The 137343-nt window shown below is 53.9% G+C and overlaps 6 protein-coding genes, 1 long non-coding RNA gene and 2 other non-coding genes across 18 annotated transcripts; 3 read left to right on the top strand and 6 right to left on the bottom strand.

Moving 5' to 3' along the window:
* Positions 1–6462: 6462 nt before the first annotated feature.
* On the top strand, positions 6463–24383 carry EGFL7 (EGF like domain multiple 7). Of its 8 annotated transcripts, none has more exons than XM_086763500.1 (12): positions 6463–6624; positions 9066–10850; positions 10931–10999; positions 12293–12469; positions 15951–16136; positions 17853–17975; positions 18219–18331; positions 19041–19136; positions 20571–20735; positions 21632–21696; positions 22025–22187; positions 24094–24383. In XM_086763500.1, exons 5-12 carry the CDS (start codon positions 16057–16059, stop codon positions 24114–24116), a joined length of 828 nt encoding a protein of 275 aa, XP_086619626.1. In that variant the 5' UTR covers positions 6463–6624; positions 9066–10850; positions 10931–10999; positions 12293–12469; positions 15951–16056; the 3' UTR covers positions 24117–24383. The 8 variants fall into 8 exon arrangements, with proteins under 8 accessions (XP_086619626.1, XP_086619628.1, XP_086619625.1 ...); XM_086763502.1 differs by having other exon boundaries at positions 9066–9156; XM_086763499.1 differs by lacking the exon at positions 9066–10850.
* A 619-nt stretch (positions 24384–25002) lies between these two features.
* On the bottom strand, positions 25003–34896 carry AGPAT2 (1-acylglycerol-3-phosphate O-acyltransferase 2). The gene is made up of 6 exons (XM_086763506.1): positions 34709–34896; positions 30652–30785; positions 29985–30160; positions 29707–29802; positions 27974–28046; positions 25003–27232 (listed from the first exon to the last, which is right to left on the bottom strand). The coding sequence occupies exons 1-6, from the start codon at positions 34894–34896 to the stop codon at positions 27081–27083; spliced, it is 819 nt and encodes a 272-aa protein (XP_086619632.1). The 3' UTR covers positions 25003–27080.
* An 11998-nt stretch (positions 34897–46894) lies between these two features.
* Positions 46895–53564, top strand: DIPK1B (divergent protein kinase domain 1B). Its single transcript, XM_086763894.1, has 5 exons — positions 46895–47087; positions 49587–49721; positions 51232–51339; positions 51530–51706; positions 52328–53564. The coding sequence occupies exons 1-5, from the start codon at positions 47025–47027 to the stop codon at positions 53138–53140; spliced, it is 1296 nt and encodes a 431-aa protein (XP_086620020.1). The 5' UTR covers positions 46895–47024; the 3' UTR covers positions 53141–53564.
* Positions 53565–55710: 2146 nt separating this feature from the next.
* On the bottom strand, positions 55711–61322 carry LOC147598221 (uncharacterized). Of its 2 annotated transcripts, none has more exons than XR_015260730.1 (6): positions 61265–61322; positions 60757–60985; positions 60128–60183; positions 59280–59329; positions 58026–58075; positions 55711–56113 (listed from the first exon to the last, which is right to left on the bottom strand). It is a non-coding gene; the product is annotated as an uncharacterized LOC147598221 (long non-coding RNA). The 2 variants fall into 2 exon arrangements; XR_015260729.1 differs by having other exon boundaries at positions 60722–60985.
* On the bottom strand, positions 59108–59241 carry LOC147598222 (small nucleolar RNA SNORA17). Its single transcript, XR_015260784.1, has one exon. It is a non-coding gene; the product is annotated as a small nucleolar RNA SNORA17 (small nucleolar RNA).
* On the bottom strand, positions 59804–59936 carry LOC147598223 (small nucleolar RNA SNORA17). The gene has a single exon (XR_015260783.1). It is a non-coding gene; the product is annotated as a small nucleolar RNA SNORA17 (small nucleolar RNA).
* Positions 61323–61788: 466 nt separating the features above from the next.
* Positions 61789–63414, bottom strand: MRPS2 (mitochondrial ribosomal protein S2). Its single transcript, XM_086763830.1, has 4 exons — positions 63321–63414; positions 63161–63220; positions 62933–63062; positions 61789–62709 (listed from the first exon to the last, which is right to left on the bottom strand). Exons 1-4 carry the CDS (start codon positions 63346–63348, stop codon positions 62166–62168), a joined length of 762 nt encoding a protein of 253 aa, XP_086619956.1. The 5' UTR covers positions 63349–63414; the 3' UTR covers positions 61789–62165.
* An 84-nt stretch (positions 63415–63498) lies between these two features.
* On the top strand, positions 63499–65374 carry PIERCE1 (piercer of microtubule wall 1). Its single transcript, XM_086763763.1, has 3 exons — positions 63499–63656; positions 63750–63828; positions 64040–65374. The coding sequence occupies exons 1-3, from the start codon at positions 63544–63546 to the stop codon at positions 64223–64225; spliced, it is 378 nt and encodes a 125-aa protein (XP_086619889.1). The 5' UTR covers positions 63499–63543; the 3' UTR covers positions 64226–65374.
* A 2-nt stretch (positions 65375–65376) lies between these two features.
* On the bottom strand, positions 65377–77722 carry PPP1R26 (protein phosphatase 1 regulatory subunit 26). Of its 2 annotated transcripts, XM_086763762.1 has the most exons (3): positions 77625–77722; positions 70701–74807; positions 65377–65990 (listed from the first exon to the last, which is right to left on the bottom strand). In XM_086763762.1, the coding sequence occupies exon 2, from the start codon at positions 74744–74746 to the stop codon at positions 70706–70708; it is 4041 nt and encodes a 1346-aa protein (XP_086619888.1). In that variant the 5' UTR covers positions 74747–74807; positions 77625–77722; the 3' UTR covers positions 65377–65990; positions 70701–70705. The 2 variants fall into 2 exon arrangements, with proteins under 2 accessions (XP_086619888.1, XP_086619886.1); XM_086763760.1 differs by lacking the exon at positions 65377–65990 and having other exon boundaries at positions 68422–74807.
* Positions 77723–137343: the final 59621 nt, after the last annotated feature.

Consider the following 137343-nt stretch of genomic DNA (forward strand, 5'->3'; position numbering starts at 1 on the left):
ACTAGTCCTTTATTTAAGGATACAAGAAAATAACTAAACGCTAATTCAGTGTAGCGCTGTGCACTTTAGCATGCTGCATGGCGAAACAAAAGAAAGAGAAACATATCTCCGCCCTTCCCAGCTGAATTGTAAACTGCACGCTGATTTGAGTATAATGGGTATTTATGAAAGTTATACTAAAACATTTACTGAAGTCCAATGCAAACCAAAAGCCTTCAGGCAGGAAGTTTTCAGCTACCAAAAATAATCACCAAGCCCTGGCTAATATTTTTAATGATCATGCGTTCTTGGGAATTTCCTCTTCCCTCCATGGAGATAAGTGATTAAACAAAATAAAGGCAGTGGCCATTTTGATAGAGCGCAACGTGTCAGAGAAGACACGTATCAACAGTTCTTTTTTTGTATCTTTTTCCTAAGTCTTGACTTCTGCATTCGCTGTCTGACTTTTAGGCTGAATTGCACTTCTCTATTATGTTGCTGAAATCCAGTGAAGTCAGCAGAAAAGCCAGGAGAGTTTCCTGGGTAGGACTTTTAAGCCAAGGTATTAGATCCACTAACGGGGAGACACTTATCTATTACACGCCTTATTAATTTTATAAAAAAAAGACATCGAGCTCTGTTCAGCTGCATGTTATTTGGCTTAATCATTTCTGTAACGTCCTGTCCGTTCTTCGGGTCTTCTCCATGGAGACCTCCTCTGGACTTAGTCCCACACAATGAGATCAGAACCAGCCCTTTGAGTGCATTTTTCAGTACAACAAGTTTGGTTGTTTTTTTTTTTTTTGACGTAGGAAACATTAAATCAGTTGCAAGTGCTTTGTTCTGCAACCGGGCAGTTTTAAAATTTCAATTATTGTTGTCTGTGATGACCAGTAAGAGTTGCTGGGAAAGGGAGTGTCAGTTGCTGGCAGGGAGGAGGAGGGCTCTCAGCCCTCAGGACTTCGGTGGAAGATGGAGCATCCCAGAAGAATTTGCCTCCCCAGGATCTAACACCATGTTGTGCTGTGCAAATAGCTTTGTTATGGTGAGAGGGAAATTTTTCCAGTTTCGATGCCTTCACCCAGAAGCCAGCGTTGTCTAAGCCAGCACGAGGGTGCTGCTCAAGCCTTTGGCTTTTGGCACCGGGAGGTTGGTGCCTCTGCACCACTCAAATCGCACAGCTGCTCCGGTGTGGTGCACGCCTCGTTTGTCGGACCCTGCGAAGGAATGGCTTTTATTCCTTATCCTCCGTTTTCATTATATGTCTTTTTCTCCCAGTCAGTCCTCATGCTGCTGCATAAGGATTTCACAGAAATAAATTGTCGCTGAAGGCCTTCCGAACCAGCTCCCTCGTAAGGGAGGACAGGGCACAGTGAAGAGCCGAACTCCCAGGTGGTGATAGATCATCCTGGAGAAATCCAGCTCACCCTTTTCAAACACACCCGTGTGTCAGGGACATTGAAGTACGTGGCTTGTTGCAATAAGATACAGTTCTCACTGACTCATTAAAACAAACCTTCATCTTGATTAGCTCTCAGAATGTTCGTGTATCACCAAAGCAACCGCTGAGCTTTGAAGCAGGGAGAGGATGTTTTCTTTTTGCATCCTCAGAATGAAGGCAGGTGTAGGGTGGTCCTTATTCGCTTGATCATTTGGTGTTACGTTGTGGGGAGAATTAAAAATGCGTATTTTGGATCTTTGCTGAAAGTAAAATTCTGCTTTTGAACTCTGATGTCAAAAGATAGTAAAAATAAAAGAATAATTGTAAATGTATCCATCTGTATAGATGCTCTTGGTGCAAGAAAGGGGCAGCTGAATTAACTGAGTGAAATTTTGGCAGTGGAAAATGTTTTCCCATCTTTCTGTGCTGGTGGGAGCTGGCTCCAAGGCAGGCACTGGGAGCGTGCAGGGACTGCGTCTCCTTGTACCTCGGGGAATCTGAGGGGGACGTGCAGGTTTCCCAGCCCAGTAGGAAGCCCAGGCACTCAGGTCCCCATTCGATCTGCGATAATCCTTCTCCGTAGGGACCTGCGATGAGAGAGGCCCTTGCAGCCCAGCACTGCGTGCTGAGGAAACGTGCTATGTCCTTGCACGGACAAGGAGACGCTGAAACCCCCGCAGTGTCAATCTAATCCACCCTGTGTGTCTTTCCATTGCGCATGGGTTTCAGAAAGATACGGTCTTGCTCAAATATTTTCTGAATGCCTGATACCTTTCTGCAGCAAGGGGAGGTGTCTGTGAGCGATACAGAGCTGCTCCGGCAGGACAACGCTGAAACCTTATCTCACAGCAAAGGGCAGATAAAGGAGCCCTTTACCAAGCTAGCTTAGCAAAAGAGAGGCTCTGGGCTTTTTCCTGTCTCTCTCCTCGATGCTATCACAACAGCAGCAGCAAGGCACGGCCACGTCCCTGACCTTGGGTACACTGGGGTCCCAGTGGTACCCCAGACCGCACCGCTGCAGAGCAGGGGAGTTCGTGCCCTCGTCCAGGCTTTGCTGCCTGTGCACAAGACACCAACTTGCCCAATATTTAGTCTCTGCTCCCTGTCTCCCTCACTTTCTGCCCCTCTCTTATCAGGCTTTCCTTGAGTTCTTTGTCAAGAGTGAGAGGAGAGGCGGAGCACATGGGGTCGTTCAGATGAAGCACACCGAGGGCTGGTGTGCCGCTCAGCCCGACTGCGCGGGAGCAGCCCACCACTGCTCTTACAGGAATGTATTTTTCACGGGAAATCACACAGAAGCTCTCTTGGTAACTAGTACATAGTCCTTGGCAGCTATGTGTGTGGGAGTGCTTCCGCAGTGTCTCGAGGCGGCTCTGATTCAGGAAAGTACAGATGTACGAGCTGCTTTACGGTAAGGTCTGGCTGATCTTTTGATGCCCGTCTTAATTTTGCTGGAGTTGATTTATGGGCCGGGACAATCTGACCTCGATGACACCAGCTTGCTGGTGCTGAGGTTCCCCTGTGCCTCTGACACAGCCCAGGAGCACGTGCAGGGCTTTAAGCTTGCACTCAGGTGTTGCCCACAATAAAAACACTTCCCTGGCTGAGGGCTGCGTCCCGAGCCCCGGGCTGGCTGCTCACACACGTAGCCTTTGTTTTATTTCCATGTTAGAGACATCCTGGAAGAACCTATCAATCTTCTGTAGGAAGCACTACTTAAAGTTGGCATGACAGAGGTCAGTCTCCAGCTTTCTGTCATCACAACCCCAGCTCCTTGTGCAATGTGATGTTGAATATCTAATTAACACATTGGTAGCAATTTGCCTTTGGTGTTAATCAGCGGTTACTCATACCAATGGGAGGGAGAAGAGGCATTATGAGTGTCAGGATACTTTGAAAAATGTCTTTAATGCACAAGTGGAGACTTTCATGAGGAGTGAGAGAGCTGCACAAAGAGGAGGTCTTTGCCCAAAGCGGAACCCAAGCCGACTTCTCCTGGGGAAGAGCTCTCTGGTGGCACTGCAGCCTCCGGTCCTGGCAGTGTTGGCGGTGGATCCAGCCGTCCCTGGGTGATGCTGCATGGTGCTTCCCAAATGCTGACAATCAGGACTCTTTTTGACTCTTACTGGCAGAGATAAAATAAGCGTTTACTGTGAGATAAAAATTCTAGAGACACAAAAAGCCTTGGGCAAGCTGAAGGACAGCATTTTCCCTGATACTCGTTTGTACGCTGATTAAACCCTGACGGACTGCAGCATCACAGCGAACAGTAGCACGCTAGCAGAGAGCAGCCCAAAAGGGCCAGTAAAACAAACCAGGCAGGACTTGTTTCTCAGCAGCAGCTGAGACTCAGAGGGAAAAGACACACTTTAGAGAATAAGTTCCTGCAGCAAAATCATGGAGGCAAACGGATCATAAACCAAACAGGGCCTCAAATTTAAAGGGATCAGTGTGGGCAGGGGGTATTCAACTGCAGCCACATCAGCTGACAGGGGAGCAGCATGCCACACTAATTGGCTAGTGCTAATGAGGAGCTAAAGCCCCCTCCATCCCCCTACTCAATTCATGCCTGACAGGCCCTGAATGCGGCGGAGCTGGGGCAGAAGGGCGGATGGGGCTGCACAGCCTTTGGAAAAGCACGTGTCCCGGCTCGGGGCTGCCTGCCCAGCTGCGTGCTCTGCTCTTGGTGGGTCCATTGCCACCTGCCACCGTGGGCTGCCGAAAAGGTCACCTTGTGACGGGCTGGGGAGCCTGCCAGGGAGCCTTGGCATGCATGGAGGGGATGCCAGCGGGAGGTTGGGGGATGGCAGGGAGGGGCAGGCAGAGGCAGGGCTGTGGGCATGACCTGGGGTGTGGCACCAACACCCTCCGGCTCCCTCCCTCCATCCCTCCCTGTCGCACACCGCAGCTGAGCCTTGGCCGTCGCCCAGGTTTTCCCCAACACCGCCTTCCACGGGAGGCTAGCGGCAGCTCTGCAAGATGAAGCGTCACGATTTCAAATTTAAAAATACCCGTTCATATGGCCCCTGCTGACCGCTTCCCGCTCCAGCAGCTACTACTAGGGATACTAAAGACTGGGTAAACAGGAAGTGTTTTCCACACATCCCGTTTCACTCCTGCAGCTCCGCTGCCGAGGCAGGAGCAGTCCCGCTCTGTGCTCAGCTCCGCGTGGGTGTGGAGGTGTGGGTGGCCGATGTCCCAGCCGTGCACCATGACCTGCGTCCATCCTGGGGCAGAGGACATGAGACACGGGATAGGGCCAAGCGGTGGTTGCTGCAAACGATAAAATTTGAGTCTGGAGATTTCCCCCAAAGTTCACGGGCTTAAGTTTTGCAGGCTGTAGGGAGGAGCGTGAGGATTCTGGCAGCCTTTGTGAAGGCTCTGTACGTTGCAGGACTGACCCTGTGTGTCTGCTGATGGTGGAGAAAACTGTCAGCTCTGGACTTGAATTCCCCATGTCCAGCATCTCTGATCTGAAAGGAGCAGGCAGTGCTACCTCTTCTCGCAGGTGTGTGCTGTCCACGGAAGCCGTGTAACTTTCCAGAGGGAGCTGCTGCTTAAAACCCGGCTCAGCACTGCGCAGAAAGCCAGAGACAGACCCTCCCTACAGGTGAATATAGTGTGCACACACAAACGCACGCAGTGTTTCATGCACAACTGAGCACAGATACACATTTTTGCCTAGACATGACTCCCCTGCGCAGATGTGCTCCCAGGGAGTCCATCAGCCGGCAATGCTCGCGGCAAGCAGCACGCGGTGTAACATCCCCTATTGCTGGAGAGAATGATGGGCGGCAGAAAACAGCCTTTAAAAACCTGTCTGCCAAGGAAAACAAGTGGGATCTTTCTTTAGCCGTGCATTTATATAAATAAACACAGGAATATTTTGCAGTTCCCAGGGGACTTACCCAGAGTACTATTTTGCTGAATAAGGGTGGGAGTAATCCGCTGCTCACCGTAAGCCTGCGCACAAGCGCTCGGCGCTGCCCAGACCAGGAGGACCCAGGCACGTGCGGTGCGAGCCGGGGATGCAGCTCTGCTCCAGGGGAGCCCCAGAGGACACACATCCCCAGACCCACACCGTGCGCTCTCTCAGAGAATCGAGAAATAATTACCATCTCCACAGCCCTTATGTTCCAAAACCTCTCCTTTCCTAGCATAAAGTCTGGATCAACATTTCAAATTCCAAGTAAAAAGTGTACTGTTTCTCCTTTGGCCACCCAGAACCAATGTCACATATACACATACATTTAATTTGAAATCACAGCCCCCTTTGCACCAGAACGGCCTTGAAAATTATGGAGCGGGGGCAGTTGTTTCCATGCCCCTCTCTGCTGCCCGGTGCTGAAGATGCCATCTTTGCTGGGTGATGTTCTGCACGTTTAGTGGCCCAAACTGCCCATACCTCACTCTTTCCCAAAACAGAGACAGTGTGACAGAGGTGACAAGCCACCCAACAAGCTGACCAACCACTGCATTGTAGCCCAAATTTCAGGGGGTTGCAAGTACCCCAGAACGTGCTGCACTGGCGCCTAGCACCAACATCGGAACCCTCTTGAGAAGATGGCTGCCAGCCCTGCCATGCTTGGCATGAGCTGTGAGGGAGACCCTGGCTCTGTGACAGTCCCCACCATCCATCCCATCTGAGGAGGAATGAGGGGTGGCTGTGGAAGAGCTGCCAAAATGTGCCGTGTGCCAGTAAGGCAGGAGAGAGAGGGCAGCAGCCATCTTAGGCCTGGTGTGAGGTGCAGGCGGGGAGCCCAGGAGGGTGGTCCTCTCCCTCCCCGTGTCCCCAGGGATGCATGGCTGCCTCCTCTCCATTTCGGCATGCCGTGGCCGTCCCCAGTGGGCACGGTGTGGGGGTGCCGCCCCATGGCCCCTCTTCCCCTCCGGGTGTGGGGCGGCCGTGTTTGTTCTCCTCGCGGCGCCCGTTATCAGCGCACAACACACACAGGAAGTCCTGTCTGGGATTGTCCATCCCCGGCCTGATTTATACAGGAAGAAAAGCATAAAAAGCCACCCTTCCACCTCGGCAGCCACCTCTTGCCTGTGTGCGGCCGGCGGCCGGTCATGCCGGAGGCGCGAGGTGGGCGCCGGGGCCCACCAGACGTGGGGCGGCCAGGCGGGGATGGCTGCCGGGAGCCATCGGGGAGCACGGCGGCGGGGCTGCTCCCAGCGCGGCGGGGGACGGCGGGGCGCCGCAGGTACCGTACGAGCCGCGGCCATCGCCGCAGAGGGGATGAGGTGGACGGGACGGGATGGAGAGCTGGCGCTGGAGGCAGCGGGAGTGTGTCCTTGGCAGGCCAGACCCTGTGGGTTTCGGGTGGGTTTTTGCCCCAGCTCAGGTGGAGACCATGGCGGGAGCCTTGGGGGCTGCCGGAGCAAATGAGTTTTTAAAGCATCCTTCGGCTGCTCCCAGCGAGGCTGGCTCCGCGGAGAGCCGTGCTCGTGCCGAGCCGAGGAGCCTCTCCAGTGCTGGTTTGCTCAGAGCGGAGCCCAGCCTGCAGCACTATTATTTTTAATTCACCCCACCGGCGCTCAGGCTGTTTTCCAGGAGCAGAGAGCTCGGAGGGTAAATTTTACCTCCTGTCCGTGTAGAGGAAGGCTACACTCGCACAAATACCTGCGAGATAGCTGGAATTTCTTAGCTAATCTCCTTTCTTTCCCTTTCCATTCTCTTTTTCCATCTGCCTGCTCTCTGAACACCTCGCTGTTCATCCTTCTGTCCGCGCTCCCCGCATCTGCTCTCACTCCCCTCTGCCCATCGCAGCGGTGCCGCTCGCTCTCAGTGCGGCGAGAGCCTGAACCGTGACGCTGCGCTGCTGATTCCAGATTGCACGGCAGCAGGATTCGGTCCCGGGGAGTGGGTAGGACACGGGGGCTGGACGGAGCTGCGGGCAGCGATCATCCCTGCGCTCACACAGACCTGAGGCTTGCGCTGGCTGACGGCTGAGCCCGGAGCGTGCCGGTGTGTGCACGCCAGGAGCTCAGCAAAGCCTCTCAGATTTGTAACCGCGGAGCTGGGTGATTTGTGAGATACTTGCTTTCAGCTACCTGCAGACCTGTGCGTCTCACCGTCCTAATCTGTGGCATTACACAGCGCAGGCAGGAGGCTTTCAGTGAGGCACTTGGGGTATTTTGGGATAAAAGGCTGGCTGTGGGTAGGAGCAGCTGGGATACCCGGGCGCTGGCTGGCTGTGTGGGAATACGGAGCAGGATGATGCTGGTGAATAGTTCTCAATAGAAATATCCTGGCATACTTTTTCCCTGGGTTTAACATTCACAGAATCAATTCACTGAGCAGAGAATCAAACATAAGAAGAAATAACAAGGCTTTGTCAGTGATGAAATTAATTTAAAAGCGGATTGGGAAGCTCTGCCATCGCTTGGGAAGCGGTGCAAGACAGCAGCTCAGATGCTGGATCCTGAGCCTCCTCAAAAATCCCCTCTCCTGTGGGCAGCAGCAGCAAACACCAGGTCTGCCCTGGCAGATTTTGAGTCTTATTCCCTGTGATCCCGCATTCATTCTGCCGATTGAGTTAGTCCCCCTCCATGCCGTTAAACCACCGGCTCTGCACAAGTTTCCCCAGAGGTAAGGCAGAGAAATTGAATCTGGGCTGCAGGCTCATTTGAGCTGCTTCCCAGACTCTGCTGCTGCAGATGGGGCTGGCTCAGGGGAGACAGATTTACAAACTGCAACAAATTACAGTAAACGAACCTGACTCACAGTCACACCAGCAGCAGAAGGGCATGGTGAAACAAAAGGGAAGGTTTAACTTGAGGTTTCAGACCAGGCAGCGAAAGAAAAGGAAAGGGTCTCTGCAAACAGAAGAGGATGATCAGAAATGTTATTTCACTTTCCGTCCTCTCTCCCAGAGTGAATGCTTGGATTGCCAGCCTGCCCATAGCCTGGGAGGTGACTCCAGAAGGAGCTGGAGACTTTCTCCTGATAGAGAAGGATAAAACCAGTCCTGTGCAAAATGCTCTCTCCTGAGCTGCTCACTGGGATGGCCGTGATGAGGGGACGGAGCTGTGCATCCAGCTCCCAGCTATTCCCACCGCACTTTCCATGCGCTCCTCGGGGACTGATTCACCGGGAAAACGCAGAGGGGGACGGCAGAGTTGGGGACCATTCCCTGCTGACTAATGCCACTTTTTGCCTGGGAAATTTCACAGAAAGCCGCGAAATTCATTTTATTCTTGGGTGAGATGAATCATTTCCCAGCTTTTATGCAGCAGCAGCCATTACTGCCTCCTCTAAAGATAAAGTCCTTACTCAGGCGAAAAAAAAATATCACTTTGTGGGAATCAGATCTGGGTCATAATATGCATAGCACTGGGCAACTGGTGATGACAGACCAAGAGCTGTGGGCCACGTACTTTTCTTGGTTTGACCTGCTTTGGTCCCACTGACATCAATGGACTCCTCTAGATTTCCACTGAGATAACTGGTCCGCAGCTGACGCAGCGGAGAACAATATGGGACATAATAGAATAGTGGGAGGTCGTTTTCCTTACAGAGCTCTGCAGGACAGGGGCTGCTCCGAAGCCTAAACTTAAGTGTAAGGTTTACAAACAGCCTATGAAAAGCCTGAGCAGAAGAGTTTGTCCTAAAACAGGAAAAGCCATTCCCCGTTTTTTTCAGAAGCACCAAAAATTCCTATTGCTGCAGCCAGCACTTCCAGTTCAGTGCGAGACCCCTGCGGAGGCCAGCGAGAGCCCATTGTACACAGCAGGTACGGGGTCAGCCGTGGCTGGTAGTGGCTGAAAAGTTTTGCATCTCTATGTGTGCCACTCTTCCCTCTGTCTCCCCATCCATCTGTCTCCATCTGCCACTTCAGCACCTCCGGCCCCAGTTTGGGGAAGCGCTCGTGTGCTTGGGCATGTCCCGTTTACTGCAACGGGCTGTGAGCACTCCTCTCTAAGAGAGATTTCCTGATGTGGGACCTTAGTGCTGGTCTCCTATTAAGTCTCCTCTGTTAATCGTTCCTTTTTCATGCCTACGGAGCCAGAGCAAAGTTGGGTCTCCCCACCCCAGCCCCAAACCCCCTCCCACCCTCCGAGCTCACCTACCGCACAGGGGACCGGCTGGAAGCCCAGCCCGCGCCTCCAGCCCTCAATCCACCACGGATGCTCTCAGGGTGGTGTCGGATCCGCTCGAGCGGGTGCGGTGTGCTCGGCAGGTCTGCGGGACGGGCTCTAGGAAACGGGGAGGTGGGTGAAAAATCTCACCTTTGCAGCCAGCCTGGTGCTCAGCCTGAGACCTGCTCCGGGCTAGCGCTCAGCATGCCTCGTAGCTCACACTGGTGGTAAAACCGGTGGGAGAGAAGGAGATTTTGACATTGTTAAATCTAAGAGGGAGGTTGGGCAGAAACATTTCTTTCTTGGCCTGGAGACAAGCATTAATATTAGATGTCGTGGGAGTACACTTCTAGTGTGCAAGGGAGAAAGCTTTGGAGGGAACACGTAAAACACTGATCCAAGGAGGACTTCAAATTCAGACAGACTTGCCATCTGGAGCCGAAATCCCGTGCTGCCTTTGTCAGAAGCTCGTCACACTGATATCAACAGAGCCAACAGATCTGATCTTCCCCTGCTCTGAACTGGCACCACTCCTCTGCTTTCAAGGGAACTTTGCCAGGCTGTGTCCCAGGGGATTGCCTCCCAGCATAATGAATATTAGCATATAAGACACTGAGCCCTCCCTACGAGCGGAGGATTAAATGCTCTTTTAATGGGTTGTACGCAGTTCTTAAGCGGCTGACATGGGCACTTGCCTGAGCAAAGATTTGACTTGGGCAAAGGTTTTCTGGGCAGTTAAGGGTCTTTGTCCTTAAATGAGTGTGTGTACACACTGAAGATGGTAAAATATAGTGTTAGGGTACAGCAGACGGGATCACAGATGAGTTTAAGGGAACTGGTGAGTGTCAGCAGGAGTGAGGCACCCCGTTCTCTTGGGTTTTTGGGAAAGCCCAGCCCTGGGCCCTGGGGAGGCTGCTGGAGGGGATAGCTTAGTGCTCAGCGGAGCCCCAGCACTGCATTACTTGGAGCCAGGGCTTCTGCTCTGCTCACTCCTTGCTCGTATCCCTGCCTGCCCTACCCCAAAGGGTGCAAATGCACCGCGGGTCTGCCTAGCCTTCCCTCCACGGTCACAGCAGGGTGACCCCCACTGCAAGCTCGTGTGAGCGAGGGGAGGATGCTCCTAAAAAATCCACTGTGCAGTCTGCACCGCACAGGAGGGAAGGACGGGGCTCCCCGTGCCCTGCAACTGGTATCTCGGTGTCCATGCCTCTCTGGCACACCAGCAAGCCTTTGCGTGTGAGCTCCGTGCCAGCGCCAGACACAGGCGCTCTGTGGCCACGATCCTGCACCACATCCTCCACCCCACCCTGCAAGGACCTTTGGGAGCATCCAGGGAACCCCACACCAGGTCCATCATGGGCAAGGGATCACTCATCTCTGCCTGGACGACAAGGGGAGTGTAACAGCGGGCTTTTTCTGTTCCGACAGTAAGAAACCAAGATGCTCCGTAAGGAAAGGATCGCTGCCCAGGACAAATGACGGAGCACCACGGATAGGGTGAGTGTCCCGGCTGCAAAATTAGATCCTGTGCTTTCAGTATGGTCAGATGGAGAAGCTTTCCATTGGCTTTCAAATGCATTTTGTAATTATTAGAGAAGTTGAGTAGCAGGCTCTGTTCATCTCCCCCATACACCAGAAAAAACAATAACACTCTCTGCATAATAAGATAATTACCGTCCCTTCAAGGCTCTTGGGAAAAGTTGCCTGTGCTTCATGCTTATGAGATTAAGTGAGCTGAAATAATTCCCCAGAGGTAGGCTGGATCCAGACAGAGCGAGCAAACCTGTTTGTGCCATGCGAGATGCTGTGCGCTTCCACCAGCACCAGCTAGCCTTTCCCTTCCGGATGGGAGGGATCCCGTCTCCCGCATGCTCCATCCTCCTGGGCAGTGGAGCTCCATCTTCACCAGCACATCCCAGGGCTGATTCACCTCCTCTCCGCTCCGTTTCCCGGGGAGGATCTCACCAAAGCAGTTTATGCTCCTTTTACACGGGTCCACCTGAGAGCCCCACGCCAGCACATCCAGCACCCGTCGCCGGCGGGTGCAGCACGACCCGAGACAGCTCCAGTTCCATCAGCAGCCTCAGCATATCCATGAGGAAATACAGGGGACGGGCCAGTGATCTCAGTTGCTCATTTGAAGCCATTATTGTTTAACTGGTAAATATTTCCTTTAAATGCCGATATGCTTTCAAAAAAAATCGCAAGGCTTAATGGGAACAAATATTCCCAGGGGGTTGTATCCTGCCGTTCATTTGCACGTCAGACCCCCGTTATCTTTAAGGCTGGTTCTGTGCGCAGGCAGGCGCCTGAGCCATTTGAAAAACAAAAAGCCTCCGCGCTGTAATTTCCCAGAGAAAAATATAGACAAAACAAGTGGCAGCTTGGCACAAACCGAACGGCAGAATTTTCTTAGATAAATAACCGGGCATTTAACACGAGAAGCCTGCAGGCAGCAGGGGCATCGGCCTGGCTGGTCTGTCCCGGGACACGTGTTGGCGAGCTGGTGGAGTGTGACCTGCATGGGTCTGTGTGTTGAATTTGGGCATCTCTCTGGGTCAATCCTCATGCTGTTCCATGGCTGGGGGGTGTCCAAGGAATCCCTTAAGCATCATTTAGGGCTTGCTGGAAAGCAGCCTCCCTGTCCTGGCAGTTCATCGCCTGCTTCTGCAGGACTTTGCTGTTGTAATGAGCTCAGGGGGATTAATGGGGCAGGGTGGGAGGCTGTGGACCAGTACGGTGCGTGAGGTCTCTAACCTAGGGGAAGATGACGTCTCCTCTCATACTTAGGTGTCCTCTTGGGGAGTGCAGAACCAGCTACAGTATTTTTTAGTGAAGAAAAATAAAATTGCCCTGCCCACTGCACTGGTGATGGACCATTTCACCTGGGAGTCTGAACACCTGGGCAAGGGGCTGAGGGCTATGCTGGCATCTCCTGCTCTCACCATTAATCCCCTGCCCACCCAGGTGAGCTGGTCTGGGGGGGTCCGGGCCCTTGTGTCCTCGTAGCGTGAGGGTCCTGCCTCATCCCTGCACGTCCACTCCCCCCCCCCGAGGACCAGGCATCTCGGGGGGTCCTGCCCCGTCCCTGCTCGTCCTCCGGGGAGCCGGGGCACCTCGGCGGGGGCGCGGGGGCAGGTGGCGGCCGGCGGGGGCCGGCGGGGCGGGGGCAGGCGGAGGCTCCCCGGGCCCCGGCGGTTCCCCCCGACCGGGGAGGCTCCGCTTTCCTCCCCGCCGGGAGCTCATTGGGCCGGGGCGGAGGGACCGGCTCGGGCCGGGGGAGGAAATGCGCGGGGGGCCACGGCGCGGCGGCGGCTCGGCGGCTTCGGCACCGTTACCGGTGAGTCCCGGCGGGGACGCGGCCTCGGGGGCTCGGCACGGCCGGGGGGGGGGCGCGGGGGGCCGTGGCCGCATCCTCCGGCGGGGAGGGACGGACGGAGCTGGGGGGGGGGTGCATTTCGCGGAGCGGGACTCGTTGCCGCAGCGGGGGCTCCCGGGAGTCCCGGGGTGGCCGGGGGGGCGGCACGGGAGGTGCCCCTGGGGCGGCTGCTGCGGGAAGTGGCCGGGCTGGCGGGCAGGGCTCCGCCTGCCCCGGGGGGTGCAGAGCCCGGGGGAGCGGGGCTCGGCCTGCTGCGGGCCGGGGCGAGCATCCCTGCGCCGGCCGCCGCGGTACCCGCGCCCCCGCAGCCGTGCCCGCGCCCCTGCAGCCGTGCCCGCGTCCCCGTATCCTGCTCCTCGGTGCCCCCCTCCCCGCACCCTGCTGCACCGCACCCGCGTCCCCGTGCCTGCGCTCTGCGGTGCCTGCATCCCAGCCTGCGCAGAGAGCAGCCGGAGGTGTTCGGAGGAGAGAATCCATCTCCGCGCTGCTGCTGATCCTCTGCAGTAGGGTCTGGCTCCGGGGGCACAGACCAGGTCCAATTCGCAGCTGTTTCACCTGCAGAGCCAGGCCAGGCTGTTTGAAAAAGTGCAGCTCTTGCCTTCTCCTGAGAGCGCTTGCATCCTCCTGAGGGACTGGATTCTCCTGCACCGCTTTGCAGCCAGACCCCCATTCCCGCTGCTGCCGTCAGCTGGAGTTTCAGCTTCGGTTTCATGGGCAGAGCTGGACCCGCACCCTGCGTTGTGTTTCCCCCTTGGTTGTGGTGGTGGGTTAGGCAAGAACAGACTTAGGAGAGTTACGGGAATGTTTCTGGCTGGTTGGAGAGGGACCCCCAGGCTCCCAGGAACACATGGCCGGCCGAGGAGGCTTTGCTGCCCGTTGAAACAGCAGAAGCTCAGATGCACCCACATAGTTTCACTTGCCAAGCGTGGAGCTTCACCTCCTCATTTGAGAGACTAGAAAGGCAGTGAAAAAAAAACCCTATTTTTTTTTTCTTAATCGTGAAAAGATTGTCCTTAAGTTATGTCCTTTAAAAGAGGAGTGTTAGAATAGGCAGTGGCAACATGTTGGGGGAATCTTCAGTGGCTTTAAAGGGGATAATTTTCATAAACTCCCAAAAAAAGACAAGTATAGACTGTCATATTTTCCACTTTTGAAACTTTTTCTGGTATGAAGCAACCATAATTTTATGACGCAGAGGGATACTCTGACCACTTGAGGTAGAGCAATGCTGCTCCATTTCGAAGTGAAAAAACAAACTGTCTATATTTTAGGCTTGTGCCCTGCGTTTCTTGCCTTCCCCACAGGGAGAGCTCCCACAGCAGTCGCGGGAATCCTGTGGGAGGATGGAGATGGTTGGCAGAGTTTGACTTACAGGCTTTTGAAGAAGCACCGCTGGTCTGGGGATCTGTGATTGTGAGGAAAATATGTGTCCCAGTATAGCCCTGGGAAAAGCTGGCTGGCTGAGCAGTGGGGAGATAGTGTGTCTGTGTATGCTGGTGTCCCTGGGACATCTCCAGAAGGACTGGAGAGAAATAAGGTTTCTTCACTATTTTTAAAAAAATTTCCTGCAGGTCAACCAAGATTGGATTTCCTGATGGTGGAGATACCACGTATTAGTCATTAGACAATGAAATTTATCATTATGTTTGGAGGAGAGTGGAGGACTATGGGCTTTATATCACCAGAATCCTCCCTTCGTCCTCAAAGCTGGGCTCGTACAGAGGTTAAGATGGGCTCGAGCATCTGCAGTTCCCCGCTGGGCTGCGGCTCCGTGGGAACAGCTCAATCTGCTGTGACATGAAACCTCCCTATTGCTCAGACGGGCAGAGCTGTGAGCCCTGCTCCCGGACTGTCAGGAGGGGAAGGGGCTGCCCAGCCAGCTGTCCACCTCGCTCTGTGCTGTCACGGCACGGAAACATGCACGGGATGTTTGATACTAAGGAGCAGGAAGGCACCAGGCTGGTTTGTCTCCAGATGCAGGTCTGCATCTCTCCGTGCCTCAGTTTCTTCACCTGCACAAAGGAAAAGATGATACTGAGTGCCTTGGTGAAGGGCTTTAAGACCTGCAGGGTCTACAGATTTGGGATGGTTATGCTGGTTATCACCAACAACTCTGCTTGGAGTTAGGAATTGTCCCGAAGGAGTGTGGGGGTGAACCTGCAATCCCCAGTCTCGCATCACCTGGGGGTTTTAGAAGGTTTATTTGCAGCTCACCATATTGGCAGTTTCAGAAGGATGTTTTGTTTTGTGTTGCCTCCCCATAAAGCCACTCCTTTCTCAAGGTTTAATCAGAAAGACTGATTCTTTCTTTAATCGGCACACATTTGAGATGGGTTTCTTTATTTCTTCCTCCTTTAACTGCTGCCATCCGGAGGCCAACTGTTTTGTTTAAATTAGATATTGTTATTGACCTTCTTCAGCCTTGTTTCGTATTTGTCCTCTGCTAGAAAATCAAAGCCTCTTTATTTGCGACTCTGCAGACAGTACGTATGGCCCTTACAGCACTTTTCTCTGGCAAGAACTTGTATTTTAAAGAGAAGAAGATCAGATTTCCACATGTTATGTGGTGGGAAAATGCAGCTTTACAATGCTGTATGGATTAAAAAATTACAGACCATTGTTTTGTCCTCGCTGCCTGGAGTTGGCAGCGTGTTCTTTGTGACACAGGTCCCTCCCCTGCCACTGGATAAGCGACTGTGTGGCCGCCGGTGCCACGAGAGCATCGCCTGTGTGCTGGGCCAGGCATCCCCTCAGAGTAAATCGCTGCCACACCGGTGACTTGAGCGGGGCAAAGTGGGTTTGCGCCTGGATGAGCTCCTGCCTTGTGAGGGATTCACAGGTCCCTCATGTCCCCTCTTTCCCTGTGCTCTGGCTTGTCACCCTGCTCTGCTGCCAGCAAGCGTGCTCCTGCCCCAGCCCCTTGCGCTGCCCTCGGAGGGTCTGTGCACACCCAGCGCCGTCCCTCTGACCCCAGGAGCGAGGGCTGGCCCTGTCCCCATGGCTCCGTCAGATGTGTCACTGGCTGGGGACGGACACCACGTGTTTACACCACTCTTCTCTCGGTTGCAGAGTTCCCCGCTGAAGAGCGAGACATGCGGTAGGAGCCAGCGCTTCCCACCAAAGAGCAGGACTCGGTCGTGCCGCACAGCCCGAGGTGCCGCGGGAAGGACAGGACATGCGCCACACCGGCTGCGTCCTCTCGGGACTCCTATTCATCCTCAGCGTGACCAGCACGGCCGCCTTTGCCCGGCCAGGGTGAGCCCCCTTTTTGTCTGCATCTCCTGGGTGTGCCCCTCTGCGCGTCGCGGCAAGGCGCGTCCTCTCTGGGTGATGAAGAGCTCTGTTCAGCCAGCCAGCTGCACGCGCATGGGAAGCTCACCGGGCTGGCGAGGAGGTGGGAAAAGGCTCTGTCCAGTCCTCCCGGGGCAGCCAGGGCTCGGCCACCCTTTGCTGGTGTTTGTTTGCTCTGTCAATGAAGCGAAAAAACCTCTCAGAGAAAATGCCCCAGCTCCGTTTACCTCCATGCAGGGGACACAAAGACACTCTGGTCTTTTTGTCCAGGAGAGTCAAAAGCTAATCAGGCCCTGAGCTGTTTGTCAATTATTATTGTCTCTTCCAAGCACATCCTTGCACAAAAATATGCATGCAATCTTGTTGTCACGCCAATCAGGCCTTGCAAATGAACCGTCGAGGGAGGATGCAGGCTCCCGGCTCTGAGAGGATGCACTGACCAGGGGACGCAGGCGTGGAAAGCCCGGCAGCTCATTACCTGCCATGCCCTGTGCTCTCTGGGCTGCTGCAGCGGCCACGGTCCACGGTCCTGCAAGCCTGGGAGTGGCAGATCCAGCAGTTCCCCTTCCCTTCCCGGGAAATGGGTCCGACAGGGTGCCTGGATCCCGGCACAGCCCAGCTCTCAGTGGGTCGGGGGAAGCCCGGAGCTCGGTGCCCCAGTTTCTTCCTCAGCCAAAAGGAGCTCGAGCTCAATGCCCAGATACAGATCACATTTTCTACAAAGTTTGTTTTTATATTGAAATACTCTCCTCTAGCGTTAAACCTTTTCCATTCTGGTGGTGACTAACACCCCAGGCTGAATTCCTCACTCGCACGCACAGGCTGCAGCTATAGCTTTCTTCTAAATTTTGCAAAGCAAACAATTGCCATTTAAAAATTCCATCTTCTATAGCATTAATCTGTGAGGCTGAAAGGAGTTTTCTGGAGTTAATGGAAGCCATCTGATGTCCATGCTAATTCCCAGCCTTTTTATTCTAGTTTCTAATTGGGCTGGGAGGCTGAGACAAGCAGACGAGTTCCTCAGTGGGACTGACCTCCTTGGGCTGGAAAATGTTGGGAAAAAAAAATCTTTAACCAAGACCACTTTGGCTGTTAATCTTGGGAAAGTTTTTGACTGGATCACAGTTATCTTAGGAAGACTGGGGGATGACTTTCCTCTGGCCTCTACCTTTTTGCTCTGAGCCTGACCCTTCCTGTGAAATCATTAATTTCTTGGTGACTGCAGGGGCGTCCGTTTCAGGAGTGCAAAAGTCTTAGAAAGGAAAAATCCACTCAGAAAGTGTGTGGTTTTTAAGGGAAGGGAGATGATGAATGGAAGGAGAACTGCTTTCAGTAAATCCCCCCTAAATCTGGGCCCCGGCTGCTCTCCTGGGATGGAGGGACTGTGCTGGGGTGAGCGAACGAGGAGGCGTCAGCGCCTTGGTGCCGGGGCTGGGGAGGAAGAGCCCGTGCAGCCCGCAGTGCTCAAGCTTTGTGTCGCTGCCCCAAAACAGCTTGACGTAACCTCCTGGGTCACTCGGGCAATTAGCTGCTGCCATTTAAATAGCTCTGTGTAGAGAGGGACTGTCAGGCCATGTCCTGGGCTGGTGTAAATCAGCGCGGCCCCTTTGTCCCGAAGGGAGAAGCAGCAGGTTGGTTTTTGGTCTTTAGCTGGTGTCTGACCTGCTCCCCTCTCCGCAGCCGCAGAGTCTGTGCCGCAGCACCGCAGAGCCGGGCGGCCGCCTACACCGAGTCCCACGTCCAGCCCGTCTACCAGCCCTACCTCACCACCTGCCAGGGCCACCGCCTCTGCAGCACCTACAGGTGAGGGCAGCTGCCCGCGCCGTGCGCCTGGTCCCTGAGAGCCAGCCGCATCCGTCCCGGCGAGGCAGCGAGCCATGGGGGCTGCGGAATCGGAGAGTCCTTGCCTTGATCCATGGGGAAGGGGCTCCCAGCCCTTGGGCAGGGGGTGCCAGTGCGGAGGGTCTGACCCACTGGCATGGAATGGGATGGGAGGCTTGGGACAGATGCTCCATCACTCAGCTCAGCCCCATCCTTGCCTTGCAGGACCATCTACAGGGTTGCCTACCGGCAGGCGTACAAGCAGGTGCCTCAGCCCGCGGCCTCGTGCTGTCCCGGCTGGAGCAGAGCCAGCAGCCCTGCGCTCAGCTGCAACAGAGGTAAGAGGCTGCTGTGCCGCCCCGGTGCCAGCGCTCCCCCTTCCCCCAGACCCCGGGGTCGGGTAGCTCAGGTCCCTGGATGAGGCCCTGGCAGCCAGCTCTCATTTACCAGCACTCTGCCTGCCAGGCAGATTCTCCCTGTAGGAAAGCATTTAAATTTTCGGCGTCAAAACCAAATGCGGTTCAATTTCTGATTAATTCCCAGCCTTTCTCTGCTGCCTCACAGGCCTTTTTCCTTTGGGAACAATTATTAACTTTATAGTTACCAGAGGATAAATAAAACAAGTCAGCCCTTTCCATATAAATCAGCAATAATGGAAGAGAAATGCTTTCAGGAGGTAATTGTGATGTACAGCACAAAACAAACGCAAAACACGTCAGCAGCTAGTCCGTGCCCGGATGGACTCGGAGCGCAGCGCCGCCGGCCCTCCTCCCTCCCTTCCGGCTGTGCTGGCGCAGGCACCTCGGCCTCTTTCCAGGCTGCAGAACCAAAGTCACGTTCGTTGCACCCGTCCTGTGCCCCGTGCACCCTGGTCAGCTCAACCCCACCGCTCTGGGGCTGGAGCAGGGCATCCCGGCCCCGGGCTGGTACCGGTGTGTGTTTTGTTGTGTGCGCACTGTGTGTGTACACGCGCCCACGGCAGCAAGGGAGGGAGGTCGGGACCCCCAGAGCTGCCTGATGACCCTGTGTTTGTGTTTTGTGTCGCAGCTCTCTGCGGGGTGCCGTGTCAGAATGGTGGGAGCTGCACCTTCCCCGGCAGATGCTCCTGCCCGCCCGGCTGGATGGGACGAGCCTGCCAGACAGGTACCGGCCACGCTGCTCCCCTCCAGGCTCCCTGCGTCGGGTCTGCCCCGTTGCTGCCAGGAGAGCTTCTCCAGTGAGCAGCGGGGCTGCCATGGGGCTCTGGAGGTCCTCTGCCCACGGACCAACCCCTTGGTGGGTGCAGGGACCAGCGCCATGGCTCCTCACCAAGCCTTGGTGCATGCCTGGTGCTGCTCAGACCACAGAGGGGAACCAGTGCGTTACCCCTCCGCACACACATGCGCTCCTACACGTGTTGCGCCAGGGAAGCAATGCCTGGTGGTCTGGCCAGGAAAGGATGGGAAGCTCAGCTCCCAGATGAGCTCTGACCTCCCTTTGGCTGCGTCGGTTCTGCCAGCCCTCATGTGCAGCCCTGGGATCCGCATTTTCTCTGCGCTGGGCCAGCGTGAGCAGAGGCTGTACTCTGCCGTGACCAGCAAAGGGCTTTCTGCAGAGCAGCCGTTACACTCGTGGGCTCGGCCTGAGATTGTGTATTTAGAGTGACCCATCTCCCAGGCTTTGTAAACTCTCGCTGTAAACTAAAACACCCATTTGCTGCAGAGACTGTAAACCAAAAATATCTGGGGGTGGAGGGGAAGCCTGGCGATCTCCAGCCACTGAGTTCCCCTCCAGCGTGAGAGCATCCCAGTGCTCCTCGCCACAGCATAAGGAAATTAATCAGCGTGGTGCGCGCCGGCATGGTGCAAACCCCTGCCACGGCGTTCCCCGGCTTTCCGCCCTGCCGTGAGGCAGAGGAGGAGCGTGTGGCATTGACCCACGCTGGGCCAAGGCAGGGCTGAGCACATCGCTGACAGCTCTGGCTCCGGCGCAGGGGGGAAAGGATTTTTCCCACTGCCTAAAACAGATTCGCCCGGGCGTGGGAAGCGGTTCAGCTCATTTCGCTTTGTGGGAACAGCTTTAATAACTCCCCCGTGTGAGGAGAGGTTACTGGGTTTTGTACACACTTGAAAGGCTCATAGCTCCTCGCCATGGCTGGCTGGAACCAAAACCCCGGCCGTAAATCCAGGATGAGAGCCAAGCGCTGCCTGCGCCCGCCCAACCAGAGCTGGGACATTTCTGACCACAGCTTTTGTTTCTGGCTCTTTTGTGGGGGCAGCGGGCGAGGGGAGGAGGCCAGATTCCCCTCAGGGTTAGCCCAGGTTTACCCCAGCTGGGTGCAAGGGAAAAGTCTGTCCCAGGCGCTGGTGGCTCTTGTCCTCACACCCTGCAGTGCTGAGAGCACCCAGAGCCGTGCCCAGCACAAACACCAGCTCGGTCTGGGGTCCCATCGCATCCCCACCCTGTGGGAGCCCGCACGGCTCTAACGGGGGGGGGGATGGGACCCCTGCTTGCGGGGCTGAGCCATTCGTGCCCCTCGCTCTCGGTGAGCACCTCCTCACCAGCCCTGTCCTCACGCAGCCATACCTGTGCTTTCAGATGTGGATGAGTGTGCCGGCCAGAGCCACGGGTGCGGTCAGCTCTGCGTCAACACGGCCGGGAGCTACCACTGCGCCTGCCGGGACGGCTTCAGCCTCGCCACCAATGACAAGGCCTGCCAGCCCACGGTGCCAGCGCCCGAGCCAGAAACCCTCAGCCAAGCAGGTAACCTGTCCCCCCGTTGCAGGACAGCAACAAAACGGGGATTAACACTTGACATCACAGGGCGGCCAGAGCAGGATTGGGAAGAGGCAGGCGAGGGATTACAGCCAGAACCCCTCACCTTTATTCCCAGTGACCCAGGAGTCCTCCTAGCACCCAGGCAACCTGCTCATGCACAAATCCAGCCACTGCTCCACCTGCAAGGGTGACAGAGCCCACCCACAGCATGCAGTGGCCAAGATGCAGCTGTTCTCTCCTTCATCATCATCATTGACCTTCCCGCAGGGCAAGTCCGGAGCCACAAGGAGCGGCGGGCGCCGCTGGTGACGGCCCATTATTACTTTTGGTACGCGCTGTGACACTTCAAACTCGTACCGTGAGTAATAATGCGCTGTGGCCAGCATGAGCATCACGCAGGAAACGCCTGGGAGAGCAGGGCACTGTCTGCACGTGCCCCACAAGCCACCTGCATTTATCCCCATCCAGGGCCCTGAGCGAGGATGATCCTTTGTGCCCACCATGAGACAGGGCAGATCCAGGTGCTAACTAATCTGACAACACGGGCACAAAAGATCAGGCTTTGCCAGATGTCTTGTCCTTTAAGCATCACCCTGCTGCCTGAAGAACTCCCCCGCTTTGTTGCGGGTACTCCAACAGCAAGGAGAGGCTTGTGCGTGTTAGCAGCAGGACTAGATGCCAGTGCTCACAGCAGGCATGGATGCAGTTGATGCTCCTGGGGCTGGTCTGGGCGCGGCAGACCCTGAGGGCTCACTAGGAGGAGAGCGGAAAGCAGCAGAGCTTGACCGGAGCCCTGCAGCAGTGTCTCTCCCCAGCACTTTCCACTTCACCTAAGGCAACGGGCTTTTTACTCACTGGCCATTTCTTGGTCATTTTTTCAGGTCCTCACAGTGAAATGAAGGAGGAAATGAAAGACCTGAGGAGCAGAGTGGAAGCGCTGGAGCAGGTGAGCTTTCAGCACACACCTCTGCCCTGCTGCGGCTCGAGGCCGTGCTCAGCCAGCTCCCACCTCGGGCTGTTCGCAGCCGGGGTTTCCCTCCGCCCCAGCTCTGTTTTTAGCGTCATGCTGGCCCCACGCCGCAGCGATCCCAGCTGTGCTCCACACAGCCGGCAGCGCCCACGCAGCAGCTCTTCCAGCCTGGAGCCCTTTGAAAGCAACCAAAGCCCCACAAGCCGCCCCGGAGGGGTGCACCCCAGCAGGCAGCACGCTGCGTCCCACCGGGTGGTCCTCGTGGCTGGGGAGGACACGCTCACGGCTCCCCTTCTCCCTGCAGAAACTCCAGTTGGTGCTGGCCCCCTTCCACAACCTCATGCCATCTGCGCCGGAGGATGTCGGCGCAGACCCCATCAGCCGGTTGTCCCACTCCCTCCAGCAACTGGACAGAATCGACTCCTTGAGCGAGCAAATCTCCTTCCTTGAGGAGCGGCTGGAGACATGTAAGTGCCTGAAGAAAGCAGGGTTGAAGTATCTCACTCCACCCACACTGGCCACAGCGAGCAGATGTGGGCCAGCGAGATCAGTATCACATATGCCACTATTAATCTATACCTCCCTCAAGCTCAGCAGCCTGTAATTAATAAAAGATGGACTCAAATAGTCTATTAGCTTAATTTCAAAGCTGTTTCTGTGGCCGCACCATCTGACTGCCCTTGTAGCAGCCAAAAATCATGATTGGCACATGGAAACGTGGCTCTGGGGCAGAAGAGAGGGAGCCCACTACGCGCAGTGGGTTGTGTCTCGCAATGAGCACCCTCGCTGGCTGTGTTCCCTTCCTGTACCGTTATAACTCAGTTCTTGGGAAAGAACCCCCAGCTCTTAGGAAATTAACAGCCCAAAAAGTCAATCAGGAAAGTTTAGGGAGCGTGCAGAAGCTGGCAGATTTATGAGCCTGGGAAGTTTGAGTAATTTCTTTTTGAAGTCTACAGACCAGTCCTTTGCCAAGCAGTGGACCAGAGAGGGTCTCCTAAGTAGCAAACTCTGAAGAAGAGCCCCTGGTGAGAGCTGTCATGTGTGAAATGGCTGAAAGCAGGGGGGGTCCTGCCGGGCGTGCCAACCGAGTAGAGCACAAACCATATGAACACTACTTTGATAGGCAGTGCTTTTTCCCATTAAATGATTCCAGTCAAACACGCCCAGAACGTAGACAGGGCTGGGTCAGCTCAGGAGCTGGTGCGCCGCAGGTGCTCACGGCAGAAGGGTGAGGGTGCCTGGAAGGACATAAGAGGAGACTGTTTCAGGGCACATCCAGTCCCAGTTCATTGCTTGCAGTAATGGCTTAGACAGAAAAGACTTCAAAGAGCTTGTTTGAAGACTAAGTAGCTGCAAATAGGCACTTGGGGAAAAAAAAAAAAAACATCTCAGAAAGGGGCAATCATCAGACCCACGGAGCGTTCCAGCAGACGGCGTTTCCTAGTAGTGCCCTGTACATAAAATTAGTGACAGCCCCAAGGAATGTGAGCAGTATCACAAGGTAACATGGATTTACGCCAAGGGATGACTCCAAAGTCCTGAAATTAACTTCTGCCAAGCCTTTTCCAGCAAGCAAAACTTTTTTTTTTTTTTTCTGGTCCCTCTCATGCTCTTGAAAGTCCCTGGAGGACACAAGACTGACCTTTCAAGGTCCAGTAAGCACTGGTGCTCGCAGGGCATCCCATGGAGCGCTAAGTAGCCATCCATTTTCTGTGCCTTGCAAAGCATTTCACAACTGAATACTAACATACAACTGCACCCTCCAATTATCTGCCCTGTGGGATGTGTGTAAGGACTAAAAAAAAAAAAAAAAAATTTTCTCTGCTTTAAGCCACCAGTGAAGACACAGGATTGGCTCTCTTTAAGCCATAACCATTTTAGCCCCAATTTGGCACAAGCAGTGGTGCTTATGGCCAGTTAGCAGCAGGACACCACAATAGCATGCAGCTGCCCGGTGCGGTCCCTTTCCCAGCCCACGGAGCCCCCCAGGCACTTGGGGACTTCGGTGACCAGCAGCACCTGCTTCCGATTACTGTCCCACAGAGCCACCACCCACATGCTGGTCCCACCCTCTCATCCTAGAACAGCCAGTGTTATTGCCTTTGTCCCTGTTTTGGGACACTTTGTACAGGACTTCTTGGGCCCTGGTGAGGGTGGTGAGGACTGCAGCAAGTCAGGGAGGAGGGAGTGATGCTCCCAAATGAGGGGTGACAGAACCAGCCTGGGGTGGTTTGGCAAAGGGAAAGCAGCAAAGTGTGGATGACATTCGTTGAGGTTGAGGTCAATCACATCCCTCTTGGGGAACGAGACAAACCAAACCCAGGCTAACAATATTGCTGGATTGTTGGTTTTTTTTTTTTTTTATCTTCCCAGGTTCCTGCAAGAATGAACTCTAGCCAAGTGCCCGAGGAATTGGAGCAAGCTGAGTGCATCCGTAGCTCTTATCTCACTCTCCAGCCCCAGGCTGGGGACAAAGCCACCTCATCTACAGGAAGGCACAGGGTAGCAGAAGGCTGGTTCCCATCAGCATCTCCTTCATTTTCTCTTCCAACTCACCATATCAAAGGTCACGCAGTTACTGCCAAACCGAACTCTGAGCCTTCAGTATCTCCCCGCCTTCCTGCTGGAGCGGCAGACAATAAATGCCTTACCTTGTGCCGTTAGTGCCTGGCTGGCTGTGCCAGAGAGCCTGGCTGGATGTGAAGTCATGTCTGCTTAGCTTTGTCTGGCCTTTCCCTAGCATTACCCTGGGACATAATCGCCCAGAGGGGCACAGACCCGCCCCAGGCAGAACAGCTGCCCCACCGTGCTCCTCCAACCTGCTCCCACCCAAAGAGGATGAGGGCAAGTCCTGCGTTTGGAGGACTACAGCCAAAAATTACAAAAAATGATGGGACCAACCTGGGAGCCATGTGGGCAATGGGGTGCTGCAGGGGTTGTACCAGAATAAAGCCTCCTGCTGCACTCACCGAGGCTGCGGGGTCGTTATTGGCTGGGAAGGTGCTTGCTCCAGAGCCTGGCTTTGATACAGGCTCCCATCCACACAGACACCACCTTCCTCTTGCCTGTGACAGGTCCCTGCAGGCATCTGTCCTCCACGTTCAGGCCAGGCTGGGGTGCAGATGCATGGCTCTTCTGCCTCTGGGACACAAGGTGGGGACAAGGACTTGCCGTTCCCCCTTCAATCACCAAACCCACCCCCTGCAAGAGCTGAAGGGTCAGCATCCCTTCCTCCCACAGCAGCCCTCCTCACCCAGCTCCCACACAAGACCAGGAGTCTCCTTTATTTAAATAACCAAACATGTACTTTTTTTTTTTTCTAAAGCACATAACATTTTTCTCAACCCAATTAAAAGTGAACAGCAGACAACTGCACACAGAGGCACGGCTCCCTCCTCCCAGGGAAAGACACCGCAGGAGTCCCTCCGTGGCTGTGGTTATCCCACCGCCCCGCAGCCCTCCCGGGTTTTCCCTCCATGACAGCCCTTCCTCTGCCACTCTTACAAAGTGCTGGTTTGGTTCCCATCCTCCCACCCCGACCCGTCCCACGGTGGGGCTGACCCCTGAGTCTGTTCTGTAAGGCCCCTCCGATAACGCCCCCGGCCCCGCCAGCACCAGCTCAGCCCGAGGGCTCCCTCCCTCGGGCACCGCTGGCTCTAGGGGAGCTCCCTGCCTTTCCCAGATAGGGCTTTAACCCCAAAATGCCATATGAGTGCAATTCCACCAACGCAGCCCCAGACAGGCTCTACAATTTGGCTGTGTTGGTTACCAGAGTAGCCTCAGGCAGCTTATTTCAGCATTACACACCCCGTGCCATAAACAGGAGAGCTAAAGCCTCCCTGAACCCCAGTCAGAGGTGAAGGTTCCCCCCGGAACCATGGACCTGACCCAGCCTTGCTCTTCACACAGGGCATTAACACTTCTGTAGCTCCCAGCGAGGCATCTAGCAGCCCTGTTGGTCCCTCACCTCAAAGCACAGGGAAAACCCCTTTATCTGAACCGGGGAAGGAGCCCGTTTCCCCTCGGGGGGAGCTGAACCCCTCCGAGCCCCACTACCGTTACAGCTCACCCAGCCTGCGGCTCTGCGGGAGTTTTACGCGCCTTGCAGAGCAGCAGCTCCACCGAGATCTGCACAGAGACACGCAGGACAGGCACCATCTCTCGGCCAGTGCTGACCACGACAAGCGGCAAAACGAGCACGATGGAGCCCTTCGCATCTGCAACAAGTACCGCAGGCGGCACCGTGACAGGGCGGAAGCACGGCGGGGAAGTGGGAGCACAGCTTCCCAGCACCAAGGAAGCTCTGAGCCAACCCAGGTGCACGTCACACACAGCGCCCAGAGGTGTGCCACAAACATGTCACACGTGAGGAGAGGTTTCCCCAGGACTCCCAGCAGACCTGTGCAGTTTTAAAGATCAAGCTGGTGGGTCCGAATGGTAGAAACAAGCGTGGGGTTTCGTTCAGAAGAGGACTAAACTGGCAAGAGTGGACAACGTTCAGCTAAACTCTGCCCAGACCACATGCACTGCCTTGGTCAGGCTGCTGCTCCCCCTTGCACTGCTGCACCCCTCAATAAAGCGCGCTTGCTCAGACAAGGCAATCCAGCCCAATGAGACAGCAGAAGGCTGACTGGCCCCACACACTCCCCCGTGCAGCCCTGCTGAGATTATTGGCCCTAGGTGCTTGCTTCAGAAGTGAAACAGTTGGCTCAGGAGTGCCTGGGCAATGCAAAGCCCCGGCACAAGACGCTGCTGTGACCCAAGCGTGTCTCTCAAGAAGACAGGCCCTGCGTCAGAGACTGCTCATGAGCTCCATCGTGCCAGATGGCAGCACTCTGGGCTGCCCAGGGAGAACGCTACACTCCCAGTGCTGCCAAGGTGCCAGAGTCTGGCTTTTCACCCGATTCTCAGCCCTGTTTGAGCAGCATCAAGGTTGTATAGATACCTACTTCTGCCTGGTGGTTTCCATCTGGGACAGCACAGGGCCAGGCCAGCAGCAGCTGAGCCTGCAGGGACACTCAAGTGAGGCAGAGCCCAGCCTCCAGCCAGGTTTTCATTGCTGCCCCATGCCAGCTGCCTGAGCTGGTGGAACTCACCTCTCTGGTCATTGAGCCCTTTGGTAGCACAAGTTCGATGCCTGAGAAATTCAGAAAAAGGAGACGTTTCATTGCGAGATAATGAACCCATAAGAGAAATCCACTCAATGGGGAACCTCAGTGCTGGCTTGACACCCTGTGTGTGCCAGTCCATGGTGTTCCCAGAGTCAGAAGTCACTGCAAAGGAAGAGAAGTTCCTTCTGTATTTGGCAACAGACAGGTCCCTTCAGCCATCACCACACGGTGACGCCACTGGAGAAGCATCTAGGAAGAGTCCTTCGCCTCGCTCGGACGGCCGGACAGCCTGAAGAGGGTCTCCCTCATGGTGTGGAAGCATCTGTCAGTGAGGTCAGAGACATCATCTGACGTCAGGCCTTTGGTCTCTATTGGAGGCAGAACCTCAACCTTGATTTTGCCTGGGAACAAGAGAAGGGACTGTGAGAAACCCACACACCACAGGAGGACCGTTCTCTGCCCTCCCAGGACCCCTGCTCCCCCCACCCTGGACAGCCCCAGCACAGCCCTCATCCCTTCACAAGGCTTCAGGCGCCCATCCCTGGAGCGCAGGTGGAGGCTGCGCTGGTCTCAGGGGTAAAAAATTGCTCTAAGGATTAGAGCCTGCCCTCGAACAGCTGCACCAAGCAGAGTTATTTCCCTTGTGCCCCAAATTGACACCTCAGCCAGAGGTGTCAATTTGCCCCTTTGTTGTCACCTTGCCCCTTTCCAAGGCCCATGTTGCTGCTCTGTCCCCAGCTGCTGGCCAAGAGAGTAGGGGGAGCCCACAGCCACGGACCCACTCAGCTCCAGGGCCACACACCGGCCACAGCCTGCAGAGGGTCTTTGCTTGGAAAGATCAGGAGGCAAAGCACGTTTGCTTCTTCCCCCAAACCCTCACCAAATGACTTGGGCTGTGCCAGTTATTAAGAGCTCGTGTCCAATTTTTAATGAAAACATCCCTCACCATACTTAATTACATTCTTTCCCGAGTTAACCCAGCCCAGGCTCTTGTGACAAGCGCTTTGAACTGACTCCACCCATCTCCCAGAGGGACAACTGTTCACCTCAGCTCCGCTTCCCTCCCACACCCTCGTGGTGCCACAGGTATGGCATCAACTCTGCCCCCAAGTGACTGTAAAGACCCTCAGGCTCTTTGGTACCTGATGTAAATAGATTCTTCTTTGGGTTATAGAAGGTGGTGAAGGAGGAATACACCACGGGGATCACTGGGACCTTGGGGAAGAGGAAAAAGAGGAGTTACATGCACTGCAGCAAGTTAGGGCAGGCCAGAGATAAGCAGCAAATCCCACACAGCAGTGCTGACCTGGCTCAGCTCTCAGACACAGGGCACACACAGCCCCACAAGCAAGACCCGCTTCCAAAGGCTGGGACAGTCAGGTGTCAAACGGGATCAAAACCACTCCGCAGCAGCTCAAAGCACAAGGGCCAAGTTACACTTCAGCCTCAGGTCAGCACTGGATCTTGGGACTTCTCGTCCCAAGCCAGGCTTCAAAACCCGGGTATTTTCTGACCTGCAAACATTGGTGGATGCCCAGTTTGACAGGCCTTGTCGTGCTGTACAAGCACATCTTTGGGGCAGGTCAGCTGGTGTGCCCTCAGCTTCTAAGAAAAGGAGTCAACAGTTGCAGTCTATTGCTCCCATGGAAGCTTCAGACAGGCAGAGGCACGGCCAGGAGGGCAGGCAGAGTCATTATTTCAGTGCTGATAACACAGAGAGGATCTACTCAGGGGGAGTGTTAGCAGAGCTAGGTACAATTCCCACTGTCATCCTCCCAGCAGCTGCCAGCCCCTGCCATGGTTGCACCACCCTGGCAGGAATGGGGACGGCACAGCCCAGGTTACACCCTGGCCTTGGCCAATCAAACCCAGCCAGAGATCTGGCACCTACTCCCCTCTCCAGGATCCCTGCCATAACACCTCTTTCAGGGAAGGCAGTTTCCCCTCAGGCCTCGAGCCATCCCAGCCCTGAGATGCAAGGCGGAGCACGCACTGGAATGCAAGGCACCCACCTCCTCCCAGCCACCTCCCCAGCACCCAGGAGCGGAGCGGGGTGGCTCGGGTTCCAGCAGCTGCTGGGCCCAGGCAGCACAGCCAGGTGCTGGGTGTCCCCGGCACACGGCCCCAGAGCTCTGCCCAGGCAAGCACCACTGCTCCCTCAGCAGCACCGACAGCTCTCGCCACGCGAAGCCGAGGAGCTGTTTGTCTGCTCCCCCACTAACTGCTCAGGGATCTTGTCGTTTCGGAGACAGGCGGCATTGAAGACGCACCAAGAAGTGCCATGTGGCTGCTGGGGAGGGAGCAGCTCTTTCCACATGCAGCAAGCCCAGATGTTGCTCTAAAGCACTGGCATTAACCGGCCCAAATCAACACTACGCTATCGCAACCCGGGGGATTGAGAAACGCATCGACGGCTTTGGGATTCCCCAGGCAAGCTCACGCAGCGCAGCACCCGCGGGGCTCCCTGCCAGAAGCAAGCTCCGCGCTGCGGCCGGGCTCCCAGGAGCAGGGCACAGACACTGCACTGCCACACAGCTGCCTGCAAAGCCTAGAGCTTGGGGGGCTCGTGTGCTTGTCCCCCAGGTGGGACACCGGGAGTGCAGTGCTGGGGTAGAGGAGAGAAGACAAGGCAGCTTCTCCACTCTCTGCAGCCACAAGTACACAGAGGTCAGGTCACTCCTGCAGGGGATGGAAAAAGCACTCAGCTCCAGCTGGGCAGCACTTATGACACCTAATGGTGGTTTAGCTGAGGAGCTCAGACAAACCTGGGAACATGGCTCACTTGAGAGCAAATAAACCATACCACTGCATGACCAGCCTGCAATGCCACTGCAAAAGCATTCAGGGTCTCCACGCAGGAGCAAAGTGCTCTTACCTGTGCCTGGACAGCAAGGTGAAATGCTCCTTTCTTGAATGGCAGCAAATCCCCTGTGCAGTTCCTTGTGCCCTCTGGGTACACCCACACCTTCACCTGCACATGAGGAGATAAGGCTCTGCTCCAGCAATCCACTTGCAGTGCTCCCTTCCTGCTGGCCTAGCCACCAGCCACCCTTGTCAAGATGGCTGTAACTTCAGGCAAGCCAACATTCAGGAATGTCACATCCCCCTCACGCCACCCCAGGAGACCCAGACACATGCCACGGTCACACTCACATTTTCAGTTGCCATAGTCTTGGCCACCTCTGCCATCACCATCTTGGCACTGGTGGTGCTTTTCCTGTTGATGAAGATGACACCACCGAGGTAGATGATGAGCCCCACAGTGCCGGCGTACATCAGCTCCTTCTTGCCCACCTGGACACAGTCGTCGGGCAGGACCTCCATCAGCCCTAACGCGACGGCAGTGGGTGAGACCTAGCAGCCGCCAACCCCCATCCTGCACTCGGACGGGACAAGAGACACAATCTGAGGTGGGGAGTACCAGGGACAGGCCAGTGCCTCGTTTCTCTGCTGGTTTCTGCTGCCATCAAAAGAGCAGAATTACAGGGGCAGGGTGGCTGCAAGACCCCTCAGGGGGCATCTCACTCCTCAGCCCCAGGGTGCCCAGCAGGGCCACCCCTCATGCCTGGCTGCCTGGCACATTGAGTGTGAGGCCAGCCAGGCCATCAGCGAGGCAAGGATGTAAAGGGAGCTGAGAAGCACCTGAAGCTGAGCAGCACTTGGGGTGCTGCACAGGGGTGTGACTGCTCAGAGTGAGAGGAGACCCTTTCTGCATCCAGCACTGATAGAAAGCCGGATCAGTTGGCTTGGTGGCACAGACCAGCCAGGGCAGGGTTTCTCTGACAGGAGAACTGCTCCCTCCCTCCCAGCAGCTCCTCACCCATCATGTCGAGGATGCTCTGGTGGTTGGACACAATGATAGCAGGGCCCTCCACCTTGAAGTTCTCCAGTCCCTTCACCTCAAACCTCAGGCCGAAGAAATACTTGAAGGTCTTGACCACAGTTTTGATGATTCTGCAGAAGAAAAGAGCAGTCAGCAGCAGGGCAGGGAGGTGACAGGGTCTGCTATGCCCAGGGAGGGTGGCAGGAGAGAAGAAGAGCTCTGTGACAGAGACACCCCAGTCTCATTTGCCCTGTGGTCCACCCAGGCATCTGTCCTGCATGGTCCCATGTGCTCGAGATACTTCAGCTGCATGCTAAGCCCAGTTCACTCCCAGTGTGGGAATTTACAGGAAGCCTGGGGGAAGCTGATTGTAACTTTGAGGCCGGTACAGCCAGACTCAGTGATCCACGCTTCCTTCAAGCTGACAGCAGCAGCTCACAACCAGGCTCACTATGAGCTCTCTGGAAGCGGTGACTCCAAGTCTAGCGCAGCTGCAAGAGCCCTGCAAACAGAGGGCAAACTGGAAGCCCTCCATAGTCCAAAGTCCAGGAAGGAGAGATGCTGGCTTCAACACAGGATCAAGGACCACTCCTCCTGCTGCCAGTCCTACCCACTCAGTGCTGTTTGTTTCCCGCTGTGCCGTGGCTGTAGTCTGCTCCGATGCTACCAACGTTTTCCTCCTGCAACCAGCAGTGCCCCACAAGTTGTTCAGTTTTCCTCGGAGCTGCTGCTCCCCAGCACGTGGGTATTAGCCTGCACACGTCACCCAAGGGAGGCTCTGCCAGTTCGGCTCCTGCAGTGCTGGAAGATGCTGCTCAACAATACCAGCACGCATGGGGTGTCATTACCCCAAGGGAGTCCAGGAAAGAAGGAGAACCAAGGTGAGAAACACTTATTTGTACAATGCAAGGATGCGTGCGGCAAGGGGATGCTCCCCACACTGCCTGGCAGCAGCTCGGTGCCCCCGGCAAACCCATCTTCAGGGAAATAGCTTTTGCCTGTCAGTTCACTTCGCCAGCGGATCTGCAGGTCTGCCCAGAGCTCCCAGCTTTCCCCTCCGCACCCAAGGGCTGGGGGCCCAGCTGGCAGGAGATACCAGCAGCCCCGCTCAGCCCTGCCAACGCGTCGAGCGGGCTGCCGTGCCCTTGCTGGGCACCTCCAGCCCAGGCTCGCCAGCTGAGACCCTGCCAGCCCATGGGAGCAGCGCCCATCTCTGCCACCCCCAGACAGGTGGGAGCTGGGGACCCTCCAACTGGGCCAAAGGACACAGCCAGAAGCTGGCAGAACACAGGGGCTATTTTGGGCAGGGGAGCAGCCATTCGCCAGGACAGGAGGCAGAGGAGGTTGCACATGAACAAAGCCCTCAGGAACAACCACCAGCTCTGCTCTGCTCTCCCCTAGAGCGGATTTGGGAACCGACCTGCCCTCCAACAAGCACCTGGTTGCCCTGCCTCAGGGTCCACCGTCTCCCTGGCAGACAGAGGATGGATCTTTTCTCCCTCGAGAAGGAAACTGAGGGACAGTGCCAGCTTCTCCCCCCTGACAGAGTCCAGCCAGAGGGCAGCACCGTCAGCCTGGGAAGCATCCAAGTCACCCTGGGGCAGGAGGTGAGCACCCAGCCAGCATCATCCTGGCCTGGCAGCAGCTCCCAGCATCTCTTCTCCAAAAGTCTCCCCATCCCCTCCATCAACTCTTCAACCACATGTCTCTGTCCAAGCAGCTTTCCCTGCCTTGCTCCTACCCACAGTAGGGTTTCCCCACCACGCAGACTGCCCCAGCCCTGGGTTTGACACTGGAGTTCAGGCCAGGCCAACGCCTGCAGGTGACACTGCAGCTATCAGTCCCCCGTCGTTCAAACTCACTGCAAAGGTCAGAGTCACACCCAGGGAAAGGACACGGGGAGGTGCGCAGGCTGCAGAGCTCCCAAGCACCACAGGCCCGCGCCGAGGTTACAGGAGTGCAGTCCAGGCGAAGAGACAAGGGGGCAGGTGAGGAGAGGCAGGGTGACACAAACCAGTGAGGTCATGGTGGATGCCATGCCACCAGACTGACCTAAATACCACTTCTCCTCCCTTCTGACTGCCAACCACAAAAGAGGTCACTGCTCTGGAAGTCACACTGCTCAGTAGCTGCCGGGAGAGGCTGGTTACACATTACTCAAGAGCAACCATCCAACTTCCTCCTGCCAGTAAGGAGGCAGCATTTCCTTGCACAAGATGTGGCCTGAGCCGCTGAAAAAGGCAAAGGGGAAGAGCTCAGAGCGAGAGAAGGACCAGGTGACTGGCAGCCCTGCTGAGCTGGCCATGTCATTCACGGGGTTAAGCAGATGAGTCCTACTCCCCTCCAACCCTGCAAACAGCTTCTCAGCTGGTATGAATGATCCTGACTTGGGGCAGTCACAGCTGCAGAGAGTTGTAAATCTGATGCATTTATTGCCAGATGCAGAGAGAGAGAGTAGAAAAACGAGAAGCAATGAGCTTTTTCAGTGCATCCCTAACAGCTGAGTCTGAAATCCAGCAGTCCCAGCTACGAGTGCTCCTCTCCGCAGTCTGTGACAGAGGCCTTTTTAGGATCCCCTGATTTTCAAGGATTACCGAAGAGTGCTTACCAGATTGGAAACTCTTGCATGAGGTTTCGCCGCTAGATAAACAGCTCTATCTATCAGACACAGAGGGCAACGTCTCCCAAGTCACACCAGTTTGGCACTGGAGCCAGGAGCACAGCAAGGACGGGGTGTTCTGCACCACGCAGCGTCTGTCCGGCAGCACGTGCTCTGCTCCAACCCCCGTCCCTGAGCTGGAATAAGCAGACTGGGATGTTGTAGAAATAAGGAGCTCACTGGATCACCTCAGCCACAGACCTCCCAGGGGCAGGGGATACACCACCAGGATCATCAGCCAGTGCCAGCACATGGGAACAACAGGCTGGAGTTATATGAAAAGGGTGGTTCTGGCCAAAATTCAATTCTGAGTTTCAACATGAGTTGTCCAGTGCAAGGGGTTCTTGTTGCCAAAGAGTTCCTTTAAGTTTACAGGAAATTTAGAAAGTTTTATGGGGGTGGGGGGGGGAAGTGTCTCTATAACTAACAAATCCTCCTAGCTGCAACGCTGGTTGTGCATTGCAAAGCTGCTCCTGAGTGAACCACAGCAACCAAAGCTGGAGGAGATCCCAGAGCAGACCGCTGTTTCCAGTGCTCGGGCTGCACTACCAGAGCGGATCGCAGACCGTCGGCTCGGGCGGGCCGGGCAGAGCCCACGAGGCAGCGCGTCAGTGCCTGAGCCCGCTCACTCCACCCCGAGCCCTGCCCGCGAGAGTCACACCACAGAGCGAAGTCCAGCTCCACCAGCTGAGATGCTGCCCAACCTTTGGTCCAAAAGGATGCACGAAGGGAACGGGGCTCCCCTTTCCCCCACGCCCGTATATGTGGGCCTGGATGCTGATGGCTGGAGTAGGTACAAAGCTGCCTACGGGAGAGCAAAGCAAGGAGCCCCAGTTCTCCTGTGCTGCCAGCAGAAGTGCCAGCTCTGTCCCTAAAATGTCCCTTCACACGCAGGGGAGCTGCTCGTCCCCAGCAGCGACCCAGCCACGGCGCCCTGGCAGAGGACGCGTGCAGCACGGCCTGGCAGTGACAGCCACGCTCCTTGCGCCGGGGTGGCATTAAACACCGTCTGCTGGTGGGCGGCCTCTGCCTCTGGAAGGGGAAAACCCCCAAAATAAACACCCCTGTCACACAGCTGCCCCCAACAACCTGCGCAGCCCCCAGAGCCCAGCAGCTCGCCACCACCATCACCCTCGCACCTTCCAGGCCCCTCCGAAGGGAGCCGGGCCCCACGCAGGGCTCTGCCACGGCGAGGGCACAGCCGTGGGCCGGGGCAGCCCCTCACACCCCCCACCATGAGCCAAAAAGCAGCCCCGCTGCCACCACGGCAGCAGGCCCAGGGCCTGCTGTCACGGACCTGAGGCCCCCACCGCCCTCCCCTCGCCCCCCACGCAGAGGCCGGGCCTACGACCGGTCTCCCCGGTTTGTGGGGTTCCCCGCCCCCCCGCCTCTCACCTCATGTTCTTGACGGTGCGGCCGCCGTTGACCAGGAGGCAGACGGGCGCCGTCAGCACCGAGCAGACGATGAAGAGCAGGTAATAGAAACCGATCCGCAGCGCGAAGTTAACGGCCGGGCTCAGCTCCATCAGGACGTGGAGCAGCAGCAGCACCGCCGCCCCCCACAGCAACCAGCCCAGCTCCATCCCGACGACGACGACCCGCGCCCCGCCACCGCCCAGCCCGGGCCCAGTCGACACCGAGACCGGCTCCGGCTCCGGCCCCGGCCCCGCCGCCGCTGCCGCCTCCGCCGCGCCGAGCGGCGTGGGCTGCTCCCGCCTTATGGGGGCGGTGCCAACGGCCCGGCCCGGCCCGGCTCGGCCTCTCCCCGCCCCGCCGCTACCTCGGCCCCGGGGCGGGACGGGCCCCTCGGGGCGCTGCGGGGGAGGCGTGCGGGCCCTCGTAGGGACACTGAGGGCTTGGGGTTCCCTCGTCGTGCCGTGTGGGTCTGGGTCGTTTCCCCCCCCCATGGCGTGGTGAGGAGAGCTTTGGGTCCCCTCACGGTGCCATGTGGGGTCTTTGGGGGTCCCTCCTGGTGCCAACTGAGGTCTTTGGGTCCCTCATGGTGCCATGTGGGGTCCTTGGGGGTCCCTCCTGGTGCCAACTGAGGTCTTTGGGTCCCTCACGGTGCCATGTGGGGTCCTTGGGGGTCCCTCCTGGTGCCAACTGAGGTCTTTGGGTCCCTCACGGTGCCATGTGGGGTCCTTGGGGGTCCCTCCTGGTGCCAACTGAGGTCTTTGGGTCCCTCACGGTGCCATGTGGGGTCCTTGGGGGGTCCCTCCTGGTGCCAGCTGAGGTCTTTGGGTCCCTCACGGTGCCATATGGGGTCATTGGGGGTCCCTCCTGGTGCCAACTGAGGTCTTTGGGTCCCTCACGGTGCCATGTGGGGTCCTTGGGGGTCCCTGCTGGCGCCAATGTGGGGTCTTTGGGTCCTCATGGTGCCATATGGAGGCTTTGGCATCCCTCATGGCATGATGCGGGGGTTTTGGGTGCCCTCTTGGTACTATGTGGGGGTTTCAGGTCCTCTCATGGTCCCATGTGGGGTCTAGGGGTCCCTCATAGTGCCATGCAGCAGCTTTGAGTCCTCTCATAGTGCCATTTGGGGTCTTTGGGGGTCCCTCACGGTGCCATATGGGTCTTCGGGTCCCTTCATGGCATGGTGTCAGGGTTTGGGGTGCCCTCTTGGCATTATGTGGGGATTTTGGCTGCCCTCATGGTGCCGTGTGGGGTCTTTGGGTCCCTCCGGGCATGCTGTGGGGTCTTTGGGTCTGTCACTAAAATTCGCAACCGACCGAGGTCAGCCTGGGTCAGTTGTGAATTTTCGTGACAGGTTCCCACTTGCCACGTCTCCCTGCCCCATGTCTCACCCATGTTCTCTGCTGGTGCTTGATGCTGATTTTCCAGCGGCACAAAGGTGCTGAGCTTTCCTCGCTGGCGCTGGGGTTAGGTCAGGATCAGGGCGAACAGCTTTATGGGCGCGAAGCTGGCGAGGGAGGTGAAAGCACATCTGCTGGAACTGACACACCCTATTTCTCTGGCTTCAGCAGGTTTTGCAAGACATTTTATAGCAAAACACCAGTTCCGTGGGTGGTGGTGGTACGATGTGACCATGTGATGCTGAGCATCCTTTCGGTATCCACAGCTCTGCAGCGACTGGAAAACACAAGGAAAAGCGATTGTTCCTCTCCAAGGAGCCCTTGTTCCCTCAGCTCTCCCTAGACTCAACAATAGAGATAGCGGGCTGTTCCCAAACGCGCTGTCACCAAAACGGAGCGGGCCTTACTGCCTTTGCCCTGCCCCTCAGCAGCTTTCATGCTGGAAGCAGGAGACGAGCGCCTTCTCTCCGCGGGAGAGCTCAAGGCCAGCTGCCAGGCAATGACATCTCAGAGCCGGTCTCATGATTCCCGCTAATGCCACAAAGAACCCTTATTGTATTAGCATCTCGACGCAGCATTAGATTAATCCCTCCGGCCCGCATCGTCCAGGCTGTTCGGAGAGCCTTGCTCCAGCACTGTGCCAGCCAGCATATGCCTGGGAAGTCACCGAGACCTTTTCAGCTGAACATACGCTGGCCCGGAGCAATTCTGCATTATCCTCGTGACTTTGGCTTTTTGTTGACAGGGGGAGAAAGTCACTGGTGATCTGTCACCGGGGCATCATGTGAGCTGATCCGCTCAACTCGCGAACACCGGCTGATGTTCGGAAACTGAAATGTGAATTCCAGCACGGCCGCGGCGCCGACGGCCAACGGCGTTAGGAGATACAGCGTGGGGGGGATGGCAGCCGCGTGTTTGCTTCACGTGGGGGGCTCTTAAAGGAGCTCGGCTGTAGTGCCCTTCTCCCCACGCTCCCCAGCAGGTTATCTGGAGCAACGCAAACGAAAGGTTTAATATCAGGCTGCGGCTCAGGGAAGGGGAGTGATTTCTGATGCCAGATTAGAAGCCAGACGTGGGCCTGCCTGCAAGCAAGCAGAGCTGTCGCACTGAGTTATTTCATAAGGCAAGCGGTGATGCTGCCAGATGACGACAGCCTGTGCATTAACATTATCATAACAAACTGCCTGATGGAAGAGGGCCCGTGAGCCTCCGCGTGCTGCATAACGCAACAGCAATTGCATCATCACCCCTGAAATGTGGCTGTTTTTGGGCAGAGGCAAAGGCAACCCCCTCCCTGCCCTCCCAAGCTTCAGCAGCCAGAACAAAGAAATTCCAAATTCTTTTTTTTTTTAAAAAACCAGCTTACTAGATTGCGCTGCGTGTTTTCCATATTTAAACTACTGACTGAATTATTTAGACGCCTTGCAAGCGTACCCTGCACGTAGTTTAGCTGAGTGGGGTCCAGAAACACTGGCAGGAGCAAGCACCCTCAGTAGGGACCTTGAAAAACTGCCTCGAAAAACTACCTGGAAAAGGTAAAAGAGCTCTAACAGCAAAGCATGGTGAGCAGAAGGCTCCACGCAGCATCGCTGATGGTAGGATTTCTGTGGATTCTGTAGGATTTCAAGGCCAGGTTGGACGGGGCTCTGAGCAACCTGATCTGGTTGGACATGTCCCTGCTCCTGGCAGGGGGTTGGACTGGGTGGGCTTTGAAGGTCCCTTCCCACCCAAACCCTTCTGTGATTCTATGATTCTGTGGCTGAGTCAGTGAAAAGTCATGAAGTGGAGAGTGTTACCCTTGGCCTTCGTTCTCTGATGTCTTATAATAACCTGGCTGTGGTTTTTATCTTTTATTTGCTTTAATTTATTGCTTCCGTTGGAAACAACATGTAACCTCACTTCTGATGACTAGCTTCTGACTGCAAAAGAAATGGAGCCAGGGAGAAGGTCTCTCATGCGTGCGGGACAAAGGTGACTGGAGAAGGGAAGAGAGGGAAAGCGCTCGGGGAGCAGGAAGGAAGGAGAGACGTGTCCATTGCCTGGCATCACCGTGCAGCGCCGAGCAGGTTGTAGAGCAGCGGGAGGCTGGAGGCCGGGCGGGTGGGTGCTCGGCGAGGACCAGGCTGTCCTGAGGGAGGGCTGGGTCTGTCCGCAGAGCGGCATCTCGCTCCTCGCTGCCTCACCATGCCTCTGCCCTTGACTTCCCGTGGTGCCTTTGGCAGCTCTGCCCGGCGGCCTGCTGCTCTTCGTCTCCTGCCAAGGGACATGTGTTGGAAGCAGCAGCTGGGTTTGGTGACATTAAAAGTGGGGGAGGAGGAAGCGACCAGCCCAGCTTCATTCTTGGCCACGTCAAAGCATGCGTGCCCAGGGCTTGTGAGTCCCCCCAGGAAGGGCTGGTAGAGTGGGCAGCACAAAGCCCCAGGTTGCTCAAGCTCTTAGCAACCTCTGCTACTGGGCAGCGCAAAGCAGCCTCAATTGTCAGGGACTTGGGGACAGTAAGGTGATCCATGTATCTGATCTGACCTCTTCTGGACCTCCATCAGTCCGTCCATTCATCCGCTGATCCATTTTCTTTACCAGTCTCAACTAGCAGCTGGCTTTGCAAGATGTCTTGGAGCCTGGTGTCACTGAGCCCGGTGTCACCTCTGTGCAGCTCAGGGCACATCAGCCAGCCCACCATCACGACACAGATGTGGTTACACTGGCATACCTTGCTCCCACAGAGGCATAGACCGGTAACCTGGACCATCTTTGCATCGATAAGCAAGATTGCCCTCAGGGCTGACACCAGTATCACTGAAATCTTCTCCTGAAACTGTTGCTCTGGCAAAAACAGTGAAGGGGTCTGGCCCGGGTTATGCACAGCAGGGTCTGCTGCCCGCCGCTTGGCAAGGCGAGGACGGTGGCTAAGAGCAGTTTGTGCAAAGGATGTGGCTGAATCCTGTTTCCATCTCATGTGTTTCAGCCTAAAAGGGCACCAGTGCGTGGGAGGCGAAGCCCTGCCGCCTCTCCTCGCATGGATGCTGAGGAAGCCCTTCCCGGCTGTCCCACAGACAGGGGCAGAGCTTCAGGCTGGCCCCCAGCCGCTGCGTTGGCCCTGTGGCCACACTCCCTTTGGCCGCTCTCCTCGTAAGTAAGAACACGTCAGCGCTTTCATGACAACAGAGTAAACATTTGGGGAGGAACCCGCTGTTGACTCAGTGTGGTCTGAATGCGAGCGGTGCAGTTACCTGCAGGGCTCCGTAGTGACAGGGTTGCACAAAAACCAGAAGCATGAGGTTGTTAAACTGGTGCTGGGGTTCTGCATGCACAGCCACTGGCCACTGGAAAGAGAAAGAGCCTGAGGGAGTTTGATTCTGGGAACACCCAATTAAGAGAGAAACATACTGCAAAACTATATTAGATAATCAGAGCCTTCCTTCCTGTGACCTTTACTCACCTACAAATAGCTGCACGGAGGAAGTGACGGCGTTATCTGCTCCCACGTTGGCTCCAGCTAGCTGTGGTTTCACGGCCCCCTTCGTCAGGGACTGCAGCACTTCGCAGGTTTCGGGCCCCGCGCAGCCCCTGCCAGCCCCGCAGAGAACACCCCTGGGGTGCTGCCTGCAGACACCCGGCTCTGCCGCTCCTAACACTCCTAAAGCCATTCCTCAGCCGGGCTTTTTAAAGATCTGCTCTCTCTGAGCTTGCCTTGAAAAACTCAGCCAATTCTTTAAGTCCAGGTACGATACGAGGCTGACTGGGCATGGTGCTTGTCCGCATGCGGAACGCCACACGAGCAGCCCCGCTGAGCTGAGCCAGGCTGCCCGAGAGCCTGGAGATCGGGATTTGCAGTCAGTGCACCATCAGTCAAGAGCGACTGCCAGGGCTGACACCCCGCCATGCCCCCCAGCATTGGTTTTTGTATTTTCTCCTGGCAGACTTTGCCAAAAAGAGGGGGTAGCGAAAACACAAGCCTGCAAGATCTTACTGTTGTATTTGCATTTGTCCACCCAGGCTGGAAATCCCCCTGCACCTGATGTTCTCTGCCAGACGTCGCACCACGCGCCCTCGGCGAGGCTCTGAGTGAAATGGGAGCGTGCCACACGCAGGACACAGCCTTGGCAACAGCATCTCGGCCGGCTGCAGCGCTCAGGCTCCTTCGGGCCCACTGGAATTATTATTTTTTTTTCCAGTTGCAATAGGATTAGGCTTTTTTGCAAATGTGATGCGTAAATAAAGGAAATAAAATTGTTTCTAATGGATTTTGTGCAGGCGGAAGGGGCTGGAGACTGATGGAGTGAACAGGGAAGGCAAAGCTGTTAGCCAAGGGGCTTCTGATGGGCACCCTGGGACTGCAGAGGGGTTTGGTGTATCTCCCATGCCAGAGCTTCTCGTGTCAGGGAGCCACTGGCTTGCAACCGTGTAACTTGCCCCATCTGGGCCACATTTGGATGATGGCACCATGCTCCGTGTGTTTTCGGAGCCCTGCCTCTGTCAGGTGCTCGTGGCCGGCGTGCGTCTGAGCGTGGCTGCTCCCTGCACCGCCACTGCAACCCGATCTGAGCCAGCCAGCTCCTCATCCCCTTCTCTCTTGCTCCCTTCATTCCTTTGCTGTGGACGTGTCGCTGTAATTAAAGCGAGGATGAAGGTCCCGTTTCCCCAGGGAGCTACAGTAATTACCACTGCGCAGCAGCCCGTGAGAGCTGGAGCAGCGGCAGAGCGGGGCTCTGGGAGTCGAGGCACCAGAAAGGGAAGCTGATCACCCGTGGGATCTCCATCCCCACCTCCAGAAGGGCATTTCCCTGACTCTGAAGCATCGCTTGGTACCTGCGCGGTGCAGGCTCTGTCAGCAGGATCCGTGCTCTCTCCCCACGCTCCCTCCAGTACGCCGGCAGCCGGCAGCGTGCTGAGCGTGGCGTTCCCAGGCTGCCGGACCGGGGTGTCCCAGCGCCCTGCGATGCAGCGGTACGAAAGGGTCTTGGGGCCAAGTCCGCAAGTGCAATTAAACATCAGCTCAGGTTCTGCATCCCGGGGCTGTTCCCCAAGCTGAGCTCAGCCCGTCTGGGAGCCCTCGGCACCTCCGCAGCCCGAGCTTGCCCCTGGGCCACCTGCGACAGCTCGCAGCGGGCGGCCGGTACCGCCGCCTCTCTTTGCAGTCACCTTTGAAGGCAATCCCATCCTCCTGCTCCTGAGCACGTCTCCAGCTCCCTTCTCCAGTTCTCCAAGGGAAAATGGGCTCCAGCACTTGCACGGGCACTTGCTGGGGCTGAGCAGAGGAGGTGCACCAGAAGGAGAATGGGTGTTGGTGCCGCCGAGCAATGGAAATGTACTGACACTGCTGGGGCAGGGCGGGAGGGAGTGGTGCAGCCTGCGGTGCTTTCAGCACAGAGACCGCTTCTCTTGCGAACAACTCCAGTCTTGCCACAGGAATGAGCTCTGGTCTTGCCCACAGCACTGTGGGCTGAGCCACTGGGCAGGGGAGAGGAACAGAGGGTCTGGGCGATTTGGGGCGCCGGGTAGGATGCTTGGGTACCTGGAATCAGATGCTGTGAACTCCCCAGGTGGTCCCCTCACGTTGCACAGCCTGGCTGGAGCTGCCAGCGTGTGGCAACTGACTCTGGGTCTCCTCCAAGTGCCGGAGTCCAGCACAGGGTGAATTCTTTTCCTGGCAGGCCTCCCTGGCCGCTGGAAATAAAACACATGCACCTCAGCGGGCTAAAACGCACACAGGGAATATGTCTCCCCGAAACAAACAGTTTCTGTTTCCCCTGTTATTGATTAATGCCTTTTAGTGACTCCAGCTAAAAAAATCCTGTAGCTGCCGCCTGTCACGGAAGATCAATGGAGCGGCATTAGCGAGAGACAGAGGCAAACTGTCCCGGGTGAGCGCTCCGCAGAAGCCGTCTCTGGGAGCAGCCCCGCCGCCTGCCCAATCGATAGTTCATCATGACCTCTCCCTCTTGCTTGCTTTTTTTTCCCCTTGAGCTAGCAGGGCAGCGATGTCCGCTCCGAGCTTTCGCAAGGACTAGAGTATAGCCATCCCGATTGATCGGATATGGAAAGAATAAAGGGGCCTCTTAAGCCAGCTGTCTGCACTGGGAAACCTGAAGTGGCTGCGCGGGCAGGGTCAGACCCTCATTAATGCCTGGGTGCTCGGGACCCCGCTCGCGCGAGGCGTGAAACCTGTGCGGCAGCGCTGGAGGGAGTCAATTAGTCATGGCAAATCCAATCCGACGCGTCCCCGGAGCTTTCCCACTCAGCTGGCCCTGCCGCTGGGGCCTTTTCAACAGTCCATCACATCAGAGCCACCACTCCCGGTCCCTCTCTGCACCTTTTTGGTGATATCTCCTTGTTTCTCCTATTTCCCTTTTTCCAGAAATTGTGATGCTTGGTGTCCGGGGAGGAGGGAGAAGCCCATTGCTCTTCCCACATGCCCATCACCGGCCCGTGCCGTTAGACGCCGCGGCGAGCAGGCACATGCCCCAGCTGAAGCCACGTGTGAGGGTCCTGGGTGGAAGAGGTGGTGGTGGTGGCAGGCACTGCCTTCTTGAAAACCCCAGCCCTTTCGCACGTGGAGCCCCCGAACTGGAGCCCCTCCTGCAGGCACCTGAGGCTGATGAACAGGGAGCACCTGGAAGATGAAGGCTGACTTAAAAACCCAAGAGCTGTGCGTGTGTTCTCCCAGCGCAGCGCCATTTACAGATGCTGCGGTATTTCACGGCTCAGGTGGGCGTGTGGGCTGCAGCTCTGGATAAAACGTCTGGCTCTGAGCCAGCGCAGGCTGGGACACCGTCCCCCTCGGAGCACAGCGGGCTGCGTGTGCCAGCGCACCGCAGCCAGGGCTGCTCGTCCTGCCTGCACACCTCCGTCTCCTCCGTGGCCAGCTGAGCCCCGTGCCTGCTTCCAAGGAACGACCCCCTTGGCCAAGCCTGACTTTGGGAACAAAATTCCCAGGGATAAAGCCGTGTCCAGGCTCTCACAGCATCAGGAGCGCTCTGGCTCGAGGCGGGTATCCGTGTGGAGCAGGTGTGGGCTTCAGGGCTTGTCTGCGGGCACCGGCAAGGGAGGAATCCCCCGGGTTGCGTCTCAGTGCAAGCCGTGAGGATGAATTGCTCCGTAACCAGCTAAGCCTGCACAGCGATCTGCTTGCTCAGCCTCCTCGTCCCTGCTCATTTGCAAGCTCCTTTTCCTCCTCGGCTGGGAAGAGCCCGCAGTTGGCACATGACAGAAATCCTAATGACAGCGGCTCCCCTTCCGGAGCGGCGGGGCTGGCAGAGCCGCAGGGCTCCCAGCCACAGCCACCACCCTCTGCCTTCAGCCCTGGCGTTGCCTGCAGCGGAGCCCTTGGGCTGCCCCTCTTCCACCCCACGGCTCAGTGCCGGGGCTCTTGGCGAGGGGCAGGGGTGTCCTGGGGTGTCCCCAGCCTGGGGGGCCTGGTGGTGAATGGAGGGTGAGACCCCCAAACCGCCCCCAGACAGCCGGGAGCTCTGTGGGGGCTGCACGCCTGGCCCAAAGCATGCAAGGGGGCCCCAGCTTTCCACCCGCCTCCTAATTCCATAATGCTTAATTACAAGGAGCAGGGATTTGGAGAGGAAGCGGAGGGGGCGAGCGCAGGACAGATTGGAGAGGAAGATGGTGCTGGGGGTGGTGTCAAGCCAGAAACACAAGAGCTGATTAGCATTTCTAATTATAACGGCTGCGCTCAGCCCCAGCATGGCCCGGCGGGCAGAGGCAGCCGACGGCGCTGCGCGGAGCCAGCTGTGGATGCCACGCGGGAAGCGCGGGCGATCAGCCTCAAATCCTGCAAGGATGCACAGAAAAGAGCATTAGAGCCCGGATCCATCATCTCCCGAGCTGCGGCAGCGCCTGGGAATGCTGGGTGCCATCACAGCCACCCCCCGGAGCAGAAATGCCTCTGGTTCGCAGCCGCGGGGCTGATCCTGACGCTTGGGGAGGGGAGAGCGTAGGCAGAGGGGGAGCAAGCGCCCCTCTTTCGGCTCTGGGTTCTGCACCCCCCCCGCCATGCAGCGGCGTTGGGCACTGCAGGTGATGGCATCGAGCCACGCTGTCCCCGGCTGCCACCTGCCACTGCCACCCCACCCAGAGGAAGGAGGACAAAGGGACGATGGAGGTCCTGGCTCACAACTCGGGGCTGCTCTGTGCGTTGCTGTTAGCACTGGCAGGCGAGATAATGCGTTCAAGTATTTAATAACATCATCATGTAATCAGGTAAATATTATGGGCCGGGGAATGACAGTCACAGGGCTGTAGGTGCCCTGAGAGCTCCCGTGTCCCGCGGGCGCAGCGCTCTGTGCCCACAGAGCCACTGCATGGCTGGGAAGCGATCGGAGGCGAGCATGCTGCATGCTGCGGGTTGAGTGAAGATAAGCAAGGCTTTTGTGGGCTGAGTGACCCGTGAGAAACTGAAGCGACTTGATCAAGGGAGCGAGTGAAAGATTCCCAGGTTGGAGATCAGCATCGACTGCTTTCGGCGTCTTCTGGATGCTGACAGCTCCTGGGGGACCGCCTTCCCCACCTCTGTGATGCCATGCAGAGCAGCTCCGGATGCCTGCCTGCTGCTGGGAGCCCAGCCCAGCTCAGGCTTTTTGGTGAGGGGAGAGACCCCGTGCATAGGGACAGCCCAGGCTGTGGGAACGGGGCAGCAAAATGGGCGTCTCCGATGCCAGGTCCTCCATGCGCCTGGGAAATAAACGGGAGACAGGCACCGCGGGGAGCGATCCCGCTGCCCTTGCCCATTGAGTGTAAGATATAATCACACCTGCAGAATTTTTATTACTCTTTTGATTGGATTAATTAATCTTTCAATGATAACTTCTCATTAGGCATTCCAACGATCAATACTAATCACTTAATTACTCGGCGTATTACAGCTTGGGAAGGTCTGCTCGTTCCTAATTAGATTCTCTGGACAATCCACCCCTGAGCGTTGCAGAGCCCCGCAGCAGAGATCCGTGGCGTCTTGAGCCTCTCTCAGCTTCGGCCCGGGCGTGTCGTTTCCCATCTCCGACGGGGGTTTCGTTCCACCTGCATGCACTGTGCTTGGCCCCCGAAATGAGGGAGCTGTGGCAGGAGGGTGAGGTGGGGAGCATGAAGGTCAGGAAAGCTGCCTGCCGCTGCTCAGCCTCCTGAGATGGCACCGAGGGTGGTGGGAGACCAACCCCACCGAGGAAGGCTCGGGTGAGCAAAGGAAAGGAGCGTGTCGCAGCGCCAAGACCCCCAGGACCCTCCTCATCCTCACAGCTGGCTCAGCTATCTGGCACCCAGCAATGCATCTTCCTGTCCCTGCTGTTTTCCGTATTACCAACCTCACCGTAAAAAAAAAAAAAAAATCACAGAGGTTCTTTCTTTTACTGGGCTAATTAAAGCTAAAAATAAGCTGTGTAAGCTCCAGAGAGCCATCCTGCCTTCAGCAGGACGTAAAAACCTGCACGAAGCAGAGCCGCAGGCAGCCGGGGCGACGTTAACCCGGCCCGGTTACTGATGCGACACGTCGGGCAGCGTCGGCTCGTACGGCGGCGAGCGTGGAGGTCACGGCACTGCGCTGGCTTCGAGAGCAGCTGGGATCTCCTCCGTGTTACGAGGAGGCAGCAAACAAGCTGCAGGATTTGGGTGTGTTGGTTCGGTTTTGGGGCGATGCTCGTCGTTTAGCACCGCTGACCAGGTTGGGCCAGCGCAGGGTTTTGGCTAGTTAGTCCTCGGGCACGCGGTGCTGGACACCGGGTAGGAACCACGGGGTGTGGAGCGACCAGCTTGTTTCCAGTGTTTGTCGTTTTGAGGCAAATTCCAATGGAAGGAAGCGATTTCAGCCATGAAAAGGGGACAGACAGATAATCTGAAGAATCAGTAATATTGCGCGAGGAATTATCTTCACAACGGCCACGTGACCGACCCTCCCAGACCATTTTCTGTCCTATTTTTGTCTCTCTCTCCCCCTTGCTCTGGCCGTGTATGCTGCAGCCCCCCGGACGAGCCTGTCTCCTCTCTGCCTGATACAAAGCAGCTCCTGTCTTGCCTTGAGGTTTCCCTGCCCAGCGCAGCGCGAGCAGGGACAGCGCTGCTGCTTGGGTTTAAGATTCCGAACGGAGACAGCGAGGAGGCGAAGGAGCAAGGGCCACGGCTGGTGGGATGGGTGCCATGGGTGGGATGCAGCCCCCGGGCTGTTATCTGCTGCAGGCTGGGGGGTCTTCCAGGCTGCCACCCAAAATAGCTTTAAATAAAACCCAAGGTGCTGGGGGCCGTGGGGGGATCAGCATCTCCGTGAGCCCACCTCTGCCTGGGTCACCGACCAGCCTTGGGGCTGGGGGACCCAGCATGGGACCCCTGGGCGGTGGGGTGAGCCTGAGGGTGGGATTCTCTGGTGGGTGAGACCCCTATGCTGTGAGGTGGGATGCCCGAGTGGGATCCCTGGGTGGGAGGGACCTCCATGCTGTGGGGTGGGACCCCTGAGTGGGAGACTCGAGTGGCTGAGACCCCCGTGCTGTGAGATGGGACCCCCGGGTGGGTGAGACCCCTCGTGCTGCGGGATGGGACCCACGAGTGGGATCCCCAGATGGGGATCCCCATGGTTGGGTTGACCCGCCGTGGGTGGGACCCCTCGCGGGGGCTGGGGGCCGGTGCCGCGGGACCGCGCCGCGCTACAGCCCCCGCCTCTCCCCCCCCCCCCGCCCCGCAGGCCCCCCCGCGCTGCGTGCGCCGCCCCCGCGCCGAATCGGGCGGAGCCGCGCTGAGCCGCGCCGGGCCGGGCCGGCTGCGCTGCGGCGGGGAGCGGGCGGAGCCGCTCGGTGCCCCCTTCCCCGGTCCCGGCCCCCCGTGTCCCCCCCCACCCCGGGGGGGTCGCGGCCGCCCCGGCCATGCCCCCCGGAGCCTGAGGCCCGCGGCCGCGGGGCGCCCGCAGCATGCGGAGGATCCGGCGGCTGGTGCATCTGGTGCTGTTCTGTCCCCTCTCCAAGGGGCTGCAGGTACCGGGGCGGGGGGGGGGGGGTGATGGTCCGGGGCGGGGCTCGGTGATGCCCACCCATCTCTGCATCCCGGTACCGGCTGTGCACAAAGGGACGCTCCGCCGCCGCCACCACGCCGGCCGGTGTAAGGGGCTGGGGGGTCGGGGACCGGTACCGGGGTGGGGGGTGGGGGGGACGCAGGCCTGTACCGGCACCGGGAACCGCAGGCGTTGCCCAACCCTCGCCGCGGTGCTGGGGGAGCCGCTCCGGCCGTGCAGCACCGGGCCAGCCCGTCCGTCAGCTGCATCCCTGGATGAAGAAGCCGATGCAGCAGTGCAGGGATGCAGGGATGACTCCTTTCCTCTCTTTCTTCTTCTTCTTTTTTTTTTTTTTTTTTTTTTTTTAACTCTTTTCCTATCCCTGAGCTGCCGCGGGGGCTGAGGACCTGTCTCAGCGCTCCGGGGACCCAGTGGTGATGGGGCCGGAGATGCTGGCCTGGGGTGTTTTCTCTGCAGCTATGGGATGAGAAACCCAGACTGGTGAAGGTCCTGGACCAGTGCGGTTATCCCGCCGGAGAGGAGAATGGGAGGGGGTGGCTGGTGGGCAGAGGGTGCTGGCAGGAGGTGGGTGCAGAGCTGGGGGTCAGTGTGTGCAGGAAGGGCTGCAGGGCCAAGGGGAGCATTTAGGGGATGGCTCTGTGGGTCCCCAGGACGGTCCCCTGGCACGGTCCCCACCGCAAGGACACGTCGTGGAAAACTCCCCCCTGTTCCCAGGGGTCTGCAGGGGAACCATGGGGATGGAGCAGGATTTTGTGATGCTGCGTCCATTTTGCCTCTGATGTCAGCTCTGGCCCAAAGTCACTTCCAGGTCCCCCAGTGTCGCCCTAAAACTAAACACAGCAGCCCACGTGAGCAAAGGGTAACAGGCTGCCAGCCGAGGCGGTGGGCAGGGAAGCCCCTGTGCCTTGAGACTGAGCCCCTGGAGGAAACCAGCTATGGATCCAAAATATTACCAGTGGAACCTCTTGTTGCGGTGCATCCCCCACCTCCACATTTCTTTCCACCATTTAGGGGACAGTGAAGCCAGCGCTCCCCGTGCTGTGCTCAGGTCGCAGTCCTAACCCGTTCTGCGCTGGGGACGTGATGGATTCTTGGTCTGAATAAGCAAAAGGGGACATTTTGGCCATGCCAGGGCTTTGCCGCCCCGAGACGTTTCTCCAGTCGGAAGTCCACGGAAAGGGCCCCTTTGCTGAGGGCAGGGGGCCTGATGGGTGATGCCCCCACCACTGGGCAGTTTTTGGGGGGCTGCTGCGCTGGGCAGGATCTCACAGGTCACAGTGGTGTCGCAGACTTCAGGGACTGGCGCTGGTTTGTGGCTCGCAGGAGCAGCTGCCCTTGGCCAAGTCCTCGCCGCGCTCAGGTTCTCTAACAGGCGTTAACGAGTGGTGCTGTTGCTCAACAGGCAAACCGGGCATCGTGGCCCCCTTCACCCTTCGGCATTTCTAATTCACGTGCAAGATGTCGCGATCTCGAGGCAGACCTCGAGACCTTTCGCCCTCGCCTGCCGATTCCCGTGATGCCCGTTTGTTGGGGCCAGGGTGAGCCCAGCCGCTGGCCGCAGCCGGTGCAGCGGGAGGGCGGAGGGTTCCACTGCCTCCAGTTACTGCCACGGGGGTGTTTGGGAAGTGGGAGCAGTTTTGGGCTGCAAGACCCAAGCGAGGATCCCTGGCAGGCTGTCAGGTTGCCGCGTCCGCTCGCCTCCAGCCCTGTCCTGGCAGCGGGTGAAGCGGTGTGAGGAGAGGGGAGAGTTTGGAGGTGGCCACTGGCCAAGGGCTTTCTTGACCTGGTGTGAAGCCGGAGTTAGAGACCGGAGGGAATGAAGTGTTTGACACAAGGATTAATTCCCTGCCCATAGGAATTGCCATGTTTTGCGGGTCAGGTAGACAACGTGTATTGCGGAGAAGCCAGGCAGCAGCAGCGCTGCTGTTTAAGGGTCAGAGGGGAAGAAATGAAGCCAGGAAAATAAAATCATGCTGCCAGTCTCCGAGGCGTTTGCACGGAGTATTATCCATGCGCTTCCAGGTTCGTTACTCGCCCGCTCCAGCGCATGACTGGCGCTGGCAGCCTCCCCTGGGGCTTTGCAATGGGGGGGGGGTCTGCTGAGAAAGGTCTCCCCACGCAGGAGCAGAGCCTCTCGCAGCCCTGAGGGTGATCCCTGGGGTTGCGGAGGGCAGGGCTCTGCCCTGGCACTGGCAGGGGAGCAGCCGCCGCTCCCGGGCTCGGGGATGCACGGCAGCCAGCTCCCGGCAGCCCAGCGCTGTAATCTCCCTGCTTTTAGGGAATTCTAAGTGACCTACTTGCAGCAAGAGTTGTATAATAGACTGGTGAATATATATATATATTTAAAAGGCTGAAGGTTTCACCAGTGCTGGGGTTGGTTTGTATGGAAGTCGTCCTTGTCCAGCCGCCGCCGACCCGCGCAGAGCCCCTGGCCTTCACCAGCATTTTCTTTTCCTTCCAGAATCGTCTCCCGGGCATCAAGGTGAAATACCTGCTGGTGGTGTGGCTGGGCATCTTCGTGGGCAGCTGGGTGGCATACATGCATTACTCCTCCTACTCCGAGCTCTGCCGCGGCCACGTCTGCCGGATGATCATCGTGAGTGGCGGCCAGCAGCCCCCGCGGCAGCGCTGGTCCCGGTTTGGGGTGAGGGGGGCTGCGGGACCCCCATTGCCAGCCCCTGTGTGGCCGGGCAGGCAGCGCCGGGGCAGCGTCCTGCGCAAGAGCTGGGCCGAGGAGCCCTCCTGGCAGCCGCTTCCCCGGCACGGTCCCCGGCATCGCACGGAGCTCGGAGCGGGAGAGGTGACCTTATCCCGCCAGGGCGACGGCCAAACGATTTAATGAGATGTTGGAGGGAAGCCAGCCAGGGCAGGCCAGGCGGACGCGGGCAGATTAATGTCTGTGGAGACGAAGTTGCAATGTCAGAGCAGGATCAGCGGGCGGGGAGAGCATCGCGCCAGCCCCCTGAGCGCCGCAGAGAAAAACGGGGAGCAGCCGGTCCGTGGGTACCGCTCGGTGACTGCCGGCGTGCCCTAAGGAAACACCGGCCTGCGCGAAGAGCAGAGCCCTCTGGGGAGCTTGGCTGGGTGCGTTTCGCCCCTGCCTGGGGTTTGCGGTGGGGTGCAGCCTGCTCCCCACGGCATCCCTGGGGCCGGCAGCCAAGCAGGGGATCCCCCCAAACTGCTGTGTGTGCCCCAAGGCAGGGAGCGGGTCGCTCGCGCAGCCCAGGCGAGGAGGGGGACGCCAGGCTGTGGCTGAAAACGCCTCGTTCATCAGTCCTTCGGCAGAGGAGGGAGGCAGGAATTGCCATAACAACAGCGACGATCGTTTAATTTGATTTTCTGCATGACTCTGGCCACGGGGGCTCAGGCGCTAATTCCTGCTCGGAGCTCCAGGTTTAAGACACCGTGTCTGGCCGTGTCCCCTGTGAGCAGGTCTGAGGGGTAATTCCCATCCACATCGGGGGGGGGAAAAAAAAAAAGAGGGAAAAGATGCAGTGAATTTCTGCAGCTCCCATTTCCAGCCCTGAGGCTGTTGTGCCTTCGCTGTGAAGCTGCAGAGCTGCAGCCTCTCCTGCCCCGGGGACGCCTCCAGCTCCCGACTCAGCCGCCCCGCGTGCGGATCAGAGCCACCCTCTGTCCCTGTCCCCGCCACTGCCTGGACCGGGGCCAGCCCAGTTCACAGCGGCGGCTGCTGCTCTGCTGAGCAGCCTGAGCCCGTGCATCCTCATCCTCGCCCAGGTCCGCGCTGCCCTCTCCTCCCACCCTGGCAGCTCCCCTGGCCCCCTGGGCTTGCAGCAGCAGCACCCAGGAAAAAAAAAAAAAGAAATTGTCGGCAATGGGAGATAGCGGTCTTGCCTCTGAGCAGCCTGTGTGGCCTTGCAATCAGATGTACCTGTTTTAGGGGGTCATTTTTTTCTCTTGTATAAGAGACTGGCATGAGCTCAGAGGAAACAGGCTCACCGGGGACGCGATGGCATTGATGGTGCTGTCAGGGACACGGGATAAACTGAAAAACTAAAGTGCCAGGGAGGCTTGGGGTGACCCAGATCCTGAGCAAATGGGGAGCTGCCCCAGCTGAGCTCCTGTCTCTGTCTTGCCCTCCCCAGTGCGACCAGTACAAGAAAGGAATAATTTCTGGCTCCACGTGCAAGGACCTGTGTGAGGAGCGCAGCCTCCTCTTCCAGCACTGCCTCTCCTCCTCGCCCACCCAGCAGGTAGGTCTCTGCCCCGCCGCATGGCCGGGGATGGGTGCAAGCGTCAAACCCGGGAGATGTCCTCCTCCACCCACCCCACATCTCCTCACCCCATCCCTGGTACCCGTCCCGAATTGAACCAGAAACCAGTTCTCTGCGCTTGCTGTTGTTTTCCTCCGGTCTCCGCCGTGTCCCCTCTCCTTCGCTGTAGGTTTACAGTGGGCTCTGGCGGGAGAGGGAGGTGATCATCAAATGCGGCATCGAGGAAGCCTTGAAGGCAGACAGCCACCCAGACTCTGTGCCCAGGAGGGACGTGGTCCTCTTTGACAAACCGACACGAGGCACGTCGATGGACGAGTTCAAAGAGATGCTCCTGAACTTCCTGAAGGTCAGTGCTGAGGGTCCCTCCGGGATCTTGCGGGCCTGGGATGCCACCTGTGAATCAGAAAGACTAGATGCCATTCCTTCCCCTGAAACGAGGGCTCCTCTGGCCCACGCTCCCCCTTGGGCACAGGGCAGGGCTCCTTACCCTGACTGCAGAGCAAGTACCCGTTTAGCCAAGAAAAACCTCCATTCTCACGCAGGAATTCTTATTTGCAAGATTTTAGTAGCAGCAACCTTGGAGGCTGCTGGACTGAGGCTGCGGGTGGCATCTGCGCTGGGCAGAGCTTATCCACAACCCCGCGGGCGGCCCTGGCAGCGCCGGCACTGCCGCAGCACTCACCCCTGCGCGGGGCTTCTCCTGCGGCGGTGGGACGGCAGCGCTGCCTGGCCTTTGCTCCCAAAAACTGGCTCCCACGCAGGTCTAGAGCAGCCCTGAGGCTGGTAAAATTCTGCGGGAGCTGAATCCGTCCAGCCGTACGCTGTGGCACGGCACCGAATCTGCTCGAGCAGGGTGGCTGGTTCCTCCTTTCCCAAGCTCAGTTCTTCAATTCCCCAGTTCAGTTTCGCGATGCTGAGCCCACAGAGAGCTGCAAGGGTCTGATGCCACTTCTTGTTCTGTTCACAGTCCAACCTGGGAGACCAGCCTTCTCTTGCAGCCTTGGTGAGCCGGATCATCGCCATGGCAGACGTGAACCGGGATGGGAAAGTGTCTTTAGCAGAGGCCAAATCCGTCTGGGCGCTACTTCAGCTCAACGAGTTTCTTCTCATGCTCTCCTTGCACGAGAAAGAGCACACTCCCAAGCTGCTGGGGCACTGCGGGGACCTCTACGTTACCGAGAAGATCCCCCACACCTCCCTCTACGGAGTGGATGTCCCCCCCTTCCTCCAGTCGCTGCTGCCTTCAGTCGTCCACCAAATCATCCACCAGTGGTTTGCACCAGCGTGGCCGCGGCGGGCAAAGATCGCCATCGGCCTTCTGGAGTTCGTGGAGGAGATATTCCACGGGACCTACGGGAACTTCTACATCTGCGAGACCGGCTTTAAGAACGTGGGCTACAATGACAAATATGACTTCAAAATGGTCAACCTGAGGAAGGTGGCGACGGAGATGACAATCAGAGGTTTCCTCAAGGGACGTCACTGTGAGCAGAACGTGGACTGCACCTACGGGAAGGACTGTATGGCCACGTGCGACAAACTCCTGAAGCAGTGCAAAAGCGACGTGGTGCAGCCCAACCTGGCGAAGGTCTGCGGGTTGCTGCAGGACTACCTGCTGTACGGAGCACCGCCCGAGCTGAAAGAGGAGCTGCAGAAACAGCTCCGAACTTGCATGACCCTCAGTGGCTTGGCCAGCCAGATGGAAGTGCACCACTCCCTTGTGCTGAACAACCTCAAGACCTTGCTCTGGAAGAAGATTTCAAACACCAAATATTCCTAACGGGGGAAGCACGGCCCTGGAGTTTAGAGTCTGCAATCTTGGAGTAAAGCCCAAGTGTCGAAGGCCTGTTTGTCCATCCTCTCCCTCACAGGAAAAACACGCCCTGCACAGGGAGTTCAGCATAGCTGCAGCCCCTTCTCCTTCATGGAAAACCAAGCATCATGACTTCCACTGCCCAGCAGGATCATCGATACGGTCGGCGAGAGCATGCTGCGGAGCTGGGACGCGGGGAGCCGGGCTGAACAGGCTTGGGGGAAGAAGATGACACGGAAAACGATAAGGAAGCGGAGCCCAGCTGGACGCATCTAACTGTTCCTTGATTAACAGGAGAGCAGTGCTGAGACATGGGAATGAATCATTCATGCTGTACTTGTCACATCTTTTGATGAACATCTCTGATGTAAATAAATAGCTTTTACGTGAATCACACCAGTACATCAATAGCGAAACAGCAGCCTTTTCAGTACCAGCGTGCTTGTGATCTGAAAAGGAGAAAAAGGTAGATTTGCCTATTCAAAATCTCTCCCTAAATGTCTGAGTCATCTGCCATCAGGTCCAGCTGGAGCTCAGGAAGCAGATAAGCTGTCTTTTCCACAGTGGAGAATCCCGGCGCTTCTTCCATTCCTTTTTTAAATGCCTGACCCCAGGCAGTGATGGGATGGCTTGTGTGAGGCTCCTGCCCACGGTCTGAAACGGCAGCACAGCCATTCCCTCTCGCGCGTGGGCTTTGGGAAGCGGCTGAGGCCAAGGACAGCTGAAAGGAAAAGGGCTACAGCAGGAACAATCCTGACCGGTTTCCATCTACGCTCCGTGTGTTACTTCCCACAGTACTCAGAGCAGGGATAAGCCAAACTCTCGGTTTAATTTGCCTAAAACTAAGCTGGGCTTGCACTGCAGAGGTTAAAGATTAATACCAGAATAATCCAGTGCTTCTCCCATTATTGAAATGAATTTCCAGGCAAGCTTTCAGCAGGTTTCAAGAAATTTGTTTGGCTGCTTACATACTACCAGGTCTCTTAACAACAGTCTGTTTCTTTTAAATGCTCAGTTATAGCGACCTTTTAAACCTGTGGGTAGAGAGGAAGAGTTTGTGTAAACTACCTTGAGCTTGTTGTGTTCCCAGCACAATCGCGTTCCTGCTGACGGGCCGTATGCCGGTGCTCTTGCCAACAATTGCTCAGTGAAGTGGAGCTGAAGTACAATCACCGAGAAAAAAAAAAACATCTGACAGTATATATAGCCTGTGAAAGCAAGCGGTAGCGTCGTGGCCACAAATTTATGAACCCTTTGGAGGAGAGATATCAGTATTTCTTCTGATTAGTTGTATAGGATCATCATTAAGTCTCACTATTATTTATGGAGGCAATGTTTCAGTGCCAACAGTGCTCTAAATCTAGCACGGAGCCAGCGTAGCTCACTTCCCACAGAGGAGTTGGCTTCGCAACATAATTCATCTGAGTGTTTGTAAGGCTTCTGTGTTTGAAGGGTGGCAAGTTCCTCAGCGCCACCCTTAATTCACTACAAACACTGCAAAGATGGTCAAGGCCCCAGGCACTGCACTGGTGCAGGATCACCTGCACCAGGGGGTTTGGTGGAGGGCGAAGGCGAGGACTGGAATTGGGTAAGGAGGCTCCATGCAGCCACCCCAGCTCCTCATCCATTGTCCTGCATTCCCATGGCAACCAGCTCCAGTGACAAATTAATTTTCTTCTGCTATTAGAAAAAGGAACCTAACAACCGTGCCAAATCCTCTCCTCAGATTTTCAGGGCAGTCATTTTTCACCCTCCCCTCCGTGTCTGAAATATTCTAGTAAATTTTGCCCAGAAAGTGGCATTCCTGCTGCACTTCACCCCCCCGCTCCCTATCCCAAAAGCAGTTTTAGGGTGAAGCAGTGGGTCAGCACCTAGAAAAGTGGAGGAAGCAAACCATGTCCCTTGCTTATCCACATCCTCTTAAATATCAGAATCTCTTTAAGCATTTATGACGAAAGATGGAAGTTCAAGGATAAAGACAGCCCCTGTACCTTGAAGAACTAGCCAAGACAGCTTTATTCAAATAAAGACACTTCTGACAAGAACTGCCACATTACCATGTTATTAATGCACACACCCCAGGAACAGCGGTGGACGCTCCAGGAATCACTGATGACTCACACACCCCACGAGCACTGAGTTTTGCTCTTCACTAATAAAAAGCACAAGTGTTTTCAGACATGTGCTTACGGTTTGAGCTACACTATGAGAGAAAAATGACTAAAGGCAAAGCTATTTTATGCTCACAATGCCTTCTCCAGATTTCCCACATTAGCTGGAAAAAGAGGATGAGCAGAACGCTGCAAGACTGACAATGTGATCGCACCTGATGCTGCTGCTTTAGCAGCACTGGTAGATTGTGCTACAAGAGAAGGGAGGTAAAGAGCAAGAGCTCTACCTTTCATTGTTTGAAGTAAAAAAAAACACAACCAAAGCAACCCAGTTCTCGTATCCAAAACTAAAAGTCTTAAATCCTAGAACGGTTACAAATTACTATTACTTGGGGTGCTACAAATACACACATAATTATTTCAGACTTATTGTAGGTGGCATCTTTATTTTTTTTTTTATAAGTCCTTCTTAACCATGTAGAGAAAACATGTAGTGAAACAACCGTGCTTTAGACCATGAAAACAGCATGTAAGCCGAGACGACGGAGAAGGGCAAGTCTGCAGCTCTTTAAGGCTATTCAACAGAAGTACAGCAAAAGCAGAAAGGAGCAGAACAGCTATAATTTTTTTTTTAAACCGATATTTGAGTACACAGGTTGCAGGAAACATTCAGAACCACCAGCAGTATCGCATGCGCCACTGGCTGTGGTGTGCTTGAAACTGCATATGAAAAAAGATGAACCTTTAGGAGTCTTCAAACGCAGACGCTGCTAACCATTTCTTCTGCTGTAGGCAGGTTTGACAGAAATTCTAAAACTCAAGGTATGATCTGCAAATAAAAAAGGGCCCAGAATGTCAGACAACTTCAAATACAGTCAGCACAAGCTAGCAATAAATCCTAGGGAGCTAATTAATCCCTACGTCTGTGCTGTTCACTGTGGTACAGTACCTGAGCTGAGGCACTGCAGCTAGCCAGGACAGAGAACTGCTTTTCATTTCAGAGGCAACATTTTCAGCTAATCAACAAATTACATCAGGTTTGTTGTAGGACTGTCCAAGGATTTTTCACATCCCAGAGGAAATAAAAAAAGCTTCATAAAATGAAATCAAATTTTAGGGAAGTCATTAGCCAGCCTCAGTTCACAGGGAAGCTTCAGAAAGCAATTTACTTCAGTCCAGAACCACAAGAACACCTTAACTCACACCGGCTGCATTCGCTGCCATCAGTGGAAGCAGAGTGCCTGCAAACTTGTGTGGATCAGGACTTACAGCAGTGACAGAAAGCAGATGGCACTAATAAATTCAACTCATTTAGGAGAGGTTCTTTGCCACAGAAAGGTTTTGGGGGAAAAAAAAAAAGTCTTCCGGCTAGGCAGTGCAGAGTGCTGGGTCTGGGAACAGGGTAATTTAGCGGCATGATAGCTGGAGCCTGTTCTTGGTTACAATTTCATTCCAAGGCTCTCTAAAAATCAGAGGTGAGTTTGCCATCCTCAGTGCACAGGCAAGCTATTAATAGTGCAAAGAAAGAAAAGCTGGGCTTATTCCAGCACTCAAAGCCATGACATACACCAGTTCTAAATGGTGAAGGGCTAAGTTAATGTGGAAAAAGATTTTAGATGTCTTTCAGAACCATTTTAATACAAAATATTAATCTTTTCCACAGCTGAATGCCAGGTGATTCTTTCAGTACAGCAATATTCATAGTGTGGGACTGCTGCTCAGTCTTGCGAAGATGGGTTAGCAGCAAACGCTATTAGGAAAATTTTAACAGCTAACCTATGCCTCACACAGCAGAGTTCTAAAGAGAGACTCATCAGGCACTCACTACCCCTACAGGGCCCTTGATGTGAATAAAGTCTGATGAAAAGGCTCCAATATGTATTCCAGGGTTAAAAAGTCAGGAAATGAAATAGAAGAGTCAGATCTGAAGGCATGCCTCTTTGCATAACCATATCCCCAACAACCTTATTAGCATTCTTTTCCAAAGCCACTGCTGGTAGGCAGTGACTTTTCCCAATTAAATGGCTCATTTTGCAGCCAGCAGCTACCCGCTTGGTTAATGGCACCTCTGGCCCTTGTAATGCCCGTTTAATGAGGACATTTTCCACCATTTCGCACTGCCAGATTTTGTCAAGCCGTTACTCACTGCAAAGGCTCTCCGAGTTTCGCAATACCATCTGTGTGTAGCCACGGCTTCTCTCACCACTTCTTTTAATAACACCGGCACAGCAGAGGCTGACATGCCCCACAACAGCCAGGAAAGAACAGTGACACACAGAGCTGTGGGGATACACTGATACCTGTGCTCCTAGCAGCTACCCGCCGTGGAGGTCAAGTTCCTTTGCCATCACGCTAGCACAGAAACACAGCAGAAACCAACTAAAAAGCCATATTGCACTCAATTTTATTTTTGCTTTTTGTCTGCTGTGTTACCAGCTGGAACACAATGCTGAAGGAAACTAGATCTTGTCTTGCGAAAGAGGGCAAAGCATTCCCCTGCTGCACCTACTGAGAGTTAGTTTAGGAGGACTTAAAAAAAAAAAAAACCTGAATTTTTAAGTTCTTTCTGCAAGTATGCACTAGTAGCATTTTATTTTATTTTTTTATTTTATTTCATTATTTGTCCATGTCCCACAAGGAGTCAGAAGGACGAGATGTACCAACCCAAGGACTTCTACGCAGACACTGTTTTGGTAACACACTGAGATTTAATACGTTTCCAAGAAATACAGATTACCTACCTTCAACACTTGAAGCAAGTTCCGGAACTCAGTCCTGTTCTCGAAAGTAGCTGTAAGAAGAGAAAAAAAAAAAAAAGATCTTCAGTTTGGGTTTTTGTGGGGTGGTTTGCTTGGTTGTTTTTCTCCTCCCTTTGCCCCGCCAGCATGACTACAAAGCTGCATTTCAGCAAAATGCTGGTTGCACCTTCTGCTCAAACTTACTCAGCACCCTTGGAAGTCAAATTGTTGCTGGCCAAGTGTTTTATTAATGTTGGGAACAGGGTGCAATTTTCTCCATGTGCTACATCCACACCCAGCTGATTCTAGATCATGCCAAACCTTTTGAAACAACAAACTTAAGTGTCCGTTTCCCCCATCTCCTCCACACCCAGGTGCAATTCTTGGTATCTACGGAATGCTGAACCCTGCAAAGCGCAAGAGCTGCCCTTTCACAGACAGAACAGGCAGCAAGCAAAGATGTCTTGCAGCCCATAAAGGATTGTTAAGGAAAAAAACAGAATTTAAGAATAGAGCTGTCACATTTATTTGTCCTTGCAAAAAAAGGAAGGACCTTCTCCTGATGCAGTTAAAATTTAAAGGCATCATTTTAACTGCTTTTCAAAGGAAATCTGCTCCACCTTCCGCTGATTCTCTGGAGAAAGAGACATACATGGAAACAACGTCAAGCTAGCGATCTCTGAGCAGTTGCAAGTTTCAGGCACAGGAAGCCCCTTCTGATATTAACATGTCAGGAGAGAAAAATCTCCACAAGAACTTTCCACTACTAGAATAAAGAATACTGGAGTTTGCCATTTCTCCATAAAAATAAAAGATACTATATGCCAGAAACCTGAATTAGCTTTTAACATAGTTAGAATGTTAGTAAAACATGGAAATTTCACTCCTAAAACATAGAATGATGGAAAAAAAGCCAGTTGCACCTCTTATTTGTCACATAAACAAGGTATTTGTGATGAGAATGACTGTCACACTGAAGGACAGGGCTAGCTTCTGTACTCTGTCCCTTGATAGCTGCCTGTCCTTCATGATTTAAGACTAAAATTAAAGGAAAAAAAAAAAAAAACAAACCAGAAAAAGCAATAAATGTCAGGTTGCTCATCGTTTCTGAGTGCTCACAGGTTTCAGAGCACTAGCAAAGACGTAGCCTTTTCCTCTCTGCCACCTAATGACACAAACACGGCACTACAGCCACATCTGCAACACGAGCTGGGGCATGCAGCTATTCCAGAGGAACTTCCATCCACTGCTGCTCACCTCAGGTCTTTCAGAAGACCTCCCGGGTCTGGCCTGTCACAAGGCTTTCTCTGAAAAAGAAGGGGAAAATATTTAGACACACTTCAAAGACCAATTATATGGTTACTCTTTCACTGAAGACAGAAATTTGAAAGGCCCAGTAAGAAAGGGAAGCTAAAGAAATAAACACGTAGCACAGGCGTATTTTTACTTTCAGGCAGGAATATGGTTGAGCCTGCCAGCATGCGACTCCCAGGACATGCTCCCAGTGGTGTCATCAGCTTGCCATGTGGCTCTAGACAGATCACTTCAACTCATTCTTCCGCAGCAGAAATCTACGAACCAACAGAACCCTACCGCTTTCAAGGCCAAACCTCCAGAAAGCCACATGCAGCCTGCCTGCTGCACACCCACTACATGTCTAGCAGAATACCTTTCTATTCTAGTACATACAGGCCTCACATTTAAAGCAATTAAAAAAAAAAAAACAAACAGGGAAGGCTTAATTTCTCAAGAGTCTCCTATTAACCAGCCTATTTACAAATGATGTCAGGCTATCAATCACTCGGAGTGCTCACAGGTTTCAGAGCAAACGAGCGTAGAACATAGCCTGTCTCTCTCTGCCACCTAATGACACAAAGATGCCACAGCAGCCACCTTTGCAACGCCTGTGGCAGGCTGAAAAAAAAAATCCCCACAAAGACCAAAAAAGGTGCTATTTACAGGTATTTGTAAGAACAAGATTAACCATCTGCTCAGAAAGTAGTATTACACAGGTATTTGGGGCACGTGTAGATACTAAACAGAAGACACCGGATACGATGCTGGAAATTCACTTGGCCAGCCTTTGTGTTAAGCACACCACTTACCCTTCATTTTTCAAGATGCGCAATCTTTTTCATTTTACCCTTTATCTTCTGCCAGGCTGAAGAAAGACAAACAAAAAGAAAGCAATAAGAATGCAGTTACAAACAAGTGTTTAGCTGAGCGGATAACAACCCTTCTGAAGTGCACCACTTAACAGAAAACCAGATTAAAAGCATTTCAAAGAAAGTTGAATAGATTTGCTTTAATTACTTAAATCTTTAAAAACATTTCCCTCAAAACCTGAAAAGGTGGTAGCCCTCCATTTTCTCCCCTCCTTCACTGGAAGCACATCCCTTTGCCTTATTTACCTTAAACCTAGTACCTTCCCCGATATTAGCTTATAAGACACCCGATCTACACTGAACCGATCCTCTACTCGATCCACTGTGGTTTTTCCAACCTAAACTATTCTGCGGACACAGCAGTGCCTGTAGCAGAGCACCGCCCGGGCCCACGGGACCTGCGGTCTCCTCCTGGCTGTGGCTGGCCACGCGGCTGAGGGGGGCAGTCTGTCCCGTCTGAGGCCCTAAAACCTGGGGAGGGCGAGCAGGCAAGCCTGGGGACTAAAGCCTGCTTTTCCTAGGGGTCACCCGTACCGATAAGACCAGCAGGTCGCACGGAGGCAGCCCACCTAGCTGGACACAGGAACCACTCGTGCCTCCTGCCACGCCTTCCTCCTCCTCCTCCTCCTCTCCGTGCACAAGGGGCTCTGCCGGTCCACAGCCATGTCCTCACGCCGCGGCCTTCCCTTGTTCAGCGACGGGGGAGGGCAGCAGACGCGGAATCGGCCGCCGCTGCCCGGCAGCCGCCGTCGGGGCCCGCACCGGAGCTTCGCTGCAACATGGCGCAGGAACGGGCACCTGGGGAGAGCAGCGGGCGGTTAGAAGCTGGTTAGAAGGCCCAGGAAGACCTTTCTCGGCCGGCACCAGCTTCCCGCGCCCGAGATCCCCCCCTTCCCGTCCCTCGGGCGGTTTGGGCCTCGCCCGCCCGGAGGAGCACTGTCCCCCGCCAGCACGGGCCTCCCCCGCCCGAGGGGAGCAGAGACCCTCCCGTTCACCCCGCCGGGACGCAGCGGGGCCGAGGGAGAGGCCGGGCCCCGCTCCGCGCAGACGGACCTGCGGGCCGCCACCGCTCCTCACCCCGCCGAGCGTCCCGCCGAAAGGAGCGAGGAGTGCTCGCCTTCCGCTTATATAGGGCGGGCGGACGGAAGCGGCGCAGGGACAATCCGCGCAGCGCGCTCGGTCCCCTGAGCGCCCCCTGCTGGGCGGGAGGACGCAGAGCAAGGAGCGGCCGGTGCTGGGACCGGGGACACTGGGCCAGGACACGGGATGGGGACCCCTGGTCTAGACATCGTCCCCACGCTGGGCCTGACCCCCAACTCTGCAGGGCCGCCCTAAGCCCTCCCACAGAGACACAAGGCACGTGTCTTTTCCCAGCTGCAGCCCGCAGCTCACCGTGGCGGGGGCAGAAGTGGGACCCTGGGACAAAGCAGGGACCTTCCAACCCCGCGATGCACCAGCCAGCCTCGCATCCTCACCTGCGATGCCCCACAGGTCCCCAAGCTGGGAACACCCTTCATCCCTTCACCCTCCACCCCTGTGACCACAAATGCTCACCGGAAACTCCCCTGTACCTTCCCATTTCACAAGAGAAGAAAGAAAAAGAATCACAAGACCCTTTATTTGTCATATCAAGAAGTGCGAGATACAGGTGGTTTCAGGTGAGATCACAAGCTCAGAAACAGGAAGGCCACAGGACGGAGGAGCCTCCTCGCAACAGCAAACAACACAGGGACAGGAGCTGGGTCTGGCCTGGCTCTGTCTCCCGTTGCATCGCTCCAGACAATTTTTTTTTTTTTGAGCTAGAGACCCACCGCTGCAGGATCTCTGTGCAGTGGCAGAGCTGGAGGGGGTTCCTTCCACAACCAGCCCAGCTCTGCCAAAAGCTGGTGCCCTGGGTGCAGGGTGGGTCCTGCAGTGGGAGCGGAGCAGGACGCCCATCACCAAGCTGCTGGGCACAGCCAAATCTGTCCCTAGGGCTCTAACTGCCCTCGGCTTTGCTCTGCAGCTCGTTGAAGATCTCACTCTGCCTCCTCTTGTCCTTGGCGCGGATGATGGTCATCCTGAAGAGCTTGCAGTAGAGCTCCATGGCAGTGGGGCTGTCGTCGTTCCCGGGGATGGGGTAGGTGATCAAACAGGGGTTGCAGTTCGTGTCCACCACTCCCACCGTGGGGATGTTCATCTTGGCAGCATCCCGGATGGCCACGTGGGGCTCAAAGACGTTGTTGAGGCTGCTGAGGAAGATGATGAGATCGGGCAGGCGGACGCCGGGCCCGAACTGGATGTGGGCGTTGGTGAGGAGGCCGCCCTGCCAGTAGCGGGTGTGGGCGTACTCCCCGCACTCCCGTGCCGTGCGCTCGACCAGGTGGCAGAACTGGCGTTTGCGGCTGATGAAGAGGATGATGCCCTTGCGGTAGGCAATGTGGGCGGTGAAGTTGAGGGCCAGCTGGAGGTGCTGCATCGTCTGATCCAAGTCGATGATGTCCTGATCCAGGCGGCAGCCGAAGATGTAGGGCTCCATGAATCTGAGGGGACAGAGGGAGTGCGACACAAGGGGACGCGGGGACAGGGTGGTACAGGCATCGAGCAGTGTTTTTCAACATGGCGTGACCCCACAGAAACCTTCTCACACCCCAACTCCCAGCTGGTACCAGAAGCGGTCTCTGCAGAGAGCCCTTGTGCGCAGTGCCTGTCCAGGAAACGCTCCCGATGCCGACAAGCGCTGGATCACGAAGCGGGGTCACTCACCTATGCCGACACCCCTTTTTGTGCCCCAGGTGCACCCGAGCGTCAAAGAGATCCTTCAGGGAGAAAAGCTCCTTCACGTTGAAGAAGTCGGGGTGGCTGAGAGGCTTGGACAGCAGGTTGTCATCCTCGGCTGAGAGAAAGGAAAAAGAAAACCAAGCCATCACCGCTCCCTCGTTGGCAGGGGATGAGCCGGGCAACCCCCTCACCCCATTTCCCGGCTGCACTCACCGCGGGGTCGGGCCGCCGCCGGGGCCGGGGCCGGGGCGCTGCCGTAGAGCCGCGGGGCTGCTGCGGGGAGAGAAACACGGGGGTCACACGGGTGGGCCGGGCCGGGCCGGGCCGGGCCGGGCCGGGCCGGGCACGGGTGGGCCGGGCACGACGCACTCACCTGCTCGCAGGAGCCGCCGCACCGCCATGCTCCGTGCCCCGCAGCAGCAGGGCGAGGAGGAGGATGAGGAGGAGAGGGAGGAAGGTCAAGCCTCGCCTTCCGCTTCCGGCGGGGCCGGGCCCGGGCCCATCCCCTGTGCCCACCCCCGGGGCGGGGCGAGGAGGGGGCCGGCCCGCGGCGTCACGTCGCCGGGCAACGGAGCGGCCCCGGTCCCGTCCCCGCCATGTCCTGCTCGGCGGCCGCGAGCAGCCCCGGCTCCCGCACCAGCGACTGGTACCGCACCAGCCCCGGCCTGCCCGGCCGCTTCCAGCAGCCAGCCTGCTTCCGCGGCTACGGGTAAGCGCGGCCCCTGCGCCCCCCCCGCCCCCCAGCCCCAGGCCGAGCCCCCCCGCCGCCCCCGCTCCCGCCCGTGCTCTCTCTCCCCCGCAGGAAGCCGGAGCCTCACCCCCGGTTCCGGACCACCAGCCAGGCCTACGGCAGCAGAGCCCCCACGGTGCACGACGTGCCGGTAAGTAGGGGTGCGGGGTGACGGAGGCGCCCCACCCGGGGGTCTCGGTGGGAGCGTCTCAAAGTTTTGGCCTCTGCAACGTCCCCGGGCAACGAACTCCCCAAGGCAGATGAAGATGAGGCGCCCTTGCCATTGCATCCAAGCTTCTGCATCTTGCAGGTGCCGGTGTTGGCATTTAAAACGTCTTCCTCCCCTTTTCTCACCCTCGCAGACCTGCTTCCACGTCACCTCGCACGCGTTTTCCAATTCTCTGGCGCAGTGTGGCATGTACAGAAACAATGGGCTCAACACCTCCATGGAGAAGAGCCACGTCACCGGCCCGGACAACTTCATCACCGCCCACGACCACCTCAACTTCCACCCCAGCTACAACCCGAGCGGCCCGTCGCACTGTTAGCTCTGCTGCAGCGACAGGATGAAGCCATTTCAGTTCACCGCTGGCTGCCTAGATAAAAAAAAAAAAACCCAACCCCAAAAAACCACAAGCGAGCAAACAACAGCATTGACCTTATCCTAAATCTGTTGCTACGCCTCATCCGAAAGCGTGACAGGAGGCACCACACCATGGTTATCAGCTAAATGAGGTTATCAGCTATTTCAGCGTGAATAAGACAGATTTTTATTACCGTCGTGCCATCAGGACAAGGCACTATTGTTAGACCCCTTGCGTTCGGGTTACCTCTCCTGAACGCAGACCCGCGACGTCACGGTTGTTACCACCAAGGAAAGTAAAACTGTATAGACCACTGGGAAAATAATTCACGTGGCACACCGATCGGCAGCAGATGAGCACACGTGCTTCACACTTATTAACCACATAAGTCAGGATTTAATGAGAATTTTTCTCCTGAACACAGAGGGAAAAAAAAAAAAAAAATCTTTCAGCTTGGTAATGTGAGACTTGCTATCACCACAAGATGAAAAGCTACAAAATTAGCAGGTTAAATGTAGCGGTACATTCCTAAAAATAACCCCCCCAACTCAAACTGTTGTGTTTTTCTTTTCTTTTTTTTTTTTTTTTTTAAACACTACTCCTACCTAGTTAAGGCCACAAATTTAGCTTTGGGGGAAAAGCAGTTTAAATCTATGTTATCAAAACAGAGCTCAGTAATTTCTTGGGAAAAAAAAAAACCTACAGGCACTTTGGTATTAGAAGAAAAGAACTAATTTACAGAATGAATATTAGGAGTGGTATCTTAATTTAGAAAGATGTAATGTGATTAAATGTCAGTTAAATAGCTCATATGAACCATTTTACTTAATTTATAGGCAGCATAGTTACAAACACTAGAACAACATACATTACATATCTATATATATTCCCTTAACCTTTTCTCTGTCAGTAATGACCCTTTAAACTCATGTACCACATATCATTAAGATTTTTAAACTGTTTCTATACTATTTAATGAATAACCAAACTGCACGTTTCCAGATGCATTCACTAAGCCTTTGGATTTCTTGCAGAAAGCATTTTTCACCTTTCTTACCTCTCAAAACTACGTTTTAAGAAATTATTCAAATAAATACAACTAATCAAAAAGAACGTGTTTTCTTAAATTTTATTGTAACAACTGGAGTTACACAGCCAGTGAAACGGCATCATTTAGACAGTAACTGCACTAAAACCTTAGCATATTTTGCTTAAAAATTAGGCTTGAAGAGAAGCTAGTCTGCCTGTTTGTGGACGAGAACCGGTCCTACCTAACGTAGTGATAGTATATATTAAAAATGAGCCTAACACTATTCCAGCTGTTCGCTAAAAAAATAAAAAATTTAAAAAAATGAGTGTAATAGTATTTCCAAGTACCACTGCAAGCGATACTCTTCACATGTGGCTTTTCTTTAAACATTCAAACCCCAGCACAGCTGCATGTTCCTGGACCCACCAGCAAGACTTCAGGCAGACCTACCAAAGAATTCCTGTTTTCACTGCAGTGTATTCGGTCACCTCAAAGAGAAAAACAGCTGGCTAAATTTCGCCTTTGCCAAAAACACACCGATACATCGGAACAAGTAAATATACTAAGCAGAAAGGAGCCTGAAAAGTGAAATATTTAAATATGTAACACATGAAAATAAATAAGCAACACACTATCATTCACTGCTATTCTTAGACTCTAGACAATACCTTGAGTTTCTCATCACTTCCCTTTCTTCTCCTGAAATGAAAAATAACATAGCACTGCATTAGTACAAACAGTTGTGACAATTTTATGTTTTTATTCACAGATTTTTCTGGAGGTGGAATAATTTAGGGATAAGACCAGCTTTTAAAAATATAATTTCAGTGGCTTTTGTCACATATTTCCCACCTGTTTTCATACTTCATCTAAAACCACCCACCTCTTTTGTTCCTTGCCTAAATGTCTTTTTTTTTGTTGTTTTATTCTTAAACCGAAACCGGTTCCTTTGAATAGTTTTACATGCAGTGTACCTTACATCACCCTCACACAGACTGTATTCTGAGATGCCGTACAAATCCAAAACACCATCCTAAAGACGGCTCGTTTTACCACAGAGAATCTACCCAAAAGTCTCTTTCTACTCTGTATCTTGAAAGCAAGATTTTCACATTTGCAGATAAAATTACGGGAGGCTGTACTATCAAACCAAGACGAACTGCAGTTCTTAAAGGTTTGAAAAATTAAAAAGCATATACATTAATAAAAGAAATGGTGGTAGAGACGGTGTGTGCCTTTCTGGTATAAAAAGCAGCTACACATCAAAACACATGTTCCTAAAATAGCAGCAAAGAGCTGTTTATAAAAAATTAAGGTGGTCTTGGTCATCCTCTGAGGATCCTTGAAGATTTCCCTTCCTGAAGCACAGAAAAATGGTCACTGTGATAAAAACAAAACAATATACCTATTTTCAAAGTCCTAAGTGAGCACAGATTTGTCCAAGAACTCTGATATTGCAGTGAGGATGCTGTAACTTACCAGTGAGCAGTTTAGTAACTTTACATCCAAATTAACAAGTTTTGTGCTCTGACTGAAAAAAATCTTGTGCATTTTTAAAAAATATAAACCAGCACTCACTAAGAAAAATAAATAAAAAAAAACCCCAACAACTTTACATGCTTGAGTAGACCCGAGTTCATGGTTCCATGCGTTTATGTACAGCAATAGACAAAGGATCAAATTAATGCCTCAGGAGAGTTGAAATACTGGGAAAAATGGGAAAAGGAGCTTGTTCTGGGCACTCAGAGTGCTGAAAAGGGCCAGGAGGGGCAAATCATCTGTGCCAACTCTACAGCTGGCTGCCTGTTACGATCAGCATCAACAGGAAGGAAAAAAAACCCACTTCTGGTACTGCATCTATCAAGATTGAGTCTCGAGAGATTCGTACTGCAGTCCCAGTACGTGTGGGACTCTTGCTTATAAATTTATTCTCACTCAGTACAATCTTTCTACTCCTTAGCTGTTCAGCCTTTAATCTGTAATGTACAAGAGTGATCTCTTATTGCTCCCAGACACTAGACTTCTGATTTCTGAAAGCGTGATGAGAACTGCACCCAGAATGACAATACTGCCAGTACTGACGGCTGTGGCACCAATTCCAGACATGTTCGTTGACCCACATTCCCTGTGGGTGCTCGCTCCTCCTCCTTGGCAAGCCAGCAGCTCTCATGAGATGAAGTCTGGAAAAATTATTTTCTAAGATCAAAGAGGACTGGAAGCACTCGGAGGCAGAAGGGAATGCCCATAGCATACTGGTACAGAAACACCAAGGGTGACAGGATGGTCTGAAAACCAAAACAGCAGTCTTCCTTCCCTCCCTCCCGCCCTGAAGACCAGCTCAGAGTCTCCTTGCCTTCTAGGAGAACCACAGTGCTGGGTGTCACAATGTTCCCTGTGAGCAAGAAAGCACGTTCATCCCATCCCTGCACCATCGAGGGCTCCTAGACTCACTACCACCCGTCTTCAACAGCGGGACAGAAGGGATCGTGAGCTACTCCTGGGGGCTGCAGCACAGAGGACGCCACACAGAGATACAGGGAGTGCTTTCCAACTGAATCACAGATCTCACCAGCTAAACTCTGCCTCAAAAACAAGGAGCCACTTTTGCTAACTCTTTTGCTGCTAATGGAGAGGGGCAAGCGCAAGGAAGGACTCTGCTTCCTGACCACAAACACCAGGGCAGAAAACTGCTGTTAGGGTTTTGCTGAAACAACAAGCACCATTCTCACCCCGCTGAATATCCACAACACTTTTGCCTATGTATTTTGTAATTATCCTTCTTCATTTTTTGTTATTAAGAGCGACATTCCCTTAAACAGCCCCATCCTTAAAGACCTGGATTCCGTTTCACAGTCACAAAACAACCACGTGCGACTGTCACACAGGAGATGACAGACTCAGACAGCGGGAGGCTGCAGACAATAGAAGGCAAAAAGGAAGAGCAGCAGGTGAACAGAGATCCTGTTCCCACGTTCAGCTAACACAAACGCTGTGATCGTCTTCAAGGGTGACATCCTTCACTCACAAACGTTACTGGCCAAGTTAACGACATCTTTGGACTACAGTCAGGAGAGAAAGAAGAGAACACAAAAATACTGCTCACAGACGATGACACAAACCATAGCAGCACTCTGGTTTCGCGGTCCGTGGTCAGAACCCCATTTATTAAACATTATAAACTTAGCAATGTACACCATTTCCTATATACAAATCAAGTTTATCAATTTTAAAAAGTGCTGTCTGAAATTAACTTTTATTTAAAGCACAAGGTAATGGGACTTGCATCTCAACCGAAAGTGAATCAGTTCACGAGTAGTACTGAGAGCACAGACACATCAACAGGGGCACAAGACACCTTTACGTCTTAATGTGGATTTACTGAAAACTTTGAGGAGAAACATTCAGCTTATTTTATACAAACAGTACATACTGCTTCCATGATCTCTATTAAAATGAAGTATACAGTTTAACCCTTTCAAAGCAAGGTACTCTGAAAACTTCTATTTTAAAATACCAGCTTATTTACCTATTCCAAACAAAAGGCTCAAATCCTGCAACTGAATCAAGGCAGACAAAAATATACGCCTGTGTAGACAGACTGCAGGCACGTGAACTAAGTAAAAAACACTTTTCCAAGGTATCCTACCACAAAAATGAGATGATCTAGCATACTGATCTTTTAAACAAACCAACCAACCAACCCAATGACTACAAAAAAGGTGGCTGGACAGTAAGAAATGTCAAGTGACGACTATAAACATGTTTAAAATGTAACTGCACAACAGTATAAACACACAAAGCGCTGTTTTTTACTTCTCTACATGCCACAGTTACTTGTTCTACTCTATGCTACGCTGAAGTTTGCCAATATCCTGCAAATGCAGTCACACCAGGGATACCATGCAATACCGGATCCGTTCTTGACTGCTTTTGCTCCGTTTTGCGATATTAAGGGCAGCCTCCGGGAAGACTGCTGAAATGATTGAGAAACAAAGCGATACTGAGTGGTAGGTTGGCTGAGAGGAGTTCTGTAGAAGACTAGATAAAGAGAATTATCCGATCAATTCACAGGGACAAGATGTAAGAACAAACTATTCAAAGGACTTCACTACACGCAAATGAAAAGGAAAGAACGAGCCAACAGCTTGAATTCACACTTTTTTGGATTTTTCAGTGAAACCAGTGTGGGGGCACTTTTTTTGTGATAGGAACGCGCTACTCCAGTGCCATTTAAAGTCAGTACAAATAAAAAGACAGTAGTGAAAAACTGCTTTATTCTGGCTGCTGGAAACGGAGGCAGAGAAAGCACTACCAGTATGAAAGAACAGTGCTGAAAATATCCTTGGCGTTTACATTAGGGAGTTCCTACAGCAAATCTACCTTTGTTCTATTGCACAAAAATTGTACACGAAAATACAAGTTCACAGAAATGTAACATTTCAGAAACCACTTTTGGAAAAGGAAAGTAAGGGCACTCAATTCAAGAAAGTTCATTCTGGAAACCGAAAGCCATCTCTGGGTAACTGCAGGACATCAAAATCAGACTTGAGAGTAACGAGGAATTGTTCCAGCCTTGCAGGCCCAACAGTATGTAAATCCAGCGAAATCCACAGAAATCATGTTGTCTGAACAGACACACTCCTTCACTTTTCTGGAACTGCAATTGTGCTTGGAATCATCCGGTAGCGGGAGGTTTCCAGTATGCAAAAGGAACTTTCAGCAGCTGCCAAGACCGCTTTACACAGGATGTGCAGACAGAGTGAGCCATTTTATTTACCTGAATTTGCATTTGTATCTTCAAGAGTGGATCTCCACACCTACAGCTGTGCTGGCTCAGCTGGAGTTCTGCTTACGGAACTCACCCAACCATCCTCGGGGTGGGGGAACCCAGATCCCAGCACAAAACCACCTCACAGGATTGTCCTAAGGCAGCTCGAATGCGAACAGATGTCAGATAATCTGCTTCAAAAGCATAACATTGCTCTCAAATGCTGCGTTTTCCTAGGATCTCTTTAACAGATTGCCAAATATACTCTGCACACAAACGGGTTTCCTTTTGATATACGATTAGAGGCCTCATAATTTAAAGCGTTATTAGCCAGTATCTTCTTATCTACAGTAACTACAGCATCCTGTAGTAATGCAAGCCCTAAAAATCATTATAAAAAATATTTTCTTAGAGCACTTTAAATAATTTACAAAATTCTACAAAAACTATGCATGTTTATCCATGATACCCCTGTTAAATAGAAGCATTTTTCACATTAGTGTGTATAGGAAATACAGGTATCAGCATCTGCCACTGTCTCTCCTGTCAGGTCTCAAGTTTTATCAAGGCAATCACAATGATAGTTATTTTCTAAAAAGACTGTTACTGTAAAAAAAAAAAAAAAAAAAAAGTGTACTTACACATTTTAAACCTTTCTTTTCCAGAGGGAATCTGGGCAGCCCCCTGCAGGTACGTCAGTAAATTTTGCACAGTTTTTGTCTGAAACTTCCTGCCCTTGGTCCACTTCACAAGCAGTTTCCCTATTCTGCAGGACAGGTATTTTTCCTTGCAAACTGGAGCTGGATACCTGAAGGTTTTCCTGCTTGTCACTGTCCTGGCAGATAACTTTTTCTTTCTTAATGCAGATCTGCACACTGTCATTTGTACGTGCTCCACCACTGGTTTTATCCACTGCTACTGCTGTCATATTTAGCTCCTGCAGTGGGCAACCTAAACTCGGATCTGGCCTGTTGTCCTGCTGGCTATTCTCTCCCTTCCTGCACGCTTGCATACTCTGCTGAGATGCGTCTCTGCCAACTTTATCTGCTTTTACCACCGCCACACTGTGCTCGGGGCGTGGGGGATCTGAATTTGAACTAGCCCAGCTGTCTTTGTGGCTATCTCCTTCCCCAATCCACATCTGCGTGTTCTCAGCTTCAGATGTGTCTCTGCAAACCTTATCTGCTCTTACTGCTGCCACACTCTGCTCCTGAAAGGGGAGACTGGAGCGCGAATCTGACTGGGCTCCTGAAGCAACAGCCTCTCTGCAAGCCTCCGCTTCCTCTTTGATACACAAAGGAGCAGCCTCCAGTCTTTCACAGGTTTCTGCTACACGGGGACTCGACATTTCCACAGCGAGCTTCTGAGAACTGGGTTCTTTTATTGCGGTCGTACACTCTCCACTAAATTCCCCTTTTGGCAAGGGGGCTCCTCTCCCCTGGTTAATTACATCTGTATTCTGGGAAGCTACCGTCGCTCCTAACGCACTGCTCTGGGCGAGCAAATGCTCCGCTTTCTGCCTTTTGTTCAAAAGCATGGATTTCTTCCTGTCTCGAGCATATTTTAGACCTGCAATAAATTTACTTGAAATTTTTAGGTGAAAGGTATTCTTTCTTTTAGATCTAGACTTTGCATTCATTACTTTTTGTACCTTACAACCTTCATTTTTGCTAATTTTAGGTTGAGGCATTTTCTGGACAGGCTCTGTATTAGGGACAGCCTTTTTACCTGTTGCGTTCCCAGATAACTCCCCACCAGTGACACCTTTAACCCCCACCACCCCTTGCTTAGCTTTTGACTGACCAGTAGTATGAAAATTAACGTTCTCTGCAGCGGAAGCAGATTTCCCACTGCCGTGTAACATTGCACTTTTCCCTTCTGTTCTCTGAGAGTTCTTCAACTCATCAGTTTGCTGAGATATCTCAGTCTTTTTGCTCTGACTCAGCATGAGGTCAATCTCATTTTCAACCGGCTGTTGCTTTGCTTTTCCTTTATTAGCAGTTTGTTTGGTCGCTCTCAGTAGGTCCACAGTTGCATCCTCTTTCTGTATCTCTGAATTGCTTGCAGAGTCTTTAGCCTTTTCTGCCAAAAACTTCCTAATTTCTTGTTCAATGCTGTCATCGCTGTCCACTGAACTGCTGTCATCAGCGTCTGACGCAGCTGTGAAAGTACATTTTCTATTTTTAGCTACCCGCAGGTTATTCTGGTTTGAAATTGGTTTAGGTTTATATCCTTTCTTAAGCTGCAAGTTAAACTCTAAGTTCTTAACGGTTTCTGTTTTTTCACTGGTAAGTTTGACGTCTACATTGTCTGAGGCATTTCTGATTGCAGTCTCTTTCATAGCTTTTCTAGGTTTTGAGAGGCAGCTTTTCAGCAGCACGGGATTTTTACATTTCCACTCATTTTGTTGGAGGCTACTAAATTCATCTAGCAGCCGAGTTTCCGTCTCGCTAAATCTGACTCTCTTCTTGCACTGAGATTTCTGCTCCTTGGACTTCTTCTTTAATTTTCTTTTAGACCGTAAAAGGTCCTTGATAGCGCTGTCAAGGTCCTCATCACTGTCGAGAGAACTGCTCTCATCATCCGAACCATCCCTCTCTAGACTTTGGATGGGATTTTTCACAAGCTTTCTTGCGCTACTCTGCACCTGCATAAAAGGGTTTACAGAGTCCAAGGCCACACATCTGCCGACAGATCCGGATAATTCGGAAGACATCAGCTGCTGCTGCCTAGTCTCTTTGCTATTGAACCTTTGAGCATCACAGAGTCCTGTGGGGCTGCTCAGGGCATGTCCCTCTTGGAGCACAGGAAATTCTGAACAGTTACCTGGCTGGAAAAGTCCTGTCTCCAGCTGTTCAGGCGTTTTTGATGTACCTTGTTTCGCTATTCTGCCTTCCCTTTTAAGTCTCCTCTTACGAGTCAGTGACAGCTTCAGTGTTTTGGGAAGAGAAGGCTCAAGGGTACCGGTGAGGCTTTTTTGATCAGAAGGCAAAGGCATCTGGACTGAGTGTGACAGGCTGGGAGGCTTTGTTCCAAGGCTTTCTGACTGCGCTTTCAGAGCCAAAAAAGCCCTGATTTCTTGCTCTATACTATCATCGCTGTCCACAAGGCTGCTGTCACTTTCACAACGGGAGGATGAGAGAAGCTGGGGAGAAAAGAAGGATTCTGCAGCAAGTGATTTGTTGTCACTTCCCATTTGGGATGGCATGATTGTTTTGGAAATATCAAGGATAGCTTCCGCACACATGAGTTCTGCAGATGTGTCTGCTCTGCAAGAGGCCTGCAACGTGAGCTCACAAGCAGCAATCTTGTTTTCCGGAGGTGCAAAATGTCTGGCTTTTTTCAGTGGTTTAAACAGCTTGTTAAATTCATTGCTGGTGCTTTCTAAGTCTGTTGATTTTGAATTAATTTCTTTTCTCTTGTTGCTTATAGGGCTTTTACGGATTTCTGGTGAGGCACTTTTTGTTGAGCTAATTGTCAGGCTTGCAGAAATGTCCGCCATTCCCTTTGTATCAAATTGTTCCCTCTGCAAAGGGACACAGTCTGTGGCATGACCTGCCTCCCTCCTGATCTTCTCCAGCTGATAAAGCTGAATGGCTTCTTCAATGCCATCGTCGCTACTGGAGTCAGATGTGTGCACGCTGTTGTTCATAAGCGCTCCCCTCGTCTCCCAGTAATTAGCACCGCTTTCATCATTTTGCTCCACTAACCAGGGCTGGCTGGCAGTGGCCATTTCTAGATATGCTTGGTTCACTTGGCTGAAACCACTAGGCTCTTCTTGGAGTTTAGACTGCAAACACTTGGACTGCGCGGTGGCTTTCTGCAGCTTGGGATGGTGTCTCAAGAGGAGTGCGTTACAACCTTGCTTTAGAGCACCACAGGTTTTGTTTGCTGTTTCCTTGTTGCATTTTAGGACAGAACTCACACGGGAATCCTTTTTATCCTCCCCAGCCACACACTTACTAATTTCTTGCTGCTTCTTCTCATTCAAGAACTGCACTATTTCAGCTTGTATGCTCTGTTCAAAAGAGTCATCACTACTGATGCTCTGTGGGGAAGCAGGCTGTAGCCTTTTACCAATTCCCAGGCGGTCAGACAGATACTCTTCAGAGAGCATCTCAGCTTTAAATTTCACAGGGAGAAGGTTACTAGCCATTTTGGTCTGGGAGAATTCTCTCTTAAACCTTTTGTCTCTGCTTATATTCTCAGAACACTCTGCATTCCTTTGCAACGACTGGTCACTTTTGCTTTTTGCCTTCAGGTACTCTTGAATTGCTTCCTCTATACCTCGGTCAACAGAATCATCGCTATCAGAATCCAGCAAGAGAGTCCCAAACCCCACGTTCTCTTCCACTTCAGCGTCGTCCAAATCAGCAGGGCAACCACACCTGGTATACTGAGGATGCTTCCGTAGCAACGTGGTGCTAGATGCGACTCTGTTACTGGTGCCCTTTTCTCCCTTTTGTTTCTTCTGCATAATACAATCATACTCATTGTTCATACCCAGGGGAGACTCTTGACTTTGCAGGTTGTTTATGATCATCTGAACTTTTGCACTTACAGAGGTTCTAGTGACGTCCCCTTCAGATTCAGAGAAGCAAACAGGATATCTACAATTCCTTGCTGATCCAAAGGACTCCCATTTTGTCTGAAGAGCTACCAAAGGAGAAGCATTCATAAGGAACATTCTAGCAGACAACAGCGAAGTCCACAATGGAACAGTTTTTCAGACTGGTCTCTCTTCCATCCTACAATAAAGAAAGAGAAAAATATTTTTTATTATGCATCTACCCTCTAGAAGTTCCACGTGATAATACCGGTAACATAAATTGTAAATTATTAACGCTCAGACGTACTGTGCCAGCTAATCACAAGAGTTACCCCTCAACATCACTGTAATGGGTAAATCAGTCACTACTGCCATTGAGGATAAGACAGAGCACTCATCGCTTGTGCTTTTCAGTATTTTCTGGCACAACCAGAATCCCACTCAGGTAATTACCTTCACTTCCGAAACTCTTCCTGCCCTTTTCATTGAAGGTCGCAGTCTCTTTTGCGCACGCTCCTAAATAACCACCTATTGTTAAGGCCCATAACCTGTTCGGCGCACAGGCACGTGCGATCCCCTTCTGCTCTAATCTTGTCCGAATATTTTTGCAATGAACTTTGTGGCAAGAGAGAGAGAACGATTCTAAGGGAAACTTTCATCATAAAGTGGAATTGGTAGGAGTAGAGAACACTGCAAAATATTCTGCTCTCCATGTTTCCTTTGGCATAATTGCCCTTTTTAAAGAACTCCCACCATGCGTAGCTCAGCTTTTCAGTTTCACAATGAAAACAATGTTGTCTATGTCCACATGGTATATAATGGGCGGATGTGAAGCAAGCTTGCCCATGATCTGAGATGGTGGAACAGAAATCAAATCTTATTCAAAGAGCAGAGGAACTGTGTCAGCCTGCCTGGACTCACGCACCAGCCCAAGACAGCTTTTACCGGTTCTGGCCTGGCATTAAGCACACACAGCTGAGGGACTTGGGGCAGCTCAGAGAGAAAGAAAGGGAGCTGACTTCTTCCTGAAACGTGCTGAACAGCAATAACCCTGAGACACCAACCGTTCTGGCCTCACTGCGGGACAAAAACTCTCTGTAAACACAAATCTTCAGGAGTTTGCAAAAGCAAGATGAAGATTATGAACTATTATTCGTAGAATGAAGCCCTTTTTGTGGAGTAGTGAAAAAAAGCCACCCAGAAAGTGCCAGATAACATCCTGAAGAGTCCACAACTTCCACGCGGTCCCACGAGGGCTGAAGGTTTCACCTGCAGCGCCATTTGGTAGGACCAAAGCGGTGTCTGGCTGACACACGGCATACAGCAAACCCCAACAAAAAACTACAGCAGCAGAGCGGTTCCTCCAGCCCAGTTCACAGCCTCCCACACAAACCCAGCGAGCCCTGACTGCAGCGTGGCGCTGGACTCCACCGACCTACAGAGACGCCCTTCTGCCTCCGAATCCTCTGCGACCTTGCCTTTGTCAATTATTCTCCAGTTCTGGTTTCAGATTCGTCAGTGGCAATAAATATGTGAAAGAATTAATGATTCTAAACTCTTTAAAAGTTATATTTATTTGCTACTGAGAATAAGATAACAGACAACCAGGGAAGACAATTCTTTAACACTTTTAAAAAGAGCACAGCGCTCCAACGAAGAACGTAATGTAAATGACAAATGCCTTTGTCAAAATTATTCTGGGACCTGTGCTCAGGGAGCAGTTTTATTGCCATTTTCTTAGTAGACTAGAATATTCTTGAAATCTTACTGACCAAGGCAGGGTCAGCCTGAACACGCCTTACATGATGTCCGCAGAGCGGTTAGCACCGGTAACACCTTTGCCGCTTCGTTTGCTGGTTCTCTGCCACAGAACGTCTTAGCAGAATATATATTTTAATGCAAGCTTTGGACATCCATTTCTGATTTTCTTTTCCTCAGGGGTAATTACTTTCAAAATATCGTTCCTGCAGAATTAAAGTTTTAAGTGTAGTGAGCAAGAACGTCCCTCCTGGGATGGAACCTGGAGCAACCCAACACACGCCGTTTTAACTTCCACCTTTTAGTCAACTGAAGACAGTTCTGGCCGACTTCTGCTCTACGCGTGCCAACGAAGCGCAGCGCTCCCGACCGTCCGTGTATTCGGCCGTGAGCTAACCGGGGAGGCGTCCCACCAGCAGCCCGACACGGGTCAGAACCCCGACTTTCAGAAACACGTGAATGAACGCATAATTTCTAAAGCAGCCTCCAACGCATTCACTAGGGCAAACATAAATTAAAAACATTTTTCCTTGCAATAAGCAGCTGAGGATCAAAAAGACAGAAATTACAATACCTAATTATCTTGAAGAAACGCAATTATCACACCTAAGCTCCCAGCTTCATTAAAAAACCCTCACAACTTATTTCCTATTAACCTATTTCCACCGTTTCCAAGGGGCAGGTGCCTTCGTCACCCTGCGCCGGGATGGCAGTCGCCCTGCAACAATTATGGGGGGACTGGGACGAACCTTCCCGCCCCAGCACCGCTTCAGGCCAGGGCACACAAAACAGGGGTGTGGGCTCTGAGGGGGCACCCACGGAGGGAGTGAGGAGACATGAGAGGACGCGAGGGGACACCCACAGAGGTATTGTGAGGGGACACGGGGGGGACACTCACCCGGGGTGCGCCCACGGAGGGGCTGTGAGGGGACACGGGGGGACACCCACCCAAGGGGCACTCACGGAAGGGCTGTGAGGGGACACAGAGCCGGGGGGCACCCACGGAAGGGCTGTGAGGGGACGTGGGGGGACACCCACTCGCGGGAGACGTCCAGAGGCGGCGTACGCGAGGCCACCGCCGCGGGGCGCCTCGCTCGCTGCCCGCAGCCAGCCGGGCCCTGCCCGCGCCGCCATGGCTCCCCCTTCCCGCCTTCCGCCGCCCTCGGCCGGCCGCGCCGGGCCCGGACCTGGGCCTCGGCCTCGGCCTCAGCCTCGGCAGAGCCTGGCCGCGCCGCCCCGCCCGCTCCCCGGCGCTCACCTGCCGCCGCCGCCGCGGGGGGAAGGCCGAGAGAGGGGGTGGGTGGCGGCGGTGACGCCCGGCCCGGGCTCAGCCGCTCCGCCGGTCTCCGATCCGCCGCTGCCCGCCGCGCTGGTGCAGGGGCGGGCGGCGCTTCCTTCCCTGCCCCCGGGGAGCGGGAGGCATGCGCCGCAGGGCTCCGCCGGGGAGGCGGGGGCGGCCGCCTGGCCCTCCGCGACCGCCGGCTCTGCCCGCGGGAGCGGCCGGGCGGGGAGGAGCCGGGCCGGGCCGGGCGGCCCCGCAGCCGGGGCACAAAGGCAGGCGCGGCCGCTCCGCTAGAGCCCGGGGAGCCGGCGCGGAGGAGAGGGAGGGAGGGAGGGAGGCCAGAGCCCGTTTAACGATCGGTAGCGGAAGGTCCGCCGGGGAGGAAGGGGCACCCCGCTGGCCTTGTGCGGCTGCGGCCTTTTGCAGACCCCGGGCGGGATTTGGGCCCCAAACTCTGATCCTGTAAATGCCGACCAGCTCTGTCCCGGCAGGGACTTTGAAACACGTAGCGGGTGTTGGCACCGTTTACTTTTGAAACTGCAGTCAAGTACAGTGCGCAGAAGGAGAATAATTCGTTGTACTCCCTTCGGGGTGTAAGGGGGGCTGGCAATGATGGGGAAAACTCCAAACATCAGCAAAACCGCCAGTGACTGTCCCAAACCCAGAGTCTGGGGATCCAAAACTAGAACTGGGGTTGAGAGCTGAGGCCTGTTTTTTTTCAGAAGCTGAAGCAGTTGGTGCTTTGGCTCCCAGAGTTACGAGGGTGCTGTTGATCTCGTGTAAAGGAACAGCCAAGTTTTACTGCTCTGTTTCTTCTCTGTTTTGCTGGCGATGCGCTGCCAGCCATGTCCTACCAGCCCGGTGCTCCCCGAGCGGAGCCAGGTTGTAGAACCCTTCCTTTCGGGACGCCTATTTCAACCTGCATTCACTAAAAACCACAGAGTGAGTCATAACTCTCGGTTTGTAAATCTTCACAAGCATTTCCATTCTTAGTTTCAGGCAAACAAAACCTAGTGCCTTAACCCAAAGTGCTGCCTATTTTCACTTTGCCATTATTTTTCCCTATGGTGCTTGGACACCTGTGATGCTGCAGAGGAAACCAGCATCTTTTGGCTGGGTGATGCCAAAATCACAGGGGAAATGCTCAGGCTGGGAAACATCAAGGGAATAGGAGGTATGAAGGGTCCCAGGCTGAAAATGGGGCAGCAGCTCATGGCAGTGCAGGCCAGGTGCTGTGCTCACACCCCACTGGGCTCCTCTGCTGTAAGGGGAATTATTGCCAGTGCACAAGAACGTGGTGGATGTCAGAATCAGGCCTGTTATCCTTAACAGGTGTTATTGCATACAATTATTCATTTTCTGTGTCACTTTCAATTCAAAGCTTCAGACATTTTGCTTGACTGATGTTGCTGTTTCTGCCGCAGCTTTGACAGCACGTCTCAGCACCGCAGCACAGCCCAGAAGTTTAACTCAGGAGTTAGAGGGCAGTTTCCTGATGCAGTGATGAACACCAGTGAGAATTTAGCCAGCCTCCGAGGTGAATCCATTCCATCCTTGCAGAAAGAGAAGGTGCTGTTGGAGCTGGCAATGTGGCTAGACTGAATCTGCCCTGTCTCCAGAATTGGTGCAGGGTAGGCGCTGGACGCCGTCTCTGAGCTGCAAGGCTCTTTCAACGTTTTTGTGTTTACTCTGTGGCAACATGTCGTGAGATGTGGGACTGACGTATACCAAGTGCTGTGGAACAGATTTGCACCTGCTTTTACCCCAGAGATGCTTTGTTTTGGGGAGCACGTGTATTTTCATGCCCTGAGGATTTGTGCTCTTTCCTGGACTTCAACTTCACGTGCTAAGTTTTATTATCCCCAGCAGTCCTCTACCTACCAAACCAGGTCTGACCCTGGGGATGTGGGACAGGACCATGTTTCAAACCGTCAGACACAGCTATAGACTCACATTCATTTATCTTCTGCTCTTACAATAGATAAAACAGAGCCGATAAGACATTCGGCTCTGTGTTCTTGTCCCTGGGATATGTAATATGCTTTTATATTCTGAAATGGCTCTCTTGAACGAGATTGCTGAAAACAGCACAGCCAGCATCTGTGTGCAGAAGGAAACAATGAACTTGCTTTTCCTTAGCTGCAGAATTGCAGCCTGGAGGTGAGGAAACTTTGCTCCTTTCACCATATTCCTCCTAATGCCACTCCAGAGGAAAGAAAGGGCTCTTGTATTCATGTATCCTCTCAGGCCAAGTCAATTTACATGTGAATGCACTTTAAAAATAAAATTAAAGTCAGAGCTATGGCCAGAAGCTTGATAAATGTCCTTGTGCACATGCAGTTGCTTGGAAGGGGGAGGCTGGCTGCTGCTGTTACCAGCGGAGGTGGCGTTTTATGGCTCTGCAGAGCAAGTTGCCCCCATGTGCAGCCTTTGACTTCAAAGAAGAGCAGAGCCTCTCCCTGAGGTCCCATTAGGGATGATTTGTCTTCCTGATCCATGATCTTTGCGGAAATTAGGGCAGTGGTCCTCGTCCCTGCCTCCCTGGTGGATGGATGACAAAGTCATGAGCACTAATTGGACCCCTTGTTAGGATGGCCGGAAACATTCATGTTTTCAAAATGAAACATCGTCCCCGACCTCGGGATCTGCTCATCCCATTTGCAGCTTATTGCAGGGGGTAGGAACAGGCGCTCATTATAGGTGCCTCTGGACACATGAGAGGCAAAAGCTGCTGTGGGTTATCAGAGGCTGAAGCTGGAGCTCAGGTGATGGCTTTTTTTTTCCTATCAAGAAAGAGGACAAGATTAAAAACAAAACAGTAAGAATAAAAGGACTCACCTCGCGGGTCTTCCTGTTGTCAGGTAACCTGTGGCTTCGTGGCCAATTACAGTTCTCACATGGAGCCGTGTTAAAACACCGGGCATTTCTGCCGCGCCGCTGTTTCACTGGGAATGTAAGTCATACTCGACGCCGGCTGAGGGCACAGCCATGGCTAGGACACGAGGGAAGTCGGTAGCCTCAGGTTCTGCAAACCCTTGCCTGTGCTGGAGGCAGTTTTTGCATTCCCCAAACACATCTTTGGGTTTTGGGGCAAAACCAATCCACAAAAGTGAAATATTGCTGTGGCTGTTGAGTTTTTGGTGGGAGCAGCGGCGGGGAAGGGAGGTGGATGGAGTCCAGTCTGAACCTTGACCTCAGTCATATTTGGGGTCCATGTATCACGTGGCTCTGCTGAGCTTCAGGAGGCTCAAAACCTTTCTGTTAAAAAGTAGTGCAAGAGTTGGCTTTGAAATGAATCAAGCGGGTTGCTCGTCTCTGGTTCAAAACAGGGCTCAGGTGTGGCTTGAGCACTCGCTTCCCTCTTGCATGGATTTGCTCGCGCTACGAGCTGCAGTGAGCAGAGAACGCATCCCGGGTGGCAGCAGATCTGGAGCAGCAGGTCGCGGTGCTGGCCCCACTCCTGCGTCCTCCTGCCCCGTTCAGCTCCTTCAGTCTTAACGCGTGTCCGATGGAGTGGAACTGGATCATGTTGTAACGTGGTAAACTGAAGGGTTTGGTTGTTATTTAATAAATGCCAAGGAGACTCATGAGGCCTTGAAGTTATAATAGAAAGATCTAATTTAGGAAAAAAGGAGCAGAGAAGCCTGTGAAAGCTGCCAGCAACAGCGCTGGATATTGAACATTTCTATTTACTCTCTGAATGGAGCAGAGATGGTGCGAGCTTCCTTACAGCAGGGCTGGATGCTGCCCGGGGAAGGAGCATCTGGGGCAGGAGGAGGTCTGAGGACGCTTCTCAATGGAGCTGGGTCCTGGGAAGCTCCGCTGTGTCTTGCCTTAGAAAATACCATTGCGGTAAATCGCCTTTGGGTGGCAGATTTTTTTAAGAAGAGAGACCCACTGGCTCCATGAAAGACATCCAATGGAAAGTAAAGCGCAGAGGCGTGGTTACAGAATACATTTAATGTTTTTGAGGCAAATCTGATGAACTTCCCGTTCATTACTGACCCTTGTACAAAATGTAGCTGAAGGTCTCTGCGGGGCACAACTTACAGGTTGTGAAGATGTCCCTTTTCCATAGTAACTCCCACTGTATCTGGAGTAAGAATACAACCTGAGAAATACAATTTAGTGCCAAGAGGTTTGATTGCAACCCTGGCCTTTCCTTGCTATCATACGGCAGAGACCTGTAGAATGCCAAAGGAAATGATGGCACCTCTCTCATATTCTGTACCTAGAACTTTTTAATTGTTTTCATACAACTCATTCCTATCTAGGTTAAATTATAAATTTTTCATGTTTACAAACATGGGACTGTGCCGTAGGGGCTTTCAAGGGTTTTCTTTACACAAGTCTTCCCTTTCCGTCCAGCTCCGTGGACTTTCCTCTGAGGCAATGCTGTCTGTATTCCCCTGAGGACATTTCCAGCTGGATCCTGCCCTGTCACAATTCTGCTTGTGCCCATTAGATGTCAGACTGTTATCGGCACAGTTTCCTCCAGTTCCTGGGACCTGGCAGAGAAGAGCAGCGAGTATGAGAAGCCAGGAGCTTCTCTAGGATGCCGGCTGCACCCTTGCCTATGGGTCCTACCCCGAAACGGCAGACTGGGTGGTATGGTGCTCACTGGGCCACCAAACAGGGACTCTCTGCTGGTCTTGGCCCAGGCTTTGCCTGCTGTGGATCCTCTGAAGCCACTGCTGGCTTACCCCGGGGCTGGAGGCTGAGCATTCGCAGGCAGTGACTCCTGCCCCGGTTCTGCAGTGCGTTTAGATTTTTTTTTGCATTTTAGATCACGTGTAATTGCAATCTGCAGGTCAGCTCTTCGTATTGCAATAGCTCCTTCCTTCTCCTCTTGGATCTGCGTTGCTCTAAGGGTCACTGAGGTGCTGCCAGAGCGGTGATGGGTCCTTTTCCACCTCGTGCTCTCTTGGGGATGAGCAGTTGAAGCTGAGTGTTGAGGGTTGGTGCCAAGCCAGCAGCATGAGTGCAAGGTGCTGGGGCAGCTCAGGTGTTTCCTGCATCTCAGGGCTTGGGAGCACTGCCGAATGCACAGGGATTCATTCAGAAACAGAAAGTTAGTCTTTTTTTTTTTTTTTTTTTTTCTTTTTAAGGAGCCATGTGCAGAGTTTCCCACAGCAACGCTTTATTTCAGCCACAAGCCAGGATATAAACACGGGCGTTAGGTACCATGAGCCAAGGTGGAAGGTGATGAAAAGGGGTCTGCGAGCTTCAAAACGACCTATTTAAAGGGCAAGATCAAAGACGCACAGTGGGATAGATACCTTCCCTGCCACATGAGGAAAAGCCGTAATGAAACCGAGAAGCTGCGCTCGCTATATATTTCAAAAGGAAACTGTTCTGCTTTGACTTTGTGCTGCAATTGCTGAGAGCTTTAAGGGGGCTGGGGGAGGAACAGAAAAAACATTGTGCTCCAGCTCCCCTCGTTACTGCTTCTCCAGCTCTTCTGCTGAGAAGTCCCAGCAGAGCTGTGGACTTGTCCGTCCAAAATTAAAATTATAATGTTCTACCTTTGCAGAGCGCCTTTCCTGACTGGCTGCTTGCTGAGGAGCATCTCGTGAGGCAGGGGACCACTGGATGACTTCTGCGGAGCATCTGATTCCCGACAGAGCCATCCTAAACGCCGTCCCAGCCCCCATTAGCTCCAAGCCAGTCTTCTTAAAAGGCATCTTCCCATGTAGGAAAGCTTCTCAGATCACCTTCAAGGAGTACTTTATTTTTAGCATCTGTGGACTCTCTCTGCAAACAAGCAAAACCTCTCTGCGGTGAATTCACAACAGGGCAGCTGGCGGGTGCTGAAGCGCAGCACAAAGGGAGCGACATGTCCCCGAGGTCCCCGTGGAGTGGGTTGAGTCCACGCTGCCACCACAGGACACGGTCACGCTGGGGTGGGCAGTGGGGAAGGCAGGGCACAGTGGGTCTCCTTCGCCGGCGCCTTTGCAATTGCAAAAGGCACTTTGCGCAAGCGGGCTTTGATTAAGGATTTGCCAACGACTGCGGTTTAGTTCAGTGGTTAAAATGCTTCCTTAAACAAGTTTTGGATCAAACTGAAAATCACCAGTTGTTTTGAATTTTCATCAAACTGAAAAAACGTGCTGGGCCAGAGAGTCTGTGCGATCCTTTGGCTTGGGAGCGGACGCCTCCCTGCTGCTCCGCAGGGTGAAGGGACCTCTCAGGCTGGTTGAAGCAGCATTTGAAATTATGCTAATGGTTATTTTAAGCATTTATTTTCCCCCTCAGCCCTCGTTCTGCTCTCCCTGTGGGCCAAAGTTGCCTCCCAGTGAGGCGGAGGGCAGGAGCCCTGGCCACCCTTGCTTTGCGCTGGCTGCAGCTGCACATGCTCCACATTCACACCCACGTGTGCTCCTGCTTTGACGTGGGGCTTTTAGGGCCATGGCGTATGTCCAGTGATGGTAATTCTGGACTAAGTGCAGGGTCAGATTCACCCTCCCGTTCTGCAGAGCTGTCGGGATGGAGAAGTATCGACCGGGCACCGCAAATGCCTTCAGAGCAATGAATCCATAACAGCTTTGGAAACAGAGGAGGAGATAAAATCCTCTCCTTCTGGTAAGCGTTAAGAAAAACATGATATTTAGAGAGGCACTTTCTCCCAAATGGGACTTGTGCTGCTGGCATTAATGGACAGTTCTGAAGGATTTCCTCATCCTGGTCTTGTATCCCCTGGCAGTGGTCGGAGCCTTTTGGAAAATGATCCAAGCCCTCTCTGATCCATCCAGCATCCCTAGGGCAGCAGGCTCCATGGCACCAGGAGGCTGGGAGATGCTGAGCTGAGATGTCAGCGTGGGGCTACAAACCTTCACCCAAAATGTGGCTCACAGAGAAGGTCCGATGATGCACCAATACCTGGCGCTGCCCTGACTGGCCTGGGAGAATGAGAGGAAAAAAAAAAGCCAGTTACCTGATGTGCTTTGAGTTTTTCTTGCTCCTTACTGAACCCAACACAGGGTGAGGGCTGGATTTGACCTTCGGCCAGGCTTCCCTGCCCACCGCCCAGCTTGGCCAAGGCTCAGAAAACCCACGAGCAAACGGACGGGAAGGAGCGGAGGCAGCGCCCCGGGCTCCCGGCACTGCCTCGGGCGAGCCGTGCGCGCAGCCGCGCGTGGGCCGGGAAAGCCGGAGCAGCTTGCAGACGTACGTGCTGCAGATCGGGAGGAAGGAACCGGCTGCGAGGAGCTCGTGGGAGGAGGAGGAGAAAACGGGGTGTCAGCAAGCGAGGCAGATTGCGAGCTGAGGTGTGTTAGTGGTTGTATTTGGGATATGATCAATGTTTCTTTGAGACTCGTGCAATCTGCAGGGGCTTGAGTGGTAGGAAAAAAAAAAAAATCAATGGGAATGGAGCTCCTACATCCCCTTACACTGCAGGGGGCTGCAAAGGAGGCTGAAGCCCTTGCACCCTGTGCCAGGGCAATGCAAGTCAGAGCATGGGCTCGTCTGGCTGTGGCAAGGCAGGCGGTGGGCGAGCTGGTGGGTGGCAGAGGGCAGCCCCCCGGTCCTGGGAGCTGGCGCGCGCAGGGCTGGCAGGTGCTGCCGGCACAACCGACCCCGTGGCGTGCAGCCCCCTTTTCCTCTGGATACCTGCGGGTACGGCCCTGACGGTTTGGTCCCCAGGTCTCTCTCTGGGGAGATCGCCAGTGCGAGGGAAGAGCTGGTGTCGGAAGAAACCTGCAGCTCGTTTGGAGCGCTGGGCAGCGGCTTGGCCTCGGCACCCTGCGGAAAGGGGAGCTGGGAGCACGGAGAGGAGCAGCACTGCTGCCAGGGTGGGAGGAGGTAATTCATGCGAGTGTCGCTGGCACATCTGTTCAGAGAGAGAGAAGTAATACAGGTCCAGCTGAGCAACAAAATTGCTTTCAGGGCTGTTAATTCCCGGCTTGGGGGTGTGCGGCCAACTTGACTACAGGCTGAGGGTTTTTAATTTCCTTTTTCCCCTCTCCCTTGCAGCCAGCAGAGATCAGTCACCTATAAGGCAGGCAGAGCCAGCATCTTTGGATCCTGTTCCCCCTGGGAAAGACGGATTCATTCAGACTCCTTCATGAGACCCTGAAATCGCTCACACCACGTCTTGCTGAAGGATTCACATCTTGTTCATCCTTTTTCCTACACCCTCTCTACCTGCCTGGATTTGGCCTCTGCTCGGGGACCAGTACCCATTTCTCCTCTAGATGGTGCAACTGCCATTGGACACCAAAAAAAGCACGGGGATGCAGCCAGACCCCAGCTCCTGCAGCAGGGCCTGGGGTGCAGCCAGCCCTGGGGTGCAGCAGGGCCTGGGGTCTGCCCCCAGCTCCCCACGACCCCTTCCAGGTCTCTCCCGCTGGCAGGACGGGTGCTGCGAGGCACAGCCCCACACATGTCACCCACCTGAGGCTTCGCGCCAGATACCCGTGGAGCATCATCGCTCCGCCAGCCGCGGGCACAGGGCTGTGTGGAACCGAGGGGATGAGAAATGTGTCTGCTGCCGTTCCTGGCATCTCTGTCCTTGGCAGGGCACGTCCCGGCAGTGCCCGGCGGAGATGCTGGCAGAGCGCAGCAGAAGGCGGAGGAGAGGGGACAGATCCTGGGGGTGACCCAGTGCCTTGCGGCACTCAGCTCGTTTCCGTTCGTGCTGGGTGTGAAGCAGGTGAGCCGGAGGAGCCGCGATGCCATCACAGTCTTTTGTTAGAAACCCCGCTCGCCTGCCGTCCCCTGACTCATCTCCAGGCGAGGAGCGAGGCGGCTGCCAAACCCGCGGGGCTGGCCGGGAGAACGGGCCCTGCAATGAGTGCTGAAGCTTCAGCTCCTGCTCTGCCTGGAGATTCAGCTTTTTCCACCCATCTGATGGCAACAAGAAGGAGATGCACACAGATCCTCTTCTCCTCCAAGGCCACCGCTGGAGGAGAACCAGCTCCTTGCAGCAGCAGGGCATTCACGGCTCAGGGGTTGGCGTCAGGGCGGTGTGAGCTCAGCTGGGTTTGCCAGCGCCCGTGAGCGAGGACAGTCCCCGTGAGCGAGGACAGCCACCGGCCAGCCGAGCAGATTGGGTTTGGGTCCCTGCAGAAGCCAGGAGAAGCCTGGGCAGTTCTCCCTGCAATACTCCCCATTTGTTTAGGCTAAAACCAAATAAATACAAGCTTAATGATTTGGGTGAAACAATAGGAGAGATTCCAGCATAAAGAAAGGTTTCATCCCATTAAGCTTTGCTGGCAAGCTTTAGAGCCTGTATTTTAAATAAATGTTATGGGTGCATTTAAAAACACACCATATGTTCTCCCGCGGATCGTTCTGGTAGCTGTATAGCGTGGCTCTCGACTGGATCTCCTCCTCCCCGCGCCATCGGCTTGCCCGGGTGCGTGTTGCCGTGCCGCCTGCGGCGCCGCAGAGCCCGGCGTCCTGACTCCTCCTCGCGCCGGTGAAGCCACTTGTGGGACTCGCCATGCCCCACGGGTGTGGGCACCAGCGTGTTTCTTGAAGTCTCTGCTGTGAGCACGGGTTGCAAAATAAATTCTGATCAAAAGTCAGGGTGTTTTTGCTGGAGAATTTGCTGGGGATCTGCCCCGCATCCCTGCCATGATTCCCATGGGTCTACCAGCCTCACCCTGTTTTTTTGGAAGCACCCCACACCCCATCCAGGCTTTTTCTGTCTCCAGCAAGATCAAGAGGCGTGCTCCCAGTGGGAAGGATGAGCAGAGGGATGGAAGGACCCGGAGCTACAGCAGGAGTTGGGATTTCTTAGTTCCCCTCGACCGCTGTAGATGGCACTCGGGCCCCGCTGCCCGCCCAGCTGCCGGCGAGCTGTGATGGGTGCTGGCAAGGAGTCGGGGGATGAGCTCTGAGTAAGTTTACAGCAGATTTTCCCTTCTGACAGATTACTGCTTCATTTGTAAGAGGAGAACTTCTTATTAAGTACATTTTTGACATTTTTTTGAGAGAGGGGAAAAGAAAAAACAAACCCTTGTGATGCTGAGCATGCCTGGTGCACAAACGTGGCTGAGTCTTCGCAGGTTTGGGGGCTGGGGTGGGGTTGTGGTGTTTTTTTTTTTTTTTTTTGCTTTGGCATCCAAGTCCCTTTTCAAAATTGTTCAGCTCCAAGCATGATGGCTGTGAGTGGGAGGCATGTTTAAAACAGAGCCCAGCTGAAAAGCCAGGAGGACTTCACCGTGGAGAAGCGGCAGCTCTCCGTTCCAGCAGTGCTCGGATTTCAATGCTAATCCAACCAGGTTTGGTTAAAGTGTGTTTTCAAGGCAAAATCAAATCTAACGGCTATTATCGCTGCTCTTGGCGCTGTGCGAGTGCCTGGGCTCACCAGGCTTTGGCTGCACTTGGGGACAGCGATGGCGGGGCACCGAGTCGGTCCCGGCTCTGCCGGGGACCCGTGGCTCTGCCGTGGGGACCTGGGGACATCCCCGCGGGGACGCTGCTCTGCTCTCACCAGGCTCACTTTGCAAGGTGTCCTGATCGTTACATCAGAACGAAGATGAATTTTAGTGTTAACTATGCAAACTGGCCTTGATGGGAAACTACACAGTGAGGTTATTATCACTCTTTTTTTCCAGGGTGGGGAATGGCTCTTTTGGAAAACCCTTCCTCTTGCATGGCCACGACCCTTTCTTCCCCTTGAGTTTCTTTCAAGTGAAAAAAATGCTGAGCAAGGTTCTTGCCATAGGCTCCTGGGACATTTTCATTGATCCAAATCATACTTTCAGAGAGAGCAAGTACCAAAAAGCACTGAGTGATGTTATAGGTGTATTTTAATTATGAAAAAATGTTGCAAGCAGCTTGAAGAAAGCAAGTGCTTCACAAGGAAAAAAGCATTGCACTTCTTTTCTCTCAGAAAACACTTTTTCTCATTATCCAAGCTGCTGAAACCGCGTGCTCCTCAGGGGCAAGGACCGTGCTGGCCTTTCCCAGCTTGCGCTGAGCGCAACATCAACAACAAAATCATGTTAAACTGCCCTGAGACTTTTTTTCTCCTGCACTAATTGCCTTTCCAGCCTGGATTCTTCCCACCCCCAGTGCAAACACAGGTACAGATCACCTTGCTGTGTCGCTTTGTACAGCCCAGGCAAAGGGAGGCCGCCCCGGCGATGCCCAGCGCTCCTGCACGGAGCCGCTCTCTTCTTCAGGTGCTTTCTTCGAGGAACAATTTTTAATCAGCTTTTGAAAAGCATTTGGAAACCTGGTTTCTTTGTGTCAACAGCTGCGGGTGCCCTGATCCTCTCGCTGCTCTCTGCCCCGTCTGCCTTTCGAAGCTGGGGTAAACCCTCAGGAGCTGATGGTTCAAACCCCGGGGATGCCGGCCGCAGTGGTGGCACGGGCGGGCAGAGGTGGCTGCAGGAGCCACCCGCAGCGGCGATGGGCTCGGGGCCGAGCTCGTCTCCGGGCGAGCCGCCCTCTCCCCTGCATTGCCGGGTTTGTGCTCTGCTTTCGCGGAGGTTGCTCGCTCTGCGCGGAGCTCCCGTCTCAGCAAAGCTGAGTGACATGCTCCTGCCCGAGAAAATCAGGTTACAGTGTCTTTTATCCATGACGGCTTGAAGTGCTGCCGCTTATTTGTTTCAGGGAAGAAGTCTTGTAGACGGAGACGATCCTATTGACGCTTTACCCTGGAAGATGATCTTAGGGCTGGGTGCTAAAGACACACATGAGAAGGTGCTTTAAGCCACGGACCTGGTCACCTTCTCATCCACGAGACCATCGCTGCAGACACAAGGGGCATCTACAGTGGGGGACAAAAACGAGCCGCTTGCTCCCCCCGGGAGAAACCCATAGCCTTCTGAAGTGCAGATCTGTTACAGCCCGAGACAGGCTGAGAGGGCCCAGGAAAGGGTTTCAGGGTTTCTCTAGCGAGGGAGGGATGCGGCTCTGCACATGGCAGCACGGCTTCCAGCAGATGGTACAGCCGTCTCATGGCACTTGACGGGATGGTGGGAGAAGGTATTATGAAAGACTGCTGTGACATTCACAGCACAGATCTGCCAAATGGTGTCTAGAGATGGAAGGAGCACGTTGCGGTGCTGCGTAAGTCGGTGCAGAGATAGATCTGATGCTGTATTTCATAGCAATAGAACGGAAGGAAGCGTTCGGCTAACGGTGGAGACGGCGTGTCCAGCTGCACCCTGCTTGAGGCCGGCACCGAGCCCTCAGAGGGCAAAGTGCTTGTGTTCCTGTTGATGCCTTTTGCCGTCGGGTTGTTTGTAATTTCTAAAAACCGGTCCTTCCGTGACAGTGCCCAGCCTCCTCAGACAAATGCAACTGGGGGTTCTCCCGGTGCCCCCCCGGCTCTCAGCTGCACAGACCCTCACCGATGTCCTGTCTCAGCCGTGGCTGCAGGTCCTGCAAAGCCACAGGGATGCTCCGTCCCGTGAACCTGTCCCAGGCCAGTGTCCCTTGCCACCTGCACTGTAAGCCCGGGTCAGAAGAGGACTCTGCTCTGTGCTGTTGCTCTCTGTTGTGTGGAGACAGTTTCTCCAGGAGTTATCATTTCTGCTTTTTGGACAGAAAGCAATCCAATATTTACAAAATCCCAGCCCCAGTGAGAATACGGCTCAGCTCAGATTCGGGTGGGATTTATTTCCCTGCTTTTTCCATTGCTTTGCTTTCAGGGTCAATTCCCCTTCACAGTTGCCCACTCTGGGCGACAGAGCAGAAGCACCAACACGATCCTCCTCTGTCATTTTTGTTACTTGTTAATTATTTTATTACCTTCCTCCAAATCTTGACGAGGGGTTTTACTTTTCCATGGCAACAGCACCTCTGAGCCCTCCACACCCACGGACCCACTCTGTGCAAGGGTGCCGGAGGGCCGCGCTGCGCCCGGCTCGGCTCCGAGCAGGACCCTCTCCCTGTCAAAGCACCCGCCCTGCGAAAGCAGGAGGTCGGAGTGTCAGCAAGACCTTCCCTTGGGGGACTTTTCCCACGGGCGCAGCAGAAGCAGGAGGATCCATCCCTGGGCTGCCGCCTCGGTGGGCTCCGCGGTGCGGGGGCGGCTGGGGTGGGCTCTCCCGGCGAAGGCGAGGTGTTCCCAGCTGGACGCGTGCTTTCGCTGCGGCGTCTCACAGCCGGGAAGCATCAACCTGGGAGTGGAAGTTTGCCCCATTCACATAAACAGCTGATGAAAATTTACGCCCACGAGGATGACATTCATACCTACAAATTATCTCTGCCGTGGAGCTGCAATTAAAGATGCCTCTGCTGCAACAGCAGTGTAACGAGAAGCTCAGGCAGCTCCCGCCCTGCGGTGCCTCCTGTCCCCGTCCTTGACCCCGTGCTGGCTCCCCTGAACCCTGAGCTCCCCGGTCCTCGGGTGCTGCTGACCCCTCCGAGCCGCGCAAGGGTCTGCACGGGGGCTGTGCGTGCTTCGGGGTGCTGCGTGGGGATGTTTTTAATTCCCTGGAGGGTTTTCTGAGGGTGACTGGGAAGGAATCTGTCCTGCGGGTTGCAATTCCCTAGAACTACGGCCACAGAAGTAAGATGTAAAAGGGCCTGAGGCTGCCCTGACAGCCAGAGAGCCACTGGCTTGAGGAAAGAGATAGAGAAAAAACAAGCCTTCTCATGGGACCAGGGCCGGTATTTAACCTGTTTTGCCCATCCTAGCAGGACAACCCCAATTTCTGACTGTTCTTGATCTCCCAGCAAAAGCCTACAGCACCTCCCAAGCGATGGCACCTGCTGTCCCCAGCCCAGGGTACCCAAAATGGCTTGAAACCAGAAAGGAGGAGATGGGGATGGGGGGTCTCAGCAGAGCATGTGGCAGCGAGGGACTGCGGGAGCTCAGGAGACCCCGGGATGCCGTGGGGAGAGACGTGAGCCCGGCTCTCTTGGGCTGCCCGACGCTGGTGAGGCAGTGCCCCACCAAACTCCCCCTCGCCTTTCCAGGGATCCTTTTCTCCCCTCTCAGACAGCTTGCGGCGGCGGGGTGCCCCCAGGATTCCCTAACTGAGCTCGGTGGGGTGCCAGAGCAGAGGCGAGCACTCCCCAGGGCGTTGCGGAGAAAGGGGATTTTGGTTCAACTCTAACATTTGCTCATTGCAGGCTTTTAGGAAGAAATAATTAGCTCTGTTTTTCACCGGGAGCTTCTCTCCCTCTGTGCCCTCTTGTTCCAGGATGACGTGTCACCATGAGGAGCTGCAGGATCATTTCCATAAGATAAAAAAAATAAAATAGCTCCTATTCATCACATAGAGTTTGTGCTAATAGCCCATGCTCTTTAAAGAGGGAGCGTGGCCGGGGCTGTGCCTGCTTCCATCTTGCAGGATAAAGCATCTCTTTGCACTCCCGTAATAACCTCTTTCATCTGATGCCCTCAAAGTGCTTTTGGACATAAATTAATTAAGCCTCACAACACCCTGTTGAGTTCAAGCTCACTCAAGGTTTTTTCATCATGTGTTCAAACAATTCACCACGTCTTCGCGTCGCCGCTTCGCGGCAGCCCAAGGGTCGCGTCCAGCTGGGGCGTGAGTGGGGCCCGTTCAATTATTTCTGTCGCCTGTCTCCTGCTCCTGCCAGGGCTCGGGCCGACCTCGGGGTTAGCGCTCCGTCCTTAGAGCCTCATCAAAAAGCATCTCAAACCTGCGCTGGCTTGAACCCACGGCACAGCAGCTCCCTGAGGCCGCACAGCCTCACCAGAACCTCTTGGCGAGCACCAAAATAGCTCCTCTTTCCCATATTTCAGCTTCTTGGGGATTTATGACCCACTCAGTGCCTTGTTGGCATCGTTGGGGCTGGCTCCAGCCCACCCCTACCCCATACAAGCTGGGGTTGCATCCTGCCCAGGGGGACGAGCTGGGCCCCACTCTGCCACAGCTGAGAGCGGTTTGGCAGCGAACGTGCCGAGGAAAAGCTCGCGCACCCCTGCTCGCCTGCCCCAGGCGAAAAATCTGTCGCAGGGGTGTTGGCATCGCGTTGCAAAAAGCAAAATGTGGCAGCCCCTTGGTGCTGGCTGCCTGGGTGGGCATGGAGACATCCCACCACGCTGACGCTTCGGGTTTGCTCCCCGTTTCATGTCACCACTGGCGAGGCTCTTGCGGGACTGGGGCTGCGAAGGGTTCGCCGTGTACCTCGGCTCCGCAGAGCGAAGGGTCCTGCGAGAGGAGAGACGGGAGCGGGAGCCGCCTGTGCGGAGACTGCGGTGCTGGGGATGCGGAGTGGCTCATCAGTGGCTTCAGAGTCCTAATTATATCTCTTTAATGAGCACCCACACCGTTATCAGGGGTTCCTCTGGGGCTAAGCAGCGATCCAGGCTCTTCTAATTACTTCTGACTCTTAATTTCCATTCCTGCGCTACTCCTTCATAGTTCCCCTTCCCCACTTGGTGCAAAGGACTCATTCCCAGGACTCATTCCTCCTCCTCTCTGCTCCTTGCACAAGCTCTTTTTTCCCTTCTTTTTTTCCCCTAGATCTTACAGAAAGAGGCGAAGCAGGGATGGTTTGGGACCCCGATGGTCCCTGAGCACTGGCTTTGCTGCTCAGCATCCTGTGATGCTCGAGCATCCGGGCACCCGTGTTGGGGGACCAGCAAGGTTACCCCAAATGTGGTGTTTCCCCATCTCTCTCCCTGCCGCGCAGGGGCAGGCAGCAAGCCCGAGAGTGTCTCAGAAAGGTTTGAGTTCTGTTTTGGGATTTTTCTCGCCAGTCCCACTGGCGCAGGGATGGGGCACTGGTGAATACACGAAAGTGCGGAGGCGCTTCAGAGGGATGGAGGAGAGGAGGACGCTTGCTGGGAGATGAAGCCCGGGTTCTTAGCGCTACCCCAGCGGTCTTTACAGCAGACAGGGAAGGTGTTTGATCTCCAACCAAGTCCTTGATGTTTTTGTGGTCGTGGTGAGACCTCTCTTGCCCGGGGAGTTTGTGAAGCCGCCCACTCGGGAAACCCATCTCCAGGAGAAACCCTTCGCTGCTGGCTTGCCTCCGTGGTGGGGTCCTGGGGAGCTCTTGGAGGGGGAAAAAGCCTGCGGGGACGTTTCTGCTGCTGGCACAGGGGCGGGAGGGCAGAGGTGATGGGCTGCCGCTGGCTCCAGTGCTGCCAGGAGGGCAGGACAGGCTGGAGGGGCTCTGTGTGCCCCCCAGCTGGGGTCCCAGGGGCTTGTGCTGGTCCCCACAGAGCAGTGAGAGGGGATGCCCATGTCCTCACAGAGCGGTGACGATGCTGGTGGTGATGCCAGTGATGATGCTGGTGGCTCTAGTCCTAGAGAAAAGGACCAGCCCAGCCCCCAGGACAGAGCCTGCTGTGGGTGACCAAGGGGAAACTGAGGCACAGAGATGCCCTGAGCCTCGCAAAGCGCTTAAGCACACGCTTAAGTTAAACTGGTGTCCAGGGGGTCCGCACCCTCCGATGCTTTCCGGAGCTTTTCCCCTTAACTGAAATGAAAAGGTTTTCCAAAGTGGGACCTGGGCCTTGAAGTGACAAATAATTGAAGGTGGTAATTAAAGGCACAGCCGAGCGCTGAGTGGAAAACGGAAAAATGAAGGAAAAGCGCCAGTTGCAGTTTTGCGATTTAATTAGGTTCGCTGTCTCGCATAGCGGGGAGCGTGGCAGGCAAACCCCGAAGGCACGGGACTGTCTGCTGCTGAGAGCGGGGGAGAGGGCGCAGAGGGCTCTGCAGTCGGCTTTCCCGAGCGTAGCCGCACAGCTCCGCCACACATTGAAGGGCAGAGATGAGCAAAAGGCCCTTTTAATATTTTTTTTTTTCCCTAAGAACGGGAGAGTTTCTTGAAGCAGAAACTTTCAATAATTGAAAAAGGAAAAAGGAAAAATAATAACTGTTGGAATGGAAAGGATATGAAAATAGATCTCTGCTGACTTCCCTGCTCTGAGATATCGTTGGCTGGCAATGTTTTAAATTTCTCTCATAACAGAGCTCCAGTTGATGGCTTTGGCGGCACTGGGAGGTGGAAACCACTGACTTGAGGGCACGGCTCGCAGCGACCGTGTGTCCCCGGAGCCACCCGGGCAGTGGGTCGAAGCTGGGGGGTGGGTGCCTGCCTTGCAGCGGGACCCTGGGGTGGCAGCTTGGCTTTTGTGGGGCACAGCCCAGCCTGGGGGCGAGCGGGACCCGTGGCAGAGCAGCTCTGACGGCTGCGGTTTGGCGTCGGAGTATTCTCACTTGTATAAATTATATAAATCATCCCCCAAGATGAGGGAGTGTGCACATAAATATGCAGATTCAGGCTCCAGCCCTCATGACTTATTCACCAGCAGCATCATATTGTTTCTAAGTTCGGAGCAGTTCCTGGAAACTGTTCGTTCTTCAAATTAAAAAAAAGATATATGGGCGCTGCTGGAGCGGCCCGCGTGTCCTCCCGAAAGCGCTGGGTTTGCTGGGGAAGGGCTGAGCAGCAGCAGTCGCCTCCTACCAGCCTGGGCTGGGCCGGGGGGGCTGCACACCCACCCGGGGAGGGGATGGGGGGAACCATCCGGCTGCGGAGCTGAGGTTTGCAGGACCCTGCCCTGGCCGCGTTCTCCCCTTTCGCAAGGCAGCGCCTCTCCTGCTGTGCTCTCTGTGCTGTCACTCCCTGCCCTAAACCTCTGGCTTGCAAACAAATGGGTGGAAATCTTCACTTCTGCAGCAGCCTTGGTTCTCATCCACCCAAACCACGCTTGGTGATGGGTCCCAGGTGACCCAAGAGCTTTTTCCACATCCCCTGCCCACCCGATGCTCGTGATGCCGTGAGGTCCCGACGATGCTCGCTGCACCTCCCTCCTCACCGGCTTCCACCCAAGCCGCTCTCTGCTAAACTCAGCTCCTGTTTTACTACGTTTTCCTGAGATCAGGACACGAAGATGCGGTGGTAGCAGCATCTGGTCTGCAAAGGAGGCGGTTTCACCCGAGATGGATGGGTGAGCATCCTCTCTGCCCGCTCCAGCTGTGTGGGGCTGTTGCCTGGTCAATGAGCGGCCCCGAGAAGGCTGAACGCCAGCAGTTGTTGCACATCCCCAAAATGTCCTGATTAATAGACTCCGTCCAGTAAGTATTGTCCTAAATGGTTGAGAGTGAGGAGCGGCGGAGGAGGCAGTAACAATGCGGACATGCCATTTGCGGAGAAATTATGCCTTGCTGAGATTTATCGGGGAGCTCAAATTGCTGTTAATAAAACCTGCTTTTGCTGGTGCAAGGGAAATTGGTTTTCACGGAGGCTGGAGGGATCCAAGTAGAATATTCTGGGTATCATCTCCAGCGCAGCAGGAAAACGAGCTCTCTGCTTTCCTCGCCGAACGCAGGCAAGGCTGGCGAGGCCGGATCCTTCCCCCTGCTTTGCCCAGCTGGGGCTGGGGTTGGGAGGAGACCCCGAACGCAGGGGCTTCGCCTCCTGCCCTGCCGCTGCCTCCCAGCCGTCACTGAACTCCTTCACGCTCCAGTTTGCCAGCCGTTAAAGCTTGTATGACATGTTTTCAATATATTTCAAATTTCTTTCCATTCCTGAAGGCTCCCTCAGACAATCCCCAATCCGCAGCCCCTTCCAAGCCTGCCTGGTTTCCTCCCAGATTTCTTTCCCTGTGCCTGGAGGGGCTGATCCCTGTAGCGCCGTGCTGCTTTTGTGAGTGGCGAGAGATCCTTGTTTTAAAGGACAAATAAAGAAGCCATCCTGTAATTTCTCCACTGCGATGGTGCTATTTCCCTCGCCTCACCCGCGTGCCTTGTGCACTGAAGGGAGCGGGTGCGATAGAGAAAAGACTGCAATTTGATCTGGGAATCGTTCTGCTCAGAGAAACCCCAGAGGAGGGGAGCGGAGATCTCTGGCATCAATAAATCACGGCAAATTGGGAATTCCACAGCTCTGCATAGCACATTGTGTGGCACGGGATGGATGCGGGCATCCCTCGCCCCCGGCCCGTCTGCGGCGGGACCCTCGCACAGAGAGGCGTGAAATGGGGAATTAATATTTATTTAGTTTGTTTACTTAAGAGGCAAACATTTGCTGATGTATTCTTGGCGAATCTAGGACATTAATTACTGAGTACCAGAGCACTGGAGTGCCTGTAATCCACTCCACACCTCGGCGAGTCCCTGCTCTCATATCTGCTAATCCAATGTTTGGAAGAGAGCCCGCACCGAGAGCGTCGCAGAGGAGGCTGAGGTTGAGTTTCGGGACAGCCTGGGGGGAAGCCCTGTCCCCGGAGATGCTGGGCTCTGCTGCCAGCCCCAGCCCTTCAACGGGAACTTCTGCTGCCATGGGCCCTGGGGTGGCCCCGGGGAGCCTTCCTGGGCTTTTCGGCTCCTCTGCAAAGGAGGGAGGGACAGGGATGGGCTCAGGCTTGGGGCTGGGGACCCCCAGGACCTGCTGCCGTCTCCCTGCCCAGGGCTGCCGGAGGAGCCGAGCAGCCTGAGCCGACAGCGGTGACCGGGAGATCGCTGGAAAATTTTAAAGCAGAGGAAAACCATGTTTCCCTTCCCCTCCCCTCCTCGTGGAGATTAAAATGGAGATTGAGCCGCTCTGGAGAGCTGAGCCGTCCTCACCGCCGCCAACAGAATAGCAATGACTGCGAGAGATAATTAGTTGAGCTCCTCCAACCCTGATAATGAATGGAACCCCTCCAACTCTGATAATTAGCTGAGCCCTTCCGACCCCAATATTTAGCTGAGCCCCTCCAACCCTGCTCAGGTCTGGGCTGCCCCAGCGGCTCCTCATCCCGGAGGGATGCTGGGGGGCACCGAGGGTCCCAGGGAGCCGTTGGCCGGTTCCCCTGGCTCTGCCCAGCCCTGGGACCCCCCATACCAACTGGGGCCGAGCTCCTTCCCGACAGCCCCCCAAACCATCCCAGCAGCCTTCTTCCCCGCGCCGGCTCTGCTCGGTCAGAGGGGACGTAGCAAAGCGCTAAGAGGATCGTGGGGAATTTTTCTTTGTGATTATTCATGTCTAACAAGAACTGGCAGCTTTTATATTTTCTGCTCTCCCCGGCTTTTCCAGAGGGGCTGTCCCCCCTCTCCCTGCACGGGCTTTCGGCAGGTTTCTTCAGTTTTATTGCTTTGATCCCATAATGTGCCATTACACAACAAGACAAGCTCTTTCCCGTCATTTCCCCGGCTTCAGCCAGGCCTTTTGCTGTAATCGGCGCAGCACTGGCTTGAAATATTAACGAGTTTTACCTTAATTACCTTTTGGGTTTCTCAGGGCCCTCTTCATTTCCCTTCTCGCTCTCTTTTTAATATCAGCCATGAGCGGAGCCAGCTGCTCGGTGAAGCTGGGATTTATCCCCCTCCTCTCCGCCCTGCGCATCAGGCGCTGAGCGGCGAAGGACGGGTCTTTGGAAGGGCGGGCACCGTGCTGGCAAGGCCACGGGGAAACAGTTCCCCTTTGAAATTTGGTTGCTAAAAAGAAAGGAGCACCTTACATTTTTTCCTGCATTTCAGATAAATTAACCTCTTACCAAATGTGGAATGTGGGATGCACTGACCCACGCTACCCAAAACAGCCTCTCCATCCTCCCTGGCACAGGAGACCTCTCCCCTTTCCCCGCAGCCCTGTGCCCATCACCGTGGCCTCTGACCAGAGGACAGAGACATAAGCCAGGCAGGGGGACTGCGTAGTTATTTATTAATGTGCTTTTTGGCCCCTTTGGTTTAGGAAAACACACATGATGTGTTTCCTGCCACGAAATTCAGCATGGAGTATCTGAAGACAGGGCAAGATAGATGCTAATAACTCTGAACAAGGAGGCTGATTCATGGCTTTTTGCTGCAAAATTCCCCAGCAACTGATTTAACGTTTGCTGTCATGTTTCATCAGCCCCGCGATGTGGGCTGGGTGCTGGGGACGGTGGGATGCGGGGGCCTGGTGGGATGCGGGAGCCAGCGGGATGCTCGGCCACGGTGCAGCACTGCACAAGCCCTGCGCGGGAGCGGCGTCTCTCCTGGCCTCTCCCCACGGTCGATGAGTTTTATCAGAGTTTTTCTGCCCATCTTCTGGGAGCAGGGCTGGCAGGAGGGACGCTCTGTGAAAGGGCAGCGTTTCCAGTTGCCAGTGTGGGTGCAGTGCTGAGGAAGGTGCCAGCCCGCGAGCGTTGGCATCCGTGGCACCGGATGCCGGTGGCCGCGTGTCCCTCCGGTTTCTGGCGATAGCGCAAGCCTTGGCTGAACATCCCCAGGGCTTTGGTGGTGTCTAGGCGTTGGAGACGACCTGAGCCAACAGGAGCTGTTTGATTTCCTCCCCCACGTTTTAAAAATTCATCCAGGACATCCCAGCCTCTTGCGACTGCCAAGAGTTGTCACCAGCCCGGCTCCCCGGCGCTTCCCGGGCAGCCAGCCGAGGAACACGCCGCATCGCCGCCTGCCAAGGCAGAGCCCAGCTCCGCACCGAGCCTGCCCGGCGGCAGCGGGGCCGGGGGCCCAGCGGGCTGGCTGGTCCCAGCTGCCGGGAGCCCCGGCTGAGCCGCGCAGCTGAGCTCCGGCTCCCGAGCTCCTCTGCGGGCTCGAGAGGAAGAAAGGTTTTTATATCCTGAGCCCCGGCCCGAATCTTCCTCTCCATCCGTCAAAACTCAGTATTATTCCCCAAAGCTGCTCCTGCAGCTCCTGCCCAGATGTGGCCGCACCACGTCGGACGAAGTAAACTTTTCCTTCCCACCCACTCCGTGCCCGGGCAGCGGGGAGACGGGCTGCGATGATGTTGTTAACGCCCCAGACAGCTGTGAACTGAAACCAGCCACTTTTAAAATGGTTTATTTTTTTTTTCCCTCTACAACTTGATCATCGCTTTTGCTCCAATCTGCGGCCGCTCTAATGAGCCGTCTCACACGGCTGAGCAGTCGGGAGAAAAACGAGGGGAGCAGAAAAGCAGTGTGTAACACTGCGGAGAGCATCGGCGCTGACAGCTCCCGGCCCTGGAGCCCAAACCCCTCGCCCAGCACAGCAGGAGACCCTCCCAGCCCCCGGGCCTTTTTCTTTTGGCCCTTTCTTGCTTTCCTAGATATTTTTCTAAGTAGCAAAGCGAGAGGTGAAATTTCTTGTATCCCGTCAGCGCAACGGACTGCCACGTTGGTACAAAATAAATGATAAATCCTGCTGTGGGAGGGTTGTTTTCTAGTGAACTATCTGCTTTTTCTGCTGCTGTATTTTACTTGACTTTTTGGGGATGGTGGGGGGTTGTGGCGGTGGCCTCAGGTTATCACTGAACCTGGGCTGAGGGGCTGCCCAGGATGCGATGTACCCGTCAGAGCCACTGTGATGCGTTGCACGTAAATGATGGGGAAGGTGACAGGGATGGGGACGGGGACACAGAGGTCTGATGCTCTGGGAATCGCTGTCCCTTAGCCCTGAGCAGGATTCTGGCAGACGGGGCTCCCAGCACTGCATTTTGGCATCCTGAACCCCCTCACAAGCTGCTATTTATTTCTGCTGGAGCCTCTCTCCTTCCACCTCCTCCTCGGCAGCCCCGGGCGCTGCAGATGCTGAGAGCGGCTGCCACCACCTCAGCGTGCTTCACCTCAGAAAAAATGTACAGATCAATAGATCCAGCAATAGATTTTCCTTCGCTCTGTTCCTTACATGACTTCCTTGGTAAGAGCTCCTGTTGGGGCAATGTAAACCAGCTCCGAAACAAACAGCACCGAGAGCAACGAAGTGGCGCTTGAAGGGACGGAGGCTGGAGAAGGAGAGTGCAGAACAGAGAAAAACCCAATTGTCCCCCAAATCTCAGCATGTATCACCAGCCGTGATGCAAAGCAATGCAATCAGGGATGCAGGCATGAATGAAACATTCCCCCGTAGCTCCTGGGTAATAATTCCCTGAAACCCAGATCCGTGGGTTTTAAAACCAGGAGGGACTGTTGCCATCATTAATGCCACCTCAGTCACTCACACAGGGCTGGTGACAGCCGGGGACGCCTCTAGCACGAGGAGACGCGAGGTGCAAGAGGCCGAGGAGGGCGGCCGGAGCGTGGGAGCGGCAGCCCCAGCCGAGCCCCCTCTGCGCCTGCAGCGCTGGGAGCATCGCTCGGCGGGGCCGTGGGCGAGGCAGGCGGGAAGGGTCCTCGTTTCGGAGCCTCTTGTGCACCAAGGTGAATTTTGCTAAGCAGCTCTCTGGTGATACACCCTGTAGATGATCCCTCCAGCTGCAATGGGGTGGAGCAAGGAGAGAGACCCCCAGGCAAAACGGGGTCACCCCCTGGGGCAGCAAATGGTGAGGAGAGGGGTGAGACCCCCTCCTTTTGCATCATCTGCAAGGATGCTGCAGTGGCACCCGGCTCTGCTCTTCCAGGACTGGGGAAGGGGATGGCAACAGAGATCTTTCCTGCGTCTCTCCAGGTTTCCAGCAGATTTTCCAGCAAGCTCTGCTGTGAATGAATGGGCAGCATCTGAGAGCGCGCTGCTTGCGTGGTTCATTAATTACTCAAGTTATAGGGCTATTACAGCCAAGAAATTGCATTATTAAAAGAAATCTCTGCAGACGCTTCAAATGCGTCAACCTATTCAATAGCTGACACTGGGTCATAATTAAAAGTAAAAAGTATGGGCCAGAAGGGGACAAAAAATGGCAGATTTCCTGAATATGGCTAATGGAAACATTATTAACATTAGGAAATTGCATACGAGAAATCAGTGGCTCCTGGCCCAGTTTAAATATGCATAAAGCTCCTGACGTGTGCCTATGGTGATTAATAGCATTAACAGGAAAAAAAAATTAAATTAAATTCATTGAGCTGCCTTTAATGGCTGCGTCTGCGTGCAGCTCCTTTGTTCCCTTCATTACAGCAGGCAGGCAGCGAGCGGGCAGGGTTGCTCCTGCGACCCCGGGGATGCTCGTGGCCCCGGGATGCTCATGCCCGGCAGCGCGGGCACCTGCCAGGTTTCCTGTTCCTCAGCAGCTTTTTCAGGGAAACCGAGGAAAACGCAGAGATGGGCACGGCCACCTGCAGTGGAAAGCTGGGGCTGCCCATGGCAGGGAGGATGAGGATGGGGGAAAACCCCCAGTTTGCTCCCAGCTGGGCTCTGCTGCCCGTTTGTGTCCCTGGGGATTTGCAGATCCTCTGTGAACACAAGCCCCTGCCCTTTTTGTGCCCCAAAACATCCTTTGGGTGAGGCTTTCGCTCCTTTTCTCTGCTCAAAGCTCACAGTCTTGTCACGGCTTTCCTCCACTTTCAGGATTGTTTGGGTTTTTTTTTCATTTTACATCTGTTCTTTGCGAACGTCGCTGTGAGTTAGTCTGGCGTCAGGCCTATTCGCCGCCTAATATTTCTCAATAATTTATTATCAGCGGTTCAATCCTCCTGGGAGCTCCCTCCGCATTACAGCCTGTTGTTCAGTCAGGTCATGTGCCGGACTGGAAGCACTCCCAGCCCTTTGATTTGTTTGTGCTTTATGTTTTTGTTGGGAGAGCAGTAAAAGATACAAATTTCCCCCCCCTCTTGAAATTGATTTATCTCAGTTGGGTCCTTTATTCTCTCCAATTGAACCATAACTTTCTGGTTGCTCTCGTCTCCCTCGCTAGCAGCCCTGTTCCATATGGATGCTGTGGGATGCAGCGGGATGTAAATACGGAGCGGAAATCAGCCGCGCGCTCCCGCTGCATCCCTGCTCCCCCTTGTCTCTCTGATGGATTGCAGAGGAGAACAGCGGTTTGTTAACCCTCCTGGTCCGGTTTGCTTGCGTTGAGCTGGTGGACATCCCTCATTCCTTTCAACCGAAATCCAAATTTGCGTTCAAAAAGTTTAAAAAGTGCCAAAGAGCTCCAAAGCTGGCCTGAGGAACCAAGGATTTGTGGAGGGCTTGTCGTTGCTTTTGAAAAGAGACTTTTCTTCTTATTTTTGGGGTAATGCAGCCCTTAAAAAAATTCCAAAGTCCCCACCTGTCAGCAGCCCCGAGGGAAACACCATCTCAGCCCCTCTGCTCCATCCAGGCCCGTGCTGGATGGATTGCCGGCACAGGACGGGGGACGGTGGCACTGGCAGGGGACACGGTGCCATCCCGGCTTTATCAGGCACTCTGTCACATCGCTGATGGGCCAGGCTGCTGGAGAGATCGAGGGGAGAGAGGGATTCAAAAGCATCCAGAAAAACTTCGGAGCAGCGGAGGAGCGCCGCGCCTATTACGCCTTTGCGCCCCGGAGATGGGTGTACAAAATAAGCAACTTTAAGCAGAAATAGGGGCAGAGAGCTGGAGATTTCCCTATAAAATATTGAGCTCCTGAGACCGTCACAGCGGAAGGCAGAGCTGGTGTGGGTTCTGAATAAATCATTGGAGCTTACCCGCGCGCGCGCGCTCACAGTGACGTCTTTGAGGGAAGAGGGGAGGAATGAGGAAAGAGGAAAAATAAAAAGCAATAAAACAAAATACGGGGCACTTGTCCCCCTTAAGAGCTCTTGTTAGTGGAATAATTAGCTCATCTCAGCCTCCTGTAACATGTCACCCTAAATCTGTTCCCTCATTTGTCTCTTATCCGCTCGTCCTCCCTGCCCTCCTCCCTCGCTGCCTTGGCAAACCGCAGCGCTTGCTTAAAATTTCATGGTCTCTGCATCACCAGTGGCCTGGCAGGAGGAAGGCTGAACTCCTGGGACCGCGGTGTCTGCCCAGAGCTGGGGGACCACTGGCAACTGTGGGTGGAAACAACATGCAGAGAACACCACACGCTCAAAACTTTGTCCATGAGATGCTCTGAAAGGTGAGGGGCTGCTGGGTGAACATGAAACCCACTCACGATAGGCATTTTGTTGCTTTCCAGTGCGTCTGATGGGCAGGCGGTTGTAGCAGAAGTGAATATTCAATTGCAAAATAAAACAGACAGCTTGGTTTGCATCAGCATTTTGCGTAAGAGGGAAAACCGGTAGCAAAAGTGAGCTGGGAGGGATCTGGTTTTTTATTTCCCCTCTGCCTGGAGAGGCCAGCGTACTCCCCATGGGCTGCTTGCAGGAAGAAAAAGAATTTTGGTGATTCTAAGAAAAAAACCCCTCATTTTCCGTGCTGTGCAGTAAGGGCATAAGAGAGGCCGTATCCAGAGTAAGCAGATCCTACGATCTCCCCAGCTCCATCCTTCGCTCTTCTGGGGTCCTTCCCCCAGCCCCAGGCAGGGTCCCCACCAGCACAGCCCCAGACTGGGAGGGGGGAGGACAGCAACAGTCTCGCACAGGCCCTGTTATAACCAGGATCTCTTTGCACAAGCTTCCCCTGAGCCTCCAGTGCTCTCTGTAAAGGAGAGAGGGAGGCTGAAAGCCCTAACAACCTTCTAAGCCCTCTTAATACCCACGCGCTAGGAGAGGCAGGGAAGCAGCTACGTGTACCAGAGGGAGTTACTGAGCTCGAGAAGTCCAGGTGATGCTAATCCCGGTGAAACAGAGCCCTACCCTTGTTAGGAATCAAATGTTTCCCAGGGTGTTAATTCTTGTCTAATTAACAGCTTTGGAGAGCCACAGAGGACTGGTTTCAGCTGGTTCTGAGCTCTCCCTGGAAATCATGTTTTCCAACATCTCTAGCATCATCTTCAGAAAACGTCTCTAGAGTTAAATCCTCAGGACAGACTTGGGTTTTTAAAAAATGCATCGTGAGTGCATCATCATCTGCACCATCACATGAGCGGGAAAGTAGGACAGGCACGATGCGTGCCGCGCTCTCCTACCCACTCCCGCGCTGGGGAGCTGGTGCTGCTGGGGAAGCCCTGGATCCCCTGAGCCGCCCCGTGCCATCGATGCTGCACCTCAAACCCAGCGCCAGGAGGGCTCCGGCAGTTGTTTCTCCTGCAAAAGGCCTGGGAGCTATTGCAGTGAGTTTACTTATCTCCTAATTTGAAAAATAGGTGCGTGAAAACCCCCGTATCTGGCACCGGTGAACGCGCTGTCAAACCCGTGTCTGGGCTGGAGGGCGCTGGGTCTGGTCCAGGCTGCGGCAGCGGGGTGCACTCACGGCAGGGTTTGGGCCAGTCTGTGTAATCACCCCAAATTAATGTGATTGTTGGGAAGCTTTTATGCGCCGTGGAAGTTAAATGATAGGAGTTTGCACACTAAATGGGAAAAAAGGTGCACTGCAAAGGGGAGCCGTGCTCGGATGCTGGTAGCGGGTATCCCTGGGATCCCCACGATTGACAGGGATCAATCAAAACCAAAAAGGGATCTCCTGTTTCCACTTATCTCATTTTCCTGCTGTGCTCCTCTATAATGAACACCCTGGTGCCATGTCCATGTGGGATCTTGGGCTGCCACAGGACATGGCTGTGGCTCTGTGTGGCATCAGGGGACGTCTCTGCTGGCACACCCTGCACAGCGCTGGGTCTGATTGCTGTAATTAAGGTGCCACTGGATGCTGTTGTGATAGGAAGTGATTATATGCAAATGAGAGACTGCACAAGTGTGAGTAAACATTAGGGGTTGATTTTTTTCCCCAGCTGAACCTCTGTGATTTAAAAGCCATTAAAGGGCCCAGCCAGCGCACTGGTGTCAGCAGTTTCCCAGCGCTGCTCATGGCTCCGAAAGCCATTTGCTCGCTGCTGTATGGCTTTGGTAGCGCTCTGATCCTTCCTCCGTGGCGTAGTGTGGGCATGGGCTGCTGTCTTACACTGTCAGGCACTTCCAGGGGCCTGGGCTGAGATGAGATAGCTGTGCAGGGGGCAGCCTGATGCCCCACATCCTCAGCCACGCTCATCCCGTGCATTCTTGTGCTCGCTGCTGGCCGCCAAGCCACCCGGGGCTTGGTTCCCGCAACAGGAGCACGTATTTTTCCACCATGCTGTACCCCACTGACCTCCGCTTCTGGGGACAGCATCGGGCTGGGCGCTTTCAAAAAATAAAGGAAGTCTCCGCCCCTCGGTATCTCTGCTAATAAAGTGGCAATAAAAACAACAGCTGCTGCTAATGGCAGGATGGATGAGCGGGGGCTGTGGGACTGGAGTGCTATTGCCGGTGTTTGTCTGGTGTTTCCTGCTGATGCTCGAGAAGCGGAGGCTGTGCTCCCACCTGCAAGGAGCGGACACGTCTGTGCAACGTGGCCGTGGGGTCCCCGGGGGTTCGCTGCTCCGGTAACGCGCTGAGAGCTTTGGGAAGGGGCAGCCAGGAGCCTGCGCGCTCCTGTCGCGGGGTAAGTGGTGGGATGGGGTCTGGGCAAAGCCCCCTCTGCGGAGGAGGGAGCTCAGGGAGCAGCAATATGCTTGGTAAAACGCCTGCGGCTGCAATCCCAGAAGGTGCTGCCAGGAAGGGAGTTTCCAATGGGATTTTTGGGGATGGGGTACAGCAGGTCCTGCTGGTGGGCTCGGGGAGAGGGACAGCCGCAGCTCAAGGATGGCTTTGTTCAGGGATGGGGAGATGAACCTCGCTCCCCTCACACCAGCTCATCCCTGCGCTTTCCGGCACCGCGGAGGAACGAGTCCCCGCATCCCTGAGAACTGCTCCTCGGCCCTAGGGTCTTCTGCTTCCCCTTGGCCTATTTAGAGACAAAAATAGATATAATTTCACCTCCCCTGCAGCCTCCCTCCGAGAAGCAACGCAAGTTGGATCCTCCTGTCCTGTCCCAAGCTGTTGGTCAAGCATTTGTCTCTGCGGTAACTGGGGATGCGCATTAGGAAAACTGCAATTTGGTCCAAGGAAATCATGGAGTAAACAAATGCGGAGCTCCCGTCCAGCCATTTGTAACACATCACGCTCCTGCAGTGCCACCAAATAGCCAAAAAAAAAAAAGCGTCAGCCTTGGAATTTTTCTTGCGTGAAGATAAATGAAGGAGATTCATGTCTCTGTTGGTGCTACATTGTTTTGCTCAGCTGGCTGCAGAGCAAATAAAATTCGGTGGCGCATTGATTTTGTAGTCTGAGAGCAGTCCTCGGAAATAAATGGGCTCGGGGAAAAAACTTCATTTGTGCCTTAAAACGTGGAGTGCAGCGAGCGCGGGGAGGGGGCCCAGTGCCGGGACCCTCGGCATCCCCGGGGACGTGTGGCACAAGGGGTTGCAAAATCAGGGAGCTATGTCTCCAGGTCTCTCTTTTTTTTTTTTTTTTTTTTTTTTTTGGGGATGCTTTTAGGGCTCTGCGGGGTCTTCCCCAGCCCCACATGCCCCGCTCAGTGCTCGCTGCCCCGCAGCTCAGACACAGGGCCAAGAGCAGCTGTTTCCAGTGGGTTTTGGGAGAGGGGAGGGCACAGCCCCCCCTCTCCGCCCCATGCGCCCCACCGGGCTCGGCCTCACCCCGCAGGGAGGGGCCAAAAGGGGGGATGATGCCGTGAGGGCCAAATCCTGCGGCAACCTCAGCGGGGCCGCGGGGCAGAGCCTGCCTGCAAGCTCATCCCCGAGGGTCGCGCTTGGGGAGACTGACGGGAGCACGGGAGCAGACGGATCCGTCACCTGCCCAGCATGGCCAGCGGTGCTCGTTAGCATTAATAAATGCATAAAATTATCAAATCAACGTGCAGGGAAAAAAGAAGGTTGCAAGGCTGGCACGTCCCTCAGGTCTTCCCGTCCCCACCAGCCTGTTTGACGCAACCATCGCTTAAGAAAGACCCCCGGCGCTCTCGCAAGATGGGAGCCGGTTTACAGACCCAGCGTTTCCCAACGAAAGCGGTGCCGGCTGCGTCCTAATGGAAGGATGGGCGGTTTTATAGCAGAATGCAAATGAAAAGGTATAAATAAACAATCGCTCCCAAATAAGTGCTCGCCTTTAATGAATATTTCATAGACAAAAGAAGTCATTGACATTTTGCTGGATTGCTTCAATTAGCTCTTGAGCCTCGTGTTCGTGCAAATAATAAGCTTGCTTTTCATAATGCTTTGTTAATCTGTTTCATGGTGTGAATTTATACAGTAATGTATCACACAGACCTCCTGCTGCAGCCTTTATTGGATATAAATGACTTAGTAATTGCTATTGATCATTAAAGAAGCGCGATGTTATTTGGGAATTACAATGTGAGGGATCTTTGCGAAGGCTGAAGGAGCTGCGTGGTTTACGACACACCAGCCTGGTTTGTATTCGGAGGAGTGACGAATGGGTCCTTGGGAGGAAAAGCCACAGTGTGGCTGGGGAAAAACACTGCTGGAGTCATCGTCGGCTTCGCATCACGAAGTGCTCCTGGCTACGTATTGAGAATATATCTCAGCGTATTCCATTTCACACATCCATCCATATTCCGACAGAGCCTTGGCTAAGATTAGCTGGGAAAATGCTAAGGCTCGCTGCGGACAGTCTGGATCCGGGGCTAGTACGGGAGAGAAACACGGGTGCGTGGTGGCCACGTCGGGGTGGGCAGGGGCTGTGCGGCAAAGCCACCTCAGCCCTTCCCAGGGCTCCCAGCAGCAGCCCCAGAGAGGCTGTGGGTCCTGAATCCGGGCCCTCCGCTCAGCTGTGGTGTGCGGGTAATTAAAGCAAAGGTTTTACGACCGCCCGGCTTGCGGCACTGAGCGTATTGATCGCAGCTCCAGATCCTGGAGTCAAGTGAGCGTGAAAATCTCTGCTTTCCCAACAGGGATATTCAGGCTGCACTTCCTTTCCATCACTTGCTGGTTGTTTTCCAGCTTTCGACATTAAAACCTCACCGCTTTGAAATGAAAAAAGCTGGGCTTGCACTTTTAATTTATATTTTTCATTTAGAAAAAACCCTTTTTTTTTTTTTTTTTGGTTGACATTTTTTGCTTTTCTTCCAACTCATTTTCCTTCTGATCCTATTGCCTTCCCCTGGAAAAACCGTTGCTGGCTCGCACGCTCGGGAGAGCTGCGTTCCGCGCCGGCTCTTGGCTCGCTCAGAGCGCAGCGGAGCTGTGAAATCACGGCTTTTCCGACACGCCGGGAGGGCACCCCGAAACGCTCCCCCCGCCACGGGGTAGGGTGTTTCAGCTGGCTTTGACGTACACATCCATCTGGAAAACGGTCAGGGGCATTCACTCCTCTCTGCCTGGAAGGGGTGCGCTGGGACTCGGTTAATTAACGTCTTGAAAGAACGGTGTGATTCCTCCGTGACACTGCTTTTATTAAAAGCCTCTATGCACATTTTTCCCCTTCCAATTTACTGCATTTCCCCCTGGAATGTGCTTTGATTTTTAAGCAATTTCTAAGTCCTCAGGCTTTCCCTGGAAGGCAATTTATAGGGGTTTGTGTTTTTCTGTGCGTGTACACGTGCTGCAGCGCGTTGGGAAGAAAGACAAAAAGAGATCGACTGTGCTGAGGCTGGTATTGATGGAGGAGTTATTTCCAGGAGCTGAGAGCTTGCTCCGACCTGCCTGGGCGGATACTGCCGTGCCGAACTGCAAATCCAACCGGCTCGGGAGGGAGCTGTGCACCAGCAGGACCCGCGGGGTGTTTTTCCTGGACCTGAGGGATGTTTTTCCTGGACCCACGGGGTGTTTTTCCTGGTGTTTTTCCTGGACCTGAGGGATGTTTTTCCTAGACCTGTGGGATCCTAGCTCTGGGAAGGGCTGATGGGGTCACCAAAGCCAACGGGGGTCCTTCTTCAGCCCCCAAAGGACCCATGCGGGTGCCTAGCCGTGCGCACCGTGTCCTCCCTTTACCGGCTGGTGCCTTTGGTGCAAGCCCTGCAGCAAGGCTCGTTTGCCCAGCTGGTTGCCAGTGGGCGACGAAGCAGGCTGGCTCTCAGGAGAGGTTGTTCTCCGTCCCATCAGCACAGCCCTGCTCCTGCCTCGTCGCTGGGAATACCAGAGGGTGACGCTGACGGCACGAAGCAATGCTGAAGTGTTCCCTCGCTGCCCCACGGGCCGTTCCACTGTGAACTTTTGCACCACAAAAGTAATTTGTTTCAGGGAGTTTTATTTATGCAAATCTTCGGCAGTATTTCATGCCATTCGCGTCACCCGAGGCAGGTTTTTAATAAAGGCTGGGAGGCGAGACGATGGCCAGGAGGTGTGCGGGTCAGCGCCCTGGGAGGCGAAAAGCTGCCTGGAATTTAATGGTATCACATCGATTTGTGTCCGCCGGGGATGTGACCCTCTGGCCCCCCGCGACCGGAGCCGCCTGCGTTTCTAAGACTGCTCTTCCAAGCAACCTTTCTCTTTTCATTTGTGTTTGGGATCAAACCTCTCAGGACCGCTGCCGGCTCCCCGCCCGCTGCAATTCCAGCCCCCTGGGTGTAACACTCATTTCCTCGCCCTGCCGCCCGGTTCCTCTCTCGCCGATTGCTGTGAAGGAAATCTCCAGGCACATTTGCAGTGGAAAAAGGTGAAGGGAGCTGGGGGAGTTTGGTTTCTGGGCTCAGGGGCCCTGGCAGCTCCTAACCCCCAGCACCCTGATGGAGCAAACCCTCCGATCCTGACCGGCGATGGAGCAGGGTGCCAATGTGGCGGAGCAGCAGGGATGCCCAGCTGATGCAGTGGGGCTCAGTTCACTCAGCTCCTACCAGAGTGTTTTTCTCTGCAGAAATAATAATGGCAAGATGTTAGAGTTCACAGCATGTGGTGGAATAGATCCACTTGGTTTTATCCCTGTCAGCGTGAGATCTGTGGGAGCGAAGGGGCTGACGGGGTGGTGCAGGAGGGCAGAGGAGCTCAGAAATCACAATTTTTCACCAAAGCTGGCTAAAACTCCACAGCCGACACCCGAGAGCTGAATTTCCCATGGCTGTGCTAGGAGATGGTGGTCACTGCAAGGTCGCAGCAAGGTCACCAACACCCTGTGCATCCGGCCTCCTGCCTGCCCCATCCCTGGAGCACGCAGCCACCCACGGGCACCGGGACCATGCCCTTGGGTTTAATTGCTGGTGCAACCCCCTCAGCTACGCCGTGCTGGGTGTATTCCCAGCCTGACCCCGGCGGAGCGCTCCTCTCCTTGTGAAATTACTGGGAAAGGGTAAAATTCATGCTGCGGATGCAACACACCCGCTTCTTATGGTTCCCGGCTAAATAGGAAAGGTTTGCCGTTAACTCCTTGGGTTTTGGGGGGCGTGTAAATGCTGGGAGGAGATTCAAATCCCAGCTCAAACATGCGGAGAGCTGCTGCTCGCATCAGCATCCCGCTGAGCTCAGGGTGCTGTCGGGAGGCACCCACAGGACCGGCCGGCACAGCACCACGAGGCTTTTGAGCAGCTGATGGGTTGGGGTTTTCCTACTGCGCTTTGCGCAACCCTTGTGCTTGACTCAGGCTCTCCGGGCAGGGTCAGGAGGGAATTCCTGATCTCACTCAAAGCCCTTTTAGCTACGCAGACATGGAGGGGTGAGTCCCGTCTCTAATACAACACTCGGTGGGTGCTGCGAGCCCCGGGAGAGCATCGCTGCCTCTCAGCCACCGATGGATTTTCCTCTTTGACTTCCCCTTCTGTTGCTTTTATGATTCATTTACAACTTTTATAGATGTTTGCAGAATTTCCTTTTTTTTTTTTTTAAATGGCTTTTCAAATAGGAAAAAAGAGCAGTAGAGGGTTTCTCAGCCTCATGCTTGCAGGGAAAAACGTTTGGTTCTTTGAAGGAGACTACCCTCATGGTGGATTTCCGTCGTGGGAAGCTTCACTCCGCTCACCACTCCCCACCGCAGAGCCCAGCCCTGCTCTCCCTCCTTGTTGGCATGCTGAGGGCAGCAATTATTTCTTTTACCTGCTTTGGTGACGATGCTTGGGTTCAGATTAAACTTTTACTCAGGCAGCTTGGCCTCTCCGCAGCGGCATCGTTTTGGATCTCACGCAGGGTTGTGCAAAGTGATGCTTTGCACCCGAAGTGCCCCTTTTCCCCCCCAGAAAATCCATCATCCCTCTCCCACACCCAAAGTGCTCCAGGTATCTGGAGCGTGGACCCAAGCACGTGACATCTGGTGATGCTCTGGGATGGTCTGGTGCCGCAGGAGCGCGTCACCCTGGCCCTATTTCTGTTACGTCCTTGCCTTCCACCAAGTCCTGCCCCGTGCTCTGCAGTGGGAAAAGGAAGAATGGAAAGAAGGATCACCCCCAAATAACAGTTTGAATAGGAAAAATACAATTGCCACCTCCCAACAACAGGGAGGGAGTGAATGAGGAGTTTCCAGGGCTGATCTGCATTTAAAAGAGGGGGAATCAGCAGAAGGAAGAGGAGAGTGGTACGGAGAGGAGAGGGGAGGGGGAGATAAAAGGGAGAGGGGCCTGGATTTGCATCTTGTTTTTCCTTATGGCAAAAATCATTTGAAAGCTGATGTACTGCCAAGAGGAACAAAAAGAAACCCCGTGGCATTGCCCCAGGCTCCTCATTTACTCTTTTACAGCAAGGAATACTTATAAAAACTGAATAAAACATCTAATAAGGCTGTTTAGGATTCCTTGAAAGATGTCTCCATCAAAGCACCCGGGCTCAGCCATGCTCTCGCTGTCTCTGCTCCGACACCCTTGCTGATGCTTCTGCGCCCCTGGTACCAACACATGATCCCCTTGGGACATTTTTTTGGGGGAGGATGAGCCCTTCCTGGCTGCCTCCTGCCTGCGGTGGCGGGACATGGGGTTTGCAGAGGCCATCCAGGAGAAACTTCTAGGGCAAGCAAGGGACCTCAGCTGGAGGACGCACCATGGGTGATGGTGGGTTTCTGCCAGCGTGCTGTGGGACCTTGGTCTTCATTCCCCGTCCATGCCAAGGACACAATAACACTGCCCTTGGCAGAGTCCTGCGTCTGCTCCGAGCTCGCTGTCTGCCTGGTTTATGCATTTCACCTGCCCTAAGCCCCAGCTCGGTCTGGATTTCTTGATCTTGGTGTAATAAAAATATCAAATTCTACAGCCAATCTGGGCTTTTCAGGGCGCTTTGCAGCTGTGGAGCGAGCGAGGTCTCAGGATGCCGGGATGCTCATTGCTATGTCCCATCACCACCCAGCTCGAGGGCCCCTTCCCGCTCATGGGAGGCAAGCGGAGGGACGTGGAGCAGAGGTTTTCCGCAGCGGGCTCTAACTGCTGGGGCTGTATTTCGGGATGTGGCCAGCATTCACTGGCAGAGCAGATTTTACTGGTCTCAGCTTCTGTGTTGGTCTGGAAATGAGAGCTGGGTGCAGTCAGATATCGCTGTGTCTGTAGGGTGCAGCCCTCCTCTGAAGATGGACAGGGGGTTAGTGCTTTTGGGGTGGATAATGTCATTGTGGTCTTGAGGATGTGCCAAAATGGTGACCAGAAGCACTCTGCAGGACGGTCCTGTGAAAGAAACCCAGCAGGAGGGGTGCGGGTGATACCCAAGGGTGAACTGGGCCGCTTTGGTCGGATGCTGTATGTCATGCTCTGAGGAGGAGAAGCAATAAAAACCCGAAAAATGGAGAACAGTTCTTTACTAGCACAGCTCTGTGCTTACACACCAAGCTAACTGGCAACGTGGTTATGGGAATAAAAAGCCATGGGGCTCTGCAGCTTCTGGTGCCAGGATGGTTCCAACCTGCCCGTGCTTGGGACCAGCATGGAGATCTACTGTGCTGCAGGCAGTGGGTCAGAGCTCTCGATAGGAGAGAACAAAGCAGGAAGCCAAAGCACATCACTTCGACGCCTTTCTTCTTCCCAAAATGGACCTGGTGCACCCCAGCAAGTTCGACATTTCTCAGTGGAAACTCATCAGCTGGAGACATCTGTGGCGGTTTGCAGCCTCCAGGAATTTTTTCCTGCTGTGATTTGAAAAATGAAAAAATTATTTTTTGGGAAAAAGGGCTGTGAGTGAGTGAGGGGTGCTCACACGGGGTTACCTGTGACAGTAAGCTGATGGTTTTAGGGGCAGCTGTTCAGTTTCATGCTGGACCAGCCTGGTTGGGCAGCGCTGGATGCTGTGGTTCCCGGCTCCCCATCCCAGATCCCAGCCGAAACGAGCTGCTTCTCAGCTCTCTGCCAGACAGGTTGCGGCACAGGCGCTCAGAAAGGAGAGGCTGTTTGAGGTGTTTCTATTCTGGTTCTTTTGGGGAGAGGTTTGGAGTGGGCTCTGAAGACGGGCAGGTAGCGGAGGATGCCTGGCCAGCGCAGCCCGCTTCCTGCGAGCTCTGCAAATCGAAGCGGTGCGTCCCGAGAGGAGATTAAGTGGATGCAATCGGCCGGGGTTGACCTCAGTGGATCTCTCGATTTATACCGGCTGGGGAGCTGATCCGGCGCGTGCTGGGGGCGGGCGTTACACAACGCCTTGTCCTCGGAAACCTGGGATGTGGCTTCCACCGCTGGCTTTCCCGCACAGAGTGGAGCAGCAGACAGCCCTGCTGAGCCCGTGCCAGGCACACGGTGCCAGCGCAGATCAGAATGAGGTAAAAATCCAGCCGTGAAATCATTTATACCTCTTGCTCTCCACCCTGAGGACAGAAAGCGTGTGCGTTAGACTAAGCTCTGCACATGGCTCAGCTTCACCCTGGGTGAAAGACGCATCCGAAGCTCCTGAGCACTCCTGCTTTTCCAGGCTGGACGCAGCTCAGAGGCAGTGGTCCAGCACCAGCCACGCGTGGGCACAGTGGGCTGTGAGGGGCCGAGAGAGCGACTGGCAGAGCGGAGAGGGGCTGGGGCTGCGGGAGTTAGCGCCAACACTGGGGGGGGTCACATTTCCCCAATGGATGGAAGAATTTTGATGAAAACTGTATTTAGTCCAAACCAAGTCCAAGTGTCAGAAAGCAAAGGCAGAGCTTTAAAGAAAGTGAAAGCCCTAAACCCAGCCAAATGTCATGAGTCTGGGAGGATGAAACCCAGAGAGCTTGGTCGCGCTGAGGTCAAGCACACAAGAAATGGGAGGCCCTTATTCCTCCATCTCTTGGAGATCTCCTACTGGTTAACTAAGTTACATGTGACAGGTGATGTCCTGCGTGAACCATGGCAGCCTACACCTCCTCCCAGAGAAAAAATGGGTCTGAAATGAGTAAGATGCTCTGCACAGTTCCCTGTCCCTGAAAACACAGCTCTGCAGCTTTACACCTCCCCCTGCTCCAACCTGGGCAATGCTGGTCGTCAACACCAGCCCCAGCCTAGCCCTCAGCCCCGGAGCAGATGGCTGCTGATGTGCCGGTGGAAACACCGTGCTGAACGGTGGGGCAAAGGCAGCTGGACCCACAGACACTGCAGGAACCTCTGCATCTTCCCCAGGAAAATGTGTCATCTCCAGCATGAACCTGGTGTCTGGAGCAGAGCGAGGCGCCGGCAGGGAGTCGATGAGCCCGTGCCATCGTGTGATGTTTATAATTAGTCTGTTTGGCAGCCTAGCATATATTATTAGCCTCTTTGCTAATAGACTTCTCTAATAAGAGTGCCCTTCAGTGACCTTAGTAAACATTCATCTACTTCTAACTAGATTTATAATTGTGATTGATCTGCGAGGTGCTGGAGCTTTGCTTGGCTTGTTCCACATCTCTGCTCGGTTGTAGGTAACTCGTTTCCTTCGACCCAGGCTTGGGGGCTGATATCTCCTTTGAACAACTCACAGTGGCCAGGTACCAATTGCCAACACATCTCTCACTCGCAAACAAGGCCCCCTGAACCCGAAGCGAATGGAAATTCCCCGGCTGGGTCCGAGGCATGGCATGGTGTTTTAGTTTGGCAAACAACCGGCTGCGTCCTCCTGGAGCACAAGGGTGATGCTTGAAAAGGCTTCAGGTGCTGCGTTGACCTGGTCTTTTCTGCACAGCTTCCCTTTTCCGCTCCCCTTCCCCAGGTCATGAGCTCCTGCACCGCTTCACAAGCTCGTTGCCCACTTATAAGATGACGAGAACAGCTCAGACCCCTTTGGCTCCACCACTGAATAAATTGTAGAGCAGAATTAAGCGTCATTACAAATGCTTCTTCGCCTCCTGCTCAGCCAAGCGGCTTTGAGGAGGAGCTGAGACACATTCAGCACATCTCCAGGCCTCCGTGAGCACTGCTGCCCTCGGGATGCTCCAGAGCCCTGGATGAAGGCAGTGACTCTGCTGCCGTTTCTCCCCTCACACATCTGGTGCTGGGGCCGCAGCATTGCGGTGCGAGCTGGGGTGGGAGGAGAAACATGAATTCCCTCAAGGTGGAATTTAAAAGAACTGTGAACAAACAAACAGACATTTCAAATGGGTAAGAAGAGGGTCACAGCTAAAGGAGCTTTGTACAGATGTGAGGGTTGATATGCAGCGTAATTCCTCATGCCAAACGTTCAATTCACCCTTGGTTTTGTAGCCAGCCTCCCTGGGTGAGCTCCCAGGAAGGCGATGGGCTGCAGAGGCTGGCGGTGAGCTCAGGATGCGGGGAGGGAGCTGCTGGCTTGTCCTGGCGCCTACGCGTCCCCGCTGCCACCCCAAGCAGGCGGGCAGCTTGTGATGGCAACTCTTCCTGCTCCCAAAGCAGCCATCCAGAAGGAAAACTGTGGCTTTCCTTCAAAAACGGGCAGGCTGATTTTTTCCGAACGGGCTTGCTCTGGCGAGGGAGCCGAGCCGGCATCGGCATTGCCGGGGAGAGGCTGCAGCCCTCGCGAGCTGAGGATGCTGATGAAGTGCAGACCTTCAGAGACCTTTTATTCTTCCCAAGCTAATTGATTGCCTTTTGCCACTGGTGATATTTCTCTCTCTCATTTCATGACAAAAGACTAAACTCGAGGAGGCATTTTTGGTGAGCAGCTGACCCTGGCTGTCCCCATATCAGCACCTGTCCGATTCCCTGGCTCCGTAATTGCATGTTTAAAAGGGCTGCTGTTTTTGCTAGGATTTTTAATTGGATGCTGAAACCAACCCCGGGAGAATATTTTTATTTTTGGAGCATTGGCTATTTGGTCAATACCCTTCTCAGCTGAGAAAGTCAGTGCAAGCGTGCAGCCTGACTTCTTGACGGCAGTGATTTTCCATTAGCCTTTGAAAGCGAATCGGCTCCTGGGCTGGCTGGGAATTCTTTATGGACTGTGTTTCTTGATCAATCTGCATCCTGGAGCAATAAGCTAAGCTCCTCGTGAAAGATGAGGTCTGTGAAGTTGCCTCACTCGATATTTCCTTTCTGTAGGAAGGGGAAGGAGGGTGGAGGGAGGAGAGGGGAAGAAGAGGAGGGAGGGCGAAGGCATTGGGAAAATAATCTGGAGTGCTTGGAACTTTCCTTTTGATCTGTTTTGTAAATCAAAAAGTTTGATTTTTGTTGAATCAGCCCTGATTCAAAACTTTGGTAAATGCTTCTGTCCTCAGGCCTGCAGCAAAGCATTATCTTGAAAGACCTGGTGACCTCCAGCTCCTTTAGTGGAAGACACTGGAGATCTCTTGGTCTTGCATGAGAAAGAGGAAGATTCTTCTCAGATGCTCCAGCCACCACGGAGCATTACCTCCAGCCTCCGCTCGTGCACAGCACATCCCCAGTTAAAAACGCGTTTCTTTCACATGAAAAATCTGTGCTGGCTGCTGCAAAGTAATAGCAGCTGAAGCATCTACCCCGAGCACATTGTTATTAGCCCAAATGGTTTGGTTTTCTTGCTTTCTCTTTTTTTATTCATGCTGTCGGCAAGCAAAATGAACCAGCTCCGTTATGTATAATTTATTCTGGATTAGATCAAAGGAACAGTTTACAGGGTAGGTTTGGGCATTATTATTTTTTTTCTTTTCAGCTTTTTCCATTTTTTATAAATATATATTTATTCTCTCCCCCCTCTCTGTGCTCCCCATTGCCTTTCCTCATGAGCAAACTATAAATTATTCACCAGCCCATACAAGGCGAGTGCTCCTCGGGACTGGAAATCAAATCAGCCTTGGCGGCAGCACGAGGTGGGAACCTGGCATTTTCGGGGAGCGGAGGCAGAGGCGGGTGCGTGTGGGGATGCGGGGAGGCAGCACCCAAGCAGGTGCCATGGAAAGGCTCCCCAGGGCCCGGCTGGCCCCGCGGGGGTTTTGGGGCTGTGCCCTGGGACTCTGCACTTTGCAGGGCAGCCGGAGCCCTTGTCCCTCACCTTGCAGTGCCAGGGGGCCGGCTGGGACCAAGACGACTGTCCTTGCATCAGAAAGCCGGGGCGATTTTTAGAAGCAGGGTCAGATTCCCTGCTTCCAGGGTCTGCCTTGCTGAGCAGCACCCAGGCAGATCAGCAGCACTGCTGGGATGCTCTTTGCTCTCCGCAGCCATTCTGCCTTGCTGAGCATAAAGCACAGCTCTTCTGGGGTCCTGAAACCTAAAACATTTGTTCTTGTTGCTGATGCAGTCCATTTATTACACTGCAAAGTCGTTTTTAAAGCCCAGTAGAATGGTGTGCTCTGGGAATGGTGCTTCTCAGCAGCCAACAGCTTGCTGGTGCTGTAAAAATCTCATGCTAATTTAGCAGGAAGCTGATCCAAGGAGGCATCTGCTTGCCGAAACGATCAGAATCTCCCAGGCACCTCAGTGTGATGCTTAAGAATCCCAGACAAGGCTTCCTGCGAGGGGTTGGGGGTGATGTAGGGCTGCAGACACCGGGGGATGTCCAGGAGCCACGATCCCATCACCGTGGGTGCTCCAGCTGGGTGCTGAGGCCGGAGCACCCACGTTGGGATTTATCCCCCTAAGGGACCCCTTTCCTGGGATTCGTTCCTGGGGAGTGTGGCCTGCCGAGGGTTCGCCTTGCAGGGATGGGTAAAGATCACTGCACGTTGTTCAGGCTCTGTGCTTTGGGAACCACAGACTTTGGCAAGGGCGTGAGCTCCGCTGGGAAGTGCAGCCTCAGGTCCACGGAGCAGGCAGCACGGGGAGGAGGGGACAATGGGATGCCCGCAGGGGACTTGGGGGGCATCGTTGCTTCATCCATCCCCGTTTGGGGGGCAGCCCTGGCCCCAGAATCACCCTGCTCCTGTTACCACTCCCCAGCCGCTGTCCTCCCCCGGCCGAAGCACGAGCCGCTCCTCTGAGCTTTCGGTGGCTCTGAGCATGGTCTGGGGGAGGGTTTGTCCAAATCATGGTGCTCCCTCATTCAGCAGCCAAAGGTGGCCAGCCGATCCCACCTCGTCTGCTTTTCCTTCTGATGGTTTTACTGTAAACCTCTTCTCTTAGGGCTGGGGGAGATGTGCCATGACACTTCTTGGCCAGATGGAGATTTCAGGAGCATCCAAGAGCGACACAACCAGGAAACATTTAAAAACTCTGCCCATGAAGTTATGCTTCCCCAGAGGGAAGAAAGCTGGCTGGGGCAGAGGGATGGTGACTTTTCGGCTGCACTGCGGAGGGACCCTGGTACCGCCGGGGTTGAGCCGCACGGGGAGATCTCGCAGCTCCTCACCACTCCTTTGGCCCACCCCAGCCCTCTGCCTCCTCTCTCATGGAAAGGATCAGGCCCGTTCCTTGCCCCTGAGGTTTGTGTGCACTTATGGATCCCTGCCCATCATACGCATCCCCGGGCCAGCGCGGCTCCCCCGTGATGGCTGGAATCAGGAGGTGTAAAGCCAGCCAGAGCCCTTATTTAAAGGTTGATCCTCAGTGAAGCCAGGAAAGACTTTCTTAGTGCAGATGTGAAATAGGCTTGGATTAATTATAATCAGTAAAGTGAACTGCTGCATTTCTTCTACGTTAGCTCAAGCCACAGACCGGCCGGCCCGGAGCAGGCTGGGTTTCCCATTGCAGGAGGGATGGGACGGGGTTTGCCATCAATAAATGGCTCCTGTTCCTTCCAGAGCTGCAAATACAAGCAGATTGCGATGATTCCAGACTGGCTTTGCCAGCTCCGTACAGGCCAGGCAGCCCCAGGATCAAAAATGGGTCAGGATACAGCGGAAACATCTGCCATTGATCTGTGCATCACGACAGAGCCCGCAAATAATTGTCTCTTTGAAAATCCATTATCACCTCCACCGTCTTTTTAGCTAGAAGCTTTCGGCGCTGACAAGGGCTGCGCTTTGAGTGCGGATGGTAAATGCAACACCATATGGCCAAGGTGTTACCGGGCTCCTAATGAAATGCCATTTTTATGCATAGGCTTCGGTAACTCCTGCATCTTTGGTGGGCACGTGTGTGCGCGCAGGGCTTGCTTATTTAGCATCCTTCTCCTCCAGGACACCTTGCCTGGGTCCAGAACGAGTGGTTTGTGCTAGCCACTTTAGCTAAAAAGTTTTAAGGGAGTTTTAAAGGGACAATTGAGCGTCTGAGCCCAGGTGAGACCTGTAGGAGATGCTTGGGTTTGCAGAGCCCCAGCGCATGCTGACAGCGGGATGCTCCTGGCAAGCTGCTGTGGGGCTCGACGGCACCGGAGGCAGCGCCTTCGCTGAGCTGGCCCCGGGCGCGCAGAGGGAACTATTTACTTTCCTTTAATCTCCGCTCCTCTGTGCTTTCCCGTCTTCAAACACGGGTTGTTTTGCCAAGGCGTCTGCCGGCTGTTTGGGCAGATCCTCCCTCGGGAAGAGGTGGGTTGGGAGCACACGTGGAAAGCGGGGAGGCGTTGGGGACACAGGACCCGCCAAGCTGGCATCGCCGGGGAACAGGGGGCCCACAGCGTGCGAGGGCATCGCGGGCCCCCTCCTCTCCAGTCCTGCTATTGCGTCCCCATCTCCCCTCTTCCACCACACCATTTTTTTCTTGCAAAAATTGCTTTTTTTTCTCACCAAAATACAAGAGTAGCCCTTCTTGGCAGCAGTAGGAGGAAGGCTTTTCCAGGGGAGACAGGACACATCTGTCACAGCCCAGGCTTACACTGGCTTCCCAGGAGCCCATCACTCACCCAAGGCTCCTGGGTTCATCACCAGCCTCAGCCCCCGCTGCATCCTCCCTCCCCTTTACCCCTGGAAAATCCCATGGACCGAAATATCCTGAAAACCTCATTGAAAGGCGAAAATTGTCTCATTGACAGGTGCTGTGCAAATTACCCTGAGATTCATTGCCGCAGCAGGGGAAGGCTTTAGGAAGGCGCCTGAACATTTCTGAAGTGTAGGGTTTAATGTGATTGGATTTACAATGACTTTTTGATTGTTTGCTCTATAACTCTGTGCAGACTTGGGGGCCATCTCTTTTCCTCCCTCGCCGTAGATGGAAATTTCACCATTTTTATTGCTCAGGTGAAGCGTGGCGGTGGGCTGAGATGCCAGGGGAGCAGAGCAGGGACGCAGGGCTCGGTTTTCTGGGGGTTTTATAGAACAGCTGCCCTCTTTCTGCCTCTGTGTTCCTCTTTGCTGGATGATCCACTCTGCAAAATGAACTTTTTTTCCCTAAACTTCTACCCTGCTTGGAGGGAGCTGCGCAGCTCCCACCCTCCAGCCCGAGCGCAATGCTAACAACCTGCTGCTGGCCATAATTCAAGTGGCTCAAAAAGCGTTCCAGAAAGATGCTTGCCCTGCTTGGAGACAGGAAAATGTGGCAGAGCCCTCTCAGACCCATTTCCACTCTGGAGCAAGGGATGCGTAGCAGCAGGCTGCTTTGGGCTGAGGCTGCAGGGAGCCCTGCTGCCTCTAAGAAGTCACCGCAAACATGAAGCCAGCAGTTGGGTTCATTTTTCTGAAACACCTTAATTTTCCTCGTGCTTTGCTGTAGTCCCCTGCCGTGCCCCTGGACTACCATCCCATCTCCGGAGGGAGCAGACGGGACCCGCTCACGCTCGGCAGCATGCAGAGCTGCTGTATTTATTAGCATCATCTTGAGAGCGCGCACTCGGTGGCATTTGGTGGCTGAGCCGCGCGGCTGCCCAGCAGTAATTAATGGGGCCCCTTCTACCCCTGAGCTCTGCATTAGTGGGCTATCAATTATTGAAGGCGAGTTGTACTTTTCTGAGCTTGTGAATAACCAAAGGGACTGCTGAGAGTCCAGAAGTGGCTGTCATCTTCTCATTAGGTATTTATTAAATGTAATTTAGCGACTGTGCCTGCGTGTTAATGGAATCACAGCAACGCCGCCAGATCGGAGCAGCGCCTGCATGTGAGCAGGATCGGGATGCAGAGACGAGTGCCAGCATCCGCCCCGCATCCCTCACCGCGCGGGCGATAACCTCAGGCTGCCCAAACCCGGTCACGGTGCTCTTGGGAAGCTTCTTGTGAGGGCTGGGAGCAGGCAGGTAGCACAGCCTGGCAGGAGGCATCCAGAAACATTTCTGAAATTGCTCAGCTGGGGACCATTCTCCTGTGTGGGACATCCCAAAGCTGCCCCCATTATCTGGGCTCAGTTCCCATCATCGATTCAGCTTTTCGCTCCAGAAAGCAAGCCCTTGGGTAGATTACTCACCTAGAGATAATCATTATTATTCCTACTACTCGCTTCCCATCTCCCCATCTTCCCTCACCAATACGTTATTCCCTGTTACACTCTTCTGAGTAACTCCTCTCTCTTTTGATCGCTACGGTTCTTTGGAGAGGGTTGAGCGAGACCAACCACTGAGGGCAAATTTACCATAAACTTTGTGAACTTCTGGGTAAATGGAAGCTGGGCTGGACGAGTGGCTGAGCTGGGAGGGGGCTGCAGGGCGAGCAGAGCTGCCTGCAGCCTGGCAGGCTTGGGGATCGCTGCGAGGATGCTGCCAGCGCCAGGGGGAGAGCAGGGTCTCAGGACGGCAGGACCCACCAGCACCACGGTCTCCTCTCGGTGCTGAAACCTGCGGGCCCAAAATGTGCATTGGGAAACGAAATCACTCCGTCCTCCCTGCCACGAAGCCCTGAAGGTGAAAGGAGTTTTGCAGCTGAGAGCAAGACTTCATCAGTCCGGAAAACTCCTGGTACCCAGGGCATCCAGGGGCTCCCAGGAGAGGTTTGCCGTCCTTGCTCCCCTCTGCTCCGTGCAAACACGTGCAGCTACACTGAGCAAAGCTGGCGGCCCTGGGAGCTCACGTTGCACTTTGAGTATAGAAATATTTTGCCTACAATGTGCTCTCCCCATGCATCTTCCTTCCGTCCAGCCTTTGCATCTGGTTACACCGCTGATTGAATCACCCCAGCGAAGCGCCTCTGCCTGCAGGAACGTGTGCGGGCTTGAGCAGAAGAGGGACTGAAAACAAAAAGAAACAGATCTTTTCTCAGTAATTTTGTTTTGGTGGGAGATGTTGGGGTTTCTAAAGAAAAAAAAAAAGTAGTGTTTTTATGTCTTTCTGCAAGGAGAAACTGCTTTTCTGATTCTTCCTGCTGCTGAAATCAATTGCTAAAATGGGATGTTTGCAGCTGGGGCTTTGGGCAAAACCCAACAAATTCTTCTAAAACAAACAAACAAACAATGAGGGTTTTTGTGTGTGTGTGTAGAAACACATTTCTGGGCTGGAGGAGGGCTGGGAGAGGCTTCACTCCTCCTGTTGCACACGCTGTCGTCTTTATCTCGCTGCGGCTGCCCGGCGGGGTTTGATCGCAGCTGGGAGCCTGTAAGCTGCCTGTAATCTGGTAATATTCATAAACGACTGTGCATGTTCCTGCGCCTTTGTCCAATCCCTTTTTATCCTGGGCCCTGGGCATTAGCGGCGGAGCTGTAAATCGTCTCTGGCTCCGTCTCCAGCGGGCCGGTCCCCGACTTGGGCACGGCTGGGGGACACGAGGAGCAGCTCGCGGGTGGGCGGCGGGTACCTAACGAGGCGATGCTGGGAGGGCATCTTGGACTGTTATCCCACTCGTTGCAGCCAGCGCCACAGGGTTTCTAATTCCCCCTGTACCAGGGCCAGGAACGAGCAGATGGGACCTGTCCACGTGGCTCTTCTGGAGGTTTGGTTGCTTTGCAAAGCAAAATCCCTCCCGGGCAAGAGGCTGGAGCAAGGCTGGGTGAGACCCAGCTGCGTGTGCTCCCTCCATCCCCAGGTCATGGCCAAGGGGCGAATGTCACATCCAGCCCCCCTCAGCCCTGCACCGCCACCGGCAAGGCACTGGCTGAGCCCCTTCAGCCCCGAGGCAGGAGCAAACATGACCAGGTACCCGTCAACAGAGCTGTGCCACAGCATCCTCAGCAGCCTCCACGAGTCTGTCTGGGCAGCTCTAAAGACAACAACTATTCTGGAGGTCGCAGGGCCCATATCCCTAAATCCCACCCAAGCCAGTTGTCCTGGTTCTGGCTAGGACAGAGTTAATTTTCACCAGAGCTGGGAGAGGATCTGGAGCTGGTGGCCCCTGTGGCTGGGGACACAGCTGGGACAGGTCACTGACTGCCCACCAGCTGGGATGCTTTACCCAAATTGGCCCAAGGGCTGCTCCATGCCCTGGGCCATCAGGCTCAGGGTATAAAGTGGGGATGGGGCTGGGGGGCAGGTTTGGCTGCCTGGGAGGGAGCTGGGCACCAGGATCCACCCTGAGCTGTTGTCCTGTGAGTTACCTGCTTCAGTGTTTTCTGTTATTGGGTTTTGTTTGTTTGTTTTGCCTCTCTGTTTTCTTTTCCTCTGTTGCTCTCTTAAACTGTTTTTGTCTCAGCCCAGGAGTTTTGCTCTCTTTTTCTTTCCTGATTCTTCTCCTTGTCCCACTGCTGGGGGGTGGTGAGGGGGGAGTGAGTGAGTGACTGTGTGGTATTTTTGCTGCTGAGTGGAGCTAAACCAGAACAGCAGTGAACCCTGGCTTTGCACTGGGCTGGGAGCCTGGATGGTGCTTTCCCTGTGGCAGCATCGCTTCTGGGGAGCTCTGCTCCCAGCAAAGACGCAGCAGTGCTGTAATTGCAAATCATTTCTGTAATGCTCTCACTGTAAACGCTACTTAAGATGTCAGCAGTGATTGATATATTTGCTAATTGAGACTTCCACTTGGGCTGATAGCTGGCGTGCTTTATTTCTTTTATTATTTTCTGTTATTCTACGACTGACATATTTGCAGCAGCACTTCTTTAATCTCTGTTAAGCAAACGTCCCGGGGAGATGCGGTGCCACACACCGTGAGGGTTGCCTGGGCAGGGGAGGATGGGATGAGCGTCGGAGCCTCTGCCTTGCGCAAAAGCAGCGGGGGACGGCTCGGCTGTGGGGGGCGGATGGGGAGGGGCTGCTCTGTGGTGCCCTTGCTGCAGGGGGATGGATGTTCATGAGAAGGGAAGGTCCTGGCTCTGCCTCGGTTTCCCTCCTGGCAAAGAACAGCTCAAGTATTTAATGCAAAGGAGGGCTGAGAGCTAACGATGTCCTGCAGCACTGTGGAAAAGCAAAACCCTGGCAAAGGCCCGTTTTGGGAAGAAGATGAATATTTAATCGTTTTTACCTGGGGGAAGTTGTCTGGTCAAACATCTCATGAGATAAATAATCACCTCAGTAATGGCCAGGTGGAACAAGGCAGGAGGATGCTGCCTCCTTTAAGTCTCAGCACCCACCTGATAAATTAGCCCACAACTGGAAACCACAGTGGCTTCTAGGTTCCTAGGAGGGGGCTGTGTCCCAGCACCCTGTGATGGTGTCACCTCGCATGGCGATGGACAGCAAATCCGGCTCATTTTGGGGCAGTGTTTTGCTATTTCCAACAGCCTTTGTTCAAAATCGTACACTTGTGCCAGGAGGCAACAAGGCTCTGCACTCACTTAAACCACCAATTAAATAATGATAATCCCCTGAACGGCGTCCAAACTCGCACTCCACTCTCTGCCTTCAGCGCTGCCCATCTTGGAGGGGCACCAAGAGCTGGCTGCAGCATCTGCCTTCCCTGCCCAAGAGAGCTAATCAAACCTGGAGGAACACCAGCCCCCTGCCGCGCTGACTGGGGCTGCCGGAGGAGCCAGGGATGCCTGGCATCTCCTCTGCCTAAATGAGTGTTGGGATCCAGCTTTATCAAAGCTCGGAATTCAGGGGCTCGGCACGGCAGCTGTCTGCGGGCCAGGGCGCAATGTTAGTGCCCATCTGGGGACGGGAGCGGCTGCGCTCGCCTCTCTGCTCGCAGGGCGAGGAAGTGGGTTTGCCAGTATGGGGCTATGAAATAAATGCATAAAGCCTGGCTGCCTGAGCTGTGTAGCAAAAGCAATTTTATTTTGATGCAGACCCATCTGCCGCGCTTCCGGAGCACCATCCTCTTCTGCGGTAAAGAGGAGCTGATATGGTGGCAGTGCCTGAGTAGGTACAGACCCTGGGGGAGGGTCTGTAAGAGGTGGGTGCCTCCAGGGCACAAACTTCTTTAGGGTTCAGTGTAGCATGCTTTGAGATCCCTTGGGATGAGCTGTATTTCCCAGTCCTGCTCCCACCCTGAGATGCTCCACAGCCAGCCAGCATCGCGCTGCCCTGCCAGGGGACACAGCCGCCTCCCTTACACCTCTGTGGCTTTTCCCTGCACAGTGGGGCTGGTAAGAAGCTGTAAGTGACATAAGCTTCTCTCCACGAGCATCCAAAGCTCGTGACATGTGGTGATGCCAACTGTCATCATTGCTTGATCAAATGCAACTGATAAATGGGCAGTGGGAATTTAAGGTTTTGCAGCACCAGGAAAGAGCAGGTTGCCATGGTGATGCCAATTTTTTCCCTGTTTTTTTCTTCCCTTTCCCCCTCTTTGGGGTTGAACAGGAGGAGCCTGGCAGGCTGCTGGGGGGATTTACTGGCTCCAAAATAGGCCACGGTTCAGGAAAGAGGGAGAAATACTGCTGCGGTGAGCAGCACGAGTGTGGCGCTGATATACGGCGTGTGCTCTTGGGAAGGGGCGTAAATCAGGGCTGGGCAAACAGCGGGGCAGCACGACAGCAGCGTGCTTGCCTTGCCTCATCCTCCAAGGGAATCTGTGGAAAACTTCGAAAGGATTTAGTGCCACTGCTTATGAACAAGGAATAATAAAAAGAGGGAAAGAGGAGGGCAGGTATTTGAAAGCCAGCTGGCAGCAGGGTATGGCCCAGAGCTGGCTGCGGCTCTCTGGAGCGGGGCATTGCCCTCAGCGCCAGCCCGTAGCGATTTGAGGGTCATTTTTACACAAACCTGGCTGGGTTTTGCTGGAGCTTTGTGGGTGACATCCTCAGCTGCGCAGATGAGTCCCTCATGGACAGGCAATACGTGGCAGCCCCGTGAGCGGCCGGACCCTGCAAACCGTGGGAGCTGGACCAAGAGCATCCTTATCCCAGCTCCTGCCTGCATCCTGCTAGCCCTGCCCATCAGCACAGCACTGGATCCTCAGCAACTTTTTTTTTTAATGCTTGTGACAGCACACTTGAAATAATCAGCCTGAGTAGCCTAATGAAAGGAAATAAGGAAAGATTTACAGACAGCTTGCATGAAGGTAGTGGGACGGTTGCAGTTCTGTCTTCACTGCTCCCAGTTCACCCCAGCCGGAGCTGCCTGAGCCATCCCTGTGAGCCCCAAGCCCTGTCCTCACGGCATGCGTGATCCCCTCCACTCTGAAAAAAAAAAAAATCTGGAGCAAGGAGAGGTCTCAGGACAACCCGAGCTCCCCGTAGACCCTTTCAGACCTGTTCTCTTTGGCAATCCCACCGGGCACTGCCTGCCTGCCCATTCTCGGGGACTCAGCCTCTGCCTTTCCCACGGGGACGTCGGGGTGCCCTCCGCTCTGCTGCTTGCCCTTGTCCCAGGAGGTCTGAGCAGGTAAAAGGGTGTTTTTCCTCCATGCAGGAGAAGATAAGAGGTAAATGAGTCCAGCAGAGTGCCCTGAAGTTCCTTTTGTCTTGTTTCAAGTGCTGAGAAGAGAAATCGCTGATCAGTTGTGAAAGGAAAAAATAAAGAAGGTTACAGGGGAGGATGCTTGAGGATTCACAGCCATGAGCCAGTGTAGAGACACGTAGCATCTTACATCTAATCTGAGCCTCTTCCTAATCACCAGCCACGGGAATACATTTGTTTCGGGTTCCCAAATTGGCTCCTCTTTCGCAGCTCGACCACGGCTCTACGGATTTGCAGTGACAGGGTCATTTTTAACCGTTAAGAGTGAAATGTCTCTGCTGCAGGCAAAGCAGTAACTCCCAGCTTGGGCTGGAGTAGCGGAGAGGTGGGCCTGGCCCTGGGGGCTGCGGGATGCCGGCTGTGACTGTTCTGGGCAGCATCTCTGGAGCGCCAGCTTGGCGCTGTGCTGGAGGAGGTGGGTGGTGAGCAGGTGGCCTGCCCCATCCAGGAGATACTTTGCGTTTCTGAAGTTTGTACTCCCATATTCTCCCCATCTGCTTCTGGAGAAGACTCGCCCAACACCGGTCTATCCCTACCTGCCCTCTCCTCTCTGTGCTGGGGTATTTGTGGGGCAGCTTGCCTGCAGGGCTAAATTCCTTCTTTACTTGGCTGCTCTTTTTCCTTTTCCCAGAGCTGCTGTCACCTTCTCCTTTCAGGCTCTGCGAGCATCCCAAGTCAAATAAATCTTGCCTGGCAAGCCGTGGACCAGGACTGCCGGGTGGACGGCATCTCGCAGGCTGCAGGAACAGCCTGGCCTGCTCAGCCGGCCCCTGTCCGGGTGTGAGCGGCATCAGCATCCCAGCAATTAATGGAGCTGTGGTGATTTGCATCAAGCTTGGAGCATAACGAGTACCAGGCCAGATGGTAAATTGTGTGTGCTCCTGAAAACAACAGCAGTATACGCTGGGCTTGGTGGTGTTAATGGGTCTCCGGCACGACTCTGCTAGCGTGAGCTCGGATACAAGCCAGGGTTCCTCTATGGCACAGCTTTCTGGCTCGGCCTTAAAGCCGCCTGTGTGGGTGTGAAGGAGGAATAACCCCCCAGGAACGCTCAGCGAGGTGAAGCCACCATGCATCAGGCTTGGGTCAATTGCCTGATGGAGATGTAATTTATGTCCTCGAGTAAGTTACTACCCTTTTGTGTGCTGCCGTTGCACCAACTTCTAACGGAGTCAGCAGTGACAGGGCTGCTGGCACTCAGTGTCCGGCTCCCCAATGTTCCTGGTGTGAAGATGTTGGACTATGTGGGCACCTCATGTCTACCCAGCCAGCTCCAGCTCCCCTGCAAAACTCTGCCTCTTCCCAGTGCTTTGCCACAGCTAACTGGTTAGCTCTCAGTGCGCTGTCACGAGGAGGTTCACGTAGGCTGCCTTTCTCCATTGTGGACTTCTTCCAGACCTTGGTCCAAATGCGTTGGTATGGAGCCATCACTAATATCTGCTGTTCTGCCCTGAAATACAGGTAAAGCTGATAGAGATTGGCTTCATTGCCAGATTTCTTTGCCTTGGGGAGCAGAGCTGGTGAGGGACCCCACAGCTGGGAGCTGGGGGACCCCGCTGTGGGCAGAGGCACCTGCGGACTGGTCTGGTGATGGATAATTTAGGGAATAAACACCAGGACTACCCAGAGTTGGTCTGACTGCTGACACCTCTACAAGATGCTGAAAGTCCTCGGCTGCAGGAGCCCTCCTGCCCTGCCACGCAGGCAGCCCGCAGGCATCCACGGCACGCGCATTAACACGCGTGTTCTTGCCTTGGAACCTCCTCCCTCCCAAATTAACGCCTGTCTGCCCGTGTCCCAGCTGCCAGCTTTGGAGGAGATCCAGGGAGGCTGGGTGGTAAACACGCATACATAAACAAACAGCTGGGCTGTATTATTCATGATTACTCTTACTCTCTCTTTGATGAAGGCAGATAAAGTCACCTCTCTTTTGTGCGATGCATGTGTTGTTTTTGCTTTATTTTTTTATTTGTTTCTTTCCTTATAAAACTCATGTGAATAGGCCAGATGCTGTTTCCATAGCAACCCTCTCTCTTCAAGCAGCAGATGCTGGAAAAGGGGTTTTCAGTTTAATCCTCCTGGAAATCTCCCCAGCAGAGGTTGCTGGTATAGGATGATGCTAAGAGATGCTGAGCAGCAGTGGTTGGCATATTTTAAATCCCATGTGCTTCTCTTTGCATGAAGAACCTGCCCTTTCACCCTTTGGAAATGGCACATATCACAGTAAGAGCAGCAAATGTATCCTAATGCTTCATCCTACATTTAAGCAGAGCTTTTTCCTGCACGGCTCCCAAAGCATTTTGTGGTGATTAAGACGAGAGTGCAGCATCCTACATCCCTGTGCTCGTTGAGTGAGGCAAAGACCAAGGGGAGATGACCTGATTGTACCTACCCCAGCCTGCCCCAAGCTGCTACTGGCATTCAGCGTATGGTTTGAGATGTATAAATGAGCATCCTTCATTGATGAGAAAAAATAGTGAAAAAAAAATTAGTGCTTTGCAGGAGCGGCTTCCCATTTTACCTCCATGGATCAGTTGCTTGTGACTGATGTGGTCATATTGGAGAAGACATTAACTGCTGTTTCCAGCCAAAGCTGGCCTGTTCTGGATTCACACTGATGCACACATCTCCCTCTCTGGTACCAAAGCGGAGCCCTCGGTGCAGCCCCGTCACCCTCCCTCTCGCTCTCTGGGTTGTGTCGGAGCAGTTGCATCAATCAAGCTCCTTAAGAGGATGGATGGAGAAGCCAGGATTTCAGCCCTGCTTGTTTAACAAAGATACATCCATTTGATATAAAAAGCTTAGAAGTGGAAGCTGGAATTTAGTGCAGAATGAGCTGCCTCTTTCTTAGGAAAAAGAAAATCCTGTAGAATTTGACAGAAAGTAATAGCCATTGTATTTTGGTTTGTTCGTGTAACAGATTTTGTGTAGGCGTAGCAGGAAAGTTTGCTCTGATGGATTTTAACTCAGTTTAATTAAAGCTGTTGAAACTGAGTCAATTCCCCGCTCTCTGGTTCAGAAATGCACAGAAAAGCGAAGTGCCTGTTCAAGACAAACTGCTTGAGTAATGCATCTTCTAAAGGAAGATTTTGCTCGTGTCATGCAGTCTCAGCCTCCTTCACCCCAGATCTAACCAACGGTGGCAGGTTTCTCCAGGAAAAACATGTTAAGTTTCATGTTTTATAACATCAAGACGAGAGAGTCATCCTTGGAGGGTCAGTTGGTTTTCTGAGTTATCCTGGAGCCAAACCGCCTGGTCATGCGCAGGCTTTTGGGAGCTTGCTTAAAAATAACAGATGAGGGATGTAACAACGTGACAGCGACACGATGGGATGTCTCAGATTAATTCTGGATTACGAAGCTGGTTTTGTGGGAAATCATGGGGTCCTGGCCTGCAGACCCTCCTTCTGCCCCTGGCAGGAGCAGCGCCTCTGGCAGCATTTATGGCAGGTGCAGGTTAAACTGCCTTTAAAATTTTTGGGGATGAAGATCTCTCAGTGCCAGTAAGCAACGTGTACTGGTCAAGTGGAATATACCTCACGTGTTGGTGGAGACGGGCGAGACTGGGCTTCCAAAACATCGCTCTCCTCTCCATACCGACTGCGAGCAGGCAGAACCCAGGCAGCGTGGGCTCAGAGACTCTCGCAATGCCACATGCTGCGTGGTGCCTTCGCGGGCTGAGACGTGGAAATGAGTTGAGAGCAGAAACCAGGCGAAACTGGGATTAACAACCCAACTCTAAGCAATACTCTGAACACTTGCAATTCACGGCAAAGCTCTGTTCCAGTTCTCGTCTGTTTGCTTTCCATCAAGAGCAAGCATCGTCTTGTCATGAAATGAAGGAGGTAGGGATCAGGACTCCCGGGCTCTGCTCTTAACTCTGCCTCTAAATTGCCATGTTTCTTCGGAGAGGTCACGTACGATTAAGTGCTCAGAGCTGGTGCAGGCTCAAAATTCTCACTGATGTCAATAAGGACAACGGGTTTTCTGTACGAGTGGAAAGATGCAGCCTGTAATGCTTATTTTCTTCAGCTTCCTGGGTGCAAAACCCTCCTGCCCAGTGCTGTGGATGAATTTATTGAGATTTATGGGAAGGAGCCCATGGGGTTCCCCTGGTTTGCTGGGATGGTGAATAAAAGGGAGTGGAGCAATTCGGAGTCAACGTGCTAAAAAAAAAAAAAAAAGAGATGCACCCCAAACCCCACCAAGCTCTAAACCTTGCCCGCAGCTGCATGAGCAGCCCCCCTGTGCCATGCTCTTGCCATCACCGTGGCCTCTGGGCTTGGTGAACCCGCTGGAGTTTTGGGTCCGTGCGATGTGGTGACCTTGGGGCCGCAGAGGCATGCGGGGCAGGGCAAGAACGCGGGCGTGCAGTGCAGGCACGTACCGATAACCCATCTAATCTGCTGGCAGATGGCAGTTTACCCATGGCACGCTCCTTTTTGGCCTGGCCGTTATGTCTTCAATTACCAGTGCGACAAGCAGATTATTTCTCACGTCAACGAGCGATGGAGAGGAGGGCGGACAGGAGGGGAGGTTCAGCGCTAAGCCAGGCGCTCTGCTGCCATGGCCACATCGTGTCAGACGCAGCCCGTTACTTCAATGCTCCTGCCAGATCCCGCTTGTTCTCAAACCCTCCACAGAAGCGGTTTCTGACCCTGTGGCGGTAGCCCAGGGGCTTTCTCTAAGCGCTGTCCTTGGCAGATAAATTGCACCCACTTTAAGCTCTGCCCTGTTCCTCGCTTTGTGCTTTCCGGGATGCGGCTGCCTGGTAGAAGTGCGGTGAGAGCATGGTGAACAGTCATGTCGCTCTCATTGTCAATCATCCCTTGTCAAAGTGCTGAAGGTATAATAAATCCTCGTCCAGGAAAAGGCTGTGTTTACATATCTGCTTTTCAGAAATGGCAGCGGGCTGTTAAGAAAATGCAGAATTTTAGTCACTCAGTTTGGGCTTGTGCACAGCTGCTGGGGCATCGCCAGGGGTTGGGCATAGTGGCACCTTCTGTTCCTTTATTTGCAAGCAGTCATTAGGAGTGATTAATTATAACGATGCTGTTTAACCCCTTTGTAGGAATCTTTTACAATTTCCAAAGCACCAAAGTGATTTTGTGTCCTTATCTCTGGTCAATGAACTGGTAAATTGAGGGACGGGGATGTGCACCAGCATCTCCCCTGTGGTAGATGCCCAGCCCTAGAGCTTCTCCTACCCTCCACATCCGAAAAATACAGCATGGACAGACTGGGCACGTGTGTGTAATGGGTCCCATTTGCAGCAGGGTTGATGTCATCATTTATGGACAAGCTCTATTAATGACTGGTTTTTGTTTTAAATAAAAGCGCAGCAGCAACCTCATGGATGTGCTCTCTGAGAGCCCTTTTCCTCAGGAAGAGAAATCCCTGGCGTCGGGAGCCGCAGGGATGCGACTGTCGCGGCTGGCACCCACTGGCGCCGGGGGAGACCGGGACCCGGGAGGTGCTGAGCACCCCAGGGTGCCCTGCCAGCGTGGGATGGAGATGTAGGGAGAGGCAGAAGGGAGCGAAGCTTGGTGCTCTTTTCCCATTGAAATAACACAAAATCATTTGTTTGAGCAACGCGAGCATCCCAGGGAGCTTCCTGCTCCGCCTGACATCTGCGTTTGAATTCTCTGGGGCGCACTTCAACCCACAGCTCGGAGCTGAAGGATGAAGGATGCGACTGAGGAACAGCTCCCAGGAACCTTGCGAAAGGAGGAAAATCTTCCAGCCTAAAAATCAAATGCAAAACCTACTTTGTTCCATGTGAAACTGTACTCCAAGATCCTTAGTACTCTTAAAAAAAAAAAAAAAAAAAAAGAGGCAGCATAGGGGCAGGCTGTAGCTGAAGCATGCAGTAAGCTCCTGCTTAGCATTATTTATCATCAATGATCTCCAGGCTGGGCCGCGATGCATAATTCATTTTCTTTTCGGAGGCTGCACCTCGAACCGAGCCCAGTCTGGCACCTCCCCGCCGCAGCCTGGGCGCGTTCTGCCTCTTCGAAAAAAGCAACTCGGGCACCTCAGCGCGGAATCCTTGGCCTCTTCGCGTTCGTACCAACACGACAGTCTGGTGAGGGCTGCTGCTAAGTTTATCCCTGTCTGTGTGCCTGCCCTCCCCGCTCATCCCCGGGCGCCGGCAGCCGCGTCGCTCAAGTCTTCGCAGCGCTGGAGGTTCAGGGCTGCGTATCTCGCTCGCTTGGAGCTGGTTTCCAGCAGCTCAGGAAACAGCTGATAGCTTTTAAAAATGAAGGAGAAGAGCTATGTCCTTGCTCAAGGCTCTGTCCCCACGCCCTGAGCCTGGGCTTGTAGGGGGCTGGAGATGGAGCCCCTCCTGGGTAGGTGCGTGGCAGAGGGGGAGCGGGAGAAGAGGAGCCAGCGGCCTTTTATTCTGGAGCCCGCTTGCAAGCGTTCTCTAAAAGACCAATAAATAATTAATAGCTGCGATAAGCATATTGCAGACACGAGGAGTTTTTGCTGCAGATGGTCGTAAGGACGTTGTCAGCGCGTTATCGACTGGGGGGCTGCACAATCCGTCGTCATCGACTGGCCATTTATTAAGACATCTCTTCATTAACTCTTTGTGGACAGCGAGCAGAACTTTAATATGAAACAGAAAGACCACAACCTCCCAAAATAACTGAGCTTTGCTTTTTTGAAGGCAGGGTTGTGTGCTGAGCAGAGACAGAGGCAGGAAGGATGGAGGGGGAGCTGGCGAAACTGCTCCCAAAATCCAGCTCAGAGCCAGGGCTGGGGGCCTCTGACCCTCCCCGCGTGTCAGGTGCCGTCGGAAGGCAGGTGAAGCCGGTGTATCTTTACCAAATCAATTCTCCTTCACTTCACTTTGTTCCTGTAGAGCAGACATCTTGCTCCATCACTAATAATAAATGTATCCTGCGCTGAGTAGGACCCAAATGTTTTCAGAGGCATTTCCAAAGCCCGGAGGAAGGGTTTGCCCTACCACTGTGCATACTGGTTATTACTGGTTTCTCTCCCGGGCTCACCGGGTGCGTTCACACAGTGCCTGGGAAAGCTCGCTGCCAGCAAAGGGAGCTAAAGGAGAGCTCAGGATGGTTCCTTCCCAGAGAGCAAGAAGACATTGATGATTTATTTCACTCTCTCTCCAAGGTAATTATGTACCTAGGCAGTCTTAAAATCTGTATTTCTTTTCTCCGGCAGACCAGAACAGCCTCTTTGGTTCCAGTCTAGCAAATAAATATGTATTTACACACTTTATTAAGATGGGTATTACTTTCCCAGAAGACCAGCATAACTCTTCTGCTCTGGTATTTTACGTAAAACTGTGTTTGCACATTTGTTTGGAATATATACGACAGGCTGGATGGGCTACAGCAGCCTTGGCAGTCGCTGAGCGCAGCTACGTGTGCAGACACGTGCGTGAGCGTGGGTACGGACGACGCACGCGGCTTCCTCGGGACCCGTGCATGGCACCCGCAGCTGCAGCTCTGCTGTGGGAGGAGGAGGAGGAGGTGTCCTCAACGCGCTTTCACCTCTTCTCAGAACCTTAAAAAGTCAGCGTTAAAAGTCAGGCCAGCTCCGAAGCTGAGGATGGCAGGTGAAGCTTCAGGGAGAGGCCACCCAATATGTTGCCGATGTGTAAAATTTGGCTTTTGATTCTTCTCTGTCAGTGCAAAGCCCCTCTCCTGCAAGGCAGCGGGACCACCATCCCCCTGGCATCATCTCCCGGCTCGTCCCTCTCCATCCCTGACTGAACAAGGGCTCCAGCTTTCCACCGAGGTTTTACTCCTGGCCAAGCAGCGGGATGCGTCGCCCTCAGCTCCCGCCCCGCGACTGCTCTCCCCGTGCCTCGGGTGCTCGTGGCAGAGGCAAAACCGGATCGCACTGACCAGGGTTTCTAACGTCTGTTGTTTTCTCACAGATCGTTTTGGCTGGCTCTGGCGAGGATGTGCAGAGAGACAGTCCCTGCCCCGAGCGCCGCAGCGTCCAACCAGCTAAAGCAGGTGGGAGTGGAAGAGAGGAGGGAGCATTGCCTGTCCTCGAGGGCCCTGGGAGGGAGGAAAAGCGCATTTTGACGCTGTTTCACACGCACAGCATGACCTCCGTAATCAAGCATCTAGCAGTAAAAGCGTGGCCGGATTAACCTGACGGAGCAGCGGTCCATAGTATATCAATTCTCATGTGGTTTTGTAGAGCTGCTTAACTGAGAACTACGCCCTATGTAACACACTTCCGTAGGTAATAGGAATTAATTTTAAAAACCTCCAGGACAGGTGGCTCCTATAAGCATGCAGCACACCAGCAAGGGGGTGAAATGCCTTTGGCTGAATGCTGGGTGGGGCCAGGGGAAAACCAAGGTGAAATCTGGAGGGGTTTGGGAGCTGGGAGTGGGCTCAGCTCCGGGATATTCGCTCTGTTGCTCTACCGAAGGAACCAGAGTAGATCTCAGATGGGGCTGCAGGTGCAACCATTCAAGAAATGGGCTCTGCCTGTGTTGGCCGCTTACCTTGAGACACCTCGAACCGACTTCCAGCAGTGTTTGGAGGTCACAAGTCCCACCGACGTCCCTTTTCTTACTCCTAGCAATGTCAGCCCTTGAATTTCAGCTCAGGTTTGTCAGGGTTGAGTCTGCACAGCTCCTTCCTCGCTGAGCAGTGCCCCTCCATCCCCTCGTCCCAACACCTTGCTGCCTCCGTTCAGTGAAACGTTTCCACGTCTGCCTGATGTTAGGCAATGACTGCTCCTGCTGGCTTTAAGGGAACTATCTAATCTCCTTTAAATTAAGCATATGATTGGGTTTTGGCTAGATTGGGGCCTTAATCTCTTTATGTCCCACTTTCTCAATCTGCAAAATAGTAATTATCTACTTCATGAGGCTAAATTAATTTCCTATATTTCACTGATGCTCGTTTTGGCAATACGCAGGTTGCCATTCTCCCAGAGATTGCAATTTGCATGCTGCTCAGCAAATTCTGTATTATATACCCGTGCGCACACAGGCACATACACAAATCTAAACCTCAGGGGAAAAAAAAAAAAAACCTAAATGCCACAATGGCTGAGGCAGGATGTAAGCAATAACAGTAAGGATAACAAAAATGCAATTCAGGGATTGAAAGGACTTAGTGAATGGAGAATAGGCTGAGTCGCATGAAAGGAAGGTAAGAAACTCAACTGAGTTGAGAAGTCATGAAAAGAATACTGAATATCAAACAAGATGGAAGAGCTTAATTAGGAATTAACTTTTTTTTCAAGTAGAGCTTGGGAGAGCTGACAGTGGTCAGTGCAGACGATAAGGAAGGAAGCAGACCCTTCATGAAGGTCAGGGGAAAAGGAAGAGCAAAGGAAGTTTGTGGGGGAATAATCTGGCGTGGCTATGTCTCTGCTTTGTGGGACATGGAGGGTGGGGATTTGCAGAGAAGTTGGCGAATGTTTTGTGTTTTTTGGAGGAAATAGGAAATGGAGAAAGAAAAAGAAAATATTTTCCTAAAATTACCCCGAGGTAATTACTCCTTTTCATCTTGATAGAATAACCCCGCAGGTGTTGGTCCCTGGGAGGTGGAGCACGTGGCCTGGTAGGACCTGGAGGAGGTTTTGGTTCTGCGCCTGCTACTTCTGCGCCCCTCATTTGGGATGATGCGACGGTGCAGAGACGTGGTGAAATCTCGTTTCAGTGCATCTCTCTATCACCTCTTGGCACAGCTTTGTTGAGTGATAAGGTTTGAAAGGTTGCAAGCTGGATCAGTGATGTTCATTAAGATAAAATCAAAGAGGGGATCCTGCTCTCTGTTTTCCAGAAGGACTCATTCCACAAAAAGATAAATAAATAAACTCCCCACCTTACTGAGTAATCCTCATGGGAACCTGTGGGCTTTGACAGCACGGTTTCCATTTTCTCCCCCGCAATCTTTGGAGAGAAAAAGGACAGCTGAGAGACCAGAAAGGAAAAGAGAGAAGTCGAAAAGCTACCGAGCAGCGCCAGCCTGCTTAAGTCTAATTCCAATGCATTGACTCTGCTCAGGTCCTTGGGGAATGAAGGAATGAAAGGAAAGGAGGAAGAAAAGCAAAATAATTGAAAGGAGTAATTCAATTTGGGAAGAATTATTCTCCTAATGATTTATGGCTTCATTAATGACTGGTTGAACAAATGATTTTTTTTTTTTTTTTTTTTTTTTTTTACTTACTAGGAATTAAGGCGGCTGGCTGAAAGGTTATTGGATGTCACAGCAACAGAGACTCATTTGTCTCCATTTAAATACTTAATGATCTCTATCTTTCTCCTCCTCGATCGATAGGATCTAGAAGCACTCCGTGGGTCGCAGCCTCTCTTGGCTTCATGGAAATGTGAGCAGGTTCTCCGAGGAACGAGTGGACGTTGGGTCCTCCACCTCCACAGCCCCACTGGTGTCCGTGTACGAGATGTGTGCACGCATGTATACCGTCATCGTTGAATACACACCCGTATAATTCTCTGGTCTATGTTTTATGCATTGATATTAGAAGTAAA

Source organism: Chlamydotis macqueenii, chromosome 20 (genome assembly GCF_036417535.1).
Source record: "Chlamydotis macqueenii isolate bChlMac1 chromosome 20, bChlMac1.mat, whole genome shotgun sequence".
In the NCBI taxonomy this organism is placed as follows: Eukaryota; Metazoa; Chordata; class Aves; order Otidiformes; family Otididae; genus Chlamydotis; species Chlamydotis macqueenii.

Coding starts and splice junctions, on each gene's coding strand:
- EGFL7 (XM_086763500.1), top strand. CDS start 16,057: ATGCGCCACACCGGCTGCGTCCTCTCGGGACTCCTATTCATCCTCAGC. Junction 16,137..17,852: donor GCCGCCTTTGCCCGGCCAGG/GTGAGCCCCCTT, acceptor CCCTCTCCGCAG/CCGCAGAGTCTGTGCCGCAG. Junction 18,332..19,040: donor TGCGCTCAGCTGCAACAGAG/GTAAGAGGCTGC, acceptor TTTGTGTCGCAG/CTCTCTGCGGGGTGCCGTGT.
- AGPAT2 (XM_086763506.1), bottom strand. CDS start 34,896: ATGGAGCTGGGCTGGTTGCTGTGGGGGGCGGCGGTGCTGCTGCTGCTC. Junction 28,047..29,706: donor ACCTTGCTGTCCAGGCACAG/GTAAGAGCACTT, acceptor CTCTTCCCCAAG/GTCCCAGTGATCCCCGTGGT. Junction 27,233..27,973: donor GAAGAATCTATTTACATCAG/GTACCAAAGAGC, acceptor TCTTGTTCCCAG/GCAAAATCAAGGTTGAGGTT.
- DIPK1B (XM_086763894.1), top strand. CDS start 47,025: ATGCGGAGGATCCGGCGGCTGGTGCATCTGGTGCTGTTCTGTCCCCTC. Junction 47,088..49,586: donor CCCTCTCCAAGGGGCTGCAG/GTACCGGGGCGG, acceptor TTTTCCTTCCAG/AATCGTCTCCCGGGCATCAA. Junction 49,722..51,231: donor ACGTCTGCCGGATGATCATC/GTGAGTGGCGGC, acceptor TGCCCTCCCCAG/TGCGACCAGTACAAGAAAGG.
- MRPS2 (XM_086763830.1), bottom strand. CDS start 63,348: ATGGCGGTGCGGCGGCTCCTGCGAGCAG. Junction 63,221..63,320: donor GCGGCGGCTCCTGCGAGCAG/GTGAGTGCGTCG, acceptor CTCTCCCCGCAG/CAGCCCCGCGGCTCTACGGC. Junction 62,710..62,932: donor AAAAAGGGGTGTCGGCATAG/GTGAGTGACCCC, acceptor CTGTCCCCTCAG/ATTCATGGAGCCCTACATCT.
- PIERCE1 (XM_086763763.1), top strand. CDS start 63,544: ATGTCCTGCTCGGCGGCCGCGAGCAGCCCCGGCTCCCGCACCAGCGAC. Junction 63,657..63,749: donor GCCTGCTTCCGCGGCTACGG/GTAAGCGCGGCC, acceptor TCTCCCCCGCAG/GAAGCCGGAGCCTCACCCCC. Junction 63,829..64,039: donor CCACGGTGCACGACGTGCCG/GTAAGTAGGGGT, acceptor TCACCCTCGCAG/ACCTGCTTCCACGTCACCTC.
- PPP1R26 (XM_086763762.1), bottom strand. CDS start 74,746: ATGTTCCTTATGAATGCTTCTCCTTTGGTAGCTCTTCAGACAAAATGG.